At 42.9% G+C, this 123,427-nt stretch overlaps 1 protein-coding gene across 15 annotated transcripts; it reads right to left on the bottom strand.

The window, feature by feature from the left end:
- Nucleotides 1-21,784: 21,784 nt before the first annotated feature.
- LOC139379000 (nuclear factor 1 B-type-like) lies at nt 21,785-113,208 on the bottom strand. 15 transcript variants are annotated; one of them, XM_071121692.1, is made up of 12 exons: nt 111,504-111,847; nt 104,654-105,185; nt 59,598-59,651; nt 56,541-56,609; nt 54,095-54,215; nt 53,606-53,724; nt 45,848-45,979; nt 45,145-45,329; nt 42,819-42,948; nt 38,488-38,570; nt 31,851-31,939; nt 21,785-24,686 (listed from the first exon to the last, which is right to left on the bottom strand). In XM_071121692.1, exons 1-12 carry the CDS (start codon nt 111,519-111,521, stop codon nt 24,551-24,553), a joined length of 1,668 nt encoding a protein of 555 aa, XP_070977793.1. In that variant the 5' UTR covers nt 111,522-111,847; the 3' UTR covers nt 21,785-24,550. The 15 variants fall into 15 exon arrangements, with proteins under 15 accessions (XP_070977793.1, XP_070977801.1, XP_070977799.1 ...); XM_071121691.1 differs by lacking the exon at nt 111,504-111,847 and adding an exon at nt 109,137-109,651 and having other exon boundaries at nt 23,798-24,686; XM_071121690.1 differs by having other exon boundaries at nt 24,331-24,686; nt 42,807-42,948; nt 111,504-111,823.
- Between the last annotated feature and the right edge of the window lie 10,219 nt (nt 113,209-123,427).

Raw genomic sequence — 123,427 nt, 5'->3', positions numbered from 1 at the left:
GTCGGATTTATCGTCAAAGGAATAAGCGTTACACCGAGGCCTGTACTCTGGAGCGGGATCGATTTGGAGGTGGAGGGTCGTTCATGGTCTGGGGCGGTGTCACAGCATCATCGGACTGAGATTGTTGTCATTGCAGGCAATCTCAACGCTGTGTGTTACAGGGAAGACATCCTCCTCCCTCATGTGGTACCCTTCCTGCAGGCTCATCCTGACATGACCCTACAGCATGACAATGCCACCAGCCATACTGCTCGTTCTGTGAATATCAGTGTTCTGCCATTGCCAGCGAAGAGCCCGGATCTCAATCCCATTGAGCATGTCTGGGACCTGTTGGATCGGAGGGTGAGGGCTAGTGCCAGTACCCCCAGAAATGTCCGGGAACTTGCAGGTGCCTTGGTGGAAGAGTGGGGTAACATCTCACAACAAGAACTGGCAAATCTGGTGCATTCCATGAGGAGGAGATGCACTGCAGTACTTAATGCAACTGGAGGCCACACCAGATACTGACTGTTGCTTTTGATTTTGACCCCCCCCGCCTTTTTTTCAGGGACACGTTATTCCATTTCTGTTGGTCACATGTCTGTGGAACTTCAGTTTACTTCAGTTTATGTCTGTTGTTGAATCTTGTTATGTTCATACAAATATTTACACATGTTAAGTTTGCTGAAAATATATGCAGACAGTGAGAGGATGTTTCTTTTTTTTCTGAGTTTATATGCAAATGATACAGTCTTATACTCAGCTGGCCCCTCCCCGGATTTTGTGTTAAATACTGCACAACAAAGCTTTCTTAGTGTCCAACAAGCTTTCTCTACACTTAACCGTATTACTACCTCTGAGGGTTTAGAGCTTGAGGTAGTCAAGTCAACTTGGGAGTATGGCTAGACGGTGCACTGTCTATCTCTCAGAACATATCAAAGCTGCAGGCTAAAGTTAAATCTAGAATTGGTTTATTTTATGGTAATCACTCCTCTTTCACCCCAGCTGCCAAACTAACCCTGATTCAGATGACCACCCTACCCATGCTAGATTATGGAGACATAACTTATTGATCGGCAGGTAAGGGTGCTCTCGAGCGGCTAGATGTTCTTCACCATTCGGCCATCAGATTTGCCACCAATGCTTCTTATAGGACACATCACTGCACTCTATACTCCTTTGTAAACTGGTCATCTCTGTATACCCGTCGCAAGACCCACTGGTTGATGCTTATTTATAAAACCCTCTTAGGCTTCACTCCCCCCTATCTGAGATATCTACTGCAGCCCTCATCCTCCACTTACAACACCCGTTCTGCCAGTCACATTCTGTTAACGGTCGCCAAAGCACACACAGCCCTGGGTCGCTGCTCTTTTCAGTTCGCTACAGCTAGCGACTGGAATGAGCTGCAACAAACACTCAAACTGGACAGTTTTATCTCAATCTCTTCGTTCAAAGACTCAATCATGGACACTCTTACTGACAGTTGTTACTGCTTTGTGTGATGTATTGTTGTCTCTATCTTCTTGCCCTTTGTGCTGTTGTCTGTGCCCAATAATGTTTGTACCATGTTGTGTTGTTACCATGTTGTTGTTATTTTGTGCTGCTACCATGCTGGGTTCTCGTGTGTTGCTGCCTTGCTATGTTGTTGTCTTAGGCGTCTTTATGTAGTGTTGTGTTGTCGCTCCTGTTATGACGTGTGCTTTGTCCTATATTTATATTGTGTTTATTTAAAAAAATTTAATCCCAGGCCCCCGTCCCAGCAGGAGGCCTTTTGCCTTAAGTTAGGCCGTCATTGTAAATACGATCTTGTTCTTAACTGACTTGCCTAGTTAAATAAACGTTAAATAAAAAATGAATACCTAAAAATGTCAAACAACAACATAACGATGTAGCACTCTGGTGCACTGCAACCCATGACCTATTCTGTGTCTTACACACTGTCAAATGTAATGGTGTGTGTTGATTGGTTGTTGTTCATACAAGGACATGTACATAGATAGACATGACCGCCTCAATACCAGAAAGCCATTGAGGTGAGACAGGTAGCCTCACCAACAGCAAACACACCTCCATAAACGTATTGTCTAAGAGGTTGGTTTGATGATGATGATATAGTTTCCTCTGTACCAAATATTGTTATTGTGGGAGGAGGGGCTGCTCATTTCACTGTTAAATGGATCCGGCCTTTGTTGACAAGTATCTGAACTACCATAACCTCGTATCACGCTCAGACAGCCTTGGATATACAGTGGGGCAAAAAAGTATTTAGTCAGCCACCAATTGTGCAAGTTCTCCCACTTAAACAGATGAGAGAGGCCTGTAATTTTCATCATAGGTACACTAGGTACTTATTTTCCACCATCATTTGCAAATAAATTCATTAAATATCCTACAATGTGATTTTCTGGATTTTTTTTCCCTCATTTTGTCTGTTATAGTTGAAGTGTACCTATGATGAAAATTACACGCCTCTCGCATCTTTTTAAGTGGGAGAACTTGCACAATTGGTGGCTGACTAAATACTTTTTTGCCCCACGGTATTTGGGTAATGTGAGATATCCTGTAAGAGCTTTCGGGCCCAAACCCCTTGCAGTGTGATAAATGTAAACTATTTGGACATGTGTTAAGTCTATGTAGACAGCAGGAGTATTGTATGCCAGTTGAGACAAAATGCTGCAATTGTGGTGGTGAGCATGCACCAGAAGGTGCCCTCTTAGGGTGAAGGAGACCGAGGTGACAAGAATAAGGGCTGTTCAGCATCTCCTATCCATCTGTCCAGCATCTCCTATGAGAAGAGTGGAACAGGGGAGTAAAGTTGAAGAAACCATGGTAGCTGGATTAGAGACATCAGTAAATGTTACTCGCCAATAGGACCCTGGCACGTTGCATGTTAAAAAGGTGGACTTAGTATCGTTTATTGCATTGGTTATAAACTGCACAGTGCAAATAAAGAACAAATCTGAAAAGATCATTGTGATTGCAGCTGAAAGTTTTTGGGGACTCAGGGATTTTGCAGCAAAGGCACTACAAGGAATCCTGTCAATGAATTTTCCGTCCACACAGGCACATGAGCCTGTGAAGGGATGTGATTTGGATTATCACTGAAGGAGTGGGGTGGGGATTTTGGGGATTTATTTTTGTATTGTATATGATGTTGGTATTCCACCCCACCTCCTGGATATTTGTATTTTATTTGATTTATCGTTCACTACCCGTACAGTAGGTGGCGGCAATACACCAATAGCTGTAGTGTGCCATAAAATGATGAAGAAGAAGTAGTTATGAAGCAAGTTAAGTAGTCAACAATGCTTGTTTCCCATGGACGTTTCCCAGTTGCTTTGAATGTTCAAAATCATTGTGTAAGAACACTTTTAAAGTGTCAAAGGATAACTTTTATTTTGTCTAGCCACAGTAGTCAACTAGCTAGCTATATAGCTGTTTAGCTTTCTAGCACATTTACTAATTTGTTTGTAAACAATTAACAAACTAGTTAGCTACCACATGTTCTTGTCAAACTGCCAGAATAGCTAGCAGGCAACAAGATATGCCTAATGAGTCTAAAAACCACTTTGCATGGCCAGGAATCAGATTTGTATCTGACTTTAAACCACCTACGAAGGTGGTTTAAAATGTGGCTTGAAATATCTGATTCCATGTGCCTTTTGGCTGTTCAATCTGCAGGAAAAAGAACAGATTCAAATCGTATATGCAAAAAAAATATGTTGAGTCTGCCACGGATCCCTCCATTACCGTTGCTCATTCCCATGCACCAGTTTCGGAGGTCTACGTCACCGGCCTCTAGGAACTGAACTGTGTCATTACGCACACCTGGTCCCCATTCCTACTGATTATAATTGTATAAATGTGCCCTTTGGTTCACAAATGGTGTCACGCCTTGACCGTAGAGAGCTTTATATGTCTCTATTTTGGTTTGGTCAGGGTGTGATTTGGGTGGGCATTCTATGTCCCCTTTTCTATGATTTGTATTTCTGTGTATTTGGCCAGGTGTGGTTCTCAATCAGAGGCAGCTGTCTATCGTTGTCTCTGATTGAGAACCCTACTTAGGTAGCCTTTTTCCCACCTGTATTTGTGGGTAGTTGTCCATGTATAGTTGCCTGTGAGCACTACGTTGGCGTCACGGTTTCGGTTTGATGTTTTGTTGGCGACGTCTTATAATAAAGAAGTATGTACGCTCACAAAGCTGCGCTTTGGTCCGCTGTTTCCACCTTAGACGATCGTGACAGAACTACCCACCACCAAAGGACCAAGCAGCATGAAAGAGAGGACTGGACATGGGAGGACATCCTGGATGGCAAGGGATCCTACACATGGGAGGAGATCCTGGCTGGAAGGGATCGCCTCCCATGGGAACAGGTGGAGGCAGTCAGGTGTGCGGAAGCGGAAAAGGATGCGGAAAAGGGAACCAGCGTTATGAGGGAACACGGCTGGCAAGGAAGCCTGAGAGGCAGCCCCCCCCCCAAATTTTTTTCACGGGAAGTGTGGCGGAGTCAGGTTGGAGACCTGAGCCCACTTCCCGTGCTTACCGTGGCGAGCAAGTGACTGGTCAGGCCCCGGGCTATGGGGTGATGCGCGCTGTGTCTCGACCAAGCATTCACTGGCCGGTGTGCTCGGTGCCAGCGTCCTGCATTTGCCGGGTGGAAAGTGGGCATCCAGCCAGAACGGGTGGTGCCAGCTCTGCGCTCGAGTCCGCCAGTGCGCCTCCACGGCCCAGTGTATCCAGTGCCTCGGCCAAGGAAGAGGCCTCCTGTATGTCTCCCCAGCCTGGTGAGTCCTGTGCCTGCTCCTAGAGCCAGGTCTCCTGTGTGTCTCCCCAGCCTGGTGAGTCCTGTGCCTGCGCTCAGTCCGGAGCGTCCAGAGGCGCCATTCAGTCCAGAGCTTCCAGCGGCGCCCTTCGGTCCGGAGCTTCCAGCGGCGCCCTTCAGTCCGGAGCTTCCAGCGGCACCCTTCGGTCAGGAGCTTCCAGCGGCGCCCTTCGGTCAGGAGCTTCCAGCGGCGCCCTTCGGTCAGGAGCTTCCAGCGGCGCCCTTCGGTCAGGAGCTTCCAGCGGCGCCCTTCGGTCCGGAGCTTCCAGCGGCGCCCTTCGGTCCGGAGCTTCCAGCGGCGCCCTTCGGTCCGGAGCTTCCAGCGGCGCCCTTCGGTCCGGAGCTTCCAGCGGCGCCCTTCGTTCCGGAGTTTTTAGCGGCGCCCTTCGGTCCGGAGCTTCCAGCGGCGCCCTTCGGTCCGGAGTTTCCAGCGGCGCCCTTCGGTCCGGAGCTTCCAGCGGCGCCCTCCTGTCCGGGGCCCGCTACAAGGGTCCCCAGTCCGGGGTCGGCGGCGAGGGTCCCCGCTCTAGAGGCGCCACCTAAGTGGGCCATGCCTGACCGTAGAGAGCTTTATATGTCTCTATTTTGGTCTGGTTCGGGTGTGATTTGGGTGGGCATTCTATGTCCCTTTTTCTATGATTTGTATTTCTGTGTGTTTGGCCGGGTGTGGTTCTCAATCAGAGGCAGCTGTCTATCGTTGTCTCTGATTGAGAACCATACTTAGGTAGCCGTTTTCCCACCTGTTTTTGTGGGTAGTTGTCCATGTATAGTTGCCTGGGAGCACTACGTTGGCTTCACGTTTTCAGTTTGATGTTTATTGTTTTGTTGGTGACATCTTATAATAAAGAATTATGTACGCTCACAACGCTGCACTTTGGTCCGCTGTTTCCACCTTAGACGATCGTGACAATTGGGCTAACGATTATTGTTCCAATGACCATTGGTCGTGTGAGTACCTGTGCTGTGTTTTGGCTTTCGTGCCACTTGTATTGCGCAGGTGATTACGGGGCTCATCCGGTGTGGTATCATTGTGTGCGTGTATGTTACGGGTCTCGCCTCGGTGTATTTATTCGAGGAACTTTTGTTTGGGTTTCAACCCTGTGTTTTGGATATGTGTTTGTTTGGTCTTCGTCCCCGTGTCTCTACATGGCACGCTGTAATTTGGATGAAATAAAAACCCTGTTAAGCATTCCAGCGCCTGTCTCCCGATCATCCACACAAGGTGACAGAGTCACTTCAAACTGCCAACCAACCCATCTAATAAGAATTCACAACTGCAATCTACCCAAAATACTGACAATCTCCAATTCATAGGAGACAAACACATAAATAAAAGAGGTATAAATATATATGAACAAGGCTTTTAGTCCATGCTGCAGCAGATCAGACAGAAGCATCAGACGGGACATGCCACCCTCAAGCCAACTCTACAACCGCTGCTGTTGACTAACGCTGCTGCTACCCCTGGGTGGGGAGAGAGGAGCTGCTACCAGGAGAGATTGTGTACCCAGCTAGAGAAGAACCAATCAAACTCTGCTCTGGGAGAGCTGAACGAATGTCAACCAACGTTCTGTGTATTTGAAGTACTGCTACGTTGTTAATGACTGTAACTGATCCAGATTCTCCTCTCTCTCCAGTGGAACCTAACTGGTGCGCTATGGACGAGACCACAAAGTCCCTGCCGCTGAAAAACATCCCCACAGCATGATGCTGCCACCACCATGCTTCACCGTAGGGATGGTGCCTGGTTTACTACATGACGCATGACGCTTACCAGTCAAAGTTTGGACATCTACTCATTCAATGGTTCTACATTGTAGAATAATATTGAAGACATCAAAACCATAAAATAACACAAATGGAATCATGTTGCAACCCAAAAAGTGTTAAACAAATCAAAATATATTTTAGATTTTAGATTCTTCAAAGTAGCCACCTCTCAACCAGCTTCATTCTCTCAACCAGCTTCATGAGGTAGTCACCTGGAATGCATTTCTACTTTGCACATTCTCCCATTGCAAATCTACCATTCCAGTGTTTTACTTGCTATATTGTATTTACTTTGCCACCATGGCCTTTTTGCCTTTACCTCCCTTATCTCACCTCATTTGCTCACATCGTATATAGACTTGTTTATACTGTATTATTGACTATATGTTTGTTTTACTCCATGTGTAACTCTGTGTCGTTGTATGTGTCGAACTGCTTTGCTTTATCTTGGCCAGGTCGCAATTGTAAATGAGAACTTGTTCTCAACTTGCCTACCTGGTTAAATAAAGGTGAAATAAAATAAATAAAATAAAAATGTCAATTAACAGGTTTGCCTTCTTTATTTCCTTCTTAATGCGTTTTGAGTCAATCGGTTGTGTTGTGACAAGGTAGGTTTGGTATACAGAAGATAGCCCTATTTGGTAAAAGACCAAGTCCATATTATGGCAAGAACAGCTCAATTATTTGAATCCATCATTACTTTAAGACATGAAGGTCAGTCAACGCGGAAAATGTCAAGAACTTTGAAAGTTTCTTCAAACGCTATGATGAAACTGGCTCAGAAGCAGTTTGGAACTCGGAAGTGAATTGAGCACTCAGCGGCCCCATTCTATGAGCTTGTGTGGCCTACCACTTCACGGCTGAGCCGTTGTTGCTCCTAGATGTTTTTATTTCACAATAACAGCACTTACAGTTGACTGGGGCAGCTCTAGCAGGGCCAAACTTTGACAAACTGACTTATTGGAAAGGTGGTATCCTATGACGGAAAGTCACTGAGCTCTTCAGTATGGGCCATTCTACTGCCAATGTTTGTCTATGGAGACTGCATGGCTGTGTGCTTGATTTTATACAACTGTCAGCAACGGGTAAGGCTGAAATAGGCGAATACTTTTGGCCATGTAGTGTATTTTTCCCAGTCAGAGCTAGTTTTTTTTCTCCAGATTTCCCTGGCCTTTTTGAATGTTGAAAGTAAAACATACCAACAGTAGATGTACCGGTATCAAATACAAATATTTACTATAAAGAAGAAACACTTTTCAATGACTAAACAGAAATACACTTCAAGACCAAAAACAGTAGAAAGGGTATAAATGAATATCTATAAATACAATACGTATAACTACTTCTTAATCATGGCCTCTCAAATGGCCATAAGGCGTGCCTCCTTGGCAGTCACCTCCTTCTCCCACTTATTTTTCACGATGCAGCTGCCCCGCCAACTCACACTCCTTCACATAGATCCTGAAAAGACATAAGATGACATTAGCAAAGTAAAGTTGTGTGAACCTTCTTGTCTATTGCTGTACCACATACTTTTAAATTGGACTGCCAAGGCGAAAACAGTAATGAGTGCCACACCATTACTTTCACCATAACAGGTTATGTGCAATGAAACTAGGCCCATTCAGGCTGTAACTGTTCAGGTAGAAACTAATATTGCATAACATGAACATTACAATCAGCTCAACACAAATAAACCAAAGTGACAAATCAGGAGAACTAGAAGGAAAGAGAAGGGTTAGGACCAGCAGCTCTGTGGAAATTAGGAATTTGGGCTACTGTGTTTTAGTCACAGAGTGCATCACCCAGTGCAGTGGCAAGATATACATTGCCACATGACTTACTCAAAACCTTTTGTTGTGGCATTTCTCCTGCCGGTGAACAGGTGTTATTCGCCACTGAATTAAATGCCTAGTATTGTCATCAGACCCTGAAACAGTTTGAACACAAGCCCTGGTATTTACAACAAGTAGCTAGCTAGCTAACTAGTTACCCTGTAGCTAACGTCACTGTTCAAACAGTCAGTAACTTCTAATCCTCCTATAGACAACTAAACTAAACTCCATGATTTACGATAGCGTGAATAGAGTCGGCGGACTGGAGCGTTGACATCACATAAAACACTGTTGTGTGTAATTGCGGGCTAATCTATGGGTCCTGAAATCAGTAGCTCCAGTCTGCGGACAGTAGTCGGCGCTCAATTCCATCGTAAATCGTGGAGTTGAATTTAATCGGCTAGTCAAATCTGTTTTCAAAGATGTACGATGAAATAGTCTAATCAAATATTTATTGCTCCCTTACATAGTTCAGCAGATGTTATAGCGGGTGTAGTGAAATGCTTATGTTTGTAGCAATGCAGTAAAATGTCAAACATGTACAGAAATAACGTTTACATATATATTTTTTTAAATCAACGAAGTCGAAACTAATCCAATCAACAACCCAAATAGCACTGTAACAGCAATCAAAATGCAATCTATAAGTAGTCGAGATAATTTTAATGAGAACAAAAATGATTCACGTTTGAACACCACCGCTGACGCTTCGCTATTTGCCATCTTCCAAGTTGTTTTGTTGTTTATTTGAAGAGAACTATCAAAACTCACAGCCCGCCTCTTCCAATGCATTGCGGCTGTGAAATTCATGAAAATTTGACTGAGGTAAAGTTAGCTTTATATTAAAGATTTTCAACGGAATGTGCCAGGATGATAGAAATTACATTCTGAATCAGCTGATGATAGAGAACAAGTTACAACCTTTGTTTCTGCAATTCGGGGTCGTGTTTTATTTTTTGGAAGCGAAATGTAGCTATAAAAGGTTGCTCACCTCCAATCAAAGGGTTAATGAACGACTCTCCCTAAAAACGAAACAATCTTTGTGAAAACGGCCTGTGGAATCGATATGAGTCAAACATTTATTCTAGAGTCAAAATTGACTACAAAGTGTAAATAGGATAATTTTGGTCAGATATTCATTCTCGTCTAAAACTGATTTTGGACCCTGAGTGCAGCACAATGAGTAAATGAAGAATGGGGGTCTCCAACAGGTCAATCAAGAATGTCCACTGTAGAACAGGAATTACATTGAAATAGGGACGGCATTGCCCTCTGGTGGGGGCCTTTAAATCAAAAAATAATTCCTTAACAAGTATCTTGTTTAGGCCAACATCACATTACATCTTCTCACAAATAGTTTCATATTTACTCATTCATTTTATCCAACATCTAGATGTAAACCTGACAGCTGGGAAATGTACACTTTAAGAGATACAGTTTTGTGTTTCCTGTTCTTCATGAGATCACCAAATGAAACCCACTCGACATGGCTGTCACTTAAGTGTCCACGGACCATTACCACATTCTCAAAAATATAAATATTGTTTAATTATTCAAACTTTTGATGTCCAATGGTCTCTCTGTGTTCCACAGTTTACATTCCATTCTTGAACTACAGAGCGTAGAGACAGTGTATTTTATGATAAAACGGCAGACTTCCCGCTCTCCCCCTCTATGAGAGAGCATGCTGTAGAGCGGACCCACAGTAACCTGATCCTTCAGATCGTCACAGGAGAGTTATGGCAAATAAGGACCCCTTATTCACGTCCTCATTACATATAGTGCAACAAGAGCACTCATGGCCTGTAAAGTTCTCTACTTTTGATAGATTTTAACAAACAATATTGGAATCACCATGGTCACGACCATAAACTGTCAACTTCATCTGTTTGTTACATTAAATTCGGTTTTAGAGTCATAAAGCAACTGAGGAAAAATACAATTGCTACTGCATTTACCACTTGAATGAATAAGCAAAATTCACAATTTGTAACCCTGTAAAACATAAACTCTGTCAGATTTTTGTCTAATATCAACTCAGTCAGTGCTGAAAGATCTGATAGAATAGTTATGTTTCTATTGGGAATTTTAAATGTAATAATTTTCCATATTTGACAAAAGTTTGTATTGAACTTTTATATGTCTGTTTTGAGTATCTGTTGTCAACTTCGTCAGTGGTTTGTCAACTTCGTCAGTGATGGAAGTCAATATGTTTTGGTCAATATTCTGAAACAATATTGGAATCACTGTTCTGCAACACACTACGCTTAAAAGATTGACGTTTTTGCTATGCAAGATGTTCGCTTGATAAATGTTGTCTTATGTTCTAAATCTAGAAAAACATGGCAAAATGCTAATGAAATTTGCCCTAGAGCATTATATAGTGCTATAAAACAGAACAAAAACAAGTTTGGAGATTTGTTTTACATATTAAACAATCAAGGCCTTTAAACACTTGCAGGCCTGTCAGCAGACAGTTAGCCAGCCGGCTACCTTAGTGTAGTCTGCCGCAAGCACAGTCAGTGTAGTCAGCTCAGCTATCCCCATTGAGACCGTGTCTGTGTTCGCTTTAACAATCTAACTGGGATAAAGACCTCCTCCATTCCTCTAATTATTGAAAGAGATTGTGATATGTCACATCTCAAAATAGGGCTACTTAATGTTAGATCCCTCACTTCCAAGGCAGTCATAGTCAATGAACTGATCACTGATCATAATCCTGATATGATTGGCCTGACTGAAACATGGCTCAAACCTGATTAATTTACTGTATTAGATGAGGCCTCTCCTCCTGGTTACACTAGTGACCATAAATTCTCGGACAACCCAAAGATTCCGAGATACCCTTCCAGACTCCCTCCACCTACCAATAGAACGTAGGAGTACAAAAATCAGTTAACCACCTAACTGATGATCTAAATTTAACCTTGCGTATTACCCTAGATGCAGTTGCACCCCTAAAAACAAAAAACGTTTGTCACAAGAAATTTGCTACATGGTATACAGAAAATACCCGAGCCCTGAAGCAAGCTTCCAGAAAATTAGAACGGAAATGGCACTCTACCAAATGGGAAGTCTTCTGACCAGCTTGGAAAGACAGTACCATGCAATATCGAAGAGCCCTCACTGCTGCTCAATCACCCTATTTTTCCAACCTAACTGAGGAGAATAAGAACAATCCAAAATGTGTTTTTGATACTGTCGCAAAGCTAACTAAAAAGCAGCATTCCCCAAGAGAGGTTGGCTTTCACTTCAGCAGTGATTAATTCATGAACTTCTTAGATGAAAAGATCATGATCATTAGAAAGCAAATTACGGACTCCTCTTTGAATCTGCGTATTCCTCCCAAACTCCGTTGTCCTGAGTCTGCACAGAACTGCCAGGACCTAGGATCAATGGAAACACTCACACATTTTTATCCTGTATCTCTTGACACATTCATGGAAATAGTCATAGCCTCTAAACCTTCAAGCTGCATACTGGACCCTATTTCAACTTAACTACTGAAAGAGCTACTTCCTGTGCTTGGCCCTCCGATGTTGAACATAATAAACTCACTAAAAGTGGCAGTAATAAAGCCTCTCTTGAAAAAGCCAAACCTTGACCCGGAAAATGTTTGGCCTATATCGAATCTCCCATTCCTCTCAAACATGTTTGAAAAAGCTGTTGCGCAGACACTCACTGCCTTCCTGAAGACAAATAATGTATACGAAATGCTTCAGTCTGGTTTTAGACCCCATCATAGCACTGAGGCTGCACTCATGAAGGTGGTAAATTACCTTTAATTGGTATCAGACCAAGGCTCTGCATCTGTCCTCGTGCTCCTAGACCTTATCGCTGCTTTTGACACCATCGATCACCACATTCTTTTAGAGAGATTGGAAACCCTAATTGGTCTACACAGACAAGTTCTTGACTGGTTTAGATCTTATCCGTCGGATAGACATCAGTTCATCTCTGTGGATGGTTTGTCCTCTGACAAATCAATCAAAAACGTTTGTCCTCTGACAAATCAAAAATGTTTTGTCCAAAAATTATTCAGAAAGCTAATGCATGTTTTTGTCACTTCTAGATTAGACTACTGCAATGCTCTACTCTTTGGCTACCTGGATAAAGCACTAAATACATTTAAATTAGTGCTAAATATGGCTGCTAGAATCTTGACTAGAACCCAAACATGTGATCATATTACTCCAGTGCTAACCTCTGGCTTCCTGTTAAGGCTAGGGCTGATTTCAAGTTTTTACTGCTAACCTACAAAACATTACATGGGCTTGCTCCTACCTATCTCTCCGATTTGGTCCTTCCGTGCATATCTACACGTACGCTACGGTCACAATACTCAGGCCTCCTTATTGTCCCTAGAATTTCTAAGCAAACAGCTGGAGGCAGGGCTTTCTCCTATAGAACTCAATTTTTATGGAATGGTCTGCCTGTCCATGTGAGACACGCAGACTCGGTCTAGACCTTTAAGTCTTTCCTGAAGACTCATTTCATCAGTAGGTCCTATGATTGAGTGTAGTCTGGCCCAGGGGTCCGAAGGTGAACGGCAAGGCTCTGGAGCGACAAACTACCCTTGCGAACTACCCTTGCCGTCTCTGCCTGGCCACCTCCCCTCTCTCCACTGGGATTCTCTGACTCTATTACGGGGGCTGAGTCACTGGCTTTCTAGTGCTCTTCCATGCCGTCCCTAGAAGTGGTGCGTCACTTGAGTGGGTTGAGTCACAGATGTGATGTTCCTCTCCGGTTTTGCGTCCCCTCGGGATTGTGCGGTGGAGGAGATCTTTGTGGGCTTTACTCAGCCTTGTCTCAGGGTAGTCAGTTGGTTGATATCCCTCTAGTGCTGTGGGCGCTGTGCTTTGGCAAAGTGGGTGGGGTTATATCCTACCTGGTTGGCCCTGTCCGGGGGTATTGTCGGACGGGACCACAGTGTCCCCCGACCGACCCTGCCTCAGCCTCCAGTATCTATGCTGTAATAGTCTATGTACCGGGGGGGTAGTGTCAGTCTGTTATATCTAGTGTAATTCTCCTGTCTTATCTGGTGTCCTATGTGAATTTAAGTATGCTCCCTCTAAATATCTCTTTCCCTCCCCTCCCGGAGGATCTGAGCCCTAAGACTATGCCTCAAGACTACCTGGCCTAATGACTCCTGGCTCTCCCAAGTACACCTGGTCTTGCTGCTACTCCAGTTTCAATTGTTCTGCCTGCGACTATGGAACTCTGACCTGTTCACCAGACATCCTTGTCCTGGAAACTGTTGTTTTGACTCTCTCTACCGCACCTGCTGTCTCGACCTCTGAATGACCCTGCTGGTCATCTATGAACGTTTGAACATCTTGAAGAACAATCTGGCCTTAATGGCCATGTACTATCTCCACCCGGCACAGCCAGAAGAGGACAGGCCACCCCTCAGAGCCTGGTTCCTCTCTAGGTTTCTTTCTATATTCATGCCTTTCTAGGGAGTTTTTCCTAGCCACCGTGCTTTTACATCAGTATTGCTTGCTGTTTGGGGCTATAGGCTGGGTTTCTGTATAGCACTTTGACATCTGCTGTTGTAAAAAGGGATTTATAAATACATTTGATTGATTGATTGTTGGACAATATGTATATATTGTGTCTGACGGAGTTGACATAAATCCAGTTAGTTGCAGTTTATGAATAATACGAAAAATAGGATGTTCTTTTACATGGTGTGATAGCTGATACTTTGGGATATCAAAATATATATTTCAAACTGTGTTACTATTTAGACAAATCTTTTAAGAATCCCTGAGCTCTAAAACAACATTTTCTCTCTTTCTCATGGCAAAATCTGTAAAATAGCATGCGATTAGATATAATACTTCACATTTTTCTCTGTGCCCCATAAAAAAATATAGAATCAAAAAAACAAACAATAATTATGGAACAGAACAGAACAGCGAAAGCAAGATGTATATGTTTGTTTTACTCCATGTGTAACTCTGTGTCGTTGTATGTGTCGAACTGCTTTGCTTTATCTTGGCCTGGTTGCAATTGTAAATGAGAACTTGTTCTCAACTTGCCTACCTGGTTAAATAAAGGTAAAATAAAATGTAACATTTAAAAAAAAATAACTTGTTTGCTAATAACTTGTTTGCTGGTTCTGAATATGTCATTTATATCATCCTGCCATGTTTCATTGAAGAGGTATTGACGAGCAAAGTCTGAATCTTTAACATAAAGCTACTGTAACTACTGTAAGTGTGCAGCTAATGCTACTAGCTGAAAGTCTAAATGAGTGTAACATCCTTGCATTTAAAGCTTGTTCGATATTTTAAAAAATGATATTTCCTGCATACCCAAACGGCCATACTGATGCCCCGTACACATTGTGACGTAATTCATTACACCGTATGTCATCTTCACAGAGTCTTACGCCACTACTAAGTGTGGTCTTTGTAACACAAGATGGAGGAGAGCCTGTCTCTCCTCAGAGATTGCATTTATTTTTGGGAGATTGCAAAATGCGAGCTTTTCATTCAAGACAGGATATATATATATAAAAACATGTTTTATTATCACCTGAAACAATATATATATATATATATATTGTTTCAGGTGATAATAAAACATGTTTTGTTTAGTTACCTTTTCCTCAACTTGTTTTTCTAACTTTATGGCAAGTCAAGCTAGCGTGCACTGCAGAGCAGTTAGCTAGCTAAAAGATACCATTGTAGCTAGCGGCCTCCACCTAATAATTATTATCAAAAACAAATGTCATTACCATCACAATAAACTTAAATGGGAAGCAACAACCAATGTCTATTATTTAACATTACCATTCAAATAGTCCTCTTTTAGTAATGGGTAATTGGTTACAAGTTGCTAGCTATCCAATAAAGCCATCACTGAAAACCACATATTTCCATCTTCTTCTGTGGTTTAGTAACTTCCTGTTCTTTGATGGAGTTTTGCCTGCCTCACTAACAACGCCTTTTGCCTGTACTTTACCTTCTGTACTGTACCTTCTGCCTGTACTTTAGCCTATTGGATTTCCTGTTATCTACCTGTTGCCTAATCTCCCGGACTACGTTACTAGCCTTTTCCCTGCCTGTACTGTTGCCCTTTTGGACCCCCTGTGTATGACCCCCTGTGTACGCCCGCCCCTGGACCAAGCTACCTGCCTCCTCCTGTGGTCCTTTGCAATAAACACCTGCTGCGCCCTGCGCTTGAAACCAGCTCTCTGTCTCCCCTCGTGTTCATTACAGCTCTGTATTTTCTGCTGGCCAGCCCCACCACCACAGAAAGCAGTATTAATGCCAAAATAACAAGCAAAACAGGCAAGCCCCCCCCCCAAAAAATATATTTTCTTTGTACCTAAGTGTGGCTTTGCCCCACCTGCCCTGAATGACGAGTCGCCACTGCCCATATCTAATGATCAGCTGTTGTCAAACATGAGTCTGGAAAGACGATTCTCTTCCTCAAAAGTGTGCAGTGTATGCTACTAGATGAAAAGCCGAAGTGAGTATAACATCCTGGCATTTAAAGCACACTTGATTTTTTAAATTTCACATAATATAAAACATTATATTTTTGCAAACCTAAAATGCTTACTATCTAGAACGGAAATATGGATATTCAGACACGGCCAGTATCTTCTGTCATCTCCTGACTTGAAGCGCCCCCTGTTGTCTGAACGCAGCATGGTGTGACTCCGTGCGAGAGAGACTGGGTGTATGTGTGTTCAGGACGGTCCTGTAGAGAGGAGGGAGTTAATGAATAAGCCAGCCAGTGCTCTGTGCCAGGTTTGTTTGTCACATCTCCCTTGTCTGCGCCTTATGCAAATGGTGGTGGGGGGCTGCGCGAGAGGGTCCATGGGAAACTGGGGGAGCTAATCCACCATGTTGAACAGAGGAGGAGATGAGGACTTTTCAATTCAACCCCCATTAACACCCACACATGCACAGCTGAACACCTGTTTATTTTCTACACATCGATGTGTGTAAATCCCACGGTCTGAAGAACACCCAAACCTATATGTCCCATATTAATTGGCCTCAGTGTGTTGATTGTGGATGTCATCTTGCAAGAAAAAACATTTGATTAGGAAATGGAAGACAAATTGTATGGGAATTGGCAGTGCTGTGTATCCTTTCTTATCCCCCCAAAATAATAATTCAAGTATGATTGCTTTATTGTTTTTAGAAAGTGTTTTACTTTTCTGTTTAGATATTGAAATATAATCTCTTGATATATAGCATCTCATTTTCAAGAAAGACAGAGGTTTGAATGGCAGGTCTCTCGATAAGAGAGATGGGACAGAATCCAAGGCTTTAGTTCCTATAGGCACTAACAGGTTTGTTTTAGAAAGCTGCCTGTTTCTGTCATGCTGAAGTAACTCCGTCTCCCCTTCCCTCCCTCTCTCTCTTTACCCTGCAGGAGGTTACTGAGGGAACTCAGGGAAGAGCTTTTTGTTTCACGAGCCTCCATAAGGTCCACCCTGGGAGGAAAAGTCAGAGAAAAAAGGCCAAAAACAAAGGCAATCACAACAAAAAAAACTTTGCTTGAGCACTGCAAAGCCTAATAGGAGCGAATCGCCATCTATTTAGCTTCAACAAATCACTGACAGCAGGCCTTGATAAAAAATTATGGAAAATATGTAGGATATGAGAACCGCCAAAACACTAGACTGTCGCCCCGCTATTGAAGCCAGATGTTGAATTTAACTGGCCAATTTTGATAAATAGCATAATGATTACCATTAAACATCAGGGTAATTTTATATCAGTCCGGCACAATGTTGTTCTTCTTTTATAGACCAAATGAACTCAGCTCGGTGCCCAAGGCCAGGTGCTAGTTTCACCTTGATCAGAACCATGGCATGTGTGTCTCCACAGCATCCTGTCCCAGAATACATGCGGCGGCAGCCATTTTTGTTTTTGAAGTGGCTTATCTCGTGGGCACAGCAATGGGGGTTTTGGTGACGGCTAATATTGTGGACAAAGTGATGGGTGTTTTTGTGACGTCTAATATTGTGGACACAGTGATATGTGTTTTGGTAACAGCTAATAATGTGGGCACAGTGATGGGTGTTTTGATGGCAGCTGATCTTGTGGGACATAGCAATGGGGTTTCAGTGGCTTTCATTGGAGTTCATTGGAGTATTAGCCTGCTTTGTGCCTTATGCAATGTCCAAAATTCCAATATATCTGTGTGAAGGGCTTAGGAGTTCAATGTTTCATAGTCGTGACTTAGTGGCCCACACTGGGATTTACCTCACTTGCTCCTCTGTCTCCAGTCACCTCCCAACTCAACACATATCAGAATATACCAAGTTAAAGGCCCATGTGTAGACACCTACAAAGCTCACCAATTAGCTTGAAACATAACCCTATAATACAACATCCCCATATCCACCTTCCCCTTCACTTCCTCCCAACCTGTTTAATAAAAGAATCATGCCTACAACCATAGTTGATGCTCTAGGCATGTTATCTCATTAATTGGGATTAATGTCTCAACGACATAACAGTTATTACACTTTGAGCTTTAGTATTTATTGACTTAGACCAAAGTAACTATTTTAAAAGAAAATGGACAGTTGCCTAAGAATTTTAACAGACACAAAGAAGATGTAATGCAACAGTCATTTTTGTAGCATAGCTCATTTTATTGTTTAAACAGTTTTGCATAGGAAATATATCCACGTCCAGTAATTGACTGCAGTAAAAACATCTGCTAGCAGTATAGGTTGGATATAACAGTAACAATCACCAAAAATGTTGAGCCTTATTTACACTGATTTTAATCTTGTGGCAATTTTAGCCCCTGCACCAAATGTAACCATCTCAAAGGCATTGCCTACTGCTTTAGTGTTCTACAATCAAAAAAGAAAACAAAAAGAAGGGATATCAAGGCCTTTGCTATACAGTTCACGACGCATACCTGTGGTTCCTAAACTGTCAAATAAAAAGATATCAACAAAAAGGTTTCAAAAGTCCTCTAAAACCTACATTCAATACATACGTAGACTTTTGCACACACCTGCTGTGTAACTACAAGTTACTACTGGAGACTGTTACGTATTGTTTCGTTGGTGGTGTTGTAGTAGTTGTGTTTTTTAATTCACCCTGAAGTGATTCGCCATAGTAATAATGTGTGTGCAGAGGGAGTAAAAGTGCCACAAGACCCATAAGAAGTCAACCATTCTGAGAAGTTGGCAAGCATTTTCAAATGTCATTAGTTAACATAATGTAGCAATTGACAATCCAAAGAAACACACTGTCCAAACGACGTGTACAACATAGCTTTTTCCCCTCAAAGAGCAAGCATGAGATGGGCGTACCCAGCTGACCTTCAAGTGAGTGAAGCACAAAAAACCCTCTTGCAAAGACACATCTCAAACCAAAAACAAAACAACAAACAAAACTAAAAATTCAAAAAGATTTGAGAGAACACGCCAAGGCGCCCCCACACATATCGCTTCGTTTTAAGTTGTTTCACTTTTTTTTGTTGTCATATCACATTTATTGACAATGGACACTCCACTGAGACGGTGAGCTTGAACAGGCACTGAATTATTCATATATTTAGTTAAGTGATTAGTAATACAGAAAATGCTGGTTTTTATGTTTCCTGCTTACAACAACAACCTGATGTTAATAATCAATACATGGAACACATCTATTGCTCACGTAAAAACACACCTCCTGAAAACACTTTTGTCCATCAATCTGTCCTCTTAATCCCTAGAGCACTGAACATTAAGTAAGTAGAACTACACAGATATTGCATGATTGCCACTGGTCTTTCTTGCATAAGGTACTGATTGAACGGTTGACCATGGATAGCCTACAACAATCATTACTGAATATTGAATAATACTCATCTCTGTCATGCCTTTCTCATCTGTGGGCCTACATGTCATTCTGTGAAAACGGTTTAACCCTTGTACATGATGTCCATAGATGATCAAATCAAATTAGCCCTTTGAAAATAAACATTATGCAATGTATGCAAAACAAAACCTGCCTATACCTGTCTACTTATTAAATATCTACCATGAGTGGGACAGTGATATAAAAGGTATTTTCATCCATATCGGGTGAACTGTTAAGAATTTACAGGACTTTTTGTACATAGTTAGGAGACCAAAAGTATTGGGACAAATTCACTTATGTGCATTAAAGTAGTACAAACTTAAGTATTTAGTCCCATATTCATGGTAAATAATGTATTGCGTAATTTTGTTGTCACTTTTATTGTAAATAATAATAGAATATGTCTCTAAACACTTTACAGCATCCTGAATGAGTTGTGAATAATGATGAGTGAGAAAGTTACACGCACAAATATCATACCCCCAAAAATGCTAACCTCCCCTGTTATTGTAATGGTGAGAGGTTAGCATTTCTTGGGGGTATGATATTTGTGCGTTTGTAACTTTCTCACTCATCATTATTCACGATTCATTCAGGATTATCGTAATCATGGTAGCATCCACATTAATGTAGTCTTTAGAAATATATTCTATTCTTATTTACAATAAAAGTGACACAATACATTATTTATCATTCATTTCAATTGGGCACCAAATAATCTGAAACACAAACAAAACAAACAGAAAATGAATCCAACAAGTTCGTAGAGTCACAAACTTGATTGCATGTTATGAACATGGAACCAAATACTTAACTCTTTACTACGCTAATACACATAAGTGAATTTCTCCCAATACTTTTGTTCCCCTAAAATTGGGGGACTATGTACAAAAAGTGGAGTAATTTCTAAACGGTTCACCCAATATGAATGAAAATACCCTCAAATTAAAGCTGGCAGTCTGTACTTAAACGTCATAGTCATTGTACCATTTCAAAGTCTTGGAGTACAGAGCCAAAAGAACAAAAATGTGTCACTGTCCTAATACTTTTGGAGCTCACTGTAGATGAAATTATGAAAAGTGCAAAAATCTGTGATGCCTGGGGGCCACAAAGGACTTACTTCACCCAATCCTCACAGCGGAACTACTTGCTTGATGTTGCATACACATGCCTGTTCCAAATCCAAACCCATAATGGACGCTTCAAAATTTTGTCAAATGCTAGGTGCCACATTTCTCGTGGATTGTTGCATCATCCTGTAATTATGATTTTTCTAAAGGAGGAATTTCGTGGGATCGACATAACACACTTGATATTAACACAGTAGAACAATCTATGATGACACTTCGAATGTTACCCTGGTATTTCACTGGTGGTGGGCTCAAACCAGGTGCCTTTATTGTGAACTGACATGGATAGATCTCCCCTACGGTAGAACCCAATCACCCCCCCCCCCCCCTCTCTCTCTCTGACATGGATTCACAACCACATAATCACATCACACATTCTACTATGGCCACACTAACAAAAACAAGAATTTCAAATATTACTGAAGTGTTTCCAAAATGGAAAGTTTATTTTTATTTTATGGTTCTGTATAGGATACTTTACCTTAATACAGGAATATTAAAAAGTTATAAAATCCTTTAATTTTGGATTATTTGGGGAGAGCTGGAGAGTAAATCAAGCCCTGCTTTTTTTCCCCTCCTAAAATGGAATTGACTTATATAATACCCAAGATGTTTGAAAACAATCACAAACAAGGGTGTCAAAGAAAAAGTGTGAAAAAGATTACAGTGTACAAACTCCTGTCTATAAGGCAGGTATCTCTATAGAAAGACCCTCATCTTCGCTCGATGTGTCGTGTCACCCTCTCTATCCCTCGTGCATTCTCTCTTACAAGCATGCACACACACACACATGCACACACACACACACGCACACATACTCATAAACACACATTACTCGCAAGCTGCCAAAAGCAGATTTTAACCCCAAAGAACTACTGCTATCGACGCCACCACGGCATTCACCTTTATATACACCCAATCTTCTACCCAAAATATCAACATCAAGTCTGACACGTTTCTATCACACGTGACTAAGGGAAAATACCCTTCAGTGGGGTCTCCAATGGCCAGAGGCTGCAAAGCACTTGTGTTTTTTTTTCACACAAAAAAAGCAGAACAGTGCACATAGAATGGGGTGGTTTTTGTTTAGTTTTTTTCATTCCCAAATTCAGAATAAGTTTCTTGGTGAAGGAGGAGAGAATAAGCTTGACTTGAGTTTAGGAGGTTTTATACACTTTCTGGCCTCTCAAAGAGTGTTGCGTATACAGTACAGTACCTTTCTTCGAATTAAGCCGGTAAGAATGTTCACAATTGCTGGGATAGAGTGCAACAGGTAACATCGTTGTGGATAGTGTCTATTTGAGTTATAAAAGTTGTTTTCTGTATTACAAAGTGGGAGAGTTGTGATTGGAATTTGTAATGCCCTGTAACGCCTGAGATTTTGTTTTTGTTCACATATGTAATTTATTTTTTTGTTTGTTATAGATTTGACGTAACACACTTGGGGAAGACGATAACCTATGTGCTACTGTAGGCAAGTTCTCTATTGTTGTTCTTCTCCGGGCACTACACAGTACAATGAAAATAGCAGAGGTCCTTCCTCTGTAGTCCATAGCTTATTACATGATAAAATCAAGGCTCCCTATAGCGATAACGGGTCGAGATATCCCCGGGGTGTATACAGATATAGTGCATATATGTTGATTAATACTTTCTTTAGACTGATTTGACCGGTTTCACATGGATTTGTCGGTGTGTTGATTGTACCACATGTGTAACAGGTCACTTTATATATACTGTATTTTTAAGGCATCTACTTGAGAATTGCATATAGTGACTGATAATAGAATGGCACCGTGTTATGTTTAAGGGTTAATGCTTCCTGCTATAATTTTTTTTCTTACAATAGCAGTATGATTTCAGTTTTCAATTGTGGGTCTGATTAAGGTTAGCGTGTTCCTCTCCTGAATTTTTACATTTTTTTGTGATGGTCCCACAAGTCAAGCCGTCTCTCCTGTGAAAATGAGCTTAGTCAATGTCACATGCTAGCACCCCAGGTGGGAAGTTGAATGCAAAGAGTCAAGTTTGTCACAGTAGACAGATCAGTGACTTCGCAGCCATACGAGACCAACGGGTGCATTCTTTACAGGCGAACAGTAAGCTTAGAAAAATGGCCCCCTCCCTCCCCCAAGAAATAAAAACAAATTGAAACATGTCTCTCCATCTGTCAATACACGACAATAAGACCTTGTCATTCACTGCATAGAAAGCAGTCCCTACTTTGGTCAATTAAAAAAGGAAAACAACAACAACGATATCAACAAAATAAATGCATTACAATATTGTCTATCTCCAAACTAGCCTCTAATAATTGGCGTATCTATAAGCACTACCTACATAGGCAAAACTTGGTATTGCATAATTTTCATCAATCTGAATTCTTCTCTCCTCAATAGTAACTGGAAGATGGAAAAACGGAAAAACAAAACAATAAAACAAAAATGAAAGGTTATTCGAAAACCACCGAAAACACTGAAAAATAATGCTGGTGATTATAGACTTTAGAACGGCAACTATACTTGATATCCCAGATGCACCGTAACTGTGAGAGAAAGTAGTAAATCAAAGTCAAAAATCAACAATTCAGAGTACAAAAAAAAAGTATTATCATAAATTGTTTAGTTTCTTTTCTATAACGGTAATAAATGCCGCAAAAAAACAAGTGTAGTGATAACTTTATATTCAAAGGCAAGGCACGTAATGTGGACTATATGTCATCGTGCAAATGAAGAGTATTGGAGAGATTTGTCATATGTGGACTTGGAGAGAGGTCAAGTCAATAAACCTGCCTCGCACAATTCTAGATTTCAGGGAATGCCACCATTGTATCTGGGATTTTTAGTGTTCAAGTGGCAAAATGTGCAACCCACTGCAACTTTGCAGGTTCGAGGTTCGAGGTTGCACATCAAAGTGTAGATTTTGAGACGTACACATACATTTTTAGTGAATGACTTTAACAGCCTGCATTCGTTTTTTTTTTTCGTCAAGTCATATTGTAAACACAAGCTTCATAAGCTAATGGCCAAATGAATATGTTATTGATTTCGAATGGCATTTTATACACTATGTGTGTTTCATTTTTTTTAAACTTTCTGTTTGTTATTTTTTCCACAATAAATAAAAAGCTCCCCATGAGACTGAGTAGGGCTCAATAGAAGTGCTGGCTTGTTCATATTCAGTTGTGCATAGGTAGCTTAATGCGCACCTTCAAACACATCTCTGCATTTCAGGCTTAGTATTTTTTTTCTTCCATATCGAGACACAAAGAAATGCGACTGAAATCAACTCAAATGTTTTTTTAAACATTTCACGTTTACGTATTTAAACCAAAAAACCTACATTTATCCCCTTTCCTTTAGAGTCTTCGGGCTGACAGACTGATAGCTTCCCTTCAAAAATTCAATTGCACTTGCCTCTTTCGAGTTTTCAAGATTTTTTTTCTTTAATCTTTAAAAAAAAAAACTTTTCCTAGAGGAGATACGAATTCTTTCAAAATAGGGGTCAAATCTCTAACCTAAAAATAGTGTTTAGTCTTCTTTTTTTTAAGAGTTAGGAGTACTCTTAAGAGTATAACTAACTTTTAAGTAGATAGCAGTACAGAATCAACAGGATAATGAGTAAAAAAAAATATATATCACAGTAAACTGAAATCTAAGGGAAAAAACACTCTGAATTCACAATTTGTTCCTATGGTTACACAGTGAATAGTTTGATATAGAAGGGGTAAAGGTCAAAGTTGAATAACTTACAGTCGGGTACGTCTACTACCAGCCAGTCTTTGTGTGTTTCAGACCACCACTTCCCCTGTTCGTAACCAAGGTTAGAAACTCCCAACATCAAAATGAAGAAGAACACCACTATTAGACTAAGAGTTGTCATGCAAAACATTAAGGCATCTTAAGTTTTTTTGTACAGGATACATCACAGTATTTTGAATAGAAAGGCTCTTTTCACACAATGACTGACTGGCATGGCGAAGGGTTAGCTAGAGTGGACCGGATCAGTTTTGCTCCAAACCTACTCGAGTCTTCTTGGCCAATGTCCCGAAGGAGGAGGGGTCTGTGGGAGGGGGGAGGGGGGAGGGAGAGAGGGGGAAAGCACCATTGTTTTAAGTGCTGCTTGCTGGTTAGTTCCCCCGTAGCCGACACTTCTTGCCCCTTGAGCGGTCTTCAGTTCTCTGCCTCTGTGTGGAGGAGGGGGGGTTCACCAATGATGTTTATGCTGTAGTTCTGGTGGACATTTGTCGGCAGAATCGGAGTCCCGTTCGTGACTTGGAATGGAACTAAGCTCGCCCAGGTACCAGGACTGTTTAAACACAACAGAGAGAGAAGGAGAGAACGGAAGAGGGTTTTGAGTCACCTGCATTGAGCAATGGAAGCGTTTGGACACTTTGGAAAGCAATCCTGAAATACTCTGCAGCATTACATTACACTGTAACACGACATCACTATAACATGAACAGTTAACACTTTAGAGGGATAGTCAGCTGAGAAAAATAGTCAACTGAGGACAAAATACAAAAGGATTTATTCATAATGTCAAATCTACAGTAAATTAACCAATTATTTTGTTAGGCAGAAAACACAATTCTGTGTATATAGCATGTATGTCTTGTTAGGATGTGTAATTATTATGCAGCGTCAATCAAATGTCTACGAATCCATCAATCAAATTCTATGGCAGTGTTTTTATGAACAATTGTTTTTTTTAAACGGCACCCACAATAGTTTCATCCCTCTCATCCAATCATGTTGCTTTATCCAGGAAGAGTTTGATGTAAAGGTCTTATGTCTAGTCTAATCAGTCTGTGGCTCGAAGGGGGACACAGTCAAACAAAGCGCTTCCAGTGTATTCCGCCGATTCCTCTGAGGAGGATGTCAAGCGAGGATCACACCTAATCCCATATTGACAGACCCTCTCCATGTTGATCAATGGTGCTACGGAAGGGGGTCGGGGTCTTTACAAATCCTCCTCATCCCCATTCAACGCACGCTAATGCAACACAACACAGCGATTGTTCACCGAAGGCGCAAACCGAAAGTGCAGCCTGCTTGCGAAACACAAACAATGTGTTGTTGTTCTCAAGGGGCTCAATGATACGTACATGTCGAATAATGAATTAATTATTCCCCCCCCCCCCCACACACACACATGGCTGCTACGTCTGAAATACCTGTCTTGTCTTGCACAATTGCTGCATTATAGGCCAACACTATATACAGGGCCTGATATGTAGACACTAAATAGAATCTTATTTTCCTGGGGGGTATGTTTGAAGGTTATGTAGGTTAACCAAGTCCCGCCACTGCCCCATGCAGGTGTAAGGCTTCCTCAATAAATATGGAGAAGAGAGGAGATTCCTGTTGTCAGTGGGATAGGAAGACTACCTAACGAGGGAAAAGGAGAGGAGTGGGAACCGGATATGGTGGAACACAGACTTCATTTTCCCTGAGGCTGTCCCATCTGACAGGACTGGGTCTGTGTCCATGAATGGTGTCTAATGATCTGGTCTGCATTTTATACAAAACCCTGGGAAACCCTCAGCTAAAAACAATGGGAACCACATATTCAATAAGTTGCTAAGAGGATCATAGAAAATAAAACAAGAGAGAGAGAAAGGTAGAGGTAAAGAAATAACATTTGACAACTAAATTTGATAAAGAGGAAAACATTGGAATCTTGTACAGTCAGTTCCAGTCCTATAAAGGGTTAAAACTCCAGAGATGATCTACACAAACTATTTGGGCAGGGCTTTTCTCTCCTCCTCCATCCTCCTTTCTCCTTGACTCCACCTCCCTTCATCATTCTCGCTCCTCCTACCAGCCCCCTTACCCTCTCTCTCTCCCTCTCTTTTTTCTCCCTCCCTGTATTTGCCTAACTCTCTCTGTCTCCCTCTCTCGCAGGCATGCCAAAAATCATCTGACAGGAAATGAGAGATTACGTTTTTCCTACCTTGCTGAACAAAGAGAGCTCAGAGCAGGCTAGTTCCCTGCAGCATTCTGTCCTTCCCTCGTCTCTTTAATACACACACACACACACATTCTCACATACACACACACACACACACACACACACACACACACACACACACACACACACACACACACACACACACACACACACACACACACACACACACACACACACACACACACACACACACACACACACACACACACACACACACACCCTCTCTCTCCCACTCTGTGTCTTACTCTAAAGGCCTTCTCAGGTGAGGACAGCATAGACACAGTAAAGGTAAACAGTGTTCACTATGCAGTCCATCACACTGTCAATCTCATATTACCACATATAGAATTTCACCAAATTATTCATTGTTTACAAAAAAAGATGATGTCTTTGCTTGAGTTAGGGATTTCATTCACTTAGACTTTACACTGAAGTGCAAGGCTGTATCTCAAATGGTACCGTATTCCCTATTTGTTTGACTACTTTGGACAAAGGCCTAAAGTGCACTATATATGGACGCAGCCCAAGTTCACTTCCCCTACACAGGCCTGCAGGTGGCTTCAGACGAGGGCACTCACTAACACTAATGAGAGAAACAACTTTCCTCATGGATTCCTGCTGCGTAATCTATCCCCATGGCCTCCTCTAGCCCCATATTCGAGTTCCACGAACCCAAATCACACTAATTCTCCTTCTCACAAGCGGAGCTCCAGCGTCCAGAGGGCATCTTTCAAGGATTAAGCCAGCCAAATTAGATTATCTAATGGCATCTTATTGGATTGCTGACCCATTTCCTGCCGAATGGCAGTTTGAATGTTTGAATTTATTTATTTTTATTTTTTTACCCCCTTTTCTCCCCAATTTCGTGGTTTCCAATTGTTAGTAGTTACTATCTTGTCCCATCGCTACAACTCCCGTACGGGCTCGGGAGAGACGAAGGTCGAAAGCCATGCGTCCTCCGAAACACAACCCAACCAAGCCGCACTGCTTCTTAACACAGCGCGCATCCAACCCGGAAGCCAGCCACACCAATGTGTCGGAGGAAACACCGTGCCCCTAGCGACCTTGTCAGCGTGCACTACGCCCGGCCCGCCACAGGAGTCGCTGGTACGCGATGACACATGGATATCCCTACCGGCCAAACCCTCCCTAACCCGGATGACGCTAGGACAATTGTGCGTCGGTCGCCCCACGGACCTCCAGGGCGCGGCCGGCTGCGACAGAACCTGGGCGCGAACCCAGAGTCTCTGGTGGCACAGAACCCTCCCTCCGGGAGGCCCCGGAGTGTTTGAATTTGGGTCCTAGTGTCTAGTGGTTCATCAGACAAAGGATAATACAAACACACATCATCTTAATGAAATGTAATTTAAACAGCGCATTCAACTTCTCAATCCTATGAACAAACCTTTGCTAGTGCAATTATGGAATGCTTAATGTATCTCTGAGATTCAGATTACTCAACATGTGCAGAGAAAGACAAGTGTAAGCAAGAGAAAATCAACCAACACAATCTCAATACACAATGTCTCAGTACAGTCCATGAGCGATGCACCAGGTTATTCAGATTGTCAATACTTTGCTGATAAGAATACGGAATTCCTCACCTACCCCCGAGATTCAGATTACCAAGACATCACTCAGTCTGAGGAGTAAGCAATGTGTGGTTAGTTAGAAAGTTCAAATAAAAGGCAGATTACATGAAAGATGGCATCAACTATCATTTCAGGGTCAGGGACAATATAATGCCAAGGTTCCTACTATCAACTCAAGTGTTCTACAGTTGCAGTTAGCAATCTACACTGGCACTCTTCAGCAACGTTTGAATTCAGTTCCTATCGTACAGATACTCAAGCTCACCCAGCTAGTTATGGAAAATCTACAGAGGACAATAAACTTGTCTGAGCTGTCCTCTCTTGCAGTCTTTATCTTTCAAGAGGCAGCATTGATGATTTCATGAACTATCTTACTGAAAATATGGAAATATGGAAACCATCAAAAAACACACTTCAATTGCACCCAGAAACACGGTTATAGGAGACTCATGAGTTTGGAATTCCATGACAGAAGACATTGATTTGAATACCTGCTTAACTTTGAGTTGTATTAAAAGTTTGACAAATAGTATACTGTAAGGAATCTGAATTGCGGTATCCTGATGTGCTCGTAAATCAATTAAGCAAGTCTGACTAGAAACAAGTTATTCTTTCACTGCACCTCTCATCGCTCCTAAAGGCTTGGACTGTACGATCAGGGAGGACCAGAAGTCGAGTGTCTGTCTAAGCAGAGAGAGAGAAAGCAGAGAGAGAGAAAGAGATAGAGGGCAAAGAGAGAGAGAGAAGTGAGAGAGAAGAGAGAGAGAGAGAGAGGGCAAAGAGAGAGAAGTGAGAGAGAAGAGAGAGAGAGAAGTGAGAGAGAAGAGAGAGAGGGCAAAGAGAGAGAGAGAGAGAGAGAGAGATAGAGGGAGCGAGAGAGAGGCCTCCTTGTAGCTCAGGCATATATTTTCTCTTACCTCCACTGGTCTATCAGGAGACCTAGAGAAGGGGCTCTCAGGAAACCCTTTAACCTCAGAGAGGGCAGAGTAGGCCGGTGGAGGTTTGAAGAGAACAGCACATATACATGCACCCCATCTCTCCCTCTATCCTATTAGGTATACAGCTGTGTTCTACCATTTCAGAACAAAGAGAAACAAGGAGAAACCCTTCAGGAAATGCTTCTACACCTGCATTGCTTGCTGTTCGGGGTTATAAGCTGTGTTTATGTTCAGCTGATGTAAGAATGGCTTTATAAATACAGTTGATTGATTGATTTATTGATTGATTCTCTGACAGACAAGGCCCTGTTGAAATAGAAGTTAACATTTTTTCCAAGCGAGGGAGACAGAAAGAGAGAGTGAGAAAGCGAGAGAACGAGAGAGAGCATTGACGTGTCTCTTTAAGTAGGCGGAGTGGGGATCAAGGACAAAGCCGGAGAGGCAGAAATGTTCATATACTGTAGCTAAAACGTTGACCCTGTATTGACATGTCTATGCATTGGCATTGTTAAGTCTTTCCATAGAATGGTTTTACAGTATCTGCCACAATTACATCCAAGTGATGAAAGCAAAAAATATCCTTCTTCTGACTACGTTGCAGCAGTACAAAACATTAGGAACACCTGGTCTTTCCATGACACAGACTGACCAGGTGAATCCAGGTGAAATCGATGATCCCTTATTGATGTCACCTGTTAAATCCACTTCCATCACTGTAGATAAAGGAGAGGAGACCGGTTAAAGAAGGATATTTAAGCCTTGAGACAAGTGAGACACGGATTGTGTATATGTGACATTCAGAGGGTAAGACATATTATATATATATATTTATATTTATTTTCTTTGAACAGGGTATGGAAGTAGGAGCCAGGCGCACCAATTTGAGCGTCTCAAGACTCTGGGTATTTCACGCTCAACAGTTTCCTGTGTGTATCAACAATGGTCCACCACCCAAAGGACATCCAGCCAACTTGACACAACTGTGGGAAGCATTGGAGTCATCCCTGTGGAACGAACACTTTCGACACCTCGTAGAGTCCACGCCTTAACGAATTGAGGCTGTTCTGAGGGCAAGAGGGGGTGCAACTCAATATTAGGAAGGTGTTCCTAATGTTTTGTACACTCAGGGTATATAAATAAAATGACCGTAATGTACTGGCACCTCAGAACACCCATACAAAGGGCTTTCTGTCTCCTCCATGCAGTTTGAACACTCAACTCAAACAGAAGAAAAGCAAAGAACAGTCAGAGAGTAAAATAAACGGCTTGTAACGGAGCTAGCCTGTGTCCCAGATGGCACCCTATTCCCTATATAGTTCACTACATAGGAAATAGGGTGCCATGTGGGACACATATATACTATTTGTGTGAGCTGTCACACTGCCGAGGCCTCCAACAGATGTTTTATGTGTGTTTTACTTTCCCTAACACAAATCCAATCCAAGGCCTTCCTAAGGCTCAACAGAAATGAAAGATAAATATGTGTTACACTGGGAAAGGAGAGAGAGAGAGAGAGAGAGATAGAGATAAAGAGAGAGAGGGGGGGGGGGAGAGGGGGGGGCTGGAGAGAGAGAGAGACTGGGCTGGAGAAAGAGAGAGAGAAAGAGGGCTGGAGAGAGAGAGAGAGAGGGGGCTGGAGAGAGAGAGAGAGGGGGCTGGAGAGAGAGGGGGGGCTGGAGAGGGACGGGGCTGGAGAGAGAGAGGGCTGGAGAGAGAGAGAGAGAGAGAGAGAGAGAGAGAGAGAGAGAGAGAGAGAAAGAAGACTAGAGAGAGAGAGAGAAAGAGGGCTGGAGAGAGAGAGAAAGAGGGCTGGAGAGAGAGAGAGAGAGAGAGAGAGAGAGAGAAAGAGAGAGAGAGAGAGAGAGAGAGAGAGAGAGAGAAAGAGGGCTAGAGAGAGAGAGAGAAAGAGGGCTGGAGAGAGAGAGAGAAAGAGGGCTGGAGAGAGAGGGACGGAGAGGGAAAAAAGAGAGAAAGAAAGAGAGAGAGAGAGGCTGTGAAAATGTGGTGTTTGTTAACGATGCTATGCTTCTCTATAGCGGGGAGGACTCTTTTAGGCAATGTGTGAGAGCGTGAGCTAGAGAGAGAGAGAGAGAAAGACATAGTTTCCCCTAAATCTTTTTGTTTCTTAGGAACTGCCATGGCCCCATTCCAAAGAGCCAATCAGCCGATTAAGTCTGCAGCATCCTGTCACACAGTGCAGTACTAGACGATAGCAGAGTGTCCCTTGATTAGGTCCAGTAACACAGTTAACCAGTAACGTTAATCCTCCTGTGTCTATGACCTAACACACTTCTCCAAATGTATTTATTTTTTTTCTAAAAAGTGATATACATGAATAGAAAAAGATTAAACGTTTTTTAATTTAAAGGTGCTTACCTAAAATGTCAAATTAAGCAAAAAAAAATGTAGGTAATTATATGTAATTAATATATTTATATTATAAAGCATAACTCACATACATTCCCAGGAACAACAGCTAAAGGTGGAGGTATGTAAAAATGAAAAGTACTCTTTGATGTCACACACATCTTATTATGACACCTTGAATATCTGATTTGGCACTGTTATTGCTTGGTTGACATCCACTCTGGCAGTCTATGGATGATTATAATGACTAGTTATACAGTACAAATGCCCTCAGGGTTAGAACTTACTGGAATAGTGAGCAACGTTCAACAGATTGTTCACATTCTTTATGGGTATTCCAGATTCCCATTGTGGTGGTAGAAATGGAAGGGTAACTGAGGTAATGAATGCAGAGAGATGAGGGGTGAACTTTGTATGTTTATCACTTCAGGGTCAATAAAATCTCAATCTGTAGACTCTATTGAAAGTATGAATATATTGTATGTGTGTCTACGTGTGTGTGTGTGTGTGTGTGTGCGAAAGTGTGTGTGATAGGTGTGTGTTTCATCAGATAGTTTGTAGACAAGTGACAGAGAGAATGTTTGAAATAATGGAAACGTTACCTTTGCCAAGCAATCCCCAAAGTATCCTCAGTGCCACTGGGGCCATAATGCCTGCCGTTTTGATTCATGGTCCAGTCACATATCCTCAGCTGTCAATTAAAACCTAGCAGTCAGACACGGAGCCAACAGCACAACTCACAGCTCACGTTGATATCACCACACACAGTTACTATACAAGGTCACTACAAAACAAAATCATGCATGCAAGAAAATCCTAAAGCAGAGAGCCTGGAACAAACCAAAAAATAGGCCAAACTACTATCCTACAGCTGTTTTTATCTAAACATAAAGAAATACGACACGTCTGTCATTATTAGTGATATTAGATCCTTATACAGTTTAAAATCTAGGGAAAGCAGATGAAATTAAAGAACAGTAAGCATGCCATCACACTTAATACTAGGTTTCTAATCTGACCTGGAAGCAGAGAAGAGGTTAGTTTACACATTGTGAGTCATGTCAATGGCAGTCGTTCAGCTACTGTATAAGGGAGTAGTTTGATATGATTAGCCTGTGGGGCCAGGCGTTCCACAGGTTACATATATACATGTTGTTAGATAATATGTAGTGTTCATTCTTATTCTGCATGCAGGCTCGTTGAAGCATTTCTGTATTTTATAGCAGTCCAACTCAGGTCCAAGTATCCCCATATGGACGTGGTAGTTTTAGTGTAGCTAGATGAGATTGTGGCAGGGTTGCTAAACAAGGGCTGCTGTCTTGTCTCTAACGTCTTACAACAATGACACACACACACACACAACACCCCTGAAAGACACACACACATTAACTCAAAACCAACACACACTCTCGCCCAGGCATTATACACACACACGTCCACAGTCCAGAAGAGGCATCTCAGCCAATACCCAGCTAAACTTGCACCTTTAGTCGACACATCCATTTGGTAGTGCATCTTGAAAAAGTGCCTCGTGAGCAATCCTCCCACCGCTGTGGCAGACTGAAGAGCTCTTACGAGGGTTTAATCATATATACGCACCACACTGAATATTCAAAACCCACTTAGGATGATCAATAACATTAGCCTTCTCTCTGAGAGCACCTGTACACAAAGCCACACAGTGGTTTTTCACAGTACATCTTGAGGTGAATGACTGATTTCCTCTAGTTGTTCTGTGTATCTTGTGTGTATCGAAAATGTGAAGGTGTCTGCCGAATTACCTAACCAACGATAAAGACAATATTTTCCTAAATCAAATAGAAACTAAAAAAACATACGCACTTGTGCGCACACACACACACACGCTAGTCTATAAAGGAGGATATAAACAGAGGCCATCACTCCATTTTTCTAAATCATATTAATTTGTTCTCCCAACACCAAGCCTCTACTCTAAGCAGACTGCATGGTTAAGTCTCTACCTTACTCTTCTACTAACATCAGAGACTCGGGTGCTGCATCCTCCCCAGCACACCAAAACCCTACACTGCCTTTCCATCATCCAGCCCAGCCTGTTGCTCTGCTTTGACAAAGCTTCGAGCAGAGAGAACGTTCTGGCTGTGCCAGACGCTCTCCTACCACCAACAACACCACCCTCACCCCCCTCCCCACGCTCTGTGCCAGGCCTGCCAGCACTCCTCTAGGGGGGCTCGCCATCTGTCTCCCGGCACTGCCAAATCACAGTGGCAAGGGTAGGAGGGACGGGAAGCCGTCGCCGGGGAACATTAGCGAAACAGATGCAGGCAGAATGGGGATTAGCAGGCTTCCTTAGATAATATCAAATGACATCTGATCACTGAACGTTCCCACAGGAATGCATAGCGGAGGAACGGTCCCTCGAGGGGTTAACCAAGGAGAAGACATGAATGGGAGTTATTTTTTTCTTCACAGATTTTTTGCATAGGAATTGTTTGGAAGGGGGAGGGGTGCGGGCAGGTGGGTGTTTTGGGGGTTGGTGGGGTTGTGTGTAGAGTGCACACTGGGGACGTTGGGCGGCTGACAACACTTGGATCTCTTCAGCTGCATCTTGAAATATAACCAGTGACGGCATCTCTACAGCTACATACTGAAATATCACCGGTGACTGCATCTCTACAGCTACATACTGAAATATAACCAGTGACTGCATCTCTACAGCTACATACTGAAATATAACCCAGTGACTGCATCTATACAGCTACATACTGAAATATAACCCAGTGACTGCATCTCTACAGCTACATACTGAAATATCACCGGTGACTGCATCTCTACAGCTACATACTGAAATATAACCAGTGACTGCATCTCTACAGCTACATACTGAAATATAACCCAGTGACTGCATCTCTACAGCTACATACTGAAATATAACCCAGTGACTGCATCTCTACAGCTACATACTGAAATATAACCAGTGACTGCATCTCTACAGCTACATACTGAAATATAACCCGGTGACTGCATCTCTACAGCTACATACTGAAATATAACCCAGTGACTGCATCTCTACAGCTACATACTGAAATATCACCAGTGACTGCATCTCTACAGCTACATACTGAAATATCACCGGTGACTGCATCTCTACAGCTACATACTGAAATATCACCGGTGACTGCATCTCTATAGCTACATACTGAAATATAACCCGGTGACTGCATCTCTACAGCTACATACTGAAATATCACCGGTGACTGCATCTCTATAGCTACATACTGAAATATCACCAGTGACTGCATCTCTACAGCTACATACTGAAATATCACCGGTGACTGCATCTCTACAGCTACATACTGAAATATCACCATTGACTGCATCTTTACAGCTACATACTGAAATATAACCCGGTGACTGCATCTCTACAGCTACATACTGAAATATAACCAGTGACTGCATCTCTACAGCTACATACTGAAATATCACCGGTGACTGCATCTCTACAGCTACATACTGAAATATAACCCGGTGACTGCATCTCTACAGCTACATACTGAAATATCACCAGTGACTGCATCTCTACAGCTACATACTGAAATATCACCGGTGACTGCATCTCTACAGCTACATACTGAAATATCACCAGTGACTGCATCTCTACAGCTACATACTGAAATATCACCGGTGACTGCATCTTTACAGCTACATACTGAAATATAACCCGGTGACTGCATCTCTACAGCTACATACTGAAATATAACCAGTGACTGCATCTCTACAGCTACATACTGAAATATCACCGGTGACTGCATCTCTACAGCTACATACTGAAATATAACCCGGTGACTGCATCTCTACAGCTACATACTGAAATATCACCGGTGACTGCATCTCTATAGCTACATACTGAAATATCACCGGTGACTGCATCTCTACAGCTACATACTGAAATATCACCGGTGACTGCATCTCTACAGCTACATACTGAAATATCACCGGTGACTGCATCTCTACAGCTACATACTGAAATATCACCAGTGACTGCATCTCTACAGCTACATACTGAAATATCACCAGTGACTGCATCTGAAAGATGACACCCCAAGTCGGTGAAACTCCTCCACCTTGTGTGTCTGGTCTCTCCACCCAACCCGCCTCAGAACAACAGTCTCAAACACACAGGAGAAGTGTCAATACATCTCATAACTCTACCTAATAAATATTCAGAGCTGGGGTGAGATGGCAAAAACAACAAGGGGAGTATACCTATGACATTGTTTACTCCACAGTGTATAGTGGCCTAGTGCCAGTAACCACAGGACGAAAGAGCCAGCTTCTTACGTTTAAATCATCCTGAACCACAAACAACACAGACAAAGCCTGACTAATAAAATATAAGCATGATGAATGGCTATTGTATTTCCTTCAAGTCTTTTCTATTCATTTAGTATTCAGCTCGCAGTGTTAGTTTAATTTAATTTAATATAAATTGATATTTTACACTATCGGCCAGTGAGACAACATTGAGTACAGCTGTTTAGTGACTTATCTGAGAGAAATAGCAGGGCAATGAAAAATTGCATATTAACTCTACACACACACACACACACACACACACACACTGCCCAAAATAGTCTACCCTGCTATAGAGAATCATAGCATCATTAACAAACAGCACATTTTCTGCCTGCTGTACCTTTGCCAAGCTTCAGAAAAATACAGGCCAGGCTTTGTCATTACGTTCGACAGGAACGGTAGAGAAGAGAAACCACTGATTACTATGTAGCCGCGTGCAGATGCATTCAATTAAGCGTGGTTGGAAAGCCTTGGCTTCGGACCAGCGTGTTAGTGTGTGCTTCATGAGGAGGGGCTGGCGCTCCAAGCCTCCTTTTCAACCCTCGCTGACCACGATGATCCTAACCTCACACACACTTCAGGCACCACGTGGTCACATGTGCCCAGGCGTCGGGACAACCGCTCGACGCCAACAACACCAAACAGTCTGGCTCTGGTCTGTATCATACACTGTCTGTCTGAATATTCTGACGTACAGAATAGTATGGGAAGACAAGAAACCCACCCACTGTCTAATGAATACTGAACCACAACAGAGTCATTGAAATGTGTATTTTTGTGCACTTTCTCCCTTCTGTACTATTGAGGATACAGCATACATTGGCAAGAAAACGTATGTGAACCCTTTGAAATTACCTGGATTTCTGCATAAATTGGTCATAAAATTTGATCACAACAATAGACAAACAGTCTGCTTAAACTAATAACACAAACAATTACACATTTTCATGTCTTTATTGAACACACCGTGTAAACATTCATAGCGCAGGGTGAAAAAAGTGTGTGAAGCCTTGGATTTAATAACTGGTTGACCCTCCTTTGGCAGCAATAACCTCAACCAAACGTTTTCTGTCGTTGAGGATCAGACCTGCACAACGGTCAGGAGGAATTTTATAAAACTGCTTCAGTTCAGCAATATTCTTGGGATGTCTGGTGTGAATCTCTCTCTTGAGGTCATGCCACAGCATTTCAATCGGGTTGAGGTCAGGACTGATTGGGCCACTCCAGAAGGCATATTTTCTTCTGTTGAAGACATTCTGTTGTTGATTTACTTCTGTGTTTTGGGTCTTTGTGCTGTTACATCACCCAACTTCTTTTGAGCTTCAAGTGGCGGACAGATCGCCTTATATTCTCCTGCAAAATGTCTTGATAAACTTTGGAATTCATTTTTCCGTCAATGATAGCAAGCTGTCCATGCCCTGAGGCAGCAAAGCAGCCCCAAACCATGAGGCTCCCGCCACCATACTTTACAATTGGGATGAGGTTTTGATGTTGGTGTGCTGTGCCTTTTTTTCTCCACACATAGTGTTGTGTGTTCCTCCCAAACAACTCAACTTTAGTTTAATCTGTCCACACAATATTTTACCAGTAGCGCTGTGGAACAACAAGGTGCTCTTTTGCGAACTTCAGACATGCAGCAATGTTTTTTTTGGACAGCAGTGGCTTCTTCTGTGGTGTCCTCCCATGAACACCATTATTGTTCAGTGTTTTATGTATCGTAGACTCGTCAACAGAGATGTTAGCATGTTCCAGAGATGTTTGTAAGTCTTTAGCTGACACTCTAGGATTCTTCTTAACCTCATTGAGCATTCTGAGTTGTGCCCTTGCAGTCATCTTGGCAGGATGGCCACTCCTAGGGAGAGTAGCAACAGTGCTGAACTTTCTCCATTTATAGACAATTTGTCTTACCGTGGACTGATGAACATCATGGCTTTTAGAGATACTTTTGTAACACTTTCCAGCTTTATCAATTCTTAATCTTAGGTCTTCTGAGATCTCTTTTGTTCGAGGCATGGTTCACATCAGGCAATGCTTTTTTGTGAATAGCAAACTCAAATTTTGTGAATGTTTATTATAGGGCAGGGCAGCTCTAACCAACATCTCCAATCTCATCTCATTGATTGAACTCCAGGTTAGCTGACTACTGCCTCCAATTAGCTTTTGGAGAATTCATTAGCCCAGGGGTTCACATACTTTTTCCAACCTACACTGTGAATGTTTATAATATGTATCCAATATAGAGAAAAATACAATAATTTATGTGTTATTAGTTTAAGCACACTGTGTTTGTCTATTGTTGTAACTTAGATGAAGATCAGATCACATTTTATGACCAATTTATGCAGAAATCCAGGCAATTCCAAAGGGTTCACAAACTTTTTCTTGCCACTGTATACATGACATTCCTCTGTGGACTGCCTTACAAAATGTGAATCAAAGCTAGACAACTGTATCACGGGAGTGATGGTCTGTTTATATGTCTGTGATGGCTGACTGACATATATAGTAGCTACATTTTAGACACTATTTGAAGTAAACAGAACCTTACACCCTCATCTATTATGCTACATCTAATGACTTTCTGCCCCATAGCGGAAATAATTAGGTAAAAGCTATTCCACAATATTACCTACATACAGTATATGGAATGGTACAAAAGGTACCCATATATCTCCCATGAGTCCCCACTAGACTATATTATGCAAGAGTCACAGGAGCGAGCACTGTCAGGAAAAGTTGATGTCTGTGATAGTTTTATTTCTCAGACTCCCCCTGAGCCAGAACATATGACACAATGTGGTTTAACTCCCAGACACAGAATGTAATATCTCCATGGACTCAGACCCCTTTTGAAGGGAGGTGGAGAGGGAGGAAGGAAAGAAAGGTAGTTGTACTGTGTCTCACCTGTTGTTGGTGAAGGAAGGCTGGATCTCTAGAGCTCAGTCCTACAAAACGATTGGCTGTGGGGGTGCCCGGGGCTGAGTAGCCTGGAAGAACACACACACGGACAGATATTACATATTATTTATCTGTATAGAAAATGTAAAGTGGTACAGTAGTGGTATAGTAGAATTGCTAGAGTAATGGTGGACAGTAGTGGTGGAACAGAGTGGTATAGTAGTAGTGGTGGACAGAAGTGGTGGTACAGTAATGGTATAGTAGTAGTGGTTCAGTAATGGTGGACAGTAGAAGTGGTACAGTAATGGTATAGTAGTAGTAGTACAGTAATGGTATAGTAGTAGTGGTGGACAGAAGTGGTGGTACAGTAATGGTATAGTAGTAGTGGTACAGTAATGGTATAGTAGTAGTGGTACTGTAATGGTATAGTAGTAGTGGTACAGTAATGGTATAGTAGTAGTGGTACTGTAATGGTATAGTAGAAGTGGTACAGTAATGGTATAGTAGTAGTGGTACTGTAATGGTATAGTAGAAGTGGTACAGTAATGGTATAGTAGTAGTGGTACTGTATTGGTATAGTAGAAGTGGTACAGTAATGGTATAGTAGTATTGGTACTGTAATGGTATAGTAGAAGTGGTACAGTAATGGTATAGAAGTAGTGGTACAGTAATGGTGGACAGTAGAAGTGGTACAGTAATGGTATAGTAGTAGTGGTACAGTAATGGTATAGTAGTAGTGGTACTGTAATGGTATAGTAGAAGTGGTACAGTAATGTTATAGAAGTAGTGCTACAGTAATGTTGGACAGTAGTAGTGGTACAGTAGTAGTGGTATAGTAGTAGTGGAACAGTAATGGTGGACAGTAGAAGTGATACAGTAATGGTATAGTAGTAGTGGTACAGTAATGGTATAGTAGAAGTGGTACAGTAATGGTATAGAAGTAGTGGTACAGTAATGGTATAGTAGTAGTGGAACAGTAATGATGGACAGTAGTAGTGGTATTGTAGTAGTAGTACATTAATGGTGGTCAGTAGTAATGGTACAGTAGTAGTGGTAAAGTACTAGTGGTACAGTAGTAGTGGTACAGTAATGGTGAACAGTAGTAGTGGTACAGTAGTAGTGGTAAAGTACTAGTGGTATAGTAGTAGTGGTACAGTAATGGTGGACAGTAGTAGTGGTACAGTAGTAGTGGTACAGTAATGGTGAACAGTAGTAGTATTACAGTAGTAGTGGTACAGTAGTAGTGGTAAAGTACTAGTGGTATAGTAGCAGTGGTACAGTAATGGTGGACAGTAGTAGTGGTACAGTAGTAGTGGTACAGTAATGGTGAACAGTAGTAGTGGTACAGTAGTAGTGGTAAAGTACTAGTGGTATAGTAGTAGTGGTACAGTAATGGTGGACAGTAGCAGTGGTACAGTAGTAGTGGTACAGTAATGGTGAACAGTAGTAGTATTACAGTAGTAGTGGTACAGTAGTAGTGGTAAAGTACTAGTGGTATAGTAGCAGTGGTACAGTAATGGTGGACAGTAGTAGTGGTACAGTAGTAGTGGTACAGTAATGGTGAACAGTAGTAGTGGTACAGTAGTAGTGGTAAAGTACTAGTGGTATAGTAGTAGTGGTACAGTAATGGTGGACAGTAGTAGTGGTACAGTAGTAGTGGTAAAGTACTAGTGGTATAGTAGTAGTGGTAAATTAATGGTGGTCAGTAGTAATGGTACAGTAGTAGTGGTAAAGTACTAGTGGTATAGAAGTAGTGGTACAGTAATGGTGGACAGAAGTAGTGGTACAGTAGTGGTACAGTAATGGTGGACAGTAGTAGTGGTACAGTAGTAGTGGTACAGTAGTAGTGATACAGTAATGGTGAACAGTAGTAGTGGTACAGTAGTAGTGGTACAGTATTAGTGGTACAGTAATGGTGGACAGAAGTAGTGGTACAGTAGTGGTATAGTAGCAATGGTACAGTAGTAGTGGTACAGTAGTAGTGGTACAGCAATGGTGGACAGTAGTAGTGGTACAGTAATGGTATAGTAGTAGTGGTACAGTAATGGTGGACAGTAGTAGTGGTATAGTAGTAGTGGCACAGCAATGGTGGACAGTAGTACTGGTACAGTAATGGTATAGTAGTAGTGGAACAGTAATGGTATAGTAGTAATGGTACAGTAGTGGTATAGTAGCAATGGTACAGTAATGGTGGACAGTAGTAGTGGTACAGTAGTAGTGATGTAGTAATGGTACAGTAGTAATGGTACAGTGGTGGTATAGTAGTAGTGGTACAGTAATGGTGGACAGTAGTAGTGGTACAGTAGTAGTGGTATAGTAGTAATGGTACAGTAGTGGTATAGTAGCAATGGTACAGTAGCGGTACAGTAGTAGTGGTACAATAGTAGTGGTACAGTAGTAGTGGTACGGCTGTAGTGATGTAGTAGTTGTACAGTAGTGGTATAGTAGTAATGGTACAGAGTAGCAATGGTACAGTAGTGGTATAGTAGCAATGGTACAGTAGCGGTACAGTAGTAGTGGTACAGTAGCAATGGTACAGTAGTAGTGGTATAGTAGCAGTGGTACAGTAGTAGTGATACAATAGTAGTGGTACAGTAGTGGTACAGTAGTGATGGTACAGTAGTGGTAGACAGTAGTGGTACAGTAGTAGTGGACAGTACTAGTGGTACAGTAGTAATGGTACAGGAGTTGTGGTACAGCAATGGTGGACAGTAGTAGTGGTACAGTAATGGTATAGTAGTAGTGGTACAGTAATGGTGGACAGTAGTAGTGGTACAGTAGTAGTGGTAAAGAAGTGGTATAGTAGTAGTGGGACAGTAGTGGTACAGTAGTAGTGGTACAGTAGTAGTGGTACAGTAGCAACGGTACAGTAGTAGTGGTACAGTAGTAGTGGTAAAGCAATGGTGGACAGTAGTAGTGGTACAGTAGTAGTGGTAAAGAAGTGGTATAGTAGTAGTGGTACAGTAGTGGTATAGTAGTAGTGGTACAGTATTAGTGGTACAGTAGCAATGGTACAGTAGTAGTGGTGCAGTAGCAATGGTACAGTAGAAGTGGTGCAGTAGTAGTGGTACAGTAGTGGTATAGTAGCAATGGTACAGTAGTAGTGGTACAATAGCAGTGGTACAGTAGTAGTGGTACGGTAGTAGTGGTACAGTAGAGGTATAGTAGTAGAGGTATAGTAGTAGTGGTACAGTAGTGGTATAGTAGTAGTGGTATAGTATTGGTGGTATAGTAGAGGTATAGTAGTAGTGGTAAAGTAATAGTATGGTAGTAGTGGTACAGTAGTGGTATAGTAGTAGTGGTATAGTAGTAGTGATACAGTAGTAGTGGTACAGTAGGAATGGTCCAGTGGTAGTGGTATAGTAGTAGTGGTATTGTAGTAATGGTACAGTAGTGGTATAACAGTAGTGGTACAGTAGTGGTATAACAGTAGTGGTACAATAGTGGTATAACAGTAGTGGTATAGTAGTAGTGGTACAGTAGAGGTGGTACAGTAGTAGTGATACAGCAGTAGTGGTATAGTAATAGTGGTACAGTTGTGGTATAGTCGTAGTGGTACAGTAGAGATGGTACAGTAGTAGTGGTACAGTAGTGGTGGTACAGTAGAGGTGGTACAGTAGTGGTGGTACAGTAGAGGTGGTACAGTAGTGGTGGTACAGTAGTAGTTGTACAGCAGTAGTGGTATAACAGTAGTGGTATAGTAGTAGTGGTACAGTAGAGGTGGTACAGTAGTAGTGATACAGCAGTAGTGGTATAACAGTAGTGGTATAGTAGTAGTGGTACAGTAGAGGTGGTACAGTAGTAGTGATACAGCAGTAGTGGTATAGTAGTAGTGGTACAGTTGTGGTATAGTAGTAGTGGTATAGTATAGGTGGTACAGTAGTGGTATAGTAGTAGTGGTACAGTATTAGTGGTATAGTAGTAGTGGTACAGTAGTGGTATAGTAGTAGTGGTACAGTCATAGTGGTACAGTAGTGGTATAGTAGTAGTGGTACAGTATTAGTAGTATAGTTGTAGTGGTACAGTTGTGGTATAGTAGTAGTGGTATAGTAGTAGTGGTACAGTATTAGTGGTATAGTAGTAGAGGTACAGTATTAGTGGTATAGTAGTAGTGGTACAGTTGTGGTATAATAGTAGTGGTATAGTAGTAGTGGTATAGTAGTTGTGGTACAGTAGTAGTGGTACAGTAGTGGTATAGTAGTAGTGGTACAGTAGTGGTATAGTAGTAGTGGTACAGTTGCAGTGGTATAGTAGTACAGTAGTGGTATAGTAGTGATGGACAGAGGGATTTTGCAGTGCCAGAGAGAGAAGGAAAGGAAGCTCACCATTGTACTCACCTTCTGATGTGATGGGCTTGGTGTCGGGCATGGAGAGGGAGACAGGTCGCACTGTGCCGTGGTGTGGAGAGGGGGCAAGGACCGGGGTGAAGTGGCCCTGAACCTTCCCCACCTGGCTACTGCTGTTCGGCTGTGTGTGTGGGGGGGGGTAGTTAGTGACACAACTCCTGTACTACTTTTATTATTATTTAATTTAATTTAACTAGGCAAGTCAGTTAAGAACACATTCTTATTTACAATGACGGCCTAGGAACAGTGGGCAGAACAACAGAGTTTTACCTTGTCAGTTCTGGGATTCGATCTAGCAACCTTTCGGTTACTGGCCCAATGCTCTAACCACTAGGCTACCTGCGGTCACTTGACAAATGTTTTTCAACATTACAATATCCAAGGTGAGTTTTGAATACTACAACGCATTTTTACGCTGTTTACTTCAGTAAATAATTGCCTCCTCAAAGACATCGTTAAAGAAAAGTTACCAAATAAAGTGTGTTTTATGGTATTGTTTGCACAGTTCTGTAGTGTGAGGAAAATGTTGCCCTCACTTGAAAGAGAGAGGGAGAGACAGAGAGAAAGCTCGCACTCGCGTGCGCGCGAGAGTGAGAGAGAGAGAGAGAGAGAGAGAGGAGATTCTCTTTCAGACTGCAGGAGACGGTTTGTGGTGTACTGGGCACTGTGGCGCCCCAAGTTCAAACCTCAAATAGGCCTTTATGAAAAAGACTTGTGTCCACAGGGTTCCTTAAACATATGAATAGAATGCTTAATTAGAGTGTATTATAATCTGCATTACAGCATAAAAACATTCTGGCTGCCGTCCATGGGATTATAAGCGCTGTGTTGTTTGCCGAGACCCCCTCCTCGGCAAACACACACTCCTTCCAGCACCATGGCGGAGAGGGGCCAGTAATTCCGCCAAAAGAGAGCCGAGGCCCCGGCAACGGCAAATATTTACGACCTTATATATTCCCTGTGGTTTTGTCTGGGGTCACAACAGTATCTCACGGCTCTCTCATCACTTTCTGCCTCGGTCACTCTCTCTCTGCATAGTGACACAAGGGTTAAGTGTGTACCCAATGTATAAAGTATTCTGACCGGTTTAACAGACGTTTCTGATACATACTGTGTTATGAGCCTCTGGAATCATATTAGTTTGAATAAAAAAGGCCCAATTTTCTTTGGAATATTGAGTTGGTGATTTTTACGGTGTATATTTCACATTTGGGGTTGTTCTCATTTATCAAGAAGCTCTTATCCATTGATATTTATAAAATAGACTTATTTCAGAGTTCGGTCTGGATTCAGTCATTGCAGAAAGGGATTTTTTTTTTATTCCAGAAAGGTGCTTTAGATTTGAACCGCAGCATATTTTGAATGGAGGGAGTTGGAACTTGACACTTGATTAAGAACCTGGCTAAGGAGTCACCCAGTGCATCTTACATCCTGTGTCAACTCCTTCCATCCAATTCTGTGCAAATCAAATGCACCACAGGAAGAGTGGTGCAGTGAAGCCACCATGTGCACTGATTGAGCTAGTCTGATTATGATTATAAAGAATAGTGAATTGAAGGCTAACTGACAAAAAATGTATTAAGGACTTTAAAGTTCATTCTGCACTTGACACAAAATTCTATATTTGCCACAACCATTCATTTCAACCTACTTGAAATGCTGGGGGGAAACGAAGAGCTTTATGTTGACCCTTCCAGATGGATGTTCATAACAGCTTTACAGTTCCCTATCAATCTACACCGACATTGTCCACACGTTCTCAAGTGGCAAATGTTATACAGCACCAAATGAATTATTTATTTTTCTCAAGGTGAAGGACAAATATTACAATTGCCACAAAATTGGAATGAGTGAAAATATTTAAGGATCAACATTTGATTGTTGTAAAAATGTCAAGGGCACAAATTGTTGTTGGGGCAGGTATTATTTTGGGCATACACAGGGACCTTTAGAAATCACTTTTTCAATTTGTCAGTGGGTTTTTCAGAGGAAATTGAACACTAAATTGATTATGAAATAAAAAAAATAAAAAAAATGGTACTTGATTCAATCGTCACGTTGAAAAGCGTTCTACTGCAGAGCCAAGGTTGTCCTTCCAGTAGTTAACAAATTGTTTTTCGTAAAAAGTTTGCCATAAATACTCAACTCTAAACTCCCGAACTTCACATTCAATAATTTCACTGTTCACAAACACTGTCAGAGAATTAGGCCTATTGTGGAGAGAGAGATTGTGTACAGTCAAATCCTCTGGTAAATAGAAGAAGTGAAACAGGAACTGAGCCCAACCCTCCTCCTCTCCGGGGTACCACACACTCACCTGGCTGGTCTGTGGGCTGGACGGGTCGTAGCTGGACACGTAGCTCTTCAGGGAGTCAGGGGGGTTGAGATGGGGTGGGTAGCGGATGGTGGGGTGGGAGAAGTAGGGTGACGGGGCGGGGGGGAGGATGGCAGAGGCAGAGAACTGCAGGGGGGAATGGGGGGGAGGGCTCCTCGTTGATATAACTAAGGAGAAAAGGAGAGAGGGAGAAAACAGAAAGAGGGAAACAGAGAGAGAGAGAAACAGAGAGAGAGAAACAGAGAGAGGGAGAAACAGAGAGAGAGAAAAACAGAGAAACAGAGAGAGAGAGAAACAGAGAAACAGAGAGAGAGAGAAACAGAGAGAGAGAAACAGAGAAACAGAGAGAGGGAGAAACAGAGAGAGAGAGAAACAGAGAGAGAGAGAAACAGAGAAACAGAGAGAGAGAGAAACAGAGAGAGGGAGAAACAGAAAAAGAGAAATGAGGGGATAGACAGAGACACATTCAGAGAGGGAGAGAGAGAAACACACTATTAAACAAAACACTCATGGAAAACCAAAACTTTACACATTACAATCCCAACTAATTCAAATGAGTTTTGGGGGCGGGGTGAGGGGGATGCATCATAAAAAACATATTCAGTTCAATCACTTTCTTGTAGAGGTCACTGTAGGTCACTGAGTGAGCATGTCTAGACTTAGTACAGGTCCTTAGCCTACTCACCACTGTGTCCGATGCCTGTGAGTCCGGGGTGGTGGTGCTGGGGGAAAGTGCTCAGTCTGGGTGAGGAATCCTGCGGGGAGGTGGGGCTGAAGAGAGGCTTCTCGGGCTTCTTCATGGTGGGAGACGACAGGTCTGAAGGAGAAGACACATGCACATCTGGTCAGGGGGGTTACCTCCTGTGACGTCTTTCAAACATACTCTGATTTTGTGCATATGATGGCAGCGACTGTATATGATGGCAGCGACTGTATATGATGGCAGCGACTGTATATGATGGCAGCGACTGTATATGATGGCAGCGACTGTAATTCTACTCTTTTGACATGTTTCCCAATGTCCTTATGCAAGGAATGACAACAGAACTGAACATGGAACAGAGTGGACTCTAAGACCTAATGTTCTGTGACAGTAGCGGTTCTCCCAGCAGGGCTTATTGTCCCTCCCAGGGCCTGTCACAAGACCTTTATATTCCCACGTCTCAGACCTCAGACCATGTGTCTCCTACTCTCTAATTACCTGCATAGATTCTCTCTCCCTCCCTCCCTCCCTCCCTCCCTCCCTCCCTCCCTCCCTCCCTCCCTCCCTCCCTCCCCACATGGGCTCTAGTCCCTCTCTGTTCCCACAATAGGGATGAATCCACCTGAGGAGGGGAAGGTGACTCATCCCAAACCAGGAGAGGGACAAAGGCCTCAGAAATCCAGGGAATTTCCCCACTCTGAAATGTGTAAAGGAAGCAGCTTAAGTCCTTATAGCTTTTTTTAATCAACATGAGCTATACCTCAGACAAGATGGATGCATTTGTCTTTTTTTCTTTTCTTTAACAAGTCAAAATCATTTTAGGCTATTGTACTATGGTTTCGACTTGTTTTTATGTAGCGTAACATTCTCAAAAATATATTCTTGACCTTTCCTAAATTGACATAATTACACAATGGACATTTATGGAGAAAGTCCTATGATTCAGAACAACATCAACAGAATTGTGTGTAGTAAACAGTTACTGTGTTGCAACTACTCAAAATGAGCAAGAGAGGAATAAAAAATAAAAAAAATCGCTCTGGTCTGGGAACTGACCAATATAAAATCATAGAATCCACCTAGAACAACACATTTTTACATGTCAAAATGATTTCAATCTGTTAGTGTTATCTCGTGTTCCACTCCTACAAATTAGAGAGTAAGCTAGGGCGTGCTCATGCCAGGGTGTCCCAGACCGACAAAAGGGCTATGAATCTATGTGTATCTAGCTGTTAAATACACAACCGGGTTAGTGTGAGGAGACAGAATTAACTAAAGACTGCAGATTTCGTCGGAGCATTCGATATGAAGAACTGATATCTACTTCAGTGCTAACAGCTGTTTGTCATCAAAATGTAAGGGGAACGGCTAGGCGTACATAATTCCACAACTGTACAGTAAAAGCCATTTCAGAGAGTTTACTTTAGAGGACAAAAAGCATGACAGAATTACACCTATTCCTTGTAGTGTAAAAGTGTTTCGCCGGGCTAGCCATGGAAAATAAATGACCAATTGGCACTTTGGACGGCCTCATAAGGGTTTAATATCAATCCACTTCTTTTTTGATTCCCTCTTTACAGAGTAATCATTCTCTCGTGAATTTTCTGCCCTCTCCTCTTCTCCCTAGCCCTAACATATCAGCATGCGTTAACCAGATACTGTAAGGTATAAACAAAAACCAGCTAGCACATTTGGTTTCTTGGAAATTGCGAGAACGTACGTTTTTGGATTCCCATTGGTTCTGGGAACAAAGCCATATGTTTTTTGACCGCTAAAACTGAAACGTAGCCTGTTCTGGGAATGTACATTTTTAGGTTGCAGAGAGGTTCTGAGAACGTTTTACTATGGTTCCCTAAAGTTTTCCTAGGAGATTTTACTAATGTTCTGAGAACGGAAGTTATAGGTTATTAACTATTATTATTATAAGTTATTAAATAATGTCCTGAGAACATGTTTCAATAAGACTTTTAATCACACTTCTAGCTTAGTTTAGGTTAACTGTTTTGAACTCCAAGCGCAGATAGGACACTTAGAAATGAATTTGCTTAGGCATGAATCATGATTCGAACCTATGATCTTCTGTTCTCTATCAATGGAATTAGTCCACTGCACCACCAGGATGGAGGCCGCATGCCATGTTTTATTAACTCATACAAAGCTGCTCATTTTAGTCTATTCAAACAAGCACTCACTAAGATCTGGCGTGGCCAATTAGTGGGGGTGGCCAACACACCCGAACACACCCGAACACACTTAACAAGAGGATAGAGAGAGTTTTGTCTACGCTGAGAACAGAATGTGTATGTTTTTAAATAACATTCTTCAAACGTTCTTTGAAAATTACTAATGTTTTCTTGTGTTTTTTATGGACATTTTCTGAACATTCTGAGAACATTAATTTAAATAGAACCATCAGGAAACCTGCAGAAAACATTATACTGAAGTACCGAAATTCCCATCAGAGATACATACAGTGTGTGTACAAAACATTAGGAACACCAGCTCTTTCCATGACATACAGTAGATTGATTAAGGGATTCCAGAAAGCTATAATCCCTTATTGATTTCACCCCTTAAATCCACCAACAGTGTAGATAAAGGGGATGAGACGGGTTAACTCTTTTGGGATCGGGGGCAGCATTTTCACTTTTGGATGAATAGTGTGCCCAGAGTGAACTGCCTCCTACTCTGTCCCAGATGCTAATATATGCATATTATTATTAGTATTGAAAACACTCTGAATTTTCTAAAACTGTTTGAATGATGTCTGTGAGTATAACAGAACTCATATGGCAGGCGAAAACCTGAGAAAAATCCAACCAGGAAGTGGGACATCTGAGGTTTGTAGTTTTTCAAAGCTTGGCCTACCGAATACACAGTGGGACATGGATAAAGTTGCACTTCCTACGGCTTCCACTAGACGTCAACCGTCTTTAGAAACTTGAATGAGGATTCTACTATAAAGGAGGGGCTCATGAGATCTGTTTGAGTCAGTGGTCTGACAGAGTGTCTCAGGCTCGTGACGCGCTCCCGACAGAGTTACCTCTCGTTCCAGTGCTTTTCTTCAGACATAGGAATTCTCCGGTTGGAACATTATTGATGTTTTCTGCAACCTCTTGGTGTTAGGGGGCAGTATTTTCATTTTTGGAGAAAAAAAAACGTTCCCGTTTTAAACATGATATATTGTCAGGAAAAGATGCTAGAATTTTTGTCTGTGAGTATAACAGAACTGATGTGGCAGGCGAAAGCCTGAGAAAAATCCAATCCGGAAGTGCCCCAGGTTTTGAAAGCGCTGCGTTCCAATGACTCCCTATTCAGCTGTGAATGTACCATCAACGAGCTTACGCTTTCTACGTATTCCCCAAGGTGTCTACAGCATTGTGACGTAGTTTTACGCATTTCTGTTGAAGAATAGCCGTAGGCGGCCACATTGCGTAAGTGGTCACATGGTGGCTCCGAGAGAGATTCTCGCGTAAAACACAGAGGTAGCCATTACTCCAATCGGTCCTAGTGAAAAACGAATTGTCCCGACGGATATATTATCGAATAGATATTAGAAAAACACCTTGAGGATGGATTCTAAACAACGTTTGCCATGTTTCTGTCGATATTATGGAGCTAATTTGGATTTTGTGGTGACCGCAATTTCCGGGCGATTTCTTAGTCAAACTTGAAGAACAAACGTAGCTATTCCGCCTACAAAAATAATATTTTGGGAAAAAATTTACTTTGGCTGTCTACCTGGGAGTCTCGTGAGTGAAAACATCCGAAGTTCATCAAAGGTAAACAATTTCATTTGATTGCTTTTCTGATTTCCGTGACAAGGTTGCCTGCTGCTAGCAAGGCATAATGCTATGCTAGGCTATGATAAACTTACACAAATGCTTGTCTAGCGTTGGCTGTAAAGCATATTTTGAAAATCTGAGATGACAGGGTGATTAACAAAAGGCTAAGCTGTGTTCCAATATATTTCACTTGTGATTTTCATGAAAAGGAATATTTTCTAGGAAGATTTATGTCCGTTGCATTATGCTAATTAGTGTCAGATGATGACAACGGTCCCGTTCACGGGATGGGGTGTCACTACAGGTTACAAACAGCCTAAAGATTGATTCCATACATCGTTTGACATGTTTCTAAAGGGCTGTAACTGAACTTTTTGAGTTTTTGTCTGGAAGAAGTGCCTGCGCCTCATGAAGATGGATTACTGGGCTGAACACGCTAACAACAAGTGGCTATTTGGACATACATTATAGACTTTATGGAACTTTATGGAACAAATCAGTCATTTATTGTCAAACTGTGATTCCTGGGAGTGCCTTCTGATGAAGATCATCAAAGGTAAGTGAATCTTTATGGTGTTATTTCTAACTTCTGTTGACTCCAAAATGGCAGATATTTCTCTGGCTGGATTGGGCTCTGAGCGCCGTTCTCAGATTATGCTTTTTACGTAAAGTTTTTTTTAAATCTGACACAGCGATTGCATTAAATAAGGATTTTTAAGCCTTGAGACAATTGAGACATGGATTGTATATGTATGTCATACAGAGGATGCAAGACAAAATATTTAAGTGCCTTTGAACGGGGTATGGTAGTAGGTGCCAGGCACACTAGTTTGTTTCAAGAACTGCAACGATGCTGGGTTTTTCCACACTCAACAGTTTCCTGTGTGTATCAAGAATGGTCCACCACCCAAAGGACATCCAGCCAAGTTGACACAACTGTGGGAAGCCCTGGGCCAGCATCCCTGTGAAATGTATGGTTCTCAGAACGTTATGTGCTAGCTGGGTATCCTGCACTGTTCCCAGAAAGTTGTGGGAAGGTTGTATGCAAAATAACCATAGGACAACCACGCTCTCACCAAGATCTAAGAAACATATGTTTCTCAGAACGTTATGTGTTAGCTGGGAAAACAGCATGAGAAGGAAGGGAAAGAACTAGATCAAATCCCAAAGAAAGATCGTTTAAAGAAGCGAGGGGGGAAAAACAACTCCGTTGGATGTTGGAACCTTCTGTACTCTACACGTTTATCTGTCGTAGTGTAGTGAGACGAGAGGCATCCCTCTCCCTTCCAACCCTAGGGCTTAAGGGTAGTGTGTCTGTGTGTGTGTTGGGGGAGAACAATCCGGAAATACAGGACAGTGAGGGCTTAATTAAAAACGCTATAGGCTCTGCCCTGCACCACGAGACCAGGTAATGAGACATACTGTACACCCCTCCCTGGAGGATCACACACACACCTTTTCTCTCTCTCTCTCTCTCTCTCTCTCTCGCTCTCTCTCTTTCTCCCTCCCTCTCTCTCCTGCTTGCTGCCTGTCACTATAGTGGCGTTATCAGGGCTAGGCGTGGGACGGCCCGCCAACTGGGCTTGCCACCTGTTGAGTCAGACAGCTCCTCTGAGACCTAGCTTCTTATCCGAGTCGGTTTCAAACGGGAGACCGCCGCACCTGCCCGCCCATCGTTCTCTCTCTCTCTCTCTCTCTCTCTCTCTCTCTCTCTCTCTCTCTTTCTCCCTCTGACACACAAACATGTTCCTGGATATGCACACACACACCTGTTCACCCTAGCGTCACCCCTTCACTCTTGCAGCCTAACAACACAACAAGTTTATAAATAACGTCTGCTCACAGCCACAATTGCTACAACTCCCACTAGCATTTTCTCATTCTCACTTAAAAAAAAAAAATGTTGAGCTTCCGGCACCTGGTATTCCCAGGCGGGCTCCCATCCCAGTACTAACCAGGCCAAACCCTGAACAGGTGTGTTCAGGGTAGTCTGGCCACAAGCATATTTTTTAAATCCCATTTTCTCCCTGAATTAGGTCCCTTGGCTCATCTCTGCAACTCCTCAATGAACTCGGGAGAGGCGAAGTTCGAGTCATGCGTCCTTCCGAAACACACTTCTCGCTTAACCCGGATGTCAGCCACACCAATGTGTCGGAGGAAACACTGACTGACGACCGGAATCAGCTTGCAGGCGCCTGGCCATGTCACAAGGAGTCGCTAGAGCACGATGAGTCCACCGGCCAAACCCTCCCCTACCCCGGATGGTGCAGGGCCAATTGTGCAACGTCCTATGGGCTCCCGGCCACGGCCGATTGTGACACAGACTGGGATCGAACCTCAAGCTGTAGTGACGCCTCAGCGCTGCGGTGTAATGCTTCTTTAAATTTTATTTTATTTTATTTTTTTAATTTTACCCCTTTTTCTCCCCAATTACGTGGTATCCAATTGTTGCTAGCTACTATCTTGTCTCATTGCTACAACTCCGTACGGGCTCGGGAGAGACGAAGGTTGAATGTCATGCGTCCTCCGATACACAACCCAACCAGCCGTACTGCTTCTTAACACAGCGCGCATCCAACCCGGGAGCCAGCCGCACCAATGTGTCGGAGGCTACACCGAGCACCTGGCAACCTTGGCTAGCGCGCACTGCGCCTGGCCCGCCACAGGAGTCGCTGGTGCGCGAAGAGACAAGGAGATCCCTACCGACCAATCCCTCCCTAACCCGGACGACGCTAGGCCAATTGTGCGTCGCCCCACGGACCTCCCGGTCGCGGCCGGTTACGACAGAGCCTGGGCGCGAACCCAGGGACTCTGATGGCACAGCTGGCGCTGCAGTACAGCGCCCTTAACCACTGCGCCACCCGGGAGGCCCCGGTGTAATGCTTTTGACCGCTGCGCCATCCAGGACTATAATGCTCACTTTCATTGGTGCAACAACTGCATTCCACAATAGAATCGCTACCACACCAAAAATCCCACTCATTTCGCTTCAACACTGCAACTCTTAGTGAGAAAACAGGAAGCAATAAGGAAGCGACCAAACTATCAGAGAACGCCAATCTAAAATGTGCAGTTAAAATGAGTAAAACAAGTTAATATTTTGGGTTCTGAAGGGGTACGACAGTTGAATTAAGCTAAGGAGGTACCTACTGTATAAGTTATATCCTTTGAGAATTAATGGGTATATATCATGAATTTAAACATAAAAATGGATGTAGCAACTGCTGATTGCCCCTTTAAGCTTAGCTCATTGAATGTTTTACTGTAAATCACAGCGGGGGAAAAAACAATCCATCCCTATTTATCTTGGTTTTTGACAGATTATTTGCATATATTTAGCATGTAGTCTTTTATGACAATGTAATCATAAGGTTTGGTGTTTACGGTCTGACCTGAGGCTAGCATGTTATCACGTGTCATTACATCAACAGCCAAGTTGAATGGGCTCACATCGAGGGAACAAGGTGCCATATCATTTTATCAACATACTGTAACCGCTCGCTGTGGAGTCGAGGGGCAATGATAACATTGGGAACATCTTGACAGTCGGAGAGTGACACTGAGACTGTGTTGTGTGTAGCCTACATGACCCACCACAGATTATGGTGGGGCTGCTTCTGCTCCACAAAGAGTCAGGACAGATATTGAATAATGTGTCATCTGTATTGAATTGAATTGTATTGTATTTCATTGTATTGTATTTCTGAGGGAATGATATTTGCTTAGCTGCAGTAATAATGTCTGATTATTAATTCCTACAATGCAGAAATGTTGGTAGATTAGGGATTATGTTCCCCCAACCTAGATTAGTCAATTATCTTGAAGTGTTCTGTTTTGAGAACATTCCGTTTTTCCGATTTAGGAATCTAGAACCTTGCAATTGAAACCATTCCCAGTGCAGCTTCTGTAAACCTCCTACAGTGTCACACACACATACACACACCTCCCCTCTCACCTTCTCTCTCGTGCCAGGTCCTGCTGCCACTAGCTGGGGAGCTAGGTGAGGAATAGAAGTCAGGGCCAGTGGGACTGGTCTCCATACTCTCCTCTATGTTGAGGGTCTTGGGCCGTTTACTGAAGGAGGAGGCAAAATTATGAGTCACAACATATGTATATTTTATTTTATCCATTATCACAGCCAGTGATGTTGTAAAACAAAAGTACCTGTATCGTATGTTGACTGATGATGTATTATCCAGATGCGTGAGTGTAAACAGAATTGAACTAGAACAAACAGCCAAATATGGACGCAACGCTATAATATAAATGACAGAGTGAGACTATACATTTATCCCCCGAGGCACTAAACTGATATCAGTTTTACATTCCCCCCATTCCCCCCTGCATCTCGTTCAAAGTTCAGCGGTCAATGTGTGACAAGAGGTTCCCATGTGATGCATGAGAAAGAGAGAGGGGGCAGGGTAGAGTCCTGCAGTAGACTGACCTGCCAGGCGGGGAGGAGAGGGAGCGATGGAGGCCCACACTGGAGTTCAGGTCATGGTAGTACGGCTGACTAGGCATGTCGGCCATGGAGAAGTTCACCCCTGCCCCCTGGGTGATGGGCGCTAGAGAGGAAGGAGAGGAACAGAGAGGTACAGGTTGGACACTTCCTGGTCACTAGCACGCTGATTGGTTGGCTGCTGAAGCTGTACATGATCCCCACTCACATGTTAAATAAAGGTTAAATACTTATTTTTCTTTTTTAAATAGAATAATTGAACATCTATCAACTTTTGCATTCCACCAGCACACTGCAAACTCATGAACTAAGCCACACCCACCAGGCATCTGATTAGTTCCTACGTATTGTAATTGGTCGAGCACATATCAATAAGTGCACTGAAGTTCACTTTCATGGTGGTTGTACGTGTGATATGCTTTGAGTACCACAGCCCACCATAGCTGTGTGAAATTAGACTTTTTTTTCTCCCTGTGGTTGATGGCCGTGGGGGAGGGATATTGTTTCTGGGAGGACAGCTGATTGTTTACCAGGGCACTCTGTAAACACTCCTTCCTCTCTTGAAACTGACACTTGCGAAGGGAGTCCTGTGAGTGCGGTGGGTGGGTGTGTGGGTTGCTAGGATGGTCTGGACTCGACGGGAGTCTGGAGTGTGTGGTGGCCTCTGTTGTGGTCTGAGGTTCACCACAGCCTCAGAACTGGCAATCCCAGCACTGCAGCCTCAGAACTGGCAACCCCAGCACTGCAGCCTCAGAACTGGCAACCCCAGCACTGCAGCCTCAGAACTGGCAACCCCAACATTGCAGCCTCAGAACTGGCAACCACAGCATTGCAGCCTCAGAACTGGCAACCCCAGCACTGCAGTCTCAGAACTGGCAACCCCAGCACTGCAGCCTCAGAACTGGCAACCCCAACATTGCAGCCTCAGAACTGGCAACCCCAGCATTGCAGCCTCAGAACTGGCAACCCCATCATTGCAGTCTCAGAACTGGCAACCCCAGCATTGCAGCCTCAGAACTGGTAACCCCAGCATTGCAGTCTTGGAACTGGCAACCCCAGCATTGCAGCCTCAGAACTGGCAACCCCAGCATTGCAGTCTTGGAACTGGCAACCTGCAGCAGCCCTGGCATTGACTACCCCTAACCAAGCTTTGGCACGTTCCTCTCTCCCATGGGCATTTGTGTTTTAATTCCTTACCAACAAGACTCTCTCTCTCTCTTCTCTCTCTCTCTCAACGTACTGTGTGTCATGCCACTCACTCTGACATCAAGTAATTTAACTATGTTGAAGCAAATATGACCCCTGACTTCTGAATCTTAACAATGCCCAGCACAAAATAACAATGACGCTAGAACACCTGTTACTGTTTTTTTCTTTCATTCATTTGAATTTGCATTGAAGAACTGCAGAACCGCAGCACTCACTGAGTTTGAATTGGTTTAAAGGCCTGCACCGTAATCCGAAAAACAACAGATCAAATATGTTAGAATACAGGACACAACATCCGTATGTTGTAGGACCAGTGGTGTAAAGTACTTAAATAAAAATATTTTAAAGTACTACTTAAGTAGTTTTTGGGGGTATCTACTGTATACTTTACTTTACTTGACTATTTATATTTTTGACTACTTTTACTTTTTCTTCACTACATTCCTTAAGAAAATATTGTACTTAGTACTCCATACATTTTCCTTGACACCGAAAAGTACTCATTACTTGCTTAGCAGGACAGGAAAATGCTCCAATTCAGGCACTTATCAAGAGAACATCTCTGGTCATCCCTACTGCCTCTGATCTGGCGGACTCACTAAACACACATGCTTCATTTGCAAATTATGTCTGAATATTGGAGTGTGCCCCTGGTTATCCATACATTTTCAAAACAAGAAAATCTGGTTTGCTTAATATAAGGAATATGAAATGATTTATACATGTACTTTTACTTTTGAAACTTAAGTATAATGTAGTAATTACATTTACTTTTGATACTTAAGTATATTTTCAACCAAATACTTTTTTACTTTTACTCAAGTAGAATTTTACTGGGTGACTTTTACTTTTACTTGAGTCATTTTCTATTAAGGTATCTTTAATTTTACTCAAGTATGACTAATTGGCTACTTTTTCCACCACTGTGTAGGACACAACAGCACTTGAGCAGTACAGGTAAATCCTGCCTGAGGGAACCATTGTCCTCAGCTAACTGTGGAGAGAGATATCTGAAAGAACATCAGTCATCATCTTTGAGAAGGGCAGTCTATACAAACACACACTCCCGCGCACACACACACACACTCACAACTGTCTACTGTAGACACACACACACTGTGTTCTAATGCTTGCTCGACTGTTTTTCCCACATTTGTACCGTAAAGATCACTCTTTTTGAATCGACAATGAGTAAAATGATATATGAATGTACTGTACTTACTTCTGGACACCCGCACCAGCTCCGAAACACTGAAGACTCCTGATTTGATGAAGCTGTCTTCCAAGTAAACTGCAGAAACAAAAACAAAGATAGACAATATATCAATACAATATATCAATCAAAACATTAAACCATATATGCTTTGTGTTCTAGGAACTTACAGCAAGTTATATTCATAAGGATTTAAGCTGGTGATAAAGTAATAAATCATTACTTGATTCCCTGCTTACTGCACACGGGACGAGAAAACAATTCTCGACCCAAATATCTCTGTAATAAAACAGAGCATCCTTCATCGACCCACCACCTGGTGGTTCTCTGTAGCTCAGTTGGTAGAGCATGGCGTTTGCATCACCAGGATTGTAGGTTTGATTCCCAGGGTCCACCCATACGTAAAATGTACGCACAGATAAAAAGCTAAATGCCGTATATAATATTTATTATATTAACACAGCTCCAGACTGAATACTGTCAATACTGAAAATACTGAAACATGGAGGCTTTGAAGTGCAATATGTATGGGGGCCAGAATGTAAGAAAAAAATCCCAGAACCAATCGGTCAAGCCTGGTCCCAGATCAGTTTGTGCTGTTTATATACAGTTGAAGTTTACATACACTTAGGTTGGAGTCATTAAAACTCATTTTTCATCCACTCCACAAATTTCTTGTTAACAAACTATAGTTTTGGCAAGTCGGTTAGGACATCAACTTTGTGCATGACACAAGTCATTTTTCCAACAGATTATTTAACTTATTATTCACTGTGTCAAAAGTTTACACACACTAAGTTGACTGTGCCTTTAAACAGCTTGGACAATTCCAGAAAATGATGTCATGGCTTTAGAAGATTCTGATAGGCTAATTGACATAATTTGAGTCAATTGGAGGTGTACCTGTGGATGTATTTCAAAGCCTACCATCAAACTCAGTGCCTCTTTGCTTGACATCATGGGGAAAAAAAAAAATGGTAGACCTCCACAAGTCTGGTTCACCCTTGGGAGCAATTTCCAAATGACTGAAGGTACCATGTTCATCTGTACAAACAATGGTACGCAAGTATATACAACTTGGGATCACGCAGCAGTCATACCGCTCAGGAAGGAGATGCGTTCTGTCTTAACATACTTTGGTGCGAAAAGTGCAAATCAATCCCAGAACAACCTTGTGAAGATCTGGAGGAAACAGGTACAAAAGTATCTATATCCACAGTAAAACAAGTCCTATATCGACATAACCTGAAAGGCCGCGCAGCAAGGAAGAAACCACTGCTCTGAAACCACCATAAAAAAGCCAGACTACAGTTTGCAATAGCACATGGGGACAAAGATCGTACTTTTTGGAGAAATGTCCTCTGGTCTGATGAAACAAAAATAGAACTGTTTGGCCATAGTGACCATCCCAACCGTGAGGCACAGGGGTGGCAGCATCATGTTGTGGGGGTGCTTTGCTGCAGGAGGAGCTGATGCACTTCACAAAATAGAGGGCATCATGAGGATGGAAAATGATGTGGATATATTGAAGCAACACCTCAAGACATCAGTCAGGAAGTTAAAGCTTAGTTGCAAATGGGTCTTCCAAATGGACAGTGACCCCAAGCATACTTCCAAAGTTGTGGCAAAATGGCTGAAGGAATACAAAGTTAAGGTATTGAAGTGGCCATCACAAAGCCCTGACCTCAATCCTATAGAACATTTGTGGGCAGAACTGAAAAAACGTGTGCGAGCAAGGAGGCCTACAAACCTGACTCAGTTACACCAGCTCTGTCAGGAGGAATGGGCCAAGCTTGTGGAAGGCTACCTGAAACGTTTGACCCAAATTAAACCATTTGAAGACAATGCTACCAAATTGAGTGTATGTAAACTTCTGACCCACTGGGAATGTGAATAAATAAATAAAAGCTGAAATAAATCATTCTCTCTACTATTATTCTGACATTTCACATTCTTAAAATAAAGTGGTGATCCTAACTGACCTAAGACAGGGGATTTTTACTAGGATTAAATGTCAGGAATTGTGAAACTGAGTTTAAATGTATTTGGCTAAGGTGTATGTAAACTTCCGACTTCAACTGCATTTGTCACGCCAATGACCATAGTGAGTCGGCACTACAGCACAAAGTAGATCTAGGACCAGGCTATCCAGACAGACATGTCACTGACTCCCAGAATTACTTTGACATTTCATCCTTTGATGTTCTGAGGAGGACCATTGGGTGTGCCAACTACAAAGGGGGAAGGCGTGAGTCTAGATTTAGATTGGCAGCTACATGCACTTTCTTCCTCCTAATGTCTCAACACAAGCCAGCGGGCGTCCCAGAGAAGGGAAGGGAACTGTGCCACTGTAGAGGAAGCATCTAGGGAGGCCCTCCCAGGGTCTGAGTCATTGGCTCAACATTTGCTCAACGTTGTTTGACTTGGCAGCGAAACGCACACCCAGGGCAGGCAAAACCTGCTCTTTAGGAATGGACCTAATTACGTTCTCTCTCTATTTTCATTCCTGGCCCGTGATGACATAGTCCAGGTCAGTCCAGGAGAGCAGCAACAGGCTGCCGGAGATTATTTGGAGCAGCAGCCATTTTGTTTGGCTAGCTAGCAGACTGGCTAGCCAATTTAGCTCAGCTATCCAACCCTTCTTGGCAAGGAAGACAACTATGGCCTCAGACTTCCATTAGTGTACTACAGAGGAGCACATAAAGGGGTCTAGCCTCCATGTTTCACAATCTTTTCTTGTCTCTTAGATGCAATTAGTATTGTAAGTAGCTGACAGCACCATCATTATGAGATACCATACGTACATTCAGATGGGTGTAATCTGCATATCTGCCAAACTATCTTACAATGAAATGTTCCAGGTGAGAGCATAGACTATATACAAAGATACATATTTCTGCTATGGACCTTACACAAAAAGAGCACTGCTATAAACAGATACCACAGTAATCATTCTACCAGGTGAGGATATACTATATACAGTACAGAGAGGGGACTGGGAACTATAGAGCTATGATTGACAGCACAGAGGTTGGAGGACAGTGACAGTCAATTTCAGGTACATACCTGGAGGGTTGTTGCCTGGCTCATTGTTACTGGGACTTCCTGACTGCTGTGCGTCTGTAACACAGATATAAAACCATACTTCAATTGCGAACCTCAGATCATGAAATACCAGAAAAGGTCATTAAAGTTCAGCACTCTTCTATCAATTGAAGTAATTCAAATAGCTTGATTAATGTAAACCACCCAGTGTAATGTAAACCACCCAGTGTTGCCAAAGCAATACGAGGACATGTCCAAAGTACCCTGAATGTCACAGGTGGCCAAAAACAAACAAGCAAGGTGCTGTTAAAGATCTGATTTCATCTCAAACTAGACACAATATCAACTGGAGTCTACACAGAGTATGGTGATTATATAACGAATATTCTGCAGCTTCCTTAGTTTGTGTCTGAGATTTTTATTTTCATATTTCTGCAGACGTGTCAGTCCTGACAGACCAAGCCAGATGTGCGCTGATATACAGTACCAGTCAAAAGTTTGGACACAGGGTTTTTGATAGTCCCACTAAGAGCAAACCAGATGGCATGGCGTATCGCTGCAGACATGCTGGATAAGTGTGCCTAGAATTCTAAATAAATCACAGACAGTGTCACAAGCAAAGCACCCCCACACCATCACACCTCCTCCTCCATACTTCACGGTGGGAACCACACATGCGGAGATCATCCGTTCACCTACTCTGCGTCTCACAAAGACACGGCAGTTGGAACCAGAAATCTAAAATTTGGACTCTTTAGAACAGAGGACAGATTTCCACCGGTCTAATGTCCATTGCTCGTGTTTCTTTGCCCAAGCAAATCTCTTCTTATTATTGGTGTCCTTTAGTAGTGGTTTCTTTGCAGCAATTCGACCATGAAGGCCTGATTCACGCAGCCTCCTCTGAACAGTTGATGTTGAGATGTGTCTGTTACTTGAATTTTGTGAAGCATTTATTTGGGCTGCAATTTCTGAGGCAAGTAACTCTAATGAACTTATCCTCTGCAGCAGAGGTAACTCTGGGTATTTTTTTCCTGTGGCGGTCCTCATGAGAGCCAGTTTCATCATAGCGCTTGATGGTTTTGCGACTGCACTTGAAGAAACTTTCAAAGTTCTTGAAATGTTCCTCATTGACTGACCTTCATGTCTTAAAGTAATGATGGACTGTCATTTCTCTTTGCTTATTTGAGCTGTTCTTGCCATAATATGGACTTGGTCTTTTACCAAATAGGGCTATCTTCTGTATACCACCCTACCTTGTCACAACACAACTGATTGGCTCAAACGTATTAAGGAAATAAATTCCACAAATTAACTTTTAACAAGGCATACCTGTTATTTGAAATGCATTCCAGGTGACTACCTCATGAAGTTGGTTGAGAGAATGCCAAGAGTGTGCAAATCTGTCATCAAGGCAAAGGGTGACTACTTGGAAGAATCTAAAATCTTAAATATATTTTGGTTACTACATGATTCCATATGTGTTATTTCATAGTTTTGATGTCTTCATTATTATTCTACAACGTATAAAATAGTAAAAATAAAGAAAAACCCTTGAGTGAGTAGGTGTGTTTAAACTTTTGACTGGTATTATATATAATAGCGTAAAAAGCCTTCAGCTGGGGTGGAAAGAGGCAATAAGACAAGGTTAAAAATATGAGGTAAAGTGTTATCCTGACCTGCACACAAAGACTGGTTGATTCTGGCTGGCTTTTTACAGGGCTTGGGTTAGGGAGAACATGGTGTGTCTCTGCCTCGTCCTGCCCTGCCTGGCCCTGGGAGAAGCATGCACATAGCACATGCAACGGGTGGGGGATAAGCTCTGAAACATGTCAGGAATTCTCCCCATAAGGTAGCGCCTACCCTAGCCTAACCACGTGGTTCCTCTGATTGATGTTGTTACCTTACAGCACCTTTGGGAGGAGGATAAGCTGGCGTTCCTCAGCCGTTGCCGCGCTCGTTAGTCACCGCCAACCACCAGAGGCCATTTGAGTACCATCTCCCAACCGTCACGCAACACTAACAGATATTCAAACCATGCTCACAAGCACCTGGCTTTTAACATAAACACGAGTCCAGAGGTACTCGAGTACTATTTGAGAAGGTCCGGTAACTCAAATTTCATAGGTGGCAAAGGTCCGGATGGATATTGTCATTTATTGGTGCAGTAACAAACCTCCACCTCGCAACCCATGGGACCCCAAACTGTTCACACCCCTCTTGTTGGTAGAGAGAAAATGTTGCAGTTTTAAAGCTAATTTCTGGTAATTCTACACACTGAGCATGGGGCACAGATTTTTGTTGTTATTGCCATTTTAAAGCTAATTTCCTACTATTCTACACATTTTTCCATGTCTTATGTGTTTATATGATACCAGGATCGCAGTCAGGCCAAGTGTTTTTTCTTGGGGGGGGGGGGGCGCAGTCCATATATATCCGGGTCCGGATCCAGACCGCGAGCCTCCAGTTGAGTATGGAAGCACTACACCATATCATATACAATAAACAATAGGTCCACAGATGAAAAGTAGCTCCAAAGAGCTTACTTAAATTTCCCCAAAACAGCAGTACCTCTCCACACTACACACCATTATTCCCTATAAAACCTACTGTAGCATCGGCCTATCAGAGTCGGGCAATATCAGCGTCACTGACACCCAAAGAACAGAGGAGGATGACCCCCCCTTCCCCCTTTCCTTCCTTCCCTCCATCTACCAACCCCCACTTCAACCAACCATACAGGGAAACAAAACAAATCAAATCAAATGTTATTGGTCGCCTACACTTATTTAGCAGATGTTAGTACGGGTGTAGCGAAATACTTGTGTTCCTAGCTCCTACAGCGCAGTAAACATTACAACATTGAATGGCTGGGCTGTGTTTGACTTGAGTTCCATAAGGTTTTACTGTACCACAGCCACCCCCACGTGTTCCTCCTGTGCTTGATGTATGAGCTATGCACAATGAGAACCACAGGGTTGTGATATGATCTACGCCTTAAATGCGGAGTGAGGAACAGAGGCGGGAGACGGCTGAACTCAGATAGCCTCGCCTTGCAACAACACTCCTTTTCCTGCTGCTGAGACTTCCCTCTCTCATAAGCTCCATTTCAGAGGTTAAAAAAAAGGAGAGAGAGAGATAGAGAGAGAAAGAGGAATAGAGAGAGAGAAGAAAAATTTGAAGAAAAAACGTTGAGAGATTTATTCGCTCCCCACCCCCTCTAAATTTGACCATTAAACAGCACTGCAAAAACGGAATGTTCTTGGCCACGGCTCAACAATGACAAAGTAGGGCGGGAACAACACCACCATACGTTAAGTGAAAAAATCCACCCTTATGTTTAACCGTGAATAGTCACAACTTTGAGCTCTCTTTACAGGATACAGAGGACACAAGGGAAGTCTGTTGTTGATAGCTTGCTCTCTTTTCGATGCCTAAGTTGGCTACTTTGTTAGCGTGTCTGGTTTGTTGGCTTGTAAGACACAATTTTTCGGGAAAATAAATTAGTCTTTGGTTTGTAATTCACATGATTTTAGTAAAAACTGTATGGTGCTTTTGACTTCACAGGCACATCACGTGGGCACATTTGTCATTTAAAATATTTTCTAATGAGATACAATTATATTTCTATACTGAACAAAAATATATACGCAACATGTAAAGTGTTGTTTAGATGTTTCGTGAGCTGAAAGAAAATCTCCCAGAAACGATCCATACGCAAAAAAAGATTATTTCTCTCAGATTTGGTGCACAAATTTGTTTACATCCCTGTTAGTGAGCATTTGCCAAGCTAACCCATCCACCTGACAGGTGCGGCATATCAAGAAGCTGATTAAACAGCATGGTCATTACACAGGTGCACCTTGCGCTGGGGACAATAAAAGGCGACTCTAAAATGTGCAGTTTTGTCACACAACACAATGCCACAGATGTTTGGAGGGAGCATGCAATTGGCACGCTGACTGCAGGAACGTCCACCAGAGCTTTTGCCAGAGAATTGAATGTTCATTTCTCAACCATAAGTCACCTCCAATGTTGTTTTAGAGAATTTGGCAACACGTCCAACCGGCCTCACAACCACAGACCGTGTTACCACGCCAGCTCAGGACCTCCAGCTCAGGACCTCCTTCTTTACCTGCAGGATCGTCTGAGGGGGGAAGGGGTGCTAAGGAGTATTTCTGTATTTAATAAAGCCCTTTTGTGGGGAAAAACTTATTTTGATTGGCTGGGCCCTGGCTCCGCAATAGGTGGACCTGGCTCCCAAGTGGGTAGGCCTATGCCCTCCCAGGCCAACCCATGGCAGCACCCCTGACCAGTTATGTGAAATCCATAGATTAGGACTTAATTAATTTATTTCTAGTGACTGATTTCCATATATGAACTGTAACTCAGTGAAAGCTTTGAAATTGTTGCATGTTGAGTTTATATTTTTGTTCAGTGTATGTTACATGCCACAGTCAAGGGCTTTTGTGCCAATGGTTTGTGTGGAACAACGTCCCTACAGTAATGTGATGGCAAGTGGATCCTCCCACTTTCTTCCTCCCTGCCACCCTGGCACTTCCCACCCTCATGCCACTTTCAGACCCATCCATCAGTCTAGTTACAAATGCCAACTATTGCCCTCTCCCAGGAGAGAGAGAAAGAGAGAGACAGGTGAGGAGTGAGACAGATAGATGAGAGAAAGAGGGAGGGTGAGAAAGAGTTGAAGATAGAGAGAGGGGGGGGGGGAGAGAGAGAGAGAGAGAGAGAGAGAGAACACAATTAGACCCAACCAAATCATGTGAAAACAAAAAGATAATTACTTGACACATTGGGAAGAATTAACAAAAAACAGAGCAAACTAGAATGCTATTTGGCCCGAAACAGAGAGTACACAGTGACAGAATACCTGACCACTGGTCAGGAAAGCTTTGACTATGCACAGATTCAGTGATCATAGCCCTGCTATTGAGAAAAGTCGCCGTAGGCAGACCTGGCTCTCAAGAGAAGACTCCACACTGCCCACAAAATGGCCACAAAATGAGGTGGAAACTGAGCTGCACTTCCTATCCTCCTGCCAAATGTATGACCATATTAGAGACACATATTTCTCGCAGATTACACAGACCTTTGTGAGAGAGAGAAGGTGGGAAGCTGGTTTGTCTAACCTGGAACAGACCATTGTGAGAGAACAGGCAAAAGACCAGATGGTCGTGGTAATTAAAGAAGCCAGCCAGCTGAAGTAGAAGCAGCATCTTCTCTCTGCTTCCCTACAGTCCAACTGGAGCCACCTGGAAGAGTTGAGAGGGAATCCAGGCATATGGCATCTTCTGTCTGTCAACCCCTCTCAGAGGCATGAGGGAGCCCTATAATCTGAGAGCTGGAAAACCCCTGGCATCGCATACATCACAAGAACCCAGTTATTCTTGCGTGTGTGCCTGTGTTGTACAATTGTATGCTGTGTAAATGTAAGTCTGCATGCAAGAAATAAACTATCTGAGACAGAAATGAGAAGAGGGGTGAAGACTTCCCGTCACAGAAAACACCTCCTATCGGCATCCAAAGGTGCATCAAACCTTCCAAATGGAGACCAATCCAAGACCAATCCATTCGTCTTAAAATAAACTTCAGTAACCCGTGAATAAACAGTGTGGTCTCGGTCTGTGAGGTAGGTCTCTGGCTCTGACTCTGCCCTGAGAGTTTGGCAAGGCCCTGATCACAACACAACATACCAGGGACACACAGCCTCGCTCCAAAAACAACATTTCTTGGCACCTCTCCGTCCCTGTCACTTGTTTAAACAAACAAACAAACTGGGCCCTCGAAGGAGGAGAAAGGAAAGCTAAACATTGGTTTTTAGGATCTTGGCTGTGACTTGACTAGGATCTTTAGGATCTTGGCTGTGACAGAGGAGTGACAGGTTGGGATTGTTGGCTATTGACATGTACTGACTTTGTTTCATACCTTCCGTTTTGACACAACAATGATCATAACACTTATTTCATATTTTGAATGCTTCTTTTACTTTCTTTCTTTCTTTCTTTCTCTCTCTCTCTTTCTCTCTCTCTCTCTCTCTCTCACTCTCTCTCTCTCTCTCTCTCTCTCTCTCTCTCTCACTCACTCACTCACTCACTCACTCACTCACTCACTCACTCACTCACTCACTCTCTCTCTCTCTCTCACTCTCTCTCTCTCTCTCTCACTCACTCACTCACTCACTCACTCACTCACTCACTCACTCACTCACTCACTCACTCACTCACTCTCTCACTCTCTCACTCTCTCACTCACTCACTCACTCACTCACTCACTCACTCACTCTCTAACTCTCTCGCTCTGCCCTAATGCGTCACCTGCCTGGATATTATAAACACTCAATCTTTTGCACCCACCTTCTTCTAGTTTGGCATGATACCCTAAAACCTAAGTCCAGCCCCTACCCTCACCCCCCTTAACCACACGGTGCATATTAAACCAGTCACATACTTTTACAAACTTTCTTTCTCTCTCGCTGCGGTGCATCCATTTGATCCCACAAACACGCACACTCTCACACACACACACTCTCACATACACACACATCCCACAGCACACACACACTCTCACATACACACACATGCCACAGCACACACACACTCTCACATACACACACATCCCACAGCACACGCACACTCTCACATACACACACATCCCACAGCCCACACACACACTCTCACATACACACACATCCCACATACCAAGCACACTCTTACATACACACACATCCCACAGCACACACACATCCCTGAGCACACACACACTTTTACATACACACATGCTCGCTGCAGATGAATACCACCGTCGACATTTCAGAGGGAAGAGAGAAGCCGTCTGGCAGCCATTTTAGAGTGGTGCAGCTGGGGTCTGTGCACATGTAAAGCTGTGGCTGCCAGAGGCATGGGTCCCGAGCCAAGATGCATCTCTGCGGCTGAGGGAGAGAGGGCGGGAGAAGAGAGGGGAGAGAAAGGCGTAGAAATATATCCTAATTACAGCACCGCTCAGGCCGTAATGTTTCAACAATACAGCTGTGTGCAGTGTAAATATTTAACATGGCCACACTTTCCATCCCTGTTCTGCATTACTTTGGCTGAGGAGCAAGCCGTTAGGGGGGTAGGCAAACTGTCAATCTGCCTGTCTATCTGTATGTCTATCTGTCTGTCCTGGTGTACATAGCCGTAGTGTCTGTGTATATACGTGTGTGTGTGTGTGTGTGTGTGTGTGTGTGTGTGTGTGTGGTGGGGGGGGGGTGTTGTTAACAGGCTTTTTCCCGTGTCTTCCTCTGCTCCTGGTTTCTATCATTCACGGCTTAGCCATGATGACCTCATCATTGTGGGCCCGGTTCCAACACCGGTAGATCCTAGTTCTCTCTCAAATGTTGCTCTACCACTGCATTTATCTCTGTCTCTGGGTCTGTAAGAGTATCTCTTATCTTTTGTCTCTTCTCTTGTCTGCCTACATGTATCTCTCTCTCTGTATCGCGATCTGTATCAATTCTTATCTAGACAGTATTGTATTGAATAGTATACATTTTCCTTTCCACTTCTAAATCTTTGTCTACATCTAACCTGGTATCTTTCAATCCTCCACTCTTTTCCTGTCACTTTTTCTCTCATCTTAATGGCCCCCTCTCTCTCAATCTCTCTGTCACTCCCACTCCCTTTCTTTCTCACCCCTCTCTCTCGCCCCTTCTCTCTCTCCCTCTCCTTCTCTTTCTCGCCCCTTCTCTCTCTCCCTCTCCCTCTCTTTCCCGCCCATTCTCTCTCTCCATGTCTTTCGCGCCCCTCCTCTCTCTCTCCCTCTCTTTCTCGCCCATTCTCTCCCTCTCCCTGTCTCATTTTGTTGACTAAACAAATTGACCTTTATCGGAGACAGCCGCAACCCAAACATGCCAAACAAAAGATAGGGCAAGGAAATCTGCCCAGAAAAGTAATAGCAGTTGGCAGTATTAATGGTATTATAAGCAATTGAAATTACTTTACAATGCACATTGTTTACAATAATAATAATAATAGGCCTTTAATTTGTGACATTCACTGCTAAAATTGACCGCCAAGATATTTTATGTTAAAAATGCGAATGGTGGTCCTCATGAGCTTTTGACTCCGGAACGGAAAATGTTGGGAACCGCTGACCTAGACAGCATGGGTGATAAAACAAGCCCACACAAACAAAACTACATTTTCTTTATATCGACTGCAGACATGGTACAAAAAAAATCCTGTCTAGGAACACATTTTAGGGTTGTGGGACAACAAGGGTAAAGTTGAAAAGACTGAAGGAACAATGACATTTAGCCTTTTTTATTCCATTGAGAGACACCACAGACTTGTTTAATTGGATAAGAGTGGCACACACACACACACACGCGCACGCATGCACGCACACACACAAACACACACACACACGCACAGTGAGACAGTGAGACAGTGGGACTGTCATGTTTTGAGACATAGGAATCAAGTGTCAGACAGACAGGGTCAGACCAGAACAATCAGTAGAGGAGGAGGAGGAGGGGGTGAGGAGGAGGAGGGGGAGATGGAGGAGGGGGGTCCATACAACTTTCAGCCTGTAACACAGAACGAAAGCATTCACAGATAGCTATGGTCTGTGTGTGTGTGTGTGTGTGTGTGTGTGTGTGTGTGTGTGTGTGTGTGTGTGTGTGTGTGTGTGTGTGTGTGTGTGTGTGTGTGTGTGTGTGTGTGTGTGTGTGTATGCGCGCCCTCTGGGGAAGAAGAGACATGCATGCTAATGACACTGGAGAGCAGGTCTCCTTTCTCTTTCACTTTTTTCGGGACTCAATGCTGTCTGGTCCACAAACTCTCACGGGGGTGAAAAGAGGAGCGCTTTTACAGCGTCCGAGAAAACAGACTTCTCATTCAGGTCAACAAACAGTGTGGCATCGCCCACATTAATTCCAGAAAGGTACGGGAAGAATGGCTGAATCGACTGACACATCATTAGTGAGGATAGGCTAGGCCAGGGGAAAAAGAGAGCGAGAAACAGAGGGAGAGACAGAGGGAGAGAGAGAGAGAGAGAGAGAGAGAGAGAGAGAGGGACTTGGGAATAAAAAGAGATGAGAGATAGAGAGGAGAGACAGGGTGCAGAGAGGAGAGACAGGGTACAGAGAGGAGAGACAGGGTACAGAGAGGAGAGACAGGGTACAGAGAGGAGAGACAGGTTACAGAGAGGAGAAACCGGGTACAGAGAGGTGAGACAGGGTACAGAGAGGAGAGACAGGGTACAGAGAGGAGAGACAGGGTACAAGAAGAGAGACAGGGTACAAGAAGAGAGACAGGGTACAGAGAGGAGAGACAGGGTACAGAGAGGAGAGACAGGGTACAAGAAGAGAGACAGGGTACAAGAAGAGAGACAGGGTACAGAGAGGAGAGACAGGGTACAGAGAGGAGAGACAGGGTACAGAGAGGAGAGACAGGGTACAGAGAGGAGAGACAGGGTACAGAGAGGAGAGACAGGGTATAGAGAGGAGAGACAGGGTACAAGAAGAGAGACAGGGTACAGAGAGGAGAGACAGGGTACAGAGAGGAGAGACAGGGTACAGAGAGGAGAGACAGGGTACAAGAAGAGAGACAGGGTACAGAGAGGAGAGACAGGGTACAGAGAGGAGTGACAGGGTACAGAGAGAAGAGACAGGGTACAGAGAGGAGAGTGTGGGCATATACATGTATGTGCGTGCATGCCCACATGTACTCATTCACGTATGCACATACACATGCATGTGGACTGCTGACATATGCACGAATACACACATGCATACACACACAAACACTATGAAATTACATACAGATAAACACACTACAAACTTACAATAAACACAGAAAGCCTGTCAAGTGATAGACATGCGCACGTACATAGACAAACACACACACACACACACACACACACACACACACACAAAAACAAACACACACACATGCATACACACGTTGTGCCCTGTTCCATGGCAACGCCTCCAGCCATGCAAGACATAACCTGACAATGACATGGCTACAGTAACATGACTTCACGTCCCAATCCTACTACTAAGGTTCTGTCATAGACATTCTACAACTAGACCAGCCATTCACTTACACTGGTACTTTTTATATAGACATTCTACAACTAGATCAGCCATTTCACTTACACTGGTACTTTTTATATAGACATTCTACAACTAGATCAGCCATTCACTTACACTGGTACTTTTTATATAGGCATTCTACAACTAGATCAGGCATTCACTTAGACTAGTACTTTTCTATATAGATATTCTACAACTAGATCAGTCATTCACTTACACTAATACTTTTCTATATAGACATTCTACAACTAGATCAGGCCTCCACTTACACTAGTACTTTTCTATATAGATATTCTACAACTAGATCAGGCATTCACTTACAACTTACATAAGGGAGCTTAAAATTCTAATGATTAACAGAACATTTACCACCTTGACTTAGTGTAAAGCCAGCATAAAGGCAGCCTAACCTTAACCTCTCTCTCAAACAAAACTGCACTGAAGAGCACAAACACATATCACAATATGTTGGTTCTAGGCTGTTCGTAAAAACAAACGGAAACCTATGATGTCCCAACAATGTACCCATCAGCACAAGCTTTAAAACAACAGATCGATTTTGGTATGCATCGGACACACAATTTGCTCTGTTGTCACTTCATTTATGTCTGAGGTGGCATTTGCATTTGCCCGCTGCCCATGCTGCCTGCCCTGGAGTGGAATAATGGGTTGAGTGGTGAGGAGGTTGATGTCACTTCCTACAAAACCAGGAGGAGCCATCTTTGGCTGGTCCAAGGGTCCACTTTTATACGTGGCGGAGGGAGGGAAGGGTGAGACTATAGTTTAATTATGCATGCGTGTTTTTCATTCATGGTGGTGGTGGTGGGAGAGGGGTTTTGTGGGCGAGGACCAATGACATTCCACCGTAGCCCCCTCTCCTCATTCTACCTCTCTCTGTCTCGTTCTCTCACCAGTCCCGGGACTGCGTGGGCTAATGAGGTGACACTCACCGTCTGGAGGCTAGCCAAAACAGTCCATTAACTCCTAACAAATAGTGAAGAGGATGATGAAGTAAGGGGGGTAGAGGTGAAACGGGAGGAAGAGGAGGAATGAGGAGGGAGAGACAGAGAGAAAGACAGACAGACAGACAGACAGATGGAGAGAGAGAAAAAGACAGACAGACAGACAGACAGACAGACAGACAGAGACAGACAGACAGACAGACAGACAGACAGAGAGGAAGAGAAGCTGAAGTCTGCTACTGGGGTGGTGTTTTGTAGTTGTGAATGAAGCCGCGGGGGGTTGGGGTGTGTGTGCGTGTGTGCAGGATGGTGGTGGTGCGTGGTAATGCGTGGCGGGATTGGTTCAATAGAGGCGGCGTTCCAGTGTTGAACTGCATGGGCCAGGGGGGTTGGGGTTTTTGGAAAGGGGCTGCTGCTAGCACAACGCCACGGCAAAGAAAACCCACCCAGACAAACAGAACGTTGACAGAGTGGCTGTGTGATTCTGCTCTTTCATCCTTTCATCCCCCATCCATTCAACACCCCCCACACCCCCTGTCTGATAATTATGAGACAAATGCACAGGTCCCCTGCTGATGAGTGGAATGGGAGCCCCACAGTGGAGGGTTCAAACCTGCTGCATGTTGTCTGGACTGGGAAAAGGAGAGAGGGAGAAAGAGAGAGAGAGAGCGAGAGAGAGAGAGAGAGAGAGAGAGAGAGACAGAGAGAGAGAGAGAGAGAGAGAGAGAGAGAGAGTGGGTGTAAAGTGATTTCTAGGGAAATCCCCCACTCTCCCAGGAAAATGACGGGTGGTAGTCGGGTAGATCTTCAGCTTTGACACACTAGACGGCAAAAAAGTTTTTGTTCCACAATGTATCTGGTTGGTTAGACGGCTAATTTTCTCTAACCTCTCTTTCGTAACAGTATTATGTGAACATTCCTTCTAACAACATTCCAGGAAATCTATGTTTTAGGAAAACTCCAGGGGGATTGTTCAATCATGTTATCTCATCATAACCAAATGAGTACCAGACCAATTTTGTTTTTAAACGTAAGTTGTGAGAACTGCAGTCAATTTAGTATTAATACCCACAAAACACCAGTCTCAACGTCAACAGTGAAGAGCCGACTCCGGGATGCTGGCTTTCTAGAGTTCCTCTGTCCAGTGTCTGTGTTCTTTTGCCCATCTTAATCTTTTATTTTTATTGGCCAGTCTGAGAGATGGATTTTTCTTTGCAACTCTGCCTAGAAGGCCAGCATCCCGGAGTCGCCTCTTCACTGTTAACGTTGAGACTGGTGTTTTGAGGGTACTATCTAATGAAGCTGCCAGTTGAGGACGTGTGAGGCGTCTGTTTCTCAAACTAGACACTCTAATGTACTTGTCCTCTTGCTCAGTTGTGCATCGGGCCTCCCACTCCTCTTTCTATTCTGGATAGAGACAGTTTGCGCTGTTCTGTGAAGGGAGTAGTACACAGCGTTTAATGAGATCTTCAAAATATATTTGTCACATGCGCCGAATTCAACAAGTGAAATGCTTACTTACAAGCCCTTAACCAACAATGCAGTTCAAGAAAGAGTTAGGGGTAAAGTGACTATGCATAGATGATAAACAGCGAGAAGCAGCAGTGTAAAAACAAATGGGGGACGGGGGCCGTACCACTGTTGTGTCGTCAGCAAACTTAATGATGGTGTTTGGCCACGCAGTCGTAGGTGAACAGGGCGTACAGGAGGGGACTAAGCACACACTCCTGAGGGGCCCCAGTGTTGAGTATCAGCGTGGCAGATGTATTGTTGGCTACCCTTACCACCTGAGGGCGACCCGTCAGGAAGACCAGGATCCAGTTGCAGAGGGAGGTGTTTAGTCCCACGGTCCTTAGCTTAGTGATGATCTTTGTGGGCACTATGGTGTTGAACGCTGAGCTGTAGTCAATGAACAGCATTCTCACATAGGTGTTCCTTTAGTTCAGGTGGGAAAGAGCAGTGTGGAGTGCGATTGAGATAGCATCATCTGTGGACCTGTTGGGGCGGTATGCGAATTGGAGTAGGTCTAGGGTATCCATGATGATGCTGTTGATGTGAGCCATGACCAGCCTTTCAAAGCACTTCATGGCTACCGAGTTCTAGAAGTTTTGGCACATTTATTGAAATTCAAATACATAAATATCTAATTTACATAAGTATTCACACCCCTTAGTCAATACTTTGTAGAAGCATCTTTGGCAGCGATCACAGCTGTGAGTCTTTCTGGGTAAGTCTCTAAAAGCATTCCACACCTGAATTGTGCAACATTTGCCCATTATTTTTTTTAAATACTTCAAGCGCTGTCAAATTGGTTGTTGATCATTGCTAGACAACCATTTTCAGGTCTTGCCATATATTTTCAAGTAGATTTAAGTCAAAACTGTAACTTGGCCACTCAGGAACATTCACTGTCTTCTTGGTAAGCAACTCCAGTGTAGATTTGTCCCTTTTTAGGTTATTGTCCTGCTGAAAGGTGAATTCATGTATAGTCGACCAATGTATGGTCGAAAGCACACTGAACCAGGCTTTCCTTTGTGCTTAGCTCAACTCTGTTACTTTTTTATCCTGAAAAACTCCAGAGTCCTTAACGAAACAAAGAATACCCATAACATGATGCAGTCACCCCTATGCTTGAAAATATGAAGAGTAGTACTCAGTAATGTTGTATTGGATATGCCTCAAACATAACACTTTTTATTTAGAACAAAAAGTGAATCGCTTTTCCACATTTGTTGCAGTAGTGCTTTAGTGCCTTGTTGCAAACAGGATGCATGTTTTAGAATATTTTTATTCTGTAGAGGCTTCCCTATTTTCACTCTGTCAATTAGGTTATTATTGTGGAGTAATTACAATGTTGTTGATCCAACCTCAGTTTTCTCTTATCACAGCCAATGGCCTCATGGTGAAATCCCTGAGCTGTTTCCTTCCTCTCCGGCAACTGAGTTAGGAGAACACCTGTATCTTTGTAGTGACTGGCTTTATTGATACACCATCCAAAGTGTAATTAATAACATTTTAAAAAGAAAATACACATCTACCAATAGGTGCCCTTCTTTGCGAGGCATTAGAACATCTTCCTGAACTTGGTGGTTGAATCTGTGTTTGAAATTCTCTGCTCGACTCTGGGACCTTATTATTGCGCACAGAGTGAGTCCATGCAACATATTATGTGATGTGTTAAGCACATTTTTACACCTTAATTTATTTAGGCTTGCCAAAACAGAGGAGTTGAATACCCAAATGACTCTTCAGATTAAAATGTTAAAATAATGCGGAAACATTTTTGAAAAACAGAATTCCACTTTGATATTCAAATCAAATCAAACATTATTTGTCACATGCGCCGAATACAACAAGTGTAGACCTTACCGTGAAATGCTTACTTACAAGCCCTTAACCAACAGTGCAGTTCAAGAAGAGTTATTATTGGGTAGTGTGTTTAGGCCAGTGACAAAAAAAATCTAAATTGAATCCATTTGAAATTCCAGCCGTAACACAACATTTTGGGGAAAAAGTCAAAGGGTCTGAATACTTTCTGAAGGCACTGTGTTAGAGTTGATTTATTGGCATAATGTTGGAGCATAGTTAACTACTGTAAATGAAAGTTAGCTACTGTAAATGAAAGTTAACTACTGTAAATTAATGTGAGCTACTGTAAATGTTCCTCTCGGATGAAAATATAACCAACACAATTCAGATCTCAGACACTTGGCCTGCGAATGGCTACCAACAGTACAGTGTCAAAAAATACTTGCAGACTTAATTTTGAATGGAGGATTCCATATCTTTATAACTCTGAACCCCAGCCAGCGACGAATGCCTGTGACTCCCACTAGCCAATCTTACTACCGCGAGCCTTTGGCTGATGACTTGGAGAACGGAATCCCCACTTGCAGGAGAGGTGGGCAGTGCCAGTGGGAAGTGCCAGGGCAAGAGGGTGCCTCTCAGAGGGCAAGCATGGCCTCTCTCCAGCTGGGCGAGAGGCCACGAAGGAACTCTGCCCTCTGCCACCCTCACCCTGTGCCAATGACACAGATGTAAACACATATCCATACACACAACGGCAACGACCTCACACACCTTAATTACGACGTTGGATGAATTATTGGCTCATATAATTCCACATCTAAGGCAAGGCGGAGTGGCCTTGGTCCAAGACAGACAATGGAACAAAGCTGTGCACTCATTCAGACAGCTTTGCTGGCAGTGGTAACCATGTTTGGAACAAAGTGGTGTTTAATGTGTCATTACAAACATAAAAACAGACTACCAGCACTGCCAACAGATGTCGGCAAGGCAATTCTTTACTGCCATGACAAAACTTCAATACGGGGAAAATGCCAGCAGGTGCAAATGAAGACTGAATGTTCCCTTATTCATGTTTTTCTTCACACAACTGTGCTTCAGTGTTCCATCTTCAGTGTTCCATCTTCAGTGATCCATCTTCAGTGTTCCATCTTCAGTGATCCATCTTCAGTGATCCATCTTCAGTGATCCATCTTCAGTGATCCATCTTCAGTGTTCCATCTTCAGTGATCCATCTTCAGTGTTCCACCTTCAGTGATCCATCTTCAGTGATCCATCTTCAGTGTTCCCAGCATGTGATTGAGATATGGATAAGTATTGTATTGGCTGAAAGCTAACAGGACCTTTTGACGACGGCACATTACCTCGGAGATGGGCATCCCATGGAGATGGATCAACTAAATGCAGTGCCGTGGTGCTGGAACATCACAAATGTAAACGGTCCAGAGCTGTGTCTTGTGGTATACCATACTACCACCAAATGTCAACAGAGGGCTGGAGTCTGGTTTCCAATGTTTCCACCCCCTACCCAAACCATACGCCCAGTAATGTCCTCAGGTAAAGACTGTTAAAACCGCTCAACGATCCTAGTACCCTGCTCGGATATAAGAGGACGACAGGCTGTGGAGTAGGTGTCATAAAAACGTCTGCATGCCGCATGGCCAGTAAAACCCTTCCTTTCCTGCTAATGAGCCCAAACATCGGAGCTAGCAAGACGTTGTTATGAACCCCATGCCAGGGCCGGGTTAAACCAATGCCAGCCACGATGATATAGGGAGAGGGGCTGTAAGGGAGGGGGGTTGGGTGGTTCCCAAGTAACGGTAACACACCTGGAACAAGGTTTTAGCAGGGGGTTAGGGCTGGGGGGAACTTGTGTTGCAACACATAAACACGTGTTGGTCAGAGGTGTTCAGCGCCATTTCTGAGTAACAGAAACAAGCTGCAGTCCTGATACTGCAGGACTTTGAGATGGGCTCATTCGTTTTCGCTGCAGGGTCATGCGGACTCGGAGCAGTCTGTCTTAGCAGACCAGAGCGGAGTGGTTGGAACAGTACACACCCTCACATATCTCAGGAGGAGCAACGATGGTGTTGCCCACCACAAGGTCAGAGTGATCTGGCAGGGTTCCAGAAGCAGCATAAAACCCCTCCTCCACACCTCATGGAGCTATCGCCTTGGGGAGCTCCCAAATGCACTGACAATCAATAATCAAACACACACACACACCACCAAACAACTTGAAGATATGAGTAACGGTGCCCCACCTACATCCTTAGAAAAATGCACGCACGCGCACGCACTCGCACACACACATGCACTCGCACACACACACACGCACGCACGCACGCACGCACGCACGCACACACACACACACACACACACACACACACACACACACACTCCTCCAACCCACAAGTTCCTCCTCACAAAGGAGTGTTAGGAGTGTGTGTGAAGAGTTTGTATGAAGATTCCTGGCAACAACTAAAGGAAGCAAATCGTCCCAGTGCTCCCGAGGTCTCCTGGGGCAGCTTACATGGGCAACCGTTTGGGAGAAGGGAACCAACCGCTAAATTTATTCTGCATGTATGAAAAGCCGTAAAGAATGGTAGAATTGGGGTTGCATGAATGCTACAGGGATATGGCTGTGTTGCCATTGTAAATGATGTACTGTATCTATAGGAACATAATATAAGGATATACATGTTAGACCTAACCCAGGGTAGGCATCATCACAGCGCCTTGAAAGGTGTTCATTATTAAGATTGTATAGTGGTGCCTTGAAAGGTGTTCATTATTAAGATTGTATAGTGGTGCCTTGAAAGGTGTTCATTATTAAGATTGTATAGTGGTGCCTTGAAAGGTGTTCATTATTAAGATTGTATAGTGGTGCCTTGAAAGGTGTTCATTATTAAGATTGTATAGTGGTGCCTTGAGAGGTCAACTGTTTGGGTTGGATGTGTCCTCATAATGCTGTTTCACTCTTTCCCACGAGGCCCCCAATTTTGTAGTCTCTCAAAAATGTTCACACGGATGACAGCAAAAGCAGGCCGCCATTTTACAGTAACATGAAACGGTAGAACTTGGCCTAAATATCTATTTTACAGTAACATGGAACTGCAGAAATGAGCATAAATATCACACTAATTTTTTCCATCATTTGAAAAATCTGGAATTTCCCTCTTTCGCCACTTCCCCCCTTTCCTCCACCTTTCCCTCCCCTCCTTCCCCGGTGCTCTTTCCTCCACTTCCTCCAGTTTGCTAGGATAGTCCACCCAGCCTGATGATGGGGGTCTTTACACCCAGCTGTGTATGTGTGTGTGGAGGGGGTTGTGTGTGTGTGTGGAGGGGGTTGTGTGTGTGTGTGTGGGGGGGGGGGGGGGGGGGGGGGTTGTGTGTGTGTGTGTGTGTGTGTGTGTGTGTACATTGTTAGACATGACCACCTTGTTGACCTGATGGCTAGCGAGGTCAGACAAGTGGTCTCACAAACAGCACACATTATTGTGTAAGGTGAGGCTGGTTTGATGTTGATGATTATGTGTTTTCCTGTGGGCCAAATACAACAGATATTGTTGTTTTTGGGGGAGGCCATGGGGAGGTGTTCATTTTGGGCTGCTCATTGGACGGCTACATGGATTGGGTGAAGGTACTAGCTGGTGGCTCTGATATTTGGCAGTCTCGGCCATTCACACAGGCTTGCAGTGCGTGGCCTCCAGATTTCGGACCTGACAAAAACTAGCAATTGGCTAAGTACTGCTCTGTTTCAGTTGTCGTGGGCAGCCAGGCTGTTTGGAGATGGAGGTGCTTTCTGTACCCTTGAGTGCCATGCAAACAGGGACCTGAGCAACCGGGAGGGGCAAGACAGGGGAAAATTGCCCTGGGTGTCACTGTTTGAGTAGATCTGTGCTCTCCTGGGTCTGATTCCCTCATCACCCCTCCCCGTCGCAATCTAGCGAGCCCCTCAGAAGACAAATATTCTTCCCATTGTAGTTTTTTTGTGCTCTGTAGTGTACTCACCCTAACAACATTGTAAAGGGCGAGAGCCATCAAATCCTTTTTTTTTTTTTACAACCTAGCATCTAATTCATTCATTATTTCAGCCTCGGGCAATTTTCCATCGTCTGGGGTAATCCCCCCCACTCTGTCACAACCAGACGCCTAGCAAGCACGACCGTTTAACCACAGTGTCCTCATGTTGTTCTATCAACAGACGAGCAGATACTGTAGGCTCTCTCGTATCGAGGTCCTTTTCTGCTACGGTAGTTCCTTTATTTATTTTATTTAGAGTTCTAATGATGTCCTCTGTCCCACCTGCTACATCTGCACTGTATTAAAGTAACTGGAGTGACAATTATCAAATGGAGTGACAATTATCAAATGAATAATGAAAAGGAGTCAAATACTTCACAATGTTTTTGCACAAAAACATCTATACAGATGGGAGAAGTGGTGGTCACATAACTCAATTTGTTCCGCAAGAGATTGTAAATAATTCACCATGACAACTAAACCATCAAGCTATTGTATGTAGGAAAATACTGTACGCTGATAAGCTCATTACATTCAGTTGGAATGAAATATGTAGGCTATGCATTGAATGTACTTTTCAATTAAGATAGCTTCCGCAAGTATGTACAATGTTAACACGGACCAAATGAATGGGGTTCTCCCACCATAAATCTATTGAGCTTAAAACATGTTAAGACCAAGGGGGCAAAGGGATCTTCCTTTCGGAGAGAGTTTGGAGAGGCTTCGTTCCAGGTGGCTGTAAAACGTTATCTACACTTTAGTAGAGCTGGATAGCCCATTGCATTGCATCACGGGAACTGGGAAGAAAATCAAATAGCTACCATTGGCTCATCAGATGCTGTAATCCCGTTCTTGGCAATAGCTCATCTACTGTAGTGCACAACTACCCCCCCCCCCCCCCCACCCCACACACAATGACCGCCCTTGGAAAGTAGTGAGGACAAGTTTTTTTTCTGAGAGAAAGTCAAGTGAAAACACTATCTTTCTTCTGACAGCAAGCATGCACAGTAGTCCTAGTCCCCACCCTGGCTGGTTGGCAGCCCTGCCGAAACACTTCCCATTTGCAGTGCAGTGCTGGGGCCGGATCCAAGCCACTTGAGCTTTGGCATGGCTCACCTGGAACACCCCAGGACTCCTGCAAACACACGCCAGCAACGGGCCAATCCACTCCGGGCGGCCATACTGTAACAGCAAACACAGTAAGCAACGCCGAGTAGAAAGGACAGTGTTAAGAAAAAAATGGTTATGGTTATGTAAAAAGGTTATGTAAGCTACTATATACGGGAGTGGTACCTTATATGCAAAGAACAGAACCGTTATCAGAATTATACAGATCGTATGTCACCATATGGAATTCTTTTAACACATAATGTATTTCCTGTCTACTGGGAGCCCTCTTTAGGAGGAGGGGAAACAAAGTATGTATGGAAGGAGGGGGCGGGGGGGGGGGGGGGGGGGGGGGCTTGGAGGGGGGCGGCCCAGGCATGCTCAGTGAAAATATGCCTCATGCACTCGTTGAACTTGGGGCCTTCGCAGGCTTCTCTCCTCTCAAGGTTACAGGAGGAGGGCTGTTGTGCGGGGAAGAAGCAGTATGAAGAGGAGTCGAGCGATTAGGGCCTGACGATTCGACACAAAGAAACAGTTCAAATTGAAACTAACTTCATTTTCTAAGTCTTACCGAGATGTAAACATTAAGATTTAAAAAGTATAAACTTTTCAACTTAAATTAGTCTCGTCTTCAACCATGCAAAGGAAAGCCCTAGTGTTGTTGGACTATGGAGGAACGAGTGTCTCTGGCCCAGATAATAGAGGGGAGCGACCGCTGAGCGCCTTTGACATCGAGCTTCCTTCCCCTCCTCAGAGCCCGGGATCCGGGCCATGTATCCTCTAGCCGCACCCCTGGGCTTCGTCCACACAAAGGTAGGAAGCTGGCCGCCAGAGCAGCACCGCCACACTGCATTGTGATGCGGCCACTAAATCACGTCTTGTTTCATCCACAATGCTCTTTATGCACGTTTTCAACAGGGGAAACCATAAACACAACAACTGCCAGTAAATGCCACTGTCTGGAGAGAAGAGAAAAGATGACAGGGATATTAGCTAATTGAAGTCGATATGGTTCGTGGTGACGTTTGAACTTCACCTCTCGATACTTAAACAAGAAAACCTGTGTGTCCACGAAGGAAGAGGCAACAGATCCTAACAGAGATAGTATATGAAGGCCAGAGATCTGGAAAGCTTTTCAGGAAGAGGCAACAGATCCTAACAGAGATAGCATATTAAGGCCAGAGATCTGGAAAGCTTTTCAGGAAGAGGCAACAAATCCTAACAGAGATAGTATATGGAGGCCAGAGCCTCTGGAAAGCTTTTCAGGAAGAGGCAACAAATCCTAACAGAGATAGTATATGAAGGCCAGAGCCTCTGGAAAGCTTTTCAGGAAGAGGCAACAGATTCTAACAGAGATAGTATATGAAGGCCAGAGCCTCTGGAAAGCTTTTCAGGAAGAGGCAACAAATCCTAACAGAGATAGTATATGAAAGCCAGAGCCTCTGGAAAGCTTTTCAGGAAGAGGCAACAGATTCTAACAGAGATAGTATATAGAGGCCAGAGCCTCTGGAAAGATTTTCAGGATAAGGGAGTGTCACCAAAGCCAAAGGCCCACCAATTTATAATGTTTTGCTCCTAAATGGTACATTGGTTTTGAACATATCAACAATTCATAATTGTATTATCACAGATTATATAAAACACAGGGAAAACTGAATTTTAACTGCACTGGGCCTTTAAAAGGAGCTCTTTTCGTGCTTTACTTCAAAGCATCAGACAAGTCAAAGCCGCCGTTTGGCATTATAGTGCCCACCATAGTGCCCACCATAGTGCCCACCGCCTATCTCAATCGCACTCCACACCGCCCTTTCCCACCTGGACAAAAGGAGCACCTATGTTCATTGACTACAGCTCAGCGTTCAACACCATAGTGCCCACAAAGCTCATCACTAAGCTAAGGATAAGGACCCTGGGACTAAACACCTCCCTCTGCAACTGGATCCTGGACTTCCTGACGGGCCAGGGGTAGGCAACAACACATCTGCCACACTGATCCTCCACACTGGGGCCCCTCAGGGGTGGGTGCTTAGTCCCCTCCTGTACTCTCTGTGCACCCACAACTGCGTGGCCAAACACCACTCCAACACCATCATTAAGTTTGTTGACGGCACAACAGTAGGCCTGAGCACCGACAACAATTTTATTTTACCTTTATTTAACTAGGTAAGTCCGTTAAGAACAAATTCTTATTTTCAATGACGGCCTAGGGACCCTCTGTTCAGGGGCAGAACAACAGATGTCAGCTCGGGGGTTTGAACTTGCAACCTTCCGGTTACTAGTCCAACGCTCTAACCACTAGGCTACCCTGCCCTGAGATAGCCTATAGGGAGGAGGTCACAGACCTGGCAGTGTGGTGCCAGGACAACAACCTCTCCATCAATGTGAGCAAGACAAAGGAGATGATCGTGGACTACAGGAAAAAGCAGGCCAAACAGGTCCCCATTAACTTCGACGGGGCTGTAGTGGAGCGGGTCGAGAGTTTTAAGTTCCTTGGTGCCCACATCACAAAATAACTATAATGGTCCAAACACACCAAGACAGTCGTGAAGAGGGCACGACAAAACCTTTTCCTCCTCAGGTGACTGAAAAGATGTGTCCCCAGATCCTCAAAAAGTTATACAGCTGCACCATTGAGTGCATCCTGACCGGTTGCATCACCACCTGGTATGGAAACTGCTTGGCATTTGACAGTAAGGCTCTACAGAGGGTAGTGCATACGGATGAGTACATCACTGGGGCCAAGCTTCCTGCCATCCTGGACATATATACTAGGCGGTGTCAGAGGAAGGCCCAAAAAATTGTCAAAGACTCGAGTCAGACCAAAAGGCTCCTTGACAGCTTCTACCCCGAAGCCATAAGTCTGCTGAACAATTAATCAAATGGCCACCTGGACTATTTACATTTTTACACTGCTGCTACTCGCTGTTTATTATCGATGCATAGTCACTTTACCCCTACCTACATGCACAAATTACCTCGACTAACCTGTACCCCTGCACATTGGCACAGTTCCGGTACCCCCTGTATATAGCCTCGCTATTTTTTACTTTTTACTCTTGTTTATTTATTCAGTATTTTCTTAACTCTATTTCTTGAACTGCATTGTTGGTTAAGGACTTGTAAGAAAGCATTGCACGGTAAGGTTTGTGGAGGAAGCACCTGTTGTATTTGGCGCATGTGACTAATACAATTTGATATAGATATAGACAGATACCTTAAACACCCAATACTCTGGGTCTCACTGTTAAACACTCAGTAGCCACAAACTAGCATGAAATGCTAAGGACCATTACAGGACAACTGTCGTCATTTCTAGGCAGTACATCATTTGAGTGTTGAAAAAACAAATGAACATACTGTATAAAGAAGTGGGTCACTCATAATGAAAGTTGGGCTCAGCTTTGCCCATGTGGCTAAATAAATAGTCAACTAAGTCAAACTGAGTCAGACAGCTAATGTTGCTGCACACTTAAAATGGCCGCCATATCTGGAGTCTTTGGAGAACAATATGAGAAAATATAGCCCATCAAACACAAAGAAAGGATATAGAGAGAATCATCAAGAGGTCGGTTGGGAATCTGACAGAGTATTAGACAGTCAGTTGGGGTTGTTGACGCCATGGTTTAGAGCGTCACTTGAGGATCTCTTCGTTTGTGGAGGAAGCAGCATACAAATTAAGAGGCATGAGCTCACAGACTTAGTCGATTAGAATGTTATTTATTAGGCTAACTCGTTGCTGGTGTGGGGAGAGATGGTAAACAAGTTTGTTTCTTATATCATCAAGATGTCTTATGCTATTGGGAAGGTATAAGATGATAGCTGAGGCAAGAAAACTACATTTCAATAACAAACCAAAAATGTGTCCATTTGAGATAATGCCTACTAATAAAGCACTGATGGAATCCCGATTTAGCACACATAGTTAAATTAGGTTTGTTATATTACAAACCTACGCAGTTTGCTGGGAAATGTTGAAGCGATAAACAATGTTGCCTAATTTACCTGATTTGACCTTGTCAGCTGCAGCATAATCTGGTTGACTTTTATGGGGTTGTACAGCCACACAGTTTACCCTTATTCTCATCTGCACTTCATTAAAACAGGGGAGTGTTGGTGTGCTGCGCAAGATTTGTGGGGAATTAAACCTGCCTTAGCTATAGACCGTAGGCCTATGTAAGGGAATGTATTGCATAGCCTTGGAAAAGTTGAAAACATTCAGCAATTAAAAATAAAAATAACAGAGGCCAAAAAAACATATGATACCGCGTCCAAAACAGTGGGATGATGTTTCCCGACCAGAAAATGTTTTTGACATTTGATGTCTTGATGGTTTTAGCAGTCGAATCTCATCCACAGCTGTGCAGAACTGGTCTGGAGTGGCCTAAGAAGAAACTATGTGATCTAAACGGGGGGCTTTGAGAATGAGAAATGCACGTGTGAGAGGTGTATTTTTAGGACCGGCGGGTGATATTTCCCCATGACACATTGACTGCTAAGGGCCTGCAGAGTGACAACATGCACAAACCCCAACGCCGCTATGGAAACTAACAACTTGACTGTAGGAGCAACCCTAGTAAAGAAATATCTCCCTTTAAGTAGGCCTCGGGTTATTCCCAGCACACACTGAATGAGGGACCTTCTTTATATTTACAATGTGTGTGAATCATGAATCAACTTTCCTATCAAAACCTCTGCACTGTCGCGTATGTTCCCCCCGAAACACCGACCATGTCTAAGTTACAGTATATCTATATATCTTTCAAGCAGTTCTACCAAGGAGACAACCCTTCTATTTACAATCAAAAGTGCTCGCTCCCTGACAGGTCGTCATTGAAAATAAGAATTTGTTCTTAATTGACTTACCTGTATAAATAAAGGTGAAATAAAACAGGGTAAAAAACTGTATTGTCCACCCGGGCACCCCTTTTCTGCTAAAAGCAACCTGTTCTTAACAAGGTTAGCCTACATATACGGACGGGCAACTCCAGTCCTTGGGGGCCTGATTGGTGCTATACTTTTACCCCAGCCCCAGCTAAGACATGACTCAAATAATCATGATCTTCAGTTTAGAATGCAATTTGTTTAATCAACTGTGTTTGCTAGGGATGGGGGAAAGGTGTGACACCACTCCGGCGTCCGAGGACTGGAGTTGCCCATCCCTAGCACTTCAAAATCAAACCATGCCAAGCCACCCCATCCATAAGCCTGTCTATCAAGGTACCAGCCAAACACAAACCACGGGCACTTCAGACATAAAAGGACTGCTGCAACGCTTGGTTTATGTTTTATCTGGGGTTTCCACATTGTGGCTGGGGGATAAGCATCAGAAGTGGTTTATCTCCTCTCTCAGTGCTCTATGGAATATGTAAACACATGTCATCAGTGCTTGATGGAGGGAGAGGTTGTGTGGGAAGGAAGGAAAGTGGTGGGGGAAAGACTCTGTCAAAGCCCTGACTCGTGGGAAAGGACAAGAGTTTTCGGACAGAAATGCAAGACTTTTCTCTCACTAATAAACCATGAATATCAAGAATATGCAGTGAAATATTCTACAGTAGGTAGATCCACCAAAGCCAATGGGCAAAAAAAGTACTTCAGAAAGCTTTCCCTTAAACACTATTTAATTTTGAGTGGAGCCCATGAACTCTGTACCAGAAGCCTTTGCTGTTCATCTGTAGTTTTTCTCCAAGCCTGCACAAAGCCTGTGGGAGCAGGAGGCACATGTAACCGTTTCCCCTCTTGAGTCTACCGTAAGCTGCGTTATACTCCCTCACACCACAACCAAACTACACTCCTTCTGTGTGTGCGTGCATGTGCATTTGTGTGTGTGAGCATGCATACACGCCTTCGATCTCTAGTCACTAAGTCCTCCCTACCGGGGCCAGTTTTAATATGGTGTCCAGTCAAAACTGATTAAGCATCATGCTGCCCTTAAATCCCCCCCCCCTCCTCTCTCTCTCTGAGCTCCCTCTCTCTGAGCTCTCTCGCTGTCTCTCTGAGCACTCAAGGTAGCGAATGAAGAGCACTCAGTCTGTAGACAGGAGCTGGAGAAATAAGTCTTACGGCCGTGCTTTCCCCTCTGACAGAGTTATGTCTGTACAGGATCTCTAGCTGGCTTTGGCGGGTGTGTGATTTACTAAGACATCGACGAGGAAGTTAACCGAATATGTTATAGGGGACAATGTCCCTTCAAAGTAGAACACCAGGCAGACATAGATGAGGAAGCAGCAAGCTACCTGGATGGATTCAATGGAAAAGGAATTAGCAAAGAATACAGAGACAAACACACTCTAAGACAAAGACGCAAGTGCACACACACACACACACACACACACACAGAATGCATCCCCTCCTGCCACGGATAGTATGACATGCAAACAATTTCTAGAACAACTTCTTCAAGAGCAAAATGTCCAGGAGTTTGGAGAGCAACTGAATGGTATATTTTTGGGTGTTATATCAAGTCATCGGAGCGCTTCAACAATGCGTGAAGTGTGCTGTATGTAGCACAATACCCTGAACTATTACAATCGATGTAGCAGGGTTCTCCCCTGGTTATAACCTAGGAAGGCTTTGAGGGAAAGTTGAACGAGGGAGTCAAGAAGAGCTAACATGGCTAATGTAAGATAGTGTACAGTGTATACCTTCTGCCTCTCTCTTCAACAAACTCAAAGGACAACAAGAGTACTGCTGCTGTAACCATGCCATCAAAATGATTGACAGAATACGGCCATTTTGTTTTTCCCGTCAGTGTTTATAGGCTACATTGTGTTTTCCACTGAGCGAACTGCACTAAAGATGATCATGGTATTGATCAAATGTGATCTTGCTCTCGAACAGACAGAGTTTGAGGACTGGAAGAAAACAGGAAGTAGTGGCAGAGCTTGATACTACACGTATGTACAGTGTACAGTGAGAGAAGAGGGGAAGCTAAACTAACAGAAGGTGACTTTCAGCCTGGTATGCTGGCTCATTTCCTGATTACGTGTACATGCAAGTCAAATGTTGTCTGGAAAAAGACGAGGCTGAACTGGTAAAAGATGACCTATTACAAGGAAGTATTGAAGTATACATTGTTTGGGCGTATAGACAACTGTGGCAATTGGCAACTAACCTACAGGATAAAGTCCAAGTCACAGTAACTGCATCCAGAACTCCATCCAATTGAAAGTATTTATTCCCACGATATGTATGTGTTACTTTGTGTGTACCTGAAACAACAACCTCCCTTAACACAAACAAGAGCTGTAAACAAGAACGCAAACAAGAACTGATGCTGTCAGTACCTCGCAGATCTGAAACACACACACACACAAACTAAAAACAGAGCAGCAGACAAGAGTCGCATGCACCCTGCTGAGAGAGAGAGAGAGAGAGAGAGAGAGAGAGGTCAAAGGGAGGAGCCGATCAATGACATGCTGCTGACATCATCCCCTACCATTCACTCCACTCCCATCAGCAGCCTAGTAACACAGTCACTGACTGAGCAGTACCATCTGAATGGGTTTCCTCAGTCCACACACACACACACACACACATAAACAAACACACACACAGCCCAAACAGCTACCACCACCACCGCTACTTCTGCTTTCAATTTCACCTTGGTTAATGGCTTCAGCGTTTTGCGGTCTGCCAACACATATGGTCTGTGTAGTCATAGTGTCCCCATCCATCCAGTGAGGGGAGCACGGGGGACACAGACAGCCTCCAGCCGGCAGGCCTCCACAATAGTGGCACAGTAACATGGATGGGGGTATGGCTTTCATTATAGACCCCGTGAGAAATGGATCCCCCAGCCAGGACCAGGCCCATTGCCACCGGAGAGTGTGGAACAGGTACACAGTGACCACATTGACTGGGTTTAAAAAGACACAAATGCTTTGTTTTATTTCACTTTTACTACCGTTCCTACTTAAGATCGAACTTCTTAGTGAAACATTCATAAATACAAACACTAATGCTCATTGAATAATTTTTAGTATGCTAATTTAATACTAGCTCCTTGCTGTCCCCAGTCCACCTGGCCGTGCTGCTGCTCCAGTTTCAACTGTTCTGCCTGCGGCTATGGAATCCTGACCTGTTCACGTGATACCTATCCCAGACCTATTATATGACCATGCTAGTCATTTATGAACATTTGAACATCTTGGCCATGTTCTGTTATAATCTCCACCCAGCACAGCCAGAAGAGGACTGGCCACCCCTCATAGCCTGGTTCCTCTCTAGGTTTCTTCCTAGGTTTTGGCCTTTCTAGGGAGTTTTTCCTAGCCACTGTGCTTCTACACCTGCATGCTTGCTGTTTGGGGTTTTAGGCTGGGTTTCTGTACAGCACTTTGAGATATCAGCTGATGTACAAAGGGCTATATAAATACATTTGATTTGATTTTGATTTGATTCACAGTATTAGTATCCTCTTCAACTGAGTATGAGTATCTTCATTTAATACTAGCTTCTTCAACTGAGTATAAGTACAGTACAGTTCGTGGTTACATAGGAAATCCAACAAGGACGAGCCTATCAGGCTTTGTCTGGACACACATCTCGGGACACAAAGCGGCCATTTTGTGCCTCCTCTCTGGAGATGGTGTTAAAGAGTTCCAGACACGACCCAGGCAACAGTGCCTCTGGGAGAGAGAATGGAGCTGCGGAGCGCGGCTGCCACAGCGCGACGACTTAGCCGCTTCCTCGACATCCACCATACGAGACGTGCACTCTCCTTACTTCTCTGAGCACGCTTTGTGCCTGGGCCAGGGTAAAACGATCGGCGAGGGCAGATGATGTCATGACAGGAGAATTCAGATATATCAAGGCCGATGGTGTAGAACGCGGTGTGAGGCAGGCCAGCCAGCAGGTTGAACAGTTCTCTACAAACCACGTGTGAACTATACAGCACAAATACTGAGGTATATTCTGTCCTTTTACTAGACAGGTAAATAAATGAAAGAGTGACTTTCTTGTACAGTTAGAGACTTGGATGGTACTGTACTATTTGGTACTTTAAAAGCTGCATTTGATTCGCTGTTGTCCAGCGGCTCCACCTCAAACTCTGAGAGACCGAGGGGCAGAGGACTTGTTCAATACACCATTGGACCCCATCCGTACCAGAAAAACATTTCACACTCCGACAGTCAAGGAAACCACCCCTCCCAACGTGCACAGTATACACACTACAGTCGTACACTCCAACTACAGAGAAGGTTCAGGTAACTAACTACTGACCTTGGTCTACTACCTCCTATAGGGGCCTATCACTTCATCAAGTGGCCACATTGTTCTACTCTGGAAGGAGAAAAAAATGAGGGAGAGAGAAAGAGAGAGAGAGAGAGCCAGAGAGAGAAAGTGAGACATTTACTGATCGCATAATGACAACAGGCCCGGGAAGGGAAGAATCTTTCCCTGGAACTGTTGGTTTCGCAATACCACCCATGTTTACACAGGTGGTTAATGAGCGGAGCGCAGGAGATAGAGTCCACATTAGGCAACACCTCATTATGAATACTAAACCAAAGGGACATACACACAAACACACGCCAACACACGCCTGCCCTAGTTGTTACAGATGCAGACTGTATTTGTCGTGAATGTTTCTGGGAATGTATTCTGAATCCTGGAACCTGTGTGTGTGTGTGTGTGTGTGTGTGTGTGTGTGTGTGTGTGTGTGTGTGTGTGTGTGTGTGTGTGTGTGTGTGTGTGTGTGTGTGTGTGTGTGTGTGTGTGTACGTGTGTGCATGCATAAATATATTTTTGGAGTTCCCTTATACGGTACAAAATAGCATTCAAAAAGTACTCTCCTCCAATGAGTGTTCTCCTCCCGATGCCGAAGTCACTGATTGGTCTCTATGTTTGGCTCCGGGGCCAGTTCCAACAACATCTGCTTGGCGCAGGTTCAAACCCACGGACAGCTCTGCTAGCCCAAAGGTGGCTATGCGCAGACCATTGTTTATGCAATAGCACACCTCTGGCGGTGCATTATACACGGTTAGGCTACAACCAAGCCAGCAACTTTGAAATGTGTGCTAAAGAGAAGATCTCTAGTGGTGAGAAGTGTTTCCATTTCATTTTTATATAGCCTATACTCCTTTGAAAACTGGTTCAAACTGGTTGAAAAGGACATGAGAAATACTATCACTACAAGAGGTCATCCTGACGTGTTATCTAAAGGAAAGTGAACAGTTTTGGGGTTTCCATAAAGCTTTAGTTCATTTTCACTCACCTAGAGAAGCCAACCCTTAAAGGACAAGTGTTCTTTATTTTGGGTACTTGTTAAGAAAACACAGAACAGCTGTTGGTAAACCCACATGAGGTAATTGTTCCAAATGCCTCGTTTTAACACAGATTAAACTCAATTAAAGAACTGTTTATCTAGCCACAACAAGTCGTCCTGCCTAAGGCATAAAAAAAGACCTCTGTCATTGTTTGTGCAACTAGCTCTGTTGGAGGGGGTGGGGGGTTAACATGGTTTCCTTATGTACAGGAAGGAACTTTTACACACAAACAAACCATACATTAGCTCCAAGCCAAACTCACATAGGAAGAGGGGAAAAAAGTGTGGGTGGCTGCTGAGGCAGGGGTCTTCTGAGGTGAATACGAAGGAATTTAGGTCACTTCAGCAGGGAGACGTTTTAACCAGCTCAAGCCATCGCTCAGTGGAAATAACGAGAGAGGCCCAGAAAAGGGGAGCGGGGAAGCGAGGGGAACGAGTATGTCAAGGGTGGCTAGGCTTGATTCTACTTCTTGCCCAGACGCAAACAGAGAGACATAACTTCCCATAATGTTACCAGTTAACATACTGTAAGTTCCTATCTGACTTTTGACATTCAAATAGACATGTATGTTTTATAACAAACATTAAATCCCAGTAAGATTATATTTTTTTATTGAATATTAAAAAACAATCTACCTGCATTACATTACAATCAGTCATCTAGCAGACTCCATCCAGAGCGACCAACAGGAGCAACCAGGGTCAAGCTCTCTGCCCAAGGGAACGTTGACAGATCTCCCACCAAGTCAAATCAGGGACCCGAACCAGCGACCTATCGGCCACCGGCCCAAGCTCCTAACCGCCAGGCCACCGACCCTCCAAGACCCCCCCTCCCTCCCCTACAGTTCCCCGAAAGCTGCCCCTCAACCATCTGAGACCCCCCACCTCTCCCTCCATTCCCCACCCCCAAACGCCCCCACCAAGCCAAGTCTCCCAGCGCACCAACAACCAATAGAGCAACAGAAAACAACAATGCAAAAACAAAAGACGTCAAGGACTACAGCAATCATAACAGCAAGGGCAACTGGGTACGTTTCAGTGTGTGTGTATGCATGTGTACACGCACCTGCGTGGCATCAGCCTCAGGCAAACAGGCATTAGATGTAACAGCGCTGCCTCTCAGTGTCATTCAAACATACTTAAAAATAAAAAATAAATGAACTTTAACTTTTATCTTTGACGTCATTCTATCCCCCGTCCAGCAACTCCACTCCCACTTGTCTCCAGTTCCACATCCCAACCCTCAGCCCATCCCACCTATCTCTGCCGGCCACCCTCTCTGGATTTCTACACGCCATATATCTTTCAACTATGCTGTGATGTTTAACGTACAATTTGAATCTGTCTAATCAAATAGAATCCACAGATTGCCAGTTGAAAATATATACTTTTACTAAGAGCATTAGTATATGAGTAATTGACTGACCAGAAACATATTCTGACAAAGTTTTCAAAGTGTTGAGTATAAATGATAGATCACCCAAATGACTAATTCACTGTATCTTTCTGGATACCTAGACAGTTGTCTTTGGGCTACCAGGGTCAGCTAATCACAATTGAAATGATTTTAAGTGCTTAGCATAATTAAGTGGTGTAGGACTTCTTACATATTCAAGGAATATGACACACCTACATACAAAGTAACCTCTCTCTCGCTCTCTCTCTCTCTCTCTCTCTCTCTCTCTCTCTCTCTCTCTCTCTCTCTCTCTCTCTCTCTCTCTCTCTCATTGTAAACAGTCTTTATTAAGACGTGAGTGGTTGTATAAACACAGACAAGTCTTCTATTGAGGGGTCCCAGCCTTCTATTGAGGGGTCCCAGTCTGGGGTGGGGAACAATAAGAGGGAGAGATCCTGATCGCCTCCTCACAGAAGGTGTGCACTAAATCCCATTACCATTACCAGGGCCCCGTCATTAACATTCCCCTAGTCTGGCAGGTGATGGCTTCCTCTTTTCAGCCCCGCTCAGGCCGCGACGACTGCCTGAGAGCATGGGACAGAGACACCCCCACTGCACACCGACCATACACATACACACACACACCCGGAGACACACACTGTCACACCCCAACAATACACACACCCAGAAACACACACACTGTCACACCCCAACAATAGACACGCCCAGAGACACACACACCGTCGCACCCCTACAATACACACACACATACACCCCCCCCCCCCCCCCCCCCTCCGGTAGGAGGAGAGGGGTGGAGGAGGAGAGGGGTGGGGGTGTCTGGGGTTCTGCTCTAGGGGCCACACTAAGTCTTTTTCTTAAAGGTCAACGCAGCCACAACAAGACTGAGATCTCCCCATATAGACGGTAGGAGGAGCGAGGAGCGAGGAGGAGGAGGAGGAGGAAGAGAGGTGGTGTCTCAGTCTTTTCTTAAAGGTCAGCGCAGCCAAATGGGGTCTTTCTTCTCTTTCACGTCTCAGGGGTGATCTATATATGACTATCTTTAAATGGGGCCAGCATTGTTTCCCAGGTATTATCCCCTGGTATAAATCCTAGCTGTTCTGACACTGAAAGGAAGATGAGATGAACTGCTTTTTCGATTGAGAATAAATAAATTCACCACAACAAATACGTTTAACGAGTTCCCCACACGACTAGTAAAGCAGATAAAACTAGTATGTCAACTTGTTTCACGTTCCATGGACATTTACAACAGCTTTCAAGCCCACATAGCGCAGGAGGTCTACATGTCATGTTTCTCTTCAGACCGTTCACCCTATCTCTATAACAAGGTGACGTGGGCGTATGTGACAGGGCGCATGTGATATGGAACTGTCCTGCTCTGAACTCTCCCCCCAGCTAACTCGAAGCTCTCTTATGATATTCAATCACATACACATACGGTACATTCTCCTGGAAAACGGTTCCTCTAGCTACCTCTTTCCCTACACCCCCCCCCCCCCCCCCCTCCCCGTCATCATTTATTAAATCAAACCGTCAGACAATCTTACATTGCCTGACATATTAGTCTTACTCAGCACACAATATGAGCTTTTTTTTCAACTTCAACAAGGTCTTGAGGACACGAATTTGAATGAACGTGCTTACAGTCAAATACTGCTCAGTCCCCCGCCCCGTACATCCTTCATAAAGTAGCGAGCTGAAACTGCCTTGTAACCACCCCTCCCTCTCCTTCTCTGTCTCCACGGGCTAAGTGCCACGGCCAGACGAGCTGCATGGACGCGGTTGATTATTCTTGGAGTGAAAAAAGTCTAAACTATAATTTTTTCTCTTTAGTGGTTTCCCCCATTCATAGTAGTTGGCACTGGCCTTTAAGCCCTCTGCCCCTGCCTGTCCTCACACCCCAAACTCCTTTTCATTTCTTCTTTATCCAGCTCTCCCCATTTCGTTCCCCTAACATTCCACTAGTTACTCTGTGTCGTTTGGAAGGGCGGAGAGCGATGTCTGCACTTGCCCAGGCCCTCACACGGTGCCAAGTTGTGAAAGCTTCTGCTTGTTGGCTTTCTCTTCGAATGACTACTAAGAGATCACAAACTTGGACAACGCTGTCGTGCGTAAGGTATGGTATGGTATGATGACTAAGAAGAAATAAGAGTGAAGTGATGTGTAATCGTAGATGGACGACGAGGTGCAGCTGGAGTTGAGTTGGGAAAGGACCTGTTGCAATGGTATGCCTAGTAACAAGGACTGATCAACACCAATGCAGGGCCAAGGCTTCTCATGTCAGTAGCCATTACTGAAAGTTAACAGTAGATCCAACGGTTCCCATTCAAACTAGATATTTCCCCATAACAGTGCCCCCAGTAGCCTGGAGCAAACATAACGTTTGTAAACACTCAGTGGTGTCTAGGGACATTCTGACGGGGTAATAGTTTCAGAAGTAGGGGGTTGGAGGTTGGATATTTTACACAAAAAGCATTCAACTGTCTGAAGCCTGGAGAAAGCTGCAGTTTATCATTGTAGAACTACTGGAAATGTAGCCCTGACAGGAAACTTGTATCACCCCGCCCCTTAACTGCCCTCCCACTCTGCCGCCAAAGATCAGTTTGTCACATCTATCAACTGCAGCTGTGTGTGTGATTTCATGCTTTCACATGTACCTACACTTCCATGTGTCTGTGTAGAGCACGACTGAGAGCAAAGCTTAGAACACCTAAAAATGTGTTTTTTTTTTAAGTCACAAGAACAAAAAAAAAACACTTAAAGAACATACACATTAACATTCCCATCCACAAGAAACACAACACAGTCAACTTGTGTTAGCTTCCTGTGTTAATGACTAGGATTAAACTCAGCGGGCTAAAGTCCCCCAACTCTGCAGCCAGAGGTGGCGTCTACATCATCCAGTCCATGGTACTCAGCAGGCTGAGCATGGAGGCTCCCGGGCCAGGGGGTGGCTGCAGACTGCATTGTGGAGTGGCTGCAGCGTGGATTAGGGCCCGACTGTGGACCATTGTTAATTGGGCGCCATATGTGAACGCTACAGAGAGATTAGTTTGTACAGCTGCTGCCATTTGTCATAACTGCCCTTAACAAGATACACATGGCAGGCCTAAGGTTTGAACCAGAGACAGCGCTATGAGAAAAAAAGACTGGAGGACTACTAGTTTAAGAAACAGAGTTCGGGAATAAGCAGATAAAGATCTGTTTAAAAAATGTAGGGCTGGTTTGCCGGGAATGGTGATTTTGCTTCCTTCCTTGATCGTGGTTTATCAACGTTGTTCTATCATAACATCGAGGTGGTTCAATGAACCACGACCGCGTGATGAGTAACTGAATACCTGTGTTGGCTCCCTCAGTTGATGCTTAGGCTTTAGCTCAGAGGGCTATATCACATGTATAGTCTCTGGGAGAAATGTCGGGGAATTGCCACGACTAACTCTCCTCTCCTGTGATTCTGAGGCGCACCGTGGTCATCAACACAAACCATGCAAAACCATTTCATTTCATGCCATCGTAAAATGAATTCTCTCTACTCTAACCGGTTGAGATATAGATAGATCAACTTGGACACCAGACTGGGCAAAATCCACTTGAATGGAGCTCAATGTTTCTTCTCCATCCTGGTTAGCTCAGGCTGTTACTGTAGCATTTGCCAGCCATTGAAGGGTTACTGAATGCCATTGGACTAACCAGTTTGACCTCCAGTGTTTCCAACCAGCATCTCCTTCAACTGAAGCTGAGTGTATTAACGTGCACCAGCACTTAAAGCGTGCATTAAAGCTATTCTTGGGGACATTCATGTCTGATTCAACCTAGAGGAATGGCTTCTCCTACTGGACAGGACGACGCAAAACAAAAAAAAAGATGGCAGACTTTGACAAAAACACTCGATTGGTTAAATAGACTCCTTCAAACACACACAAGTGCGTGCATGCATGATGCGTACACGTGGATGTCCATGTGTGTGGTTAAAGGTATTCTCGAGATCAGCACAGTCTTCATCCAAAAAAACAGCTGGAGTTCCATGCCAGGGGAAAAGACAAGGCAGGGAAGAGGGAAGCCAATTTGAGAAGAATTCCAGTTATCCAGTGCCAGGGCGTATAGCCTTTCAGACAGAATCTGAGCAGCCTATCGTAACGAGGCCTCATTCCTCCTCATAAAATCACAGCTTTCATAAGAGAACTATGTTAGCACAGCGACGGCTGCTTTATTCACCTCGCTCTGACGCCATTCCACTTGGCTTGTCAAAACACAGAGAGCGCTGGAACCGCGTTTCATCACCTCTCAGTGACCTATCAGGACCTATCAGTGCTGATAATGGGGCTTTGTTAGGGTCTATTAAATATTTATCATATATATATATACACAATCACTCATGTTGTGGAGGAGGCAAAAGTGGATGTTTGGACTGAACTTAGATCTGATGAGGATTTTTCTTGTGTTTATTTGACTAATCATGTATAGCATGCCTGACCTCAGGTATCTATTCTTGGTTTGGTATTCTTCGTTGCACTTGAAAGAGTCGTTTTCATCAAATAAACCATTGGAACACTTGGTCAAATGTTATCTTTCTGACTTTCTGAATTTCTCCCTCCTCTGCTCCGATCTCTCTTCCTGTAGGCTTAACTACCAACTGGAAAATCCCTCTCTCGCTCAGAGTGAGTGAGTGAGTGAGTGTGTGTGTGTGTGTGTGTGTGTGTGTGTGTGTGTGTGTGTGTGTGTGTGTGTGTGTGTGTGTGTGTGTGTGTGTGTGTGTGTGTGTGTGTGTGTGTGTGTCTCGCTGTGTGAAAACAGGATATGATTATCACAGGGGGAAAGTAGCTGTCCAGACATACTCTGACACCTGTCGTTAGACTGATTGATTTTCTCCTTGTTCCACCCCACAGGATGTCCCCATGCCGCTAGAACATGACAACTTTCATGGAAATCTGCAGCCCAATCATAAATTATCTGATATCTTCCCAATATATTAATCGTTTCAATCGTGTAGAACAGATTTGTTGAATATCATGGAAATTAGAGTCTTTTTGATGAATTTACATTGTTATGAAAAATCTTGTCTCAGAAAATAACAAGTGGATATATATGTTATGGTTGCGTTTTACACATGACAAGATTTGTTACAGTTTATATCTCTTCCTACTGCTTTGGATTAGGCTTCTAATGGCATCAATGTCGATGGGATGTTGGATAATCACACACCGGTCAAAATACACAGCTACACCTGTCTGCTGAGTTTGTTCTTAAATCTTAATGTCAGGAGAGTGGTTTTAGTTCAATCTTAATGTCAGGAGAGTGGTTTTAGTTCAATCTTAATGTCAAGAGAGTGGTTTTAGTTCAATCATAATGTCAGGAGAGTGGTTTTAGTTCAATCTTAATGTCAGGAGAGTGGTTTTAGTTCAATCTTAATGTCAAGAGAGTGGTTTTAGTTCAATCTTAATGTCAGGAGAGTGGTTTTAGTTCAATCTTAATGTCAGGAGAGTGGTGTTAGTTCAATCTTAATGTCAGGAGAATGGTTTTAGTTCAATCTTAATGTCAGGAAAGTGGTTTTAGTTCAATCTTAATGTCAGGAAGGTGGTTTTAGTTCAATCTTAATGTCAGGAAGGTGGTTTTAGTTCAATCTTAATGTCAGGAGAGTGGTTTTAGTTCAATCTTAATGTCAGGAAGGTGGTTTTAGTTCAATCATAATGTCAGGAGAGTGGTTTTAGTTCAATCTTAATGTCAGGAGAGTGGTTTTAGTTCAATCTTAATGTCAGGAGAGTGGTTTTAGTTCAATCTTAATGTCAGGAGAGTGGTTTTAGTTCAATCTTAATGTCAGGAGAATGGTTTTAGTTCAATCTTAATGTCAGGAAAGTGGTTTTAGTTCAATCTTATTGTCAGGAGAGTGGTGTTAGTTCAATCTTAACGTCAAAAGAGGGGTTTTAGTTCAATCTTAATTTCAGGAGAGTGGTTTGAGTTCAATCTTAATGTCAGGAGAGTGGTGTTAGTTCAATCTTAACGTCAAAAGAGGGGTTTTAGTTCAATCTTAATTTCAGGAGAGTGGTTTTAGTTAAATCCTAATGTCAAGAGAGTGGTTTTAGTTCAATCTTAATTTCAGGAGAGTGGTTTTAGTTAAATCCTAATGTCAGGAGAGTGGTTTTAGTTCAATCATAATGTCAGGAGAGTGGTTTTAGTTCAATCATAATGTCAGGAGAGTGGTTTTAGTTCAATCTTAATTTCAGGAGAGTGGTTTTAGTTCAATCTTAATTTCAGGAGAGTGGTTTTTAGTTCAATCTTAATTTCAGGAGAGTGGTTTTAGTTTCATCTTAATTTCAGGAGAGTGGTTTTAGTTCAATCCTAATGTCAGGAGAGTGGTTTTAGTGCCACAGACATATGTGAGGAATGAAAAGTGGGCCTCTACAGGCTTTGACAACTCAATGGGGCACTAACTCATACCAAACACCCATTCCCAAGCCCCAGCCGCCTCTTTAACCCACAGGATGACATTATCCAGTGTTCCACCGGGGATTCATCCTGCAAACAACATGCAGTAAACACGCCTACTCCAACACACACACATGTGCAAACACGTGTGTAGGCGCACACAGGCATGCACAAGCATGCACGCACGCACAATCATGCACAAACGCATACACACGCCCACACACACACGCGCGCACTCACACAAACATTGTAATGGGTTGCCTTTTCTTTATCTGTCTCAAACCTGGCAACTCATTATAGAATGACAGGGAGTACTGTACTTGCAGACAAAAGAAGAGACTACCATCACTCTAGACCTCTGATCGGGCTTGTCCCAAATGAAAAGAGTCTAATGGTGAGCGCGGGAGGGGGTACAGAGAAGTTACCATCTCCCTGGCAACCTCCCCCGATTGTCTGGCCCTCACTCCCTGCCCCCCTCCCCCACCTCCACCCCTTTCTTATTTTTCCTTGGCGGTCATTCATGTGCTTTAGCTTGATGAAGGATGCACATTGGTTTTGCACTCTCTGGATCTGAAAGACACAGATGACATTAAAGGAATGCTTCTTCCATGCTTCTATTGTCCTCTGTATGTGAATCAATGTCTTATCTGGCCAGTATTCAATGATGTACAGTTCTTCATCTTGCCGCTTCTCAATGTTCGTCTACATATCTCCTTCTCTCTTTCCATCTTCCTCTGTCTTTCCCTCCTGATCTTTTGCAATCCCTGCTGTCAGATAGGGCCTGGCAGGCAGACTGGCTGGTTGAAGAGGAGCAGAGTAGAGTAGAACAGAGTAGAGTAGAACAGAACAGAAGTAGAGTAGAGTAGAGCAGAATAGGGTAGAACAGAGGCGAGTAGATCCGAGTAGTACAAAGTAGAACAGAGTAGAGTAGCACAGAGTAAATTAGAGTAGAGCAGAGCAGTATAGCAGAACGGAGTGGAGCAGAGTAGAGCAGAGAAGAGTATATCAGAACAGAGTGGAGCAGAGAAGAGCAGAACAGAGTAGAATATAACAGAGCAGAGCAGAGTAGCACTGAGGAGATCAGAGCAGAACTGAGTAGATCAGAGCAGAATAGAGTAGAATAGAACAGAGTAGAGCAGAGCAGAGCAGAAGTGAGTAGATCAGAGCAGAGCAGTGTAGAGTAGAGCTGAGTAGAGCGGAGCAGATTAAAGAAGAGTAGAGCAGATTAGAACAGAGTAGAGTAGAATAAAACAGAGTAGAGCAGAGCAGTGTAGAGCAGAGTAGAACAGAGCAGAGTAGAACAGAGTAGAGTAGAGCAGAGCAGTGTAGAGCAGAGTAGAACAGAGCAGAGTAGAACAGAGTAAAGTAGAATAGAGCAGAGTAGAGTAGAGTAGACAGCAGTTCGTTGGATGGTAGTAGTGGAGGCTGCAGCAGGGTCTTTGTAAGCCAGGACAGTAAGGTAGTGTACAGTGTGTGGTTTGGGACAGGGGGTGAATGTACCCATTTGTCTACATTTAGAAGGGCTGGCGGACAGGACGGGACTAGCTGGGAGGAGGGGGCGACACCAGCACTCCTGTCAAGTGGTCTCAGGGGGGTTGAAATGTATTAGGCTATTCTCACAAAGCCTGGGAAAGTCTGATGGCGCTGAAACATAAGGATACTGTAAAATAAATATATATATATATATATAAATATATAGATATAAATATATAATCATGTTCTAATTCTATTTCTATGAGCTGAACCCACGGAAAAATGGATTTGTAGCCTACAAAACTGTGGAAACTTCTATAAAAATATCTGAACTCCTTTCTCAAAAAGACAAAAGGCCTAAAGAGGCACTAAAGGAGTTACAGACCAAATGTGTTTTTAAAGTGAAAAGAAGTGATAACGTTGGCTGAGAAGCAGGCATCCACATAGGGCTGTGACCTCTACACAGAGTAGTCTAGTTTCCATGGAGATTTATGTACACAGTGCACACAAAAGAGGGCTAAGGAGGTAACATGGGCTGTTTAAGCCTTGAGGAGGGCTAAGGAGGTAACATGGGCTGTTTAAGCCTGGAGGTATTTGCCGGAGCAAAACCCTTCTACTAATGACATGCGGCTCATACTGAGTTGTAGAAGCCTTGTTTCAGAGCACCGGGGTTAGCATCGGAGAGAGAGCTGGAGGGAAGAAATGATTGTAGGAGAAAGCAAAGGAAGAGCAGGAAAAGATCCTAAACATGGGAGAAAGGAATGAGGGTCGGCAGGTATCCTAGCAGTTAATTAATAAATACAATAATGAAATAAATAATGAAATCAATCAAGAAAGAAAGAAATCAAAGAGAGAGCTATACCCGAATAGCCTAGAGTAACACCACATCATTTACACAGCAACAGGGTAGAAGAGAAGATTAGCAGAGGGAAGAGATATGGGGGAGGGACATTTAGCAGGAAGAGCAAATCAATAAAGTGGGCAGCAGAGCTGGGAGGGACTTGTTCTAAGTGGATTAGATGTAATGTGATCGATAGGTTATGGCTCCGAGTGAGGTATTCACTGCAGGCCCAACAGCATGCTACTGAGCAATGAACAAAGCCTTCGCAGAATTCCTTGGCTAAATTCAGAACGAAGTTCCCTCTGTTACATTGGAACTACGAATAATTGTATTGTTGTTTAAAAAATAAATGTGAACCAACCATCTCTCTTTTGCGTTGAACATTGTGATACTGCACATAAAAACACGCTTCATCCAAAGGACAACCATTCTTATATTGACTCCACCGACGGAGACTGGAATAAGCAGACTACTGGACTGCACTAACAAAATAGCTCTTTGTCATCCTAACCACAACAAAAGACATGGAAAGGTGGTGTCCTTAACACTGTGGGTCTGCAACGATTTAGTTTCCCGCTACTGGCATCCTCCCAGCCATCCTTTTCTGGCTATGAGCCCTGGGCCTGAAGCAGCTGTCACAGGAGTCTGGGGGTGACTTGACGGAGAGTCAGAGAGGGGTGGGCGGTGTGCCAACCCACAGGGGCAACTCCTGGCAGAGGAGAAGAAGGAATGGAGGGAGGAGGAGTAGAAGAGGGAGGAGAGGAAGGAGGGAGAAAAAGAGGAAAAGGGAGAAGGTGGAAGGAAAAGAGGGAGGGAGGGAGGTCCTGAGGTCAAACTGTAACCCGGAGGTCCTGAGGTCAAACTGTGACCCGGAGGTCCTGAGATCAAACTCACTGCCCTTGACCATGCCTCAAATGCAGCCAGCTGGAAACCCAGAGGCACACAGCTCCAACCGCTACCCCACACAGTGCAGCGTGACCAGCCGGCCAATGACCAGAGAAGACAACCGACCAACATTGACACCACGCCAACCTGGGAGGGAACACCTGTCTTTTGTTGACTCTCCCACTAACTGAGTCAAAATCTGACAGACGGACGGGAGGACGAGCGCAGACTGAGAAATGGTGGTCAGGGGACCACTGGTGGTCTGTGAAGCACGACAGCTGACCCCAATTATCGGGGTCAAAGAGCAGAGGGCCTTACAGGTAGTCCCCCGCCACCCCCTTAGACCAAAAGCCCCCCCAGTCCACCCACACGCTTTGGGGCCAAACGTGTATTTTCACAGATCTTTTTTGCTCAATTAAACTTCAGAGGACAGCCCGCCACATCTGTTAGCCGAGGTCAAGACACCAGGACTATAAGCGATGTCTGGCTCTCGTAAAACAGAGCCGTCGTTTTAACATGGCAGACTGTATTAGATCCAGCACCTATCAACATTGTAAAAAAAATGTTGAAGGAATAAATGGGGGAAGATTTAGAGAATGAAAACATAATGTTTTTACGGCCGCGTTAACTTTCAGCACCAGGATAACAGGGAAGGGAATTGAAACATGGATCAACCAAGCCTGTTATTTTACTGGCTATGACTTAAACTGTTTTTATCTTCAACATGGACTCGCAAATCACAGATTTTCTTTAAAGTAAAAAAAAAGTATATTGTGGGAAGATTTTCAACAAGAAAAATAATTATTGTTGAAAGGATCTACATCCAAGTCTGGGACACCAGTTCCACAGACGTCGGTACTCATTAGTAGGTAAAAACGTTGGAAGGACCTCAGCCAGTTATCTAAAAGAGAAGCACTCAGACAGCCCCCTCAATCGTATTAAATAACTGCTCTTTTGAGGCTCTGAGTATATTTCATCAATAATGTTCCTCCGAGTCTACAGCAGAGCTAAACACAGTAGAACAGGGTATTCCAGGCCGGATAAGAGATAAATACTACATAAATCATGCAGAATCTACTGAATCCTCTTACAAATCTGGCATTCAGAGTACAATTTTTTTAGAAATGTTCCATTAGTCATCCCAATCACTGTTTAGCTGCTAAAGGGACCCAGAGATTTATAAGAAATCTCTTGGAAATCACGAGCTTTGGCTTGAATAAATGAAATGCTCTCTTATTCTGAATATTTGAAGAATTAAGTCTACAGTTTATCCTCGACAGTTCATATATGGTAAGCAAAATGTTTGCGTGTGAAACAGTGATGACAAGTGAAATGAAACTGTGTGAACAGAGGCCCTATCTCCAAACATGTCCCGACAAATCAGACTGGTTATTATCCAAAATATTCTCTCTCGCCATGGAACTTGATATGCAGAATATGATACCAAAAATATTTGAAATTACAATACGAAACAGAAATGTCTGATGAACACAAGGTGGTTACCAGCAGCAGCGCATGGCGAAGGGTATTATGCCCATGCCAGTGAGTTTCCATTGAGAAAGACTGGCAGGTTGGCACAATGGCTTGCCCACTCCCTGCCCCCAACCCCCTCCCGCTGGCATTCATCTGGGCATGCACACGGGTGCTGCTAGGGCAGATTTTGCCCAGCTAAGCGCGTCTATGCACGACAACAACGGGTTGAGAAGCCTCTCTAGATTCACCCAACTCACTGAGCCAGCGACCTTTCTTTGGGCATTAGCCCGCAATGTTCATTATAGCACCAACGTATGTTTTTATACACAAAGTAGCATTTCATTTACATTACATAAGAAACCATTAAGAAGCAGCTGGCACCACAACATTTCAGAGGGTTGCTGTTTAAACTGATTTGAATGCAGATACATATTCAAGAATATGGAATTGTATAATTCACCTAGGAGAACACTAAAGTCTGAATGCCATACAATCTAAATCAAATAAACCATGGAGCATATGACATCATTTTTTCCTAACGACTAACGGAAACGGCATATTCTGTTGAAGTGGGGCAGCAGTTTGTTACTTTTTTTCTTTGTGTTTTGTTTGTTTGTTTGTTGCAGAAGAACAAAAGCATGGCGGTCCACATTCTGCCACTGTCAGAAACTTTCCAGCGTGCCCACTGCATTGCGGAGGCCAACCAACGAATCAAAGGCACGCTAGAGCAGACAAAGAGGGTTTGATGCCAACCTCGGAAACTCTAACAACCCTTACTGGCGTTTTCCCTGCCTGCCTGGCAGAGCGCAAACAAAATGGCACCCGCCTTGCACGCTACCACAATGTGGCGAGATTGTCTAGATAGCTGGGCACTGGTAACGGTATGCCAAAGACCGCCCTTACGCTGTACTCAAAAATGTGTCCTACTTTTCTGGGCTATTAAAAAAACAGTTGGAAAATCTTTGAAAGTCTTGTTCAAATGAAACGGCTAACAAAATGTCCGTCCTTTTGCAAATGAAGATTCGATATGTGGTATCTAAGCTACTCAGAAAATGAATATGGTAAGCTGCCGATACAGGAAAAGCTGATTACCCTTTCATCACTATTCATCACTTGGGAAAGATATTAATAACGGAAAAACATATTTTCAAATATTAGGATTCCCCAACTTGGCAACCATATGTATACACATCGCAAGTGGCAAATGCAACATTCAGACTTTAAGAAAATATATATAAACCATTCAATTAAATGACCACAACCTGTGGTGTGCAGTATGCTTTGTAAATTATTATTCTTTGCATATCAGCGGACCACATTTGAGACATTTTGAGGTGTGCTCTCTGATACTATTCAACTGTGGCAGATGCAAACTAGACATGAGAATCAGCAGCGCCCCACAAAAGACACAAAAGAGGGTCTGATGCCAACCATGGTGCCAGTGGCAACCATTATTGTCTCTCTGCTGAGCCTTCTGCTTCCCCTGGTACTTATCAAACACAAAATGGAGGCTCTGCCTTTCATGACAATGAGCTAGCTAAACTGTCTGCATTTCTTCTCCAACATGATTATGGTGGGTATCTTTCTGTATGTGTTGGCGTAATCGTTAGAGGATTTATTGTGGCCCAAGGTTGGACAGGGAGTTTTAAATAACTTTAAATGCACACTTGTAATAAAAAAATCTAACAAAAGGTTAAGGAAATAGTTGTTAATGTAGCACAGAAAAGTTACAAGTGGCAAATACCTAAGAGAATGAATAACAAAACAACCAGAATTTGCCAGAATATATATATAGCAACGTCTTGTAAAATTATATATATTTGGTCTGAGAAAATGACTGTTCTTGCTAGTTTCACCTTCTTAGAACTATATAAAGATCACTCTCTAGCATAACATCAAGAAATACTATGACAACGTTTGAGTTTATAGGCATTAAGTTAATTTCTGTAATAGTTTTCATTCTATTTTAAAAATCCAATACATTTACATTTTCTTATCCAACAAATCATGTAATGTATATTTTGCCAATGTATCTACTATATTTATGCACTATTTGTGAAATTATGTCAATTTGATTAATTGACTATATGCCGAGATTGAAGTAACACATTTGTTAATTTTACATTTGTCTCCAAACCACATTTTTCAGTAAAAATCTAATGTAGGAACTCCTTGTTACAAAAACTAGATTAAATATCTAATCAAAAAATCAAAACTGATATCAACATTTGTCAGGAAAAAATAAATACTGTACATCCATATAAAATAAAACGTACATTTCTCTCTTTCCCTAAATCCCCTTTTTAAAACCATAAAGTCTCATCCGTCACATCAAATGATGTTCTAATTTCTATTATGTTCAATCATCCAAAAGTGTACAATACATTTTGTGAACACATAAGTTGTCGGTACTTTAATGTAGTAAGTCTTTGTAAAGAGATCTTGTGTGTGCCTAAAAAACACAGCATTCACAACTGCACTGGTATCAAACCAATCAGAAGAGAAAAGCAACGCAACACACACTATCTTGTCTTCTATCGTCTGTGTGCGCAAATTATGTGTGAATGTTATATTATGGTTTTTATACTGGTTATATTGTTTTGTATAAAAAAATGAAAAGCCTGATTGCACATTTGGCCTTTTTTTTCTTTCACGAAAGGCCAGCCACCTTCTGAAGCCACCATAGCTGAAAGACTCCAACCACCCTCCAATGAGGCGGCCAAGATGGCAGCAGACATGACCCATGACCTTGGCCAACCCCTAACTCCACCCACCCAACCAGTGATTCACACAGTAATTCAACCTACCTTGGTCCTGGACATAGTATGCTAGAAACAAGTCGAGCTCCTTGACCGACACTGTAATGTGATGCGGCTGGACGCAAAGTGCTGGGTTGGTGCAATGCGGCGACTTGACGAGGCGTTCTCCGTCCGTACTTTCCAACGGGATGCCTTTGAACAGGATGACCATGACCAGGTCTAGGCGCCACACCTTGTCGGCCTGCCGCAAACAGTCGATCCGGCGGATCTTGCCCTTCTGGTCGGGGTTGGAGAGGACGCAGCACGGGTGCTTCTTGCCTGTCACGCTGAGCACAAAGTCCTCACGGTACTCCTGGCGGATGTCCTTGCGGAGCTTGGCGAGGAGCCTCGAGGCCCACTTCTGCTTGATCTCGGGCTTCTCGCTGAGCAGTTCGTCCTTGACCGCACGCTCCTCGTCCTTGGACATCCGCTTCTCATGCTTCTTGAAGTACTTGCGTTTCCTCGCCTGGAGGTTGAACCACGTGTAGGCGATGGCACGGACATGAGGGAGAAGTGCCTCGATGAAGGGATGAAATTCATCCTGAAAGGCAGGGGGGAAGGGAAGACAGAGGAAAAGAAACAGAGAAGTCATGTCAAGTGGCTTTTTCCCCAAAACGTTCCCATTCGATAAGCCAGAAGTCACCCTGAACAAAAAATAAATAGACAATACACACATCCACCTTGTTACAGAATACCTTATACACAAAAGTTGACATTAGGTATTTTGTGGTTAAAATACAGTAAAATTATAACAACTAAATTAAAACAATTCTGATTCTGTACTGGAGACAAACCACAATGTCATGACTGTCACATATTGACTCCTATAAGACAATCAAGTCTATCTGGTCTGAGAGTTTACAGCACAAATCTGTTCAGAAAAAAAAGAAACACCATCATTAACACCAGTTTTACCATCTTAAATGCGCCTGGGGTTACATCTGAGAAATAACAATCTAGGTTGCTGAAGACATGAGGATGCCACGGTGTTTATTACAACGCCAACACCACAATAGAGCAAAGCCCACATTAGAATGTAGTCTGGTGCTGTTCCCGTTGCCCTCTCAACATGCTCTGACTAAGACTGCTGGGAAACCCACATTTGAATGTAGTCTGGTGCTGTTCCCATTTCCCTTGCAACATGCTCTGACTAAGGCTTCTGGGAAGCCCACATTAGAATGTAGTCTGGTGCTGTTCCCGTTTCCCCCGCACATGCTCTAAGACTGCTGGGAAGCCCACATTAGAATGTAGTCTGGTGCTGTTCCCGTCTCCCCCAAACAAGCTCCTATTAAGACTGCTGGGAAGCCCACATTAGAATGTAGTCTGGTGCTGTTTCCGTCTCCCCCAAACAAGCTCTGACTAAGACTTCTGGAAAGCCCACATTAGAATGTAGTCTGGTGCTGTTCCCGTCTCCCCCAAACAAGCTCTGACTAAGACTTCTGGAAAGCCCACATTAGAATGTAGTCTGGTGCTGTTTCCGTTTCCCTTGCAACATGCTCTGACTAAGACTACTGGGAAGCCCAGATTAGAATGTAGTCTGGTGCTGTTCCCGTTTCCTCCGAACATGCTCTGACTAAGACTGCTGGGAAGCCCACATTAGAATGTAGTCTGGTGCTGTTTCCGTCTGCCCCAAACAAGCTCCTATTAAGACTACTGGGAAGCCCAGATTAGAATGTAGTCTGGTGCTGTTCCCGTCTCCCCCAAACAAGCTCCGATTAAGACTCCTGGGAAGTCCAGATAAGAATGTAGTCTGATGCTGTTCCCGTTTCTCCCGAACATGCTCTGACTAATAATGCTGGGAAGCCCAGATTAGAATGTAGTCTGGTGCTGTTCCCGTCTCCCCCAAACAAGCTCCGATTAAGACTCCTGGGAAGTCCAGATTAGAATGTAGTCTGATGCTGTTCCCGTTTCCTCCGAACATGCTCTGACTAAGACTGCTGGGAAGCCCAGATTAGAATGTAGTCTGGTGCTGTTCCCGTTTCCCCCGAACATGCTCTGACTAAGACTGCTGGGAAGCCCAGATTAGAATGTAGTCTGGTGCTGTTCCCGTTTCCCCCGAACATGCTCTGACTAAGACTGCTGGGAAGCCCAGATTAGAATATAGTCTGGTGCTGTTCCTGTTTCCCCCGAACATGCTCTGACTAAGACTGTTGGGAAACCCAGATTAGAATGTAGTCTGGTGCTGTTCCTGTTTCCCCCGAACATGCTCTGACTAAGACTGCTGGGTAGTTGGCACGAGGATCATGCCCCCTCACACTTGCATTTCTCTTATCAAACCGTCCACATTCCAACATGTATTTGCCCTTCGCTGGAAGTGGAGAAACGATAGTCTAGAAGGGGGGACTGGAGTGTAGTCAAAAATGCTCATAGCCGTTATGAACATTGGTTTGGGACTAGGTTTGCAGTCCCGCGCCATGTCCCTTAATGTGTTTTTATAGATGCATGGCACTTACTCCGAGTCATTCCTAAATCTAACCAAAGTTGACAATGAAAATGGCATCTTGGCACAACCTGCACATTCTTTCTAGTTCCTCTGCTCCTTTAATAAGGGGGGGATTGAAATGCCTTGTGCTAAGCAGAAATTAAATCCTTTCTAAATCCACTTTAGGTGGGTAGGTTAGATTTGTTTTTCCTCACAAACGTAGGCCTGTCTATAGGTAGCTTGTTTGACTGCAAAGTGCAATGCCAAGGAGCATGTAATTTTGAATAAGACCAATTATTCTGAAAAGTATTAGGTGTTAATAATTCAAAGGAACTTGTTTTTTACTATTTATAAAAACAACTTTATTGCAAATACTTTTAAGTTGAGACAAATCTATGGGCAGCCTAAAGTGTTTTAATACACTTTTAACATAAACAATAAATAACAAAGCAATCTCATAGTATACCTGTTTGGACTTAGTAAACAGCAAAAACTTAAACATCAGAATGTTTAAGTCATTAACATTTCAAACTCAAAAATTGTGAGACGGCTCTTTTGAAAAAGGCTTTGGAGGAGTTAAACCACATATTGTTCTTTGTGTAGGCAGGCAGACTCGCTCTGGGAAAACCACAGAGATCCACTCCCTCCTGTATCTATGCTCTCATGCTACCCGCATGGTGTTGCTCAGAGGAAGCCACATCGTTGATCTGCACTGTCATGTGCCAATAAAACGTGACTTTGGGCGCTGAACTAAAACACTGAAGCAAAATCGATCATTAATAACAACTCATGACATTTTTATCAAAGTATGAACTGATGTTGATATAGCTCTTTTGCTTTAGAAGGTGAGTTTCTGAAAGATAAAAAGCAACGTTTTTTGAGTATGTAGAAGGGAAAATTGTAATATAGTCAATATTGCTGTGAAGTGATAGTACATTTTAAGCAAGACATTAGTTGTTATAAAAGTAACATTAGTTTTTAATAATATTGCCAATAACTGTTGATACAGTAACAGTAAGATATATATATATATAGTATTTATATATAGTATTTACACAGCAACCAATTAAAACTCAGAAACGTTTCCCCTTCATATAAGAAAGTAAGCCTAGTTTGCACTAGAATTAAGGTTTAGCTATGCAACATTACTAAGGTAAGCCTTGGAATTGCATGTGATGCTGTGTAAGACAAATGAGTTGGCAAGGGCCTTGTGCAGTGAACTTCAGTTGAGGCCATAAAAGCCCAATCCTCTTAAGCACAAACTAAACCACATCTCAGTCAATCACTTACTTATGCCAAGTAAAATATAAACAGTCAAACTGAGTCAGCCAAAAGCCATGCTACTCTGTCTAACCACTGAATCAACCATTATCATTGTTTTCATCTTCATTCACTGCAAGTGGCTCCCATGCAGCTCAACTGAGTGAAACGCTCTCCTGAAACGCACTATGATTATTTTAATTTTATAATATTACCAGGCCATAACCAAATTGTGGTAATCTAAATATGAATAATAATAATATAATTTGGTTAAAGGGTAATCTGTTGATTTGTTTCAGTTTACACATGAGACACGGGACAAAGGAATGTAGTTTTACATAATTTAATCTGATAGCATGATTATGATCACGGCATTTTGGAAGATGACTTTTACTGTAGTTTATGTCGAATACACATGGTGGTACTATACATACTATTTTTTTTGGGGGGGGGGGCTCTCTCACTGGTAACACACATGTTCTTTCTAGCTCAAAATTAACTTGTCATCCTATAATACAACCTATTTCGTGCACTTTTAATCAACACACGTAAGGCCAGGTGAAATCCATTTCCATGCCAAAAGGTACATAAAACCAATGGCTGCTACAAAATATAAGCAGTATATGAACTATAGTTTTATACAAAACACGACCATTTTCAAAGCATTGTTTTGTCGATAGTCGCCTGGTAGTGCAAGTGACTATCATATAACTAAGATAGGCCGACTCAATAAATTGCGCGGCACTTGCGTATATAATAAAGACACATAATCGATAATAAGAAATCAAAACTTAAAATCATTCCATATACCTGAGTAAGACAAATCGGAGAGTACATCATGAGCCAGCAGTGTACACAAAATAGGTACTTCGATTGATTCTTCTGAATGCCAGGTATAGGCTACCACTTTATCGCGCCATTCCTCCTTGCCCGTAAAGCACCATGCAAGATTGTGGAGAAGTTATCCGCGCAAAGGTGTTATACAATAACATCAATTAGATTGTGGAGGTCCAAACAATCCTCTGTTCTCCGTTTAAATGGAGACGATAATGGAGCCGATATGGCAGACAGGCTATTCTTTTCCAAAGCAGCACATTGAATCCCTATATGGTTATCTCAATCCGAGCCGGTGAATGAAGTTAAAAAGAAAACCCGCTTTTCTGGAACAATGCGCTTTATAATGTGAGAAGTTAATTCATGAAAGTATTGTGAAAAGTATAGAAAGCGCTGAATTTCAGATTCCACACTCTTCTTGTTCAAACTTGATAGCCTATAATATCGACCTGTACACCCTCAGTCTGCACGATACTAACAAATCCGTCCCCAATATGTTTTCTCTCACTTAATTACACAGTCATAGTCTATACTCCTCCTCCTCCAACAAACGCATTCCATTTCCACTAGCCCACCTTTTCGTCTCCCTCAGAAAACACAGCATAAAACGACACCCCCCACCCTCTCTCTCTCTCTCTTGCTGTATGAGTTATGATTTTATGAGCGGAAGACTTTGGACCAGCGCCCCGTTCAAAAAGAATCGCAATGGAAAATTCCCCTCACAAATACAGTAAGGACTCGAGACATTATTCGAACTCTTGTTTTACATGCAGCTTTAACCGGTCGATCATTTTCCTTTACAGTATACAGGCATATGTAACAGAAAATCCAATAGAAATGCCCAATATAGCGTATAATAAACTTCTAAAATGCATTTCTCACTCAATCCACAGTATATACAATGGCCCCCTCTACTTACAATACATGTTGAAATTACAACAAAAGTAGCTTGATTTGCCTTGATGGCACACCTTTAATAAAACTGAAAAAAGTTTAGAATTTCAAGTAACCTAATTCTTATTGCCTGATACCTCTGGCTCCCCACCCGTTTCTACAAAAAACTCAGTGAAAGACATGAAGAAATGTAACCACTCTCAAATTCCTAGACTGAGCTATGGATACAAGGACTGGCCATCCATGATATCAACATGATAGTTTTAACCATGTTTTGAGGTTATATAATGCTTGTTTACATGGACATTATTTACAAACATTGGAGTAAAAACATCTTTAGGGTTCTGGGTTCTGTTGAGGCACGACAGTTGAACTAAGCTCGTGAGGCATTTATTTATATTTAAGTATATTCTTCAAGAAACAATGGGTACATATCATTAATTTATACGTCCCAAAAAATGTATGTAGCAACTGTATATTGCCACTTTAAATGTCGGCAAATATATAGCATATGGCCTTTCTAAACTATGCCAGTTACAGGAAACTGTTCAAACCGTGGTATGTCACGGTGGCGCATGGTTCTGATGTAATTTGGATAAACAGTGGAGTGGTTCCAAAACTCTGACACACCTGAGGTCATTACAATTTCCGCATGACCCACCACATAAACGAGACAACAACATTTTCCAACATCACAACAACATTTTCCAACACCACAACTCATAGCTACGACCTATGAGGTCCGGACAGATCCACCATTTAGGAACTACTGGAACAGCGCAGAGGACAGGAGCAGCCTGTCAACGACTCTTCGCTTCAACTCACTCCACTGTAATATACATGTACTGGCCTAAACTACAATTTGGTGTCAAACAAATAGTAAATAATGTTTCATTTTTAATCCTGAGAGAGTAAAATGCGATTTTGTGTAAAAGTATTCTCGACTACTTCGCCAATGGCCCGGCCCGTAACCTGTTTTTCATTGCACGCGGAGGAACATCGTGTTGTTAACCTTTTCCTTTTCACGGAAGTTACGGCTCATTATTGGACTATATAGCAATGACATAAATATGGTGTAAATTAGAACAATTATCCCTACAAATGTGCACTTTTTCGTTCGCAGAAAACCAGACATTGTTGTTAACGCCTTGCCTCTGTAATCTCCTATAGAATTGCTCCATACATTACGAATGAAGTTCATTGCCAACAAAGGGGGCAGGGAAGGTTAACGCAGTATGTGTGCCAAAACATTTTCTTTGGGCGCTCCTCCGACCAATGAAAAGCATTTGCATATCTGTTAACGGGTCTTGTCCAGTTGTCATTGACATAATTCTATTCCTGCTCAACCAGACCGGGTTGCAGTGAAGAGCAAGTCAACAGTAGGAAAAGGCGATGTTGTAACAGTTGTAAAATTACACGTTATTGCAATAATAATCTACGTTCACGTACCATTGCACTGTATTGCATGGATTTAAAGGGGGATCCTGGAACCTGGGTGAAACACAAGCCGGTGCCTTCACATTTCTCACGTTCAACTTTGTGCTTTTCAGGCTTTTTTTCTTGATAGTGCTTGCAACAAAAAAAACGGAAGAGAATTCTTGGCAGAAATGCGCGTAAAATCAAGTCGCCCCCCCAAAAAAATCTTCCTTCCTCTTCACGTCTTACTTTTGGATAGCTTTTGGGTTGTTCAGTTGTTGTTGAATGCGATCCAGAAGAGGCTGAGTTTTCGGAACTGGGCAGGTCTACGCCTCACTTTCCCCTATCTGACTGCCTTCTCTGTGCCGCTCTGCGCAGCCAAAGAGAGCTCCGCACTAGAACTTGGATTCTCGCCTCTCATTGGTCAGTGCCGCGGCGGCCTCACGACTCCGCTTGTAGACCCCTCACTTCCGCTCGCTACTCAGTGTTTGTGGCAATACATCACAGGCTGCAAACTGCTAGACTGGCAGAAGTTGTGGTTATTCAGTGGTTATAGATGTGAGTTCATTTATGTTATCTGTGGTTACAAGGAAACCAAATATATATTTTTAGTTATTATGTCAATTAGACATATGATCATAACACAATGTTATTATATTATAGGCTATAGCCTACTGGTCACGAATAATAATACTCTTTATGAAATAGATTTTAATAGGCGTACTATTATTAGCATATTACCATGATTATTATACCAGGTACTTTTTTAGTTTTTACAGCCCATCATTTATAATAGTTTTCAAATTGTACTAAAGGCTACCAACAGTGTGGCTACTGTCCTTAATTGATTTGAACTAGGCTTACAGAACTACTCTTGGTGAAGTATTTCCTTAATATGCAAATCCTTCATATTCTATATGAGGCAATTGCATCAATTCTCTGGACCAACACAGTAGGGAAGGTCAGGCTTGGGTGAATCCAAATGATAATGGATAATGGACTGTGACAGGATTTATACAGTCCACAGACTCTGCATTTTGTTTTATACATTGCCATTGTAGTTCAATATTTTATAATTAAAAATGCTTAATGAATGATAGGCTAAGTGAATATAGCGCCAGAGGACGCGACATAAATACAAATGCCCAACAGAACGTGGATATGGTCTAGAGGTCACTGAATATAATCGTCTAATATAATGAAGCTGATTAGAAAGTTATGTATTTGTTCTATATAACTTGTATATCTCCGAAATGAAAACAAATATGTATATGCTATATAATTTAAGTGTTTTGCACAGACCTTCAATCAATGCAACAATATTCCATTTTCCAATTAACATTGATTGTTCAGAAATACCGTTATAAGAGCAAATTCGGCTGCTTTATTCAATTACTTCCTGATATTGTCCTTGATATAGTCCCTGACATGCATGCAGGGGAAGAATGCACTCTGCAAAAACTCAGAGGCAAATTAACAAAACTAGCGCTATATGTTATAACATGTGCTCCCAAAATGTATGCCTATCTGTCAAACACATGTTTTACGATAAATAGGTTATCGGTAATTAAGAACTTTTACCATTGTCCTCATCTGATTTCAACGCCTAAGCTTCTTTTTTAAAGCAGTCCTTCCCTTCTTACGAAGAGGGAACTGGTGTATAAATTGACACCAAGCACGGAGAGAGGTTGGAAAAGTTGGTCAACCGAAACGTCGAAGACTGCATGATCCCTTTGGTGCACTGAGTCCGCTGAGAGTGAACTTGAGAACATAGGTTATTTCATGAGAGAAAATGTGAGTTTTCATACGGCCTCTTCCACAGTAGGCTCCTCTATTAGAAATGCTGTGTGTTTTGACACTCTCTAGATAACTTTTGATTTGGAGTATTTTTGGCACGCAATTATTTCTCGAGAAATGCATGAATAAGGTGCGACAAAATCTTAAAACGTGGCCGAAATAACATTTTCAGAACTTCACATTGTTTAGTTTTTTTTAAACCAATTTTACGCACGCATTACGCACAACGTGCCCTACATGTATTTGTTTTGCATTAAATGCGTTGTATATGGTCTTCTTTGCTATAGCTTACTGAAGGCAAATGGAAAAAAATCGTTTTCAATGATAATATACATTGTGCTTAGGTCGACCCATATGTATTTGGTCACGCCTTACAAAACGCTCACGTGGACGGCGAGAAGAAGATATCAGTGCGCTCAAAGTCACTGAACCTTGTTCTATTGGCCGTTGGACATATGTTGGCAATATGGATGTGATTAATATGTTGCCTTTTGATCAAAGTGCATGCTGAGTCTAACCAGGTAATGTCATTGCATCATATTTTGATAAGGATTATTCACTAAGATTTCATAAAATAATCATAAATTCGAATGTCCATTGTTCATTTGAAACCATGAACTCCAAGTCGCATTCAACAGCTATTATCAGGGCCTTTGTATTGTACATTTTCTGCAAATTATATTGTTTTCAAACACTGTACACTCACTGTACTCTAACAACACTCATACTTAATGTGGCACTCATTTGCCAGTACAAAACAAGATAAAGGTCCACGCAAAAAGACAAGACTTCACAAAGGGTTATTTTTGCCGAACATGTTGCTTGTAATTCTCCCGTGTTATATTTTGCGCCGTCAATGTTACAATAGATACATCTACGCATTGGTGTCCATCTTTAGACCTTTCCTCTGTGTGTGTGTGTGCGTGCGTGCGTGTGTGAATTTGAATGCATGAAAGACAGAGGAAAAAGGTCCCGTTCCCTTAAAGTTACCAGAAGGACTGGTGTATATTGATATAATGATACAAAGAGAGGTGGAGTAATATTGATAAATACATTGATGAATCAACAGACGTGTATAGCAAGTAGGCCTAGCACAGAGATAGAAACCATGTAAATGAGGTCATCAGTTGCAGTTGCTGGGGAGATTTGGACCAGATTCATTGATTGGAGGAGAGAAAGGAGAGGGGAAAGAGAGCCCTGCTGATGTCAAACTTGGCCTGTAGACTATACAAGGAGCCAAATAGTGGGCCAGACAACAACATTGACTTGGAGAACAGACAGGGAAGATTGCGAAAGAGTCACAAGTGTATCAGACAAGATTATTAATAATGTTACCCCTGTTTTTTATAGTTATGTGAAAATTAAATTCATAATTCAATTCATTAATTGACCACCATTTTCAGCAGAGATTTTTCTGATCATTGACTGACGATGGTTAAAAGCTATAGACTGTAAACTCTTCTCTCAGACTCACATTAAGCATCTCCAGTCCAAAATTTAATCTAGAATCGGCTTCCTATATCGCAACAAAGCATCCTTCACTCATGCTGCCAAACATACCCTCGTAAAACTGACCATCCTACCGATCCTCGACTTCGGTGATGTCATCTATAAAATAGCCTCCAACACTCTACTCAACAAACTGGATGCAGTCTATCACAGTGCCATCCGTTTTGTCACCAAAGCCCCATACACTACACACCATTGCGACCTGCACGCTCTCGTTGGTTGACCCTCGCTTCATATTCGTCGCCAAATCCACTGGCTACAGGTTATCTACTAGTCTCTGCTAGGTAAAGCCTGGCCTTATCTCAGCTCACTGGTCACCATAGCAGCACCCACTCGTAGCACGCGCTCCATCAGGTATATCTCACTGGTCACCCCCAAAGCCAATTCCTCCTTTGGTCGTCTTTCCTTCCAGTTCTCTGCTGCCCATGACTGGAACGAATTGCAAAAATCTCTGAAGCTGGAGACTCACATCTCCCTCACTAGCTTTAAGCACCAGCTGTCAGATCAGCTTACAGATCACTGCACCTGTACATAGCCTATCTGTACACAGCCCATCTATCTACCTACCTCATCCCCATACTGGTATTTATTTATTTTGCTCCTTTGCACCCCAGTATCTCTACCTGAACATTCATCTTCTGCCGGTCTACCATTCCAGTGTTTAATTGCAATATTGTAATCACTTCGCCACCATGGCCTATTTATTTCCTTAACTTACATCATTGGCACTCACTGTATATAGACTTTTTGTTTTCTTTTGTTGTACTGTATTATTATTATTGTATTGACTGTATGTTTTGTTTATTCCATGTGTAACAACACGTGTCGTTGTATGTGTCGAATTGCTACGCTTTATCTTGGCCAGGTCGCAGTTGCAAATGAGAACTTGTTCTCAACTAGCCTACCTGGTTAAATAAAGGTGAAAAAACAAAACAACAACAAAAAACACTATTGACAGCAACCCTATCCGATTTTAAATCTGTCTTACCTTTGTGACTATCGCCCCCCAGTGGTGTTTTGTGGGATTACATCGCACATACTTTCTGAAATAGTCTATTGCAGTGGCGAAGAAAAATGTAAGAAAAGGTCTCTCTCATAGTTTCTAATTTTATCTTTATATTGATGTGGATATTACATCAACAAAAGCCTTCCCTAACCCTAGCAAGACATTACTAAACTGACAACAAAAAAACATGTATTATTGGTATATGGATAAGTTCTCACTTTTACAATACATAAACTTTATACCATAGTAATAACATGCTACTGCCTATGTAAGTACTGTGTAATGACAGTGGATGTACATGCATTGTAGAGTGAGGGGGGTTCATAGAATTGAGATTGTATTTCATTTTCTATTCCAGTAGGAGGCACCAGTGTTCTTGATTGTGATAACTATACCGTGAGTTTGGCACAACAGTGGCTTGTGATGACAAATCCTAATTCAAGTGTCAACATCAAACAGACATGAAAGCACAGTGCAGAAACCCACTATGTGCAATGACACAATTCAGGTTAAAGCAGGCTATGTTCTGTATCCCATTGTGAGGTTTGACACTGTTAGGAATAGATTTCTAAATAAACTGGACCTCAGAATTGATCTCCTGTTGTCCTAGACCAAGACACAAAACAAGCTGGACAAATGAGCTTTAGTTGAATAAAAGTTTGTCAAACCACAGACGTAAATTCCTTTGCTCTGGAGAGAAGTTTCTCCTAGATATAGATCTAGGGTCAGCTTCCCCTCCCCTTAACCATGAGCGGGGGAAATGCAAAACTGACCTAAGATCAGTCTCTAGGGGTAACTTCCCCCCTACACGACTTCCTTCACCCTGGGAAATGCACAGGTACGGCAGCCTTTTGTCTCAGATCGCTAAATGAACATAGTAGAGGTGAACTGGAGGAAAGCTCTCATGGCAGAAACACAAACTCCTCGGTATCTCATCATAGCCATAGAAAATTGTAAAAAAATGTCTCTCGTCCAACGTCTCCTAATTTATCTACACTGTCAATTCTTTCCACCCCTTCTTCAGGTAGGAAGAAAACCTTTCATTCATTTGGTATATTACATCCAGCACACTGATCAATTCCAATAATAATATCCATCTGGAGAAACACATGAATAGGAAAACAAAGCTAGCCTGCGGATGTACAGTATCATAAATAGGGTTGACACCAAATCAGACGGGAATAAACAGAAAATCTGGAATCCTCCCACCAGGATCTCCAGGAAACCGTAAACATGACATAAAAAGGATAACAATGAAAACCTGAGCAGTTGCTAAGCAAAGTTTAGGAGGAGCGATAGGACTTGGGACAGGGAGGTAGTGGTATTCTGTAGCCAACCCAGGGGTGCTCACTAGAAGACATTAAAGTGCTAGAGAGGGCTGTTTCACACTTACACAAAGACCGCCACCGTTGAGGACACCATGTTCTCATTATAGCAGCCACTCGGCATGTCAAGTTCCAGTAAGCTCATCAGTGATTGCTTGACTTAGTCATCCAAACAAGTACAGCGTTTGGAGAAGTGTGATCGCTGGGTGGTCAACAAGCTGATTACGAAGCACTGTAGCTGTAACCTTTCTGTTACAGTAAAGAACCATTGCCAAAACCGTTTCAAACGTAGCCCTTCTAAAAGCTGCTCAGGCTTGACCTGTAGACACAGTGTCACAGCTCAAAAGAGAATGAAAGAGAATGAGGTCTAACATATTGACAGGTATTGTAGCACAGTGTAATACAGCAGCGGAGCCAGCGGTCAGACATACTTCAAAATATATTGCCTCTCAAAAAAAGCTATTTGGGCAACTTGGGCCAACGAATATCAATTTGGGCTAACTAATACCTGACATAAATGCCCTTTAAATTTGATCATACTTGCAGCTGAAAAGAACAACCCACAGCAACGTTTAGCCTGGTCAAAACAGGATGTAAAAGAGAGGGAGTAACTGTAAGTTGCTAACCGCAGGTCGCTCTGGATAAGAGCGTCGGCTACATAACAAAAATGTAAAGGTAGAACGACAGCAACATACAGAGACAGTGAGAGAGAAAGAAACCAGAACTTACCATCCACCAAGTTCTGGCTGACATATCGTAACATAGCTGCCATTTGATGGCACTGTCTGAAGCTTTCTGTCCAGCCATTGTTGTGTTAGCTACCTTCATCGGACGCAGCTCAGTGGAGGATGAGACACCTCATCAAGGAGAGATCAGTCACAAGTGGCATGCTGTGCTACATGTAAGCCAATCCTACCTGACAGACTGCATTATGGGAAGGAGGCTACAACACGACCACTGACTGTGTCCAGACTCCCTCATATACCCAACCAGCTTTCTCTCAGTCTGTGTGTGTGCGTGTGTGTATGTCTGTCTATTTCTCTTTCTCACACATGCAACACAAACACACACACACCCACACACCCCTTCAGCCTGGATTAATCTTGAGAACAGGACCATCATTCTTTTGTAACGTCTCAGAGTCAGCCAGTGGTTGTTAAGCTGCTTTGTTGTGACGCAGTGCTGGCTGAAGTTGACTTGTATTCTTGACTATTTCAACTTGTCTTACCTAAGTTCCATATAAACATTTTAGAAAACAACAAAAGTCATATGGTCGACTTCTGCAGATTCATGTTACATACTATACATCCCCAAACAACCAAGAGAATACCTGCTTTGTTACTTGGTTAGGCCACACAAGAAAACAAGTGATTTTTCTTCTGAGAAACAAGTACCAACATATTATTTAAAAGGGCAGTAGAAAAGACCTTCTCTCTCCTGCCACATTCCAAGCCACCAACTGGTCACATTGTCCTCTTCCAGGCAGCTGGGTTACCCCACGTGAACCGTGGGTGGACTGAGCAGTAAAACATGAATGGCAGTGGTTCTGAACTGTTGGCATTCAGAGTCCATGGCATTTAGACAGAAGGCCATTGGAAATAATACCTTGAGTGTTGTGCAAATAACCTCTTGCATGCATTTGCCCCCATGCTCGTAGAAGAGGATTGTGAGATCTGAACTCTTCTTTTTGTGAAGCACTTACTGCATGCTGCTAAAGTTAGCTACCTGATTAGTTAATACCAACACAATAAGTGCCTGTTTCCTGGACACAGATTAAGCTTAGTGCTAGATAAAAAGCGATTTCAACTGAGATTCTCCATTCACCGTGCTTTTTAGTCTAACACTAGGCTAAATCCGTGTCCGGGAATTTTAGACACCAGCCAACAAATGGAATAATTTTATTACTGTTATTGTTCTAAATAGTACTACAACATCGAATTATCAAAGGTTCTATGCCCATTTATACTTACTTGAAGATCATTTACTTTAAGATAATATACTTACTTTAAGGGTCTGATTCACTATACTGCTTGGACCCCGAAAGCCTTTCAAAACACATGGAATAATCTGCAACGAACTGAAAACAAAATAGATTATTGCCTTGGCATAACTTACACAATACAATTTTGAATATTGTCAAGGATAAACAAACAAACACTGATAACCAAAGTCAACATGCACCTTCCAAGAAAAATCTAATCAAAGTTGATTGGTTGCGTATACAGATTTGCAGGTGTTATAGCAGGTGCAGCGAAATACCAACAGGGCAGTAGAATGTCTTATGTTACCAGCTCCAACAGGGCAGTAGAATGTCTTATGTTATCAGCTCCAACAGGGCAGTAGAATGTCTTGTGTTACCAGCTCCAACAGGGCAGTAGAATGTCTTATGTTACCAGCTCCAACAGGGCAGTAGAATGTCTTATGTTACCAGCTCCAACAGGGCAGTAGAATGTCTTATGTTATCAGCTCCAACAGGGCAGTAGAATATCTTGTGTTACCAGCTCCAACAGGGCAGTAGAATGTCTTATGTTATCAGCTCCAACAGGGCAGTAGAATGTCTTGTGTTACCAGCTCCAACAGGGCAGTAGAATGTCTTGTGTTACCAGCTCCAACAGGGCAGTAGAATGTCTTATGATATCAGCTCCAACAGGGCAGTAGAATGTCTTATGTTATCAGCTCCAACAGGGCAGTAGAATGTCTTATGTTATCAGCTCCAACAGGGCAGTAGAATGTCTTGTGTTACCAGCTCTAACAGGGCAGTAGAATGTCTTATGTTACCAGCTCCAACAGGGCAGTAGAATGTCTTATGTTATCAGCTCCAACAGGGCAGTAGAATGTCTTATGTTATCAGCTCCAACAGGGCAGTAGAATGTCTTATGTTATCAGCTTCAACAGGGCAGTAGAATGTCTTATGTTACCAGCTCCAACAGGGCAGTATAATGTCTTATGTTATCAGCTCCAACAGGGCAGTAGAATGTCTTATGTTATCAGCTTCAACAGGGCAGTAGAATGTCTTGTGTTACTAGATCCAACAGGGCAGTAGAATGTCTTATGTTACCAGCTCCAACAGGGCAGTAGAATGTCTTATGTTATCAGCTCCAACAGGGCAGTAGAATGTCTTATGTTATCAGCTCCAACAGGGCAGTAGAATGTCTTATGTTATCAGCTTCAACAGGGCAGTAGAATGTCTTGTGTTACTAGATCCAACAGGGCAGTAGAATGTCTTATGTTACCAGCTCCAACAGGGCAGTAGAATGTATTATGTTATCAGCTCCAACAGGGCAGTAGAATGTCTCACAAATACAATACAAATACACAAATAATCTAAAATCGAAACTAGAAACCACATAAGACAGAAGAGATCAAATTAACAATCAAGAGAGTCGGAATCCAGAATATAAATATGTGGTGTTTATAGACAGTATATCAAAGAAAATGGCATGTACAGTAGTATGGACCACACCCCAAAATGGTCCACTGCAGCTCAGTTGGTAGAGCATGGTGCTTGTTACGCCAGGATAGTGTTTGATTCCTGGGACGACCCATACTTAAATGTATGCACTCATGACCGTTAAGTCGCTTTGGATAAAAGCAACTGCTAAATGGCAGTTGTCATTATTTACTCTCAAACGGAATGGTCACAAAATGGTTGCCGTCAAACAAATAGACTAATGCAGCAACGGCACAGCACACTGTGCATTCAGAGTGAAGCTTTCACCTGAACAGGGTTATGACTAGTTACCACAGCCACAACAGCCACATCAAAATTGTCTATATTATACAAATTCATAAAAACGTAATTTAAGGTTAGGATTAGGCATAAGGTTAGCAGTGCGGTTAAGGTTTGGTTTAAAATCAGATTTTAAGAAATAGGCAGGGTTTAGCCATAATTATGACTTTGTGGCTGTGGTACCTAGTGATGACCCCTGAAGAGGTCTATGGCTGCTATTATACTATTTATCATGTCCCTTCTTAATTAGGGTCCACTGACCAAATAAATGGTACCTACCCTATGAAAATACTTTATCGCACAAGGGCACTTGTGCAGGCAGCAATAACATAGGACATACACCATGAAACATGGAAATACAAGTTATAAAAGTGGATTTATTGAAAGAGCAAAGCCTAGTTGCTTAGACTTGTTCATGTGGTTCAGGCCGGCAGAAAGGAAAGTCAAGGACCACGCTCACACACACTGAAGGGTCGACAGCCCTTTATTGATTTGGAACGAAAAATCGATAGATTTCGTAGTCTTGACTGGATTAGACTTAACTGTTTGGAGATCCAGCTTAAATTGGATTAGTACACTCTTTTTTTCAACTACAATGACATCTAATGTGAAAATCAATAGGCCAAATCAATCCCTTCACTGACCAGTCCAGAAAGTGGTTCTGCTACAGCTGCTAGAATTGTGAGGGGGGACATTCCAACCACCTGCTAATGGAGAGACAGTATTGAAGAAGAAACGGCACTTTTAGAACCACCTGCTAATGGAGAGACAGTATTGAAGAAGAAACGGCACTTTTAGAACCACCTGCTAATGGAGAGACAGTATTGAAGAAGAAGAAAACCCACTTTTAGAACCACCTGCTAATGGAGAGACAGCATTGAAGAAGAAGAAAACCCACTTTTAGAACCACCTGCTAATGGAGAGACAGTATTGAAGAAGAAGAAAACCCACTTTTAGAACCACCTGCTAATGGAGAGACAGTATTGAAGAAGAAGAAAACCCACTTTTAGAACCACCTGCTAATGGAGACAGTATTGAAGAAGAAGAAAACCCACTTTTAGAACCACCTGCTAATGGAGAGACAGTATCGAAGAAGAAGAAAACCCACTTTTAGAACCACCTGCTAATGGAGAGACAGTATCAAAGAAGAAGAAACGGCACTTTTAGAACCACCTGCTAATGGAGAGACAGTATTGAAGAAGAAGAAAACCCACTTTTAGAACCACCTGCTAATGGAGAGACAGTATTGAAGAAGAAACGGCACTTTTAGAACCACCTGCTAATGGAGAGACAGTATTGAAGAAGAAGAAAACCCACTTTTAGAACCACCTGCTAATGGAGAGACAGTATCGAAGAAGAAGAAAACCCACTTTTAGAACCACCTGCTAATGGAGAGACAGTATCAAAGAAGAAGAAACGGCACTTTTAGAACCACCTGCTAATGGAGAGACAGTATCGAAGAAGAAGAAAACCCACTTTTAGAACCACCTGCTAATGGAGAGACAGTATCAAAGAAGAAGAAACGGCACTTTTAGAACCACCTGCTAATGGAGAGACAGTATCAAAGAAGAAGAAACGGCACTTTTAGAACCACCTGCTAATGGAGAGACAGTATTGAAGAAGAAACGGCACTTTTAGAACCACCTGCTAATGGAGAGACAGTATTGAAGAAGAAGAAAACCCACTTTTAGAACCACCTGCTAATGGAGAGACAGTATTGAAGAAGAAGAAAACCCACTTTTAGAACCACCTGCTAATGGAGAGACAGTATTGAAGAAGAAGAAAACCCACTTTTAGAGCCACCTGCTAATGGAGAGACAGTATCAAAGAAGAAGAAACGGCACTTTTAGAACCACCTGCTAATGGAGACAGTATTGAAAAAGAACCACCACTTTTAGAACCACCTGCTAATGGAGACAGTATTGAGGTAGAAAACCCACTTTTAGAACCGCCCGTTAATGGAGACAGTATTGAGGTAGAAAACCCACTTTTAGAACCACCCCGTTAATGGAGACAGTATTGAAAAAGAACCACCACTTTTAGAACCACCCGTTAATGGAGACAGTATTGAGGTAGAAACCCCACTTTTAGGACCACCCGTTAATGGAGACAGTATTGAGGTAGAAAACCCACTTTTAGAACCACATAACCTTTTACTGCACCTCAATGAATGTGATTCAAAGCAACTGGTATCAAGCAAACATTGTTTCCTACATAAAAAACAGTTGATTAAATCACACATTTTCTGTCAAGTAGCCATGGCATTTTAAAGTATGCAGGTTGGTGGATATACTTTTGAACCTCTGACATTCATGCTGGCCATAGAAAGTTCTATGTGGTTGCTCTTATGTGAGAAGGCACAAAATATTTCATTTTTATAGAGATGAGACATGTTGGTTGTTTTGGCTATGATTATCTCTGTTTGAAGATAACTGTGTAAGAATTAATAAAACATTGTTGGAAATATAATGAATGTCCTAAGGCAATTCCAACACACTACTAGATGCATATTGTAGATCAATTAAACTGGCAAATAAATTTTTATGTATAGTACATGTTTTGGAAGTTTTTTTTTGTTTACAAACGGAAA

Source organism: Oncorhynchus clarkii, chromosome 21 (genome assembly GCF_045791955.1).
Source record: "Oncorhynchus clarkii lewisi isolate Uvic-CL-2024 chromosome 21, UVic_Ocla_1.0, whole genome shotgun sequence".
Lineage (NCBI taxonomy): Eukaryota > Metazoa > Chordata > Actinopteri > Salmoniformes > Salmonidae > Oncorhynchus > Oncorhynchus clarkii.
The sequence above is the reverse complement of the archived record's forward strand: the minus strand, read 5'-3'. Positions and strand labels throughout refer to the sequence as shown.

Bases quoted from the DNA above. Each gene is read 5' to 3' on its own strand.
- LOC139379000 (XM_071121689.1), bottom strand. From the start codon at position 109,166: ATGATGTACTCTCCGATTTGTCTTACTCAG. The intron at 45,330-45,847 runs GTGAGTAGGCTA...TTTTCTCCTTAG, and splicing joins CACAGGCATCGGACACAGTG to TTATATCAACGAGGAGCCCT. The intron at 24,687-31,850 runs GTAACGTTTCCA...GTGTTTAAACAG, and splicing joins TTGGGGATTGCTTGGCAAAG to TCCTGGTACCTGGGCGAGCT.